The sequence below is a fragment of the Saccostrea echinata genome, unplaced genomic scaffold (genome assembly GCF_033153115.1).
Source record: "Saccostrea echinata isolate AGI-Se365-2 ecotype Australia unplaced genomic scaffold, CSIRO_AGI_Sech_v1 ptg000007l, whole genome shotgun sequence".
Classification (NCBI taxonomy): Eukaryota; Metazoa; Mollusca; class Bivalvia; order Ostreida; family Ostreidae; genus Saccostrea; species Saccostrea echinata.
In genome coordinates this window covers 3,016,067-3,154,565 of record NW_026889756.1, presented here as the reverse complement: position 1 = coordinate 3,154,565, position 138,499 = coordinate 3,016,067, and the positions used below count along the sequence as shown (strand labels likewise).

At 33.4% G+C, this 138,499-nt stretch overlaps 5 protein-coding genes across 6 annotated transcripts; all 5 read right to left on the bottom strand.

Annotated features, from left to right (window-relative positions):
• Positions 1-44,000: 44,000 nt before the first annotated feature.
• Positions 44,001-45,453, bottom strand: LOC133180847 (putative ankyrin repeat protein RF_0381). Its single transcript, XM_061315299.1, has one exon. It carries the CDS (start codon positions 45,418-45,420, stop codon positions 44,197-44,199), a length of 1,224 nt encoding a protein of 407 aa, XP_061171283.1. The 5' UTR covers positions 45,421-45,453; the 3' UTR covers positions 44,001-44,196.
• A 365-nt stretch (positions 45,454-45,818) lies between these two features.
• On the bottom strand, positions 45,819-48,224 carry LOC133180637 (putative ankyrin repeat protein RF_0381). The gene has a single exon (XM_061315108.1). The coding sequence runs from the start codon at positions 48,222-48,224 to the stop codon at positions 45,819-45,821; it is 2,406 nt and encodes an 801-aa protein (XP_061171092.1).
• A 7,623-nt stretch (positions 48,225-55,847) lies between these two features.
• LOC133180846 (uncharacterized) lies at positions 55,848-59,113 on the bottom strand. 2 transcript variants are annotated; one of them, XM_061315298.1, is made up of 3 exons: positions 59,010-59,113; positions 56,264-58,089; positions 55,848-56,164 (listed from the first exon to the last, which is right to left on the bottom strand). In XM_061315298.1, exons 1-2 carry the CDS (start codon positions 59,010-59,012, stop codon positions 56,278-56,280), a joined length of 1,815 nt encoding a protein of 604 aa, XP_061171282.1. In that variant the 5' UTR covers positions 59,013-59,113; the 3' UTR covers positions 55,848-56,164; positions 56,264-56,277. The 2 variants fall into 2 exon arrangements, with proteins under 2 accessions (XP_061171282.1, XP_061171281.1); XM_061315297.1 differs by having other exon boundaries at positions 55,848-58,089.
• Positions 59,114-66,852: 7,739 nt separating this feature from the next.
• Positions 66,853-68,122, bottom strand: LOC133180845 (uncharacterized). The gene is made up of 2 exons (XM_061315296.1): positions 68,045-68,122; positions 66,853-67,769 (listed from the first exon to the last, which is right to left on the bottom strand). The coding sequence occupies exons 1-2, from the start codon at positions 68,045-68,047 to the stop codon at positions 67,200-67,202; spliced, it is 573 nt and encodes a 190-aa protein (XP_061171280.1). The 5' UTR covers positions 68,048-68,122; the 3' UTR covers positions 66,853-67,199.
• An 8,356-nt stretch (positions 68,123-76,478) lies between these two features.
• Positions 76,479-85,805, bottom strand: LOC133180844 (uncharacterized). The gene is made up of 6 exons (XM_061315295.1): positions 85,752-85,805; positions 83,998-84,140; positions 82,874-83,162; positions 82,192-82,377; positions 79,453-79,804; positions 76,479-78,143 (listed from the first exon to the last, which is right to left on the bottom strand). The coding sequence occupies exons 1-6, from the start codon at positions 85,759-85,761 to the stop codon at positions 78,062-78,064; spliced, it is 1,062 nt and encodes a 353-aa protein (XP_061171279.1). The 5' UTR covers positions 85,762-85,805; the 3' UTR covers positions 76,479-78,061.
• Between the last annotated feature and the right edge of the window lie 52,694 nt (positions 85,806-138,499).

Genomic DNA, 138,499 nt, shown 5'->3' with positions numbered 1-138,499 from the left:
AAAAAGTGAAATAAAATATGACGAATTTTTAATGCACAGCAAAATGATCCATTTAGTTTTTATATTACAGAAAAATTAATAGGTCGTCTTGTGTAAATCTTTGTATTTTTAGTACTATCTACACGTAACAATGACCTAGTAAAATGTACTAAATGTACATGTTTAAAAATAATTCTTTGTTAATTGTAAAAATTCTTTGTTAATTGTATTCATTGTTGAGCTAAATGGTCCTCAAGGTTTAACAATAATAATACAGTAATGTATGTATAAATGTGTGTGGCAGATAGTTTAATTAATGAATGTACAATTTAGTTACCCTTGAATTTTGAGAATTTAAGACAGACAAAAAAAAAACCCGTCAACGTCGTAGAGAACTTTATTTCAACCTAGATTTATTTGCTTACTCCTCCTAGCCACCTGATCTCACCTCTGGAATTTCCGGGGATCTAAGTTTAATGCTGCACTTCACCTTTTGCATAATGGTAAGCTATCAATTGTTTTGTTAATATGCATTTAAGATAGTAAGGAATAATGAAATATGAAGATTTTCGAACATTTATGAATCTCAAAATCTGATGAAACAATTTACATCAGGTTCCGGGGCTATAAAACTTAGACGAGCTCACTTTTGATCTCAGTCTCACTTTTCCACAATATATTCCTTTTGTAGAAGTGAGACTGAGATCAAAAGTGAGCTCGTCTAAGTTTTATAGCCCCGGGGCCAGAAGCAGAGCAAATACGGAGCTCTGAAACCAACAGACGTGGGATCAGAGGCTATGAAGTAATAAACATCTCCTGTCCACAATTCACACCCGACGTGCGCCATGTTACAACGTGAAATGTAAAAACATTAACGCAAAATGTAATAAACCGGGATTATTGCATTTTGTGTTGTTATATTTTGCATCCAGATCAACGCAGAATGTAATAAAGCAAAATAAAACATTAGATTTTATAGGATTATTACAATTTGCGTTTTTACATTTTGCGCTGAGACCAACGCCAAATGTAATGAGGCAAAATTTAAAAACACAATTTTTGATTATTATACTTTGCGTTGTTACATTTTGCGTCGAAATTAAGAGAAAGGCAAGAACGCAAAATGCAAATCACACTTTTTGGTCAGAATGGTTGAGAATAATTTATTTATTAACTTTATTAACGTATATTTGACGTAGAAAAGAAACAGAAAGAAAAACTAGAGCGAGCTCGTTGCAAAGCAACGAATAGGTCTTCCGTTGGAGCTGCGGAAGGAAGAAGTGACCTTGAGTCAAGGTCATGCCACATTCTAAAGTTATACATGTAAGCAATCTTGTAAGGGGAAGCAACTTACAATATTTCGCTAGGAAAAACTGTAAAGGAATGTACGTGACCTTAAACATTCCAAATGACCTTGCGTCAAGCCATGACACACTCGTCATAAAATCCAATCTGTGAGTTACCGACTTAAAAAGTTCACAGTGACACATGTTCTTTTAGTCCATACATACAGTCAAAACATCTTATCCTTAGTGCCCTTGAACTTAAGTCAAGGCCATGTCACACTCCGCATGATACCAGCAATGTTTCACCAGTAGAAATACGGTAGCGAAATTACAGTTTCTCTGTCAGTGACCTTGACTCGACCAAATGACCTTGCATCAAGGCCATAACACACACTGGTTAAGAGCAATCCCAGTCTGTGGGTTTCTGAATGGATAAGTTCAGCCATGTTTTTCAGACCACACAACAAGTCGGAATAATTTGTTAGGTTTAACACAGTGATTTAAAAATTCATTGAGAATGTTTTATGTGCAGTTCGGATAAGTAGTAAAACGTGGAGATCGGTCCTTTGGATGGGACCATATAAGGTCTCGTGTCGGGGTAAGTGCTAGCATAAAAGGTATCTGTCATGCTGTAAATTTTGAATTTACCGGGTGGCAGTAAATACAAAATTTACAACATGACATGTAAATTTTGTATTTACTGCCAACAGGTAATTAAGTTCAAAATCTACAGGACAGATCCATGGCACTTGATTCTACCTCTATTTTAAAAGGTTCGTGTTTGCACTGCTCCTGATTTGTATTGTTTGAATGGTCTTTTAAGCTTGAATGCTGCACAGGTGCTTATGGACAGAACCCCCCCCCCCCCAATATACACCCTGGATCCAAGAATATTTTTATTCGTCTTTTCCCATAAATTAATCTTCTAGTACACATTTACAAAGTATTCCATATGAAAAATCCAAAAATAATGTAGAATTAACGTTTTATCAAAAAATCATACCCACGGTATTATGAAATAGAGAAGGTAAGTCACTTCCATAGATTTGTTAACACTGGACCCCTCTTGGATATCGGACCTAAAATATCATATACCTACTACATGTCACCAAAATATGTTATTATATCTTGTTTCGGTAGATATTTTTTGTCTTTAATCGTGCTATTTAATTGCCTAGGCATTCCACAATAATCCGAGTATTCATCGTCAAACGTAAAAAAATATAAGATTTGGAAATATCAAAGTAGAATTATACGGAAGTGATGCAGAAACGTCACCTAGCGGGTACCTCTCAAGTTCCGAGTTTTACAGAATTAAGGGAAAAACCAGAGGTCTACTAAAAAGTTCGGGAAAATTTTGATAAAGAAGTCAAAATCGATCCATTAGAATTTAAATTTTGCTGCAGATTTTCCAGATGAGTAAGGGAAGTCATCAATATTCTTTTTAAAGAATTTTATCACTCGTAACAAATAGCGTTTTAAAAACGCTTTCTACATGTAACTGCACTTAACCAGTTTGTACAATTTTCCTGTTGTTCTTCATACTAACATAACAATTGTTTATAACATGTCTGCAGAATGCAATTATTTGTATTGAGCAAATTACACCGATATTTTAGAATTCGAAGTTTTCTTTGAACATACATTGGGCATCTACCAAATTCGAAATAAACCATTAAAGCGACAGTACGGCTGCAAATTGTGTGCTTTTTTATTCAAATTTACCCAATATGTCATTTAGAAATAAGGTATAAAGTTGATATAAGCAATTTGAGAAACAGAAATATGCTCTACTCAAACAAAATTACGTAATTAGAATCTACCGGAAAATCAAGGGTCGTACGAACTGGAGCAATCTTAGATCTGATTATTTGTACCACGTGAATTCTAAAACGGCACGTGCCTACACTGTAGAGCTTACAATTATAATGAATATTAGATAAAAGCAATTTTCAAAAACAAATTATCATAACTTTCTGATAAAATAATCTAAAATGATAATCGTAAAGATTTTAGTCTGCATTCAGGCGAATTTAACAGAGTTAAAAGTTCAAATGTTGACATTTTTTGTATTGGGGTTCTAGAAAGGAAAAATCAACTAATCATACGTTATCGCGGCAATTGTCACACAAAATATTTTTCTGCACATTAAAAAAATAAGCATTTCAAATGATAACAATGTTTATAAGTCAAAGGTGTATTTTTATGTTAAGTTTACACCATTTTTTTTTCTTTGAAAGCGATGGAAAAATGAGAAATGATAACAAGTATCAACAAACCTGTGGAATAGAACCTTCGAGAGCCCTGCGTGAGTGTCGCCGAGTTCCAATTTCTTCCTTATCCAACGATTATATTAATCCCCAAACTAAATTTTAGTCAGGAAAGTTGCTTTATCAAGTTCTATTTTCAGTTTCTTTTTATTTTTGGTCGACTTCGTCGATGTAGCAGGCCTACCGGGCTTTCTCTCTAACCATGCTGTTTTGTTTATGAAAACTACGTTTGCGTGCATAGCATGGAATGAGGAACCCCGAGCACGTTGCGATGTATATATTAACGTCCCATAAATAACTATTTATTTTAATGAAATAATCCAAATTATTTAATTGTAAAAGTTGTAATTTTCTGAAAGTTTATACATTTATGAGTAGTAAAAAAATTCCAAATCTTGTCGGAAAATTTTATCTAGTCAGTTTTTTGATGAGATGCGCCGTACTGTCACTTTAACTTATTTGCAGATTTCGAAGCAACATAATTTTCTTCAAAAAGTTACTATGTACTTGCTCAACATGTGGGGCTTTATGAAATCCCCACGTCTCACATCCATAATGAAGATCAGAACCTACATATGTATCAAATAAAGAGAGTGTAGTCTGTACATTTAGATTATTCTTTTTCACTCTTTTCCATAAAAAAGTACATTTTTCCTTTACATTTCACCTGTGGAATGCTGATCATTTTCTCCGTATTCCATCCCTTATTACTTAAAGGCCGTAAGTACCATGTACATTATAAAATGTATAATTTTTCAGCCATTCATCATTTATGTCCTTTTAAAATTTTAATTCCATCTATTTTGTTAACATTAAATTGCTGGAAATAAAGTCAAAAAATCCGGAATGAAAATAATAAATGTTAAAAGTGAAATTTATTAATTGTCGGAAGTGCAATGCAAAATTCCGGAAATCAAATGCACCGAAAATGGTACCTCCCACCACCCAAATAAACTCACTTTGACGCTCAATTGACCACTCCAATGAACACATTAAATCGTTATACTTTTTAAGTTTTAGAAATAAAATAAAAGACCTTAAAAAGTTTATAAAATAGGAAAGCGTAGTCACGGATATTAATCGTTGCAGACCTTGTTTTTCATTCATTTGACGATTCGCGAAGAACAAATTCATTTTTTAAGTAATACAGTAATATTATACGCTTTTAGGACAATGTAAGTATCGGTAGGCAAGTGTACCTTTCAATGGAAGAGATCGGCAAACATAAAATGCAAGTTTATATTTACTTTCGCAGGAATTCGCTTTCCCCCGAAACACGTAACTAGACGAAAGTCGGGTAGGTTCACGCGTATGTGTTATAGTTAGTTTTAAATTCTATGAATTCTAAAACTTTAATGTAACAGGTTATATTATATGAATTTTAATTCATTACAATTTGACATTTTAAATTTGCTTCAATTTTTATGAAAATAATTCCTTTTTTTTCCCTTAATTTCAATTTTGTTTAATTTCATTATGTTTCTTAAAATAATCTCAATTTTTATTTTTCTGTTTCACAAAAAAATATACGCTTTCTTGAATCCATTAAATGCGGAATTTGAGCAATCTGTCACCTTTCGGAAATCAATTTACCTATGACAGATTGTGAAACAATTATTTTATCTACTAAATAAACTGTAAAATTCTTTTTTATTTCGGCCTTTTTGTTGGCAAATTCTTTGCGAGATTGGCTTGACACATTGCTATGTCACAGGTATCAAATTATTTGTACGATTTAGAGTCTTGTTTATTTTGTTTCGGCTTCACCTAATCTTCCTATTGTTAAAAACTCAAAACGGAAATTTAGCTTATTGACTTCATCACCTTTCGGCTCTTTGATAGTGTAAGTAATCAGTGTCAAGCCTATCAAAAGAAATCGCCGACTTACCTGTTATAATTTTTGTAACAAGCTTCCTGATTGGTCAAGAGTACAATTCCGAAGTAGAGTCCGGATAGATTGTGAATTTAGCAAATTCACTTTCTATCTGCTGACTCTACAATAAACATCGTTCAACTTGAATTGGAATTGTTTCTCTTTGCCAATTTAGGTAAGCTTGAGTTAATATTTTTTTTTATTTGAAAGTTAAAGGTTAAAATTTAATTTAATTTTTCATTATAGTTATTTTTAATTTATATTTTAATGATTTCCTATAAAGAATTTTTGATACGGAATTAGGATAAATTACTTTGTTCATTTGACTTACACTTCATTTTTAAATATCTGAAATGTTTTATTTATTTCAAATTGCTTGTTTCATCTAATGTTCAAGTAATGCTTAAAATTATATAATTACATTATTAGCAATCATTTCTTTGTTGAATTCTTCACGAAATAGCGTTTTTGGAATTTTTCTATTTTTATAAATTTTTGGCAATTTAATTTTACCGCTTATGAATTATGTTCCCTGTTCGGAACTCTCTAGTCAGAGAAGGTAACTAAATTTTCCCGAAGTTTTGTAAACATTGTCTTTGGAGTTAAATGTTTGTAAGTTTTCTGATTTTATTGTCTACTTTTGATTTTTAACTTTTGTAACTGTAAAAACTTTGATAAGAGCTATGCATGACTGATTTCACGTAACCGATCGATCTTTATTTGTTGTTTTAGTAATCATACCTTCTCTTAGCGGGTTTCGCTACAGGTTGTTTCAAAAGTTATTTACTTATCTGACATTGTTTATTCGATAATTACTTGTACCTGTTTATTATAACTTTTTTTGTGTAACAACTTTTATAAAATACACCTTCTATCTGTTGACTCTACAATAAACATCGTTCAACTTTAATTGGAATTGTTTCTCTTTGCCAATTTAGCATAACAGTAGAAAAAGCGAGTAGCGAGTACCAGGCTAATTTCCCCAAACTTCACAGACGAAAAGGTCACTGTGAAAAGTGGTGGAGAATCCGGTTATATTTATCCGGGGGTATTGCATTTCCTGTGCAATACCTAGATCTCGGTACCAATTAAGACTCTTACCCGTGCAGTTAATTTCCTCAAATTCAATGTGCTATCGCTGTGGAGAATTATTCTACAAAGGACATCTTACAAAATGCAAGGCAATGAATCGACAGTGCTTTAAATGTCAACAATTTGGCCATTTTTCTAAGCAATGCAGGGACACAAAGCAATTGACCATACTTGTTCTGAGAAAGAAGTCGGTCCACAAGAAAGAACGCGACCGAAAACGCTGGAATGAGTTTCAGTCTAGACGCGTGTCTGCCATGGAATTACCATTTTACAGCATTGAATCTCAGACTGAGTTTGTATTCTCAATAAATTCCCTGTCTACAAAGCCTTTAGGTGACCAACAACGCAAGAGCACAACATTAACGGATAAAGTGCGGAATTTCAAGAAAACAATTGAGAGCCAGCAAGAACAACTTACATCCTTAGAGAGTAAACTCTCAGCTGCGTGGAAGAAAAACAAGGATGAAAAAGAAAGAAAGAAAATATTTGTTGATGACCTGGAAGACAAACTGAACGACGCGCGAACAAAGAACAAAGCTCTGGAAAAGAAGATTGGAAGAATGGACACAGAAATTTTTGAACTGAGAGAAGCCCTTCGGTCCGTGTCAGATCGGCTGGTAGCAAAGGAGCGCCAGCTAAGTTTTATGAGATTAGTGCCACCGGTACCCTGTGTTCCAGTTCCCATACAGAAGAAAAACGTCGGAACCAACACGGATACTTGTAGCCCCAAACAAGTCAGCGACGCATCCACACAAATGCCAGCTATGGAAGCGTACAGAGCAGGAAAAATTTGGTATCCCCCAGGCCATCCCAACCATATAGAAGCTAAACACTCCTCGTGGAAAAAGAAACCGAAACGTAATAGAGAACACCAGAATGCTGCGTCCCCTAACTACTCCGTATCACCATATCCTCATGTAGTGCGGACGTATCAACCTTCACAACAACAGCGCTTTTCATCCTGTCCTCGACAGCCTTCCGTACCGACAGCAAATTGTGTTCCCTTTTATGGATTTTGACTTTGAGCTCCGGACTATCAGTGACTTTTTACAAATCGTTTCAAAATTCAACAACATTTAAATTCCTGTCGTATTTTTTTTTATTATTCAATTATTTCATAATATGTAGACTCTGGGTCAGAGTCTCACTCGGAGAGGGGGAGGATTGTCACATAGTAAATTTTACAAAATTAATTTACAATGTTACACAATTTGATTTTATAAAAAGAATCATTTTAATAACTTACTTTTTGACATATGCTTAAATTATTATTTATGTAACAATTAATGTTTAGACAGTAAAAAGGAAATTGTCACTCAATATTTATTTAAGGAATTAGTGTCAATCCTTTGCCTCAAAGGGTGTCCGACTCGTATGTGTGATAATTGCGCAAATATGTTTAATTGAAGTTTGAGTGAATGCCGAATGTTGTGTGAGAAAGCCAGTTTTAGAACCGCCGTGGACAATCCCGGACGTGAATATTAGATGTACTGGACATTCCGTCATCAAGAAAATACAATTTTACTCTGGACTATTCCGAGTTACCAAAACGTTTGTGTGTGTGTCCGTGTGTGAGCACTTCAAATCGTCTTTGTTTTATGTAACTTTACTCGATTTATTTTCGGATATACAAACTTCTACATTTCTATTTCGTAAATTATCTTTTAATAAATTTCATCACAAGTTCACTTGTGTTAATTGGTGGAGAAGATTGTTATAGTTAGTTTTAAATTCTATGAATTCTAAAACTTTAATGTAACATATGATTATTGGTTTACATTAAAATAGGTTGTGGATTTCTCTCGGAATTGAACACCAGCCCTCGCCTATATGTATACGTACCTGAACAAACCAACCGATTGACATTTTCGGTTCTAAAGAAAAAACGTTGTATTCTTTAAAGGGGGGGGGGGGAATAAACGTATCGTGATGAGAGGAAATTTGATCACCTGTCAGTCCATTAAACATTAAAGATTATTTTGGAATATTTGTATACTACTGCTTGGCTTTCTTAGAACCAAATTAGTATTTGTTAGAAAAATTGAATAATTATTTAGCTGTTGAAGATTTATTACATATTTGTAAGAACCTCTTTATTTACAAAACAAAGTTTCATCCTTTTTTGGACGCCATGATATATTCGATAGGCTTTTTAATTACTATTCGGATATATTGCCATTCAAAGGACTAACACATTTTTTTTAATATTACCAAAGGTCCTGGTCTAAAACAAATTGACAAACCCCGATGACCACGCGGTTTTATTCAGAACACAAGTCTGAAAACGTTCATTCATTGAAGTTAATTTGGATAAAAAGTCCGACAATTTTCAACCTCGTTTGCTATAATTTACCGAATCAGATCTTTTTTCCGTATATTCGAAATGCATGGACGAAGGATAAAAAACCGTATGCTGATCAATCAAAACACACCTTTGCGATTGTGTATTTAATTTATGTAGACATGTTTTCTGTTTTTCCTTATCTGTGAATTACCCGTTTGCTTCGTATACAAGCTTGTGTATTCTGAAAGCTCAGGATATTTTTAGTTTGGGCGCTCTTCCATGTAAAACTGCATGTACTTACAAGCAGGTATACGTAAAATCGTGTATTGGGATATTCTGTTTATTCGACGAAATAAAAGAAATGCATAAGAATATCCTTCTGTACAATACAATTATAAGTTTGGTAGCAAATAATGCTAACTCAGAAGTGATTAAATTAATTTCGATTTTCCCGAGAATTGAAAATGTCACCTCCTCTTACAATTATTATGCATGTGTGCATGCAGTTTAAAAGATGAGATAGAAAAATAAATTGTTGCAAACCTAGTGGTAAAGTCGGCAATTAAAATGCACAAAACTTGAAATGAATAAATGCACAGGCGGATAAGATAATGATAAAAATAAGCGTGAGATAGAGTGAAATAAAATAATATGTAAGATTTGAAATGATCTCAAAGCCAGTTTTCCATTAATCGCTATGAGTACACATTGCATTTTAATTTACACCGATATGACCGCGACTCGCTGTTCTCTGCGTCCACGTGTGAACGAGAAGCGACAGAGCGGAATTTAAACTGTGTGCTGTAAGGTGTGAATTATTGTATTTTTAAAAGTATTTTATGTATATTGTTTATTTAATATTAAAAGAAAAATTAAATGAAGGAACATGAGACTGATAGTAAAAATTGTACTTTACACAAGTATCAATAGTTAATACTTACATCACTAATTGCAATTATTTGCCGTAGCACCTTTTCAATTACAATTGAAATAGAATAAAATATTTTCAAGATTATAAAAGTATATTTTGAATAAGCTTTATTAACAGCAGAATTGTCAGAAAACTATTTCAACAAAAATATCAGACTATCTGACATCAATGATGGAAAATTCACCATTAATTCTTGACGATCATTATAATTTTTTTTAAAAAAAATTGCATTACCGTGTAATTAAAAAATTCTGAAGAAATGTTATTTTCAGGGTGATGGTTAAAATCCTCAGCTGTGATAAGTTTGTCTGCAAAAAATTTAGTCTGATAAAATAGGGTTTATGGTTTGAATTTAGTATGGGGTTCTGGCCTAAGTGTATTGATTTGAGCTGAAGAATGGCCTACTTCCTCAGCTCTTGACAGTTTAAATTTGATTGAGGGGATGATCTATTTTGAAAAGGTGATTTTGATCTAGAGTATGTTTGATGTAAGCAGTCTCTTGCATAGTGACCTATTTCACCACACTTGAAACATTCATCCTGCCCTCTCTCAGGACTATATGATCTTGATTGATTATCTCTTGTAGGGGATTGTGATGGTGATCTGTATCTTGGTCTCGGTTCCCTCTCCGCCTCAGTCACTTTCAATCTACTTAAAATTTCCCTCAGCAATTTCTTGGACTCCTTGTTGTCATTTTCTAGAGCTGTCATTCTTGTCTCCAATGAAGGTCCAGTTTTAGGTGTTGTTCTACTGATAACCTCTATGCTGGCATCCTCTATTATAGGTGAAATTTCTTCTGACTTCTCTTCAAAGGTAACTCTTCTAACTTCTTTTTTAGGTCCATTTATTAACTTCTGGTTAGTAATGGCACTTTTCATATGTTGGATTGCCTCATATAATGTTTTCGGATCCCAGTGCCGCTCTTTTCTCGATACAGATCCTTAGGAATGCAACGATAGTAATGGAGCTCCTAAAGTACTCAGGGGTGTCCGGGTAGCCTTCAGTTGTAAGCTCTTCAATTCTCTCTGCAAACTCTTTTACTGTTTCATCTATGTTCTGTTTGTTTTCTTGTAGTTGCCGCCTGATGATGTGGGGTTGATCTTTCTTGTCGAACCTCTCCTTCATTTTCTGGCATAAGATATTATAATCTTTTTTGCACATTCTCTTGTCTAGAACTGAAGAATTTTAAAGTTTTCTCTCTTAAACATTCTATTAATTTGTTTAATTTTTCTTTTTCATTCCACATGCATTTCTTTGCAATATGATTAAACTGTACGAAATAGGGTTTCCACTCTGATTTCCCATCATATGTTGACAATTTGAGAGTGGCTGGACTCCAAGGTATTTTTGCACTACTTTTCTTATCTTCTGTTTTTTTCACTGTGATGGTAAACATTTTGGGGAGCCAACCTATTTATGTGTGAAATGTATTCTTCCTGTTCTCTCTCTCTGCTTTAATTTGTCTTAAATCTTTCTCTCTTTTCAATTTCTTTTTCTCTAAGATCTGTTCTCTCATTCTTATCCTGAATAGTTCATCTTTCTCTGTTCTTTCTTTTTCATCTAATCTTTGTACCCTTTCTTTCTGATGTAGAAATCTTTGCATTTGCTCAACTAACTCTCTTTTTCTCTTATAGAAAATACTCTTGTTTCTCCTTAATTACATTCTCTATCTCTAATCAGAATCTCTCTTTCTCTGATCTTTCCATCCTTTACCCATTACTCTCTCTCTCTAACTCTTGGGATTTTTTCTAAAAAATTATTTTGGTGATTTTCTGAGGCTTTTGTTGTTTGAATGTCAGATGTATTTGTTTGATCTGAAATTTGTTCTGTATTATCATAGTGTCTAAGAATGGATGGTACAATAATTAATCCTTCTTCTACCAGGGGATCCCAGATTGTACTCGGGATATTGGGAATTAATTTTAGATCTTCTAAGGTTACCTCTCCCTTTTTATCACTGATCACTAATATTGCTTTAGCCCTTTTGTATCCAATATTTCTGATGGTTTTTAAAATTTCGAGTGAAGCCTCATTGATATTAATAGGAGTGGTCATGATGTAGATGTTATTGCTCCTTAATTCCTAAATACATCTGGCCCTATTATCATCAAACAGACTTAGACTTAACTCAAATTTTCAATCGCATGTAAAATGGTTATTAATTATTGAATTAATCTTTAAATTTGCGGATAACAACACTTTTGTGAAGCAATATTGAAAAATATTTTAATTTTGGTCTGCTTGATTTCTACAACATTTTTGTACAATGTAAAGATTTTGACTTAAGCTTAAAGTAGCTAAGGACACCTGACCCCCCAAAAACCTCCCAATAGATTTTGCTGAAATTTTCACACGGTGCAAAGTAATGTGTAATGAACATTTAGTGGAAATATGAACATGGCATTGAGGGTTAATTACGGAAAAAGGGGGGGTAATGAGTTACCTCCCCTCTCCAGTCACTCCAAAAATCATAACACAATATATATATTACCCATAAAAAAATTATTATACAATATGCATTCGATATTAAAAATTATTTTTAAACAATTTTATACTATAAACTTATTTTAACAATGGATTGTCTGAACAGAGATAAATAAAAAGAATAGTGCTTATAAAACGCTTTAAATTCAACAAATTTGACTATTTTCATGCACACAAATTTGACACTTTTTAAATTCTAAAAAAAAAACTGTCCAATAGAATTTTTATTTTTTATCATTATATGAAAGATTTATCTAATACCATTCTTCACTCAAAAAATCTTGGTCACATTGAGGGCTAATAAAGGTACCAAATGGTCCACAACTACCCCCCCCCCTTTGTTTTCCCATCATGAAAATAAGAATAATGATTGAAGTGCTATTCAAAAAAACTGCAAAGTAAATTAGAAAAAAAAAATGAAAGAAATAAATCAGAACAACAAAACAATTACTAATAAATGATTAATGAAAATGATATATGAAAATATGATCAGCAATCTTTCAAATTGAATAAAAGTAATTTCATTCAATCAAACATATACAAGCAGGTAGAATAATAACATTAGTCTAAGGAAAATATATTGTAACAGGGACCTTGACCTGAGACATACATAAATTATATATAAAAATTAAAAACAAAATGACAACATGAGAACAGCCCATTAGTGCACTTGACTTAAAACTTCATACAGGACATTTTATATGTTAAATGAAAATGAAGAGTCTACATGAATATGTGGAGCAGCTGATTAACAAACATGACACACACTCACATAGATTATGCATAATAAAGAATAGTCTATATGTTGAGCGGCCTATTACCGAACTCAACATAACACTCGCACAGTAGATAATGCATAAATATTTTGAAAAAGAATAGTCTGCAGCAGCCTATTACCACACCTGACATACATGTAACACTCACATAGTACATCATACATGAAAATTTTTAAAAAGTCTACATGTGAAGCGGTCTATTACCAAACCAGACATAACACCCACAGAGTAGATTATACATGAAAAATGACTAAAAGTCTATATTTTGATTGGTCTGTTACCACTTCAGATGTAACACTCAAACAAGAGATAATATGAAATTGACAAGAAAAGTAGTCTATGTTAGTTCAGTTTCATCAGGTGATTCTTGTCCTGCTTTTTTGAAAGTCATTCTTTAGTCGAGCTGCAGTAGTTAAATCATTATCAGCATGAATGGTCTTTACCTCATATATCGTATACACCTTACTTGATGAAATTATCTGAAATATAAAATTTAACATTATTATCTGGAATATTCCCTAAAATGTCTATATCCTATATATAGAATTTCAGTGAACTTGTATAACTTGCAGAAGTTTACACCCCATAAATTGCCAATTTTCTATGCTTATTAATTTTGGCATAACAAAATTAAAATAATAATTTTACCAGTATCACTATTATACTAACAGCAAGACCCCAGGTCTGCTATTCAGCATCAAATCTGCATTCCAACTGGTCCGATTTTAGCATTCTTCGTCTCTAGCAATCCAACAAGATTCCTTGGCCTGGTTGCACAATAGAGGCCGACATCTCTTTTTCTTCAATGTGGTGACACCATAGGTGGAGTGTTAAAGGTACTGAGAAAATTTAATACATGGGTTGGTCCCATACCAGAATGTACCATCAAGTTGGCTAAAAAAATAGATAAAATAAATATATACCGGCATAAATAAAATTTAATTATGGTTGATTGGAAAATCAATTTTTAACCAGAAAATCTTACACAGAAACTGGATTTATCAAGAGAAATGTCCACGCTGCCTGACCAATATTCTATGCAGCAGTAATAAAATAAAGGATTGAATTTCTTAAGACCAGCAAACAACATGCAAACAGTTTCAATATGTACCACCTTATCAAACTTTTTTCCAGTGAAAAAAAACAATGTCCCCAATCATCTTGGAAATAACAATAAATAATCTGTCCTTCACTGGCATGTTAATAAATAATCTGACACGGATAAAATTTGCCCCCCCCCCCCCCCAATCAAATGGCAGTTCCTTACATGCATTTACTAAGGAGAAGTTTTATATTCATGCTGAATTACAATTATGACAGAAGTTTGAAATGGAATATACATCATGTTAATCATGTTAATATTTATTTGACTTACCAAGAGGTACTTTTGAGTTGATATCAAAGGCCTCACTATCGTATTCCTTTCCCGTGGAAAAGGTGTTGGTAAATCCACAAACAGTACAGTACTATCGGTCACATTTAGGCCCAATGTATCGATATAATAAAGTCCACAACGTTTTTAAGGTTGGAAAAAATGCAAACGATTGCCTTTTTCTTGTGGCTTTAAGCATATAAACTGGTCTGCCAAGTTCGTCAGCTCAACAACTCTTCGTCCTTCGTTCCATTTAATGTCATTATATGATCTACATCAGCCGTGTCGTCTGCCTAGGAATAGGGGGTGTTAGTCGTTTGCGACATGTGTACATACGAATATTCCATTTCATGAAAAAAGATTTATAATTGTTCTCCTTTTTGTTGACATGTTATATCTCTCATTCTCTCTAAAATACCTGATCTACCTTTACTGCTGAGCTTTCCTGTAACTATACCTGTAGTAACTATTCCTGTAGTAACTATTCCTGTAGTAACTATTCCTGTAGTAACTATACCTGTAGTAACTATTCCTGTAGTAACTATTCCTGTAGTAACTATTCCTGTAGTAACTATACCTGTAGTAACTATACCTGTAGTAACTATTCCTGTAGTAACTATACCTGTAGTAACTATTCCTGTAGTAACTATTCCTGTAGTAACTATACCTGTAGTAACTATTCCTGTAGTAACTATACCTGTAGTAACTATTCCTGTAGTAACTATACCTGTAGTAACTATTCCTGTAGTAACTATTCCTGTAGTAACTATTCCTGTAGTAACTATACCTGTAGTAACTATACCTGTAGTAACTATTCCTGTAGTAACTATACCTGTAGTAACTATTGCTGTAGTAACTATTGCTGTAGTAACTATTCCTGTAGTAACTATACCTGTAGTAACTATTCCTGTAGTAACTATACCTGTAGTAACTATTCCTGTAGTAACTATTCCTGTAGTAACTATTCCTGTAGTAACTATACCTGTAGTAACTATACCTGTAGTAACTATTCCTGTAGTAACTATACCTGTAGTAACTATTCCTGTAGTAACTATTCCTGTAGTAACTATTCCTGTAGTAACTATTCCTGTAGTAACTATTGCTGTAGTAACTATTGCTGTAGTAACTATTCCTGTAGTAACTATTCCTGTAGTAACTATACCTGTAGTAACTATTCCTGTAGTAACTATACCTGTAGTAACTACTCCTGTAGTAACTATACCTGTAGTAACTATACCTGTAGTAACTATTCCTGTAGTAACTATACCTGTAGTAACTATTCCTGTAGTAACTATACCTGTAGTAACTATTCCTGTAGTAACTATACCTGTAGTAACTATACCTGTAGTAACTATTCCTGTAGTAACTATTCCTGTAGTAACTATACCTGTAGTAACTATACCTGTAGTAACTATTCCTGTAGTAACTATACCTGTAGTAACTATTCCTGTAGTAACTATACCTGTAGTAACTATTCCTGTAGTAACTATACCTGTAGTAACTATTCCTGTAGTAACTATTCCTGTAGTAACTATTCCTGTAGTAACTATTCCTGTAGTAACTATACCTGTAGTAACTATTCCTGTAGTAACTATTCCTGTAGTAACTATACCTGTAGTAACTATACCTGTAGTAACTATTCCTGTAGTAACTATTCCTGTAGTAACTATTCCTGTAGTAACTATTCCTGTAGTAACTATACCTGTAGTAACTATTCCTGTAGTAACTATTCCTGTAGTAACTATACCTGTAGTAACTATACCTGTAGTAACTATTCCTGTAGTAACTATTCCTGTAGTAACTATTCCTGTAGTAACTATTCCTGTAGTAACTATACCTGTAGTAACTATTCCTGTAGTAACTATACCTGTAGTAACTATTCCTGTAGTAACTATTCCTGTAGTAACTATACCTGTAGTAACTATACCTGTAGTAACTATTCCTGTAGTAACTATACCTGTAGTAACTATTCCTGTAGTAACTATTCCTGTAGTAACTATACCTGTAGTAACTATTCCTGTAGTAACTATTCCTGTAGTAACTATACCTGTAGTAACTATACCTGTAGTAACTATTCCTGTAGTAACTATTCCTGTAGTAACTATTCCTGTAGTAACTATTCCTGTAGTAACTATACCTGTAGTAACTATTCCTGTAGTAACTATTGCTGTAGTAACTATTGCTGTAGTAACTATTCCTGTAGTAACTATTCCTGTAGTAACTATTCCTGTAGTAACTATTCCTGTAGTAACTATTCCCGTGAACTTTTCTCGGAGCATGAAATGTTTACAACTGCAGTCCGCCATATTGAAATAGGCGCATTTCCGGAATAAGCGGACCGAAAAATTCTTAATTTAGAATTCACATGTAATGTCACGTGATCGCTATCCGTAGCTACGTTAAGATCTTTCATGATCCCGGTGCCTGTTTTGTGTCTCCAAATTTAGAAGACAAAGAGAAATAAGTAGTTTTCCCACCAAAAAATATATAGAAAAAAAAAAATAAACAAAAAGCTTTTCTCAAAAAAAAAAAAAAAAAAAAAAAAATGTCTAGAAGGGACAAAGAGAAATTTCAAACAGAATAGTACAAAATAAATAAAATATAAGAGATGAAGAGAAACTCAAAAAGGTATCTTATGAAATAAACAAATGGGGTTTCTCAAAAAAAAAAAAATATTGTCATTAAGACACAAAGATAAAAAAAATACTATAAAATAAACAAACACTGTTTCTCAAAATAAATATTGTCTTTAAGAGACAAAATGAAAGTTAAAAAAAATCTATAAAAGAAACAAAAAGGGATTCTCAAAATAAATATTGTGTTTATGAGACGAACAGAAATATTTTCAAAAACGACGCCAAAATGCACGATCTTCTATGCGGGGTAATTTAATCGACAAACTACCACTTCTGAGACCAATGTAGTTTTGGCATATCAAATACAATATAAAACCAATAGCTCATCAAGGCAGCTGAATCTCTAAGCTGCACAAATCTCCCAGGATAAGATCAGGTCTATACACTGTCAGGTCTAAGTAGCAACTAAGTATAATTGTTTACAGTCGAGAAAAGCACATGTAGGAATTTTGGGATCTCGAGCCCGATCAATATTTACTACAAGTCCATTAAAAAAGGACTTCAATACGTGGACCATATGCATGTGTTTCTCAACGGAATTCAAAGAAAATCTCTAGATTTAGTGATTTATAAAGGTGTGATTATATTTATACCCGCACTTTCTAAAGAAAGTTCGGGTATATTGTTGTTACTCATGTCTGTCCGTCCGTCCGTCCGTCCGTCCGTCTGTCACACTCTTCTTTCTCAAACTCCTCTTACATTTTACACAGTAGCCTAATCATCTTTTGGGAGATGTTTGTTGGTGTCATGTAGATGTGCAGTAAAGTTTCGGAATTTTCATTTTCACCCTGGGGGTCAAATGGGGGTCGAAAAATGACGTTTTTTATGAAAAAAGCCCCTGGTTCCCTGAACTCCTCTTACATTTTACACAGTAGCCTAATCATCTTTTGGGAGATGGTTGGTGGTGTCCTGTAGATGTGCAGTAAGGTTTCCGAATTTTCATTTTCACCCTGGGGGTCAAATGGGGGTCGAAAAATGACGTTTTTTTATGAAAAAAGCCCCTGGTTCCCTGAACTCCTCTTACATTTTACACAGTAGCCTAATCATCTTTTGGGAGATGGTTGGTGGTGTCCTGTAGATGTGCAGTAAGGTTTCGCAATTTTCATTTTCACCCTGGGGGTCAAATGGAGGTCAAAAATTGACGTTTTTTATGCAAAAAGCCCCTGGTTCCCTGAACTCCTCTTACATTTTACACAGTAGCCTAATTGTCTTTTGGGAGATGGTTGGTGGTGTCATGTAGATGTGCAGTAAGGTTTCGGAATTTTCATTTTCACCCTGGGGGTCAAATGGGGGTCGAAAAATGACGTTTTTTAATGCAAAAAGCCCCTGGTTCCCAGAACTCCTCTTACACGCAGCACAGTTAAGGCGTACTTCGAAAAAATCAAAAGAATATAAACGTGCATAAATACATACCTTTTGTAAAATGAATTTTAATTTTGTAAAGGTACTATATTACCTTATGACTTTAACACTCTTTGAAATAACATTGTATACCCCGCTCTCTACTGAATTTGGTTTGGTCACGTTACTTGATAGTCACGTGATAAATGCATGTAATGTGTACTGTATGTAGGTCACAAACAAATTTCAATATCGCAAGGGCATACCCTAGTTAAACTTAAAAATTAAAGTAATGGATTGTTTTTACATAACTTGTAGTTTATGGAAAGTGCTGCTGCTTTAAATAGAATTCGCATTTTATTAGTTTAAATTTCAAGTTATCTTGCTAATGTCGAAATATGTGTGACCTCTACCAAATATTTTATGTATTTATTAAGTTATGCTATCGATTTCAGGAAAGCAGCAGCACTTTTCAAGTTAAGGAATATGTCCATTATTTGTATTAAAATTTGATTAAGATCTATTAAGTGTATGCCCTTGCGAAAAGGCGATTTAATGAGGCACCTCGGCGTGAAAAATGTACACCCTGTAGACAAAAACACATTAGAATTAATGCAATACATTATCTCGATATTTTTTATACAATGGCACTAAACAAACGTTTCAGATTTGTATTAATGGTCTACTTAAGATTTTCAAATAATATTCTGTTTAATAATAAAATGCATTTTTCACTGTGAAAAAATTACTTGATCCGCCTCTCACTGCACATAAAATGCGTCAAACTTTACCAGGATGACGTCATGTCGACAAGTGCATTGCGATAAGTGACTTGTTTATATCTTGCTGTGTGGGATTTAACTAGCGACAAAAATGAATGCAGTGGTAAGTTTTGATGTAGTTCATTACTCTTATGCAGTTTAGATTCGCAAATTATTTCATTTTCTGCTATTGTGAGGAATTGCTATATTTGTGTGATGTCACAGTAAACTTTTCCCGTATAAATTAGGCCCCGCCCCCTTTATGCAGCCTTAACAGAGCTGCGCATTTTACACAGTCGCCTAATCATCTTTTGGGAGATAGTTGGTGGTATCCTGTAGATGTGCAGTAAGGTTTCGGAATTTTTATTTTCACCCTGGGGGTCAAATGGGGGTCAAAAAATGACATTTTTTTTATGAAAAAAGCCCCTGGTTCCCAGAACTCCTCTTACATTTTACACAGTAGCCTAATCATCTTTTGGGAGATGGTTGGTGGTGTCATGTAGATGTGCAGTAAGGTTTCGCAATTTTCATTTTCACCCTGGGGGTCAAATGGGGGTCAAAAAATGACATTTTTTTATGAAAAAAGCCCCTGGTTCCCAGAACTCCTCTTACATTTTACACAGTAGCCTAATCATCTTTTGGCAGATGGTTGGTGGTGTCATGTAGATGTGCAGTAAGGTTTCGCAATTTTCATTTTCATGATGGGGTCAAATAGGGGTCGAAAAATAACGTTATTTATGAAAAAAGCCCCTGGTTCCCTGAACTCCTCTTACATTTTACACAGTAGCCTAATCATCTTTTGGGAGATGGTTGGTGGTGTCCTATAGATGTGCAGTAAGGTTTCGGAATTCTTATTTACCCCCTGGGGGTCAAATGGGGGTCAAATTTAAAAAAAAAAATTTAACATGTTTAAACATTCTGATTCCCAGAACTTCCCTTATATTTTATGCACTAGCCTTAAATCATGATCATTTGGAAGATGATTGATTTTGTCCTGTGGATGTGTAAAATGGTTTTAAAATTTGCATTTCCATCTGGATAGCAAATAGGGGCAGGAAAAAAATGGCCCCTCCCTAACCCATGGGGTCATGATTTGTACAAACTTGAATCTACACTTCTTGGGAATGTTTCCATATTAATCATGCTTTTATTCCTCTATAAAACTTTGATCCCTTATTGTGGCCTGACCCTATTCTCGGAGGTCATGATTTGAAAACTAGAAATATGTCCATAGGACATAAATGCCCCACCGAATGTATATTACTAATGCAACATGAAAATTTGTATGAGTGTATGAAGTTTAATGAGAATATCTTGAACAGTTTCTTTAAAATTGAAACTAAAATCTTAAAAATGGATATAGATGAGAAATTCTCACAAAATTATGCATAAGTGCATGCTTACATAAAAATATCTTAGATTGTTTCTTTAAAACTAAGCAAAATACAAATTAAAGAGAAGGGAGGTCAAGGTCACAGGAAAGTGCAAGGTGAAAAGTTTTGATGCAGTTGAATAGCTCTCACTAATACATATCAGCATATTAGGTTTGATAAAAATATCTTGAATGATTTATTTAAAACTGAGCTTAACACTTATTTGAGAAAAGAGAGGTCAAGGTCAAAGGAAAAGTTGAGATCAACATACTGATGCAGTTGAAAAGCTTATATCAGTATGTATTTACTTTTAGCATATGAAGTTTGATAAAAATATCATAAATGGTTTATTTAAAACATAGATAAACACTAATTTAAAAAAGTGAGGTCAAGGTCAAAGGAAAAGTCAAGGTCAAAAAAGTTGATGCAATTGATAGCTCTCAGCAGTATATATCAGCATATGAAGTTTGATAAATATATCTTGAATTGTTTATTCAAAACTGATCTAGACACTAATTTAAGAAAAGTAAGGTCAAGGTCAAAGGAAAAGTCAAGGTCAAAAAGGTTGATGCAGTTGAAAAGTTTACATCAGTATGTATCAGCATATGACGTTTTATTGAAGTCGGACATGACAAACACTATATGCCTCGGCCATATTCATGGCAGGGCATAAAAAACTTGAATCTACACTGTATGAGGATGTTTCCATATCAAAATGACTAACAAGCAAATTCAAAGAATTGTGGTCCCCTGCTTTCCATGTCCTAGTGTCCAGTGATTTTTCTACACTCAATTTAGGTCCGAATATCGGCCCTTTCCCCTCTTAAAAATTACCGATTTTTTTCCCAATTTTCAACTGCTTTTTTCCCAAAATCAAAACGTATTGTTTTGGTTTAATTGAATTTTTTATGTACGACTTATCTAAAATGGAACGCTATTGTTTTTGGTCATTCGGACGCTTAAAATAACGGCGAAAAACAACAGTTTAATTGTGTGTTTGCAAGACTTGGAAAATCGATCATGTGGAAGTCAAACTTTTGTGTCAATACATCGTAAGAAATTTAAATATGCATGTGAATCTGTTAAGCATAGCTTTATTTGTAATTTGCAAGTACTAGTAGTTCTACAACAAGTGTCCTTGATTTCACGAAAATTAAACTGTTTCTTCATCCTGCAGAGACTGGCATTGCAGAGAAATATGCAATACAGCAATACTTGTAAATAGTGTCAAGATTATTCCATCTCCAATGCGAGCAATAACGAGAAATCGGGAATGATTTTTTTTTCTCAATTTATAATTCTACCATAATGGTAAAAAAAAAAAAGAATATCTATAGGACAATCAAAATACAAAAATGAAAGAAAATTAAAATGTAGAACTGTCCATTTTGTTGAACTTGAAAAATTTTGTAGCAAATAAATTCAATAAATGATATTACATTTACTTATTATTTTATTTTACTTGTCAATATGAAGGTTAATTACAATCTTATAGTTTTCTCCTAAATTGACACAAATGTCGACAATTTTTCCCAATTGAAAAGGCACAGGCCCCTTTTAAAAATTGTAGAAAAATCACTGAGTGGATGGGATGCCATTATTTATGACATATTGTTTCAAATATGCACTCCGTATCATATGTCATTCAAAGTTAAAATTTTTGAAAATTAGGTAAAACATCAAGGTCAAGGGGTAAAAAATCATAGCATGCTTGGAAACATCTTGTTACAGGTAATGTACATGTCAAATATAAAAGTCCTATCTCTTCTCAATCAAAAGTTATAAGAAAATATAACATTTTTGAAAAGTAGGTTAAACTTCAAGTTCAAAGTCACAGAGTCAAAAGTCATGATATATTTAGAAAGGTCTTGTCACAGGTAATATACATGTATAACATGAATTCAATGCCCTATCTTTTCTCTTTCAAAATGATCAATTTAAAATAATGTTAAATTTTTTGAAAAGTAGGTCAAACTTCAAGGTCAAGGTCATGGGTTCAAAAATCATGGTGTGTTTAGAACGTTCTTGTAGGTAATGTACATGTGAAATATGAAAGCCCTATCTCTTATTATTCAGAAGTTATGACCAAGGTTAAATTTATTGTGACAGACGGACAGACTGACAAATGGACAGACTGACTGACAAATGAGATTTAATGTCCCCTAGGTCCCTTTTGCGAAAATGGATGACAAGAATGCCCTTGCTGTTCATGAGAAAAAGATTTATGATGGAAAAAATCCCCTGCATTTTTCTATGTCATTCATTGGATCCCCATATATGGCCCCACCCTACCCCAGTGGGTCATAATTTGAACAAATTTGAAGCTACACTTAGTCTATGTAAAGAAAGTTTCAACTTTTTGGGCCCAGTCAGTGGTTCTTGATAAGACTTTTTTAAAATGATACCACCAAATTTTCACTAATTCTTGATTATCCCCCTTGAAAGAGGGTGTGACCCTTCACTTGAACAAACTTGAATCCCCTTTACCCGAAGATGCTTTGTGGCAGGGTTGGTTGAAATTGGCCCAGCGGTTCTAGTGAAGAAGACAAAAATGTGAAAAGTTTACAGGCGGAGAGATGGATGACAAACAAAATGTGATCAGAAAACCAGAAAAACTCAAGTGAGCTAAAAACTGATGATCACAAGTACTTGGAAAGAGTTACAGTATTTGAAAAGCAGTTTTTTTCATGCACTGTTTTCAGAAGCTGAAAAGGTATGACTTGTATCCATGTTGAAAAAACTCTACATTTCAGAAAACAGTATGATTAAAAATAGTTAATCAAGGTGCTTTGAGTAGCAAAATAAGCTACACTGGTATAGCTAATTCAACCACAGAGCTTAGTGAATTTTAAAATGCAGGGATCGACATTAACGGTTGTCCGATTGCCCGGGACAAGTAAATTCTCAGTTCGGGCAAGTGAATATTGCGACGTACTTGTCCGATCGGGCAAGTGATTTTTTTCTCATACAAATGTACATATTTATTTAGTTTACATTAATTTATATAAAATAAAAACAATAAATTGAAGACTTGATTCCCGCCAGGTACCTGACTGACATTGTTTTTGCATTCGGAGTTCCTTGTCAGCATTTCTGGATTATACCTTTCATTTTAAAATCGGGTTCGTTATTCCGTTTTTTCCCCTGGCAACCATATGCTGTTCCACTCTCTACCATAGGTTCATACATTCACCTCTGTCGTTGGCTAGCGTATATCACAGTGTTAAGCACAAGAAATAGTGCGTTTGTTTTAATTCATTATAATTAAATTCCTTTACTAATTTTTGTCTTTTAAGGTATATATTTGCTAAGTAGATCTAGAACTATGTGTTTAATGTGATATAATCATTGGAATGTTTTATACCTTATGTCAAAAATCTCGACGCGAGCCCATTGCAGAGGTGTCTGAGAGAGGAACGAACGACAACTCTGCATAGGAGATTGATGCTGTTCGTCTAACATCTTTGCATCTTCGCTAGCCAAGGGTTTCCGATACGCTACTCTCCTCATAAGCCCTTGGTTTGTGAGGAGAGTAGCGTATAAGAAACCCTTGGCTAGCGAAGATGACATCTTTGTTAATTTCTTTTTTGGAAATTAGATTATCTATTAACTTACAGAATATAAGTACAGTGTTACACGATGTATCCTGATCAAGGTAAAGATCGATGTGTGTTACGTAGCAACTATCTTCCTTCAGCGTTGTTTCACAGTTATCTCAGAAAATTACGATTCACAAAACAATCATACCGAAAATAATTTTTAAAAATATGAATTTTAGTTAAACGGAGGGTTATTGCTATATGGCAGTGTGTGTTAACAGGTTGAATTTACAAGGACAGTGGTATATATTTACAAACGCAGCATCGAAATGTTTTTAGGTACCTCACCTTGCCAAATTGACGGTAGTGTATTTGGTCACATTTTTTCTTGTCATAACATTTACAGTAATAAAAAAAATTCTTCTTAAGTTCTTTCCTTATTTTGGGCAACCAAGTTTTGCGTTCGGACAAGTCAAAGTTTGAGATCACTTGCCCGAAGGGCAAGTAAATCTGAAAGTTAATGTCTATCCCTGAAATGCACAACCTTTTCAACTCTTAATCATTCTTAAAGTATTTATATCATCATTTCTGATTCAAGGGAGAACTAGAGATATGATCAGAAGTATATCCATTGACTAATAAACATGTACATGTACATTATGTTTTTTAGCCATTAATGTTTGTTTGTTGTTAAATGTCCCTCTTGGGAATTTTTCACTCATACAGAGACACCACCACTTAAAATACAAGTCGGATTTGAGGTTAACATTCATTTTAGGAGTTTTCAACAATTAAGACGTAAAGAGATAACTCTTTCCCCTTGCCCCTTTCCAGACCCCTGTTTGTTCAGGTATGCAAACTAGTCTAATACTTTGGTTTGACATAAAAAAAATGTGAATATATACAAATAGTTTAATGGTCCATCTCTTTGAATGATTTTCATTCCTAATTCTAGGAGGGTACATGGGTTGACCCAAATTCATGAATGAAATGTCAAGTAATCTTATCATTGATGCACTTTTATTTAATTTGATATAGTCATATGATGAACACATTTCCAGTTCATTAAGAGAGTGGGGATGACCTCCAGGGGTTCATAACCTTAAACCATTAGATGTACATAACATAATAACACAAGAAACAAAATTATGTATAGTCAAATGAAAAAGTTTTCTACTATTTAGGAATCACATGATCATTTGTCATTTCAGGGACAGGGAGCAGCTAGGGAGATTGGACCCCCCCCCCCCTGGAATTTGCAGAGTTATTTAAATAGGACCATATACTGATTTACAGAAGCAAATAAAAAATGACTTTGGATGCCCTCCCCCTTTAAAAACATGGACCCCACCATCATTGTTTTTATTTTGTTTGTTTGTTTTTTTGCTCCTCGGGAAATTCTGGGCTGAAATTTTTTTGACTGAGGTGTGGACCCCCTCCCCCCCCCCCGGAAAAAAATTCCTGGATCGGGTCTGAGAGAGAAACGAACGACAACTCTGCATAGGAGACTGCCGATGATCTTTGATCCTTTTTAAACTTTAACCTAACCATTTACATTTCGGTTTATTTTACCCCAATCTATACTTAAACTTGTACTTACCGACTGTCATAGGTCCTGTCAACTTCATGAAATATAATCCAATTAAAACACAAAATGAATTAATTTCCACTGATGTACATGTAACACTGCACCATGTGCAATCTAAATGATAATGGTAAAACTAGTACTAGTACAGGTAGGGTGACGCAAGCCCAATGTAATGTAGAAATTTTCAAAAAGGTGTTCACATACATGTACAGTACAAGAACAAATTTTAAATTATCATAACAAACGATGTTTTAACATAACTTTGCCATCTAGGCCTATTTCCAAAAACAGGCAAATTGTGTGTATGTGTTGGGGGGGGGGGGACAAAATTGATTGGGTATGGCTTTTCAAGGAGGTTTTTGCCTAATCAAATCTAAAAAAAAGTTTGCACATTTGATAAATTCATCAAAAACGCTTTGTACTACGGTAAAATAATATTATTTGTTGTTGAGAAAATAAATTTAAAAAGTTCAAATTATGGGCCAAAAATACTAGTATATATCCCCCCCCCCCCCTTGTATCAAAACCTAATTTACATCATTAATTAAATTCTGTTATTTCAGACTGGTAATGAATTAAGTATATGAAATGCGTATAAGAGGTTCATGGGTCACATGGTCACCTGAGCATTTTATGCTTGATTTGACGAATACATGTACTGTGTAAATTATAGAAGTATTTGGGCTTTTTCCTTGGTAAACCCAATATGAAGGAGTGTGCATTTAGAGGCAAACACCTTAGTGCGGGTATTACTGTCTCATGACAGCATCTAGTTATTTATTTGTTTTTACATGTATCTTGTAATTTGCATCGTTATTTAAGTCTGCTTAATTAGGCTGTAATCATAAAAAAATCATGATCTTCAAATGATATGAATATGAAATGTTGATCACAATTTAAGCCTTTAAAATTAACAACAGAATTAAAAGAGGCTTAAGCGTGCAGGTATCGTAATAGTTGAATTTTAACTCCATTGGCGGATCCAGGGAGGGAGGAAGGTTCTGGTGTTGGAACCCACTTTATTTTTGCAGAAAGAGGAAGAGAGAGAGAATGTTTTTTCTGTAATATAGATATTTTTACGTCTAGTATTTTCAATAAAATAAGTACTTCAATCTCTGCCCTTTCTGCTCTTTAGATAGAGTTTTGCTTATTGCTTTCTTCCGTGTACCTTCAAAACCCCGGCCCCGGGCCTCGACCACCCACACGTAACATGAAAGATTTCACTTTGATATCATCGGAAGATTCCGGCGAACGTACGGCTTTGCCATTTTTTGGACCATCTTCTAAAGTAAATAACTTTAAGAAGTATCCATAAAAAGTCATGAAAGGGGGTTTGCATAAGAGAATATTTATCTCCTTATATTATGGGGATATTTTAATCAATGACGAGAAAGGTTTAAAATGACCCCGTAGTATGTGGGGGAGGGGGGCTCACTAATGCTTTGTTATAATTTTAATATATAAGTTTTGATTTGCATTGGAAGCTCCCCCGCACTTTTTGTTGCGGGAAGGTTCAAAATACCCCCCCCCCCTTCCCTCCGAAATAGAATTTTACAGTGTTGTGTACAGGCTGTTATTTTATTTTTTTATTTATTTACTTTTTTTGCTTGTCAACTCTTTTTGGAGGTTTCCCCCTTTGAAAACCGTTGCTACGGGCTAGAATTTAAGTGAAATCTGAGTATAGTTTACGGACATCATCTTGTTTCTATGTATTCATAAAGGAGTTAGTAAGAACTCTGGTGCACCCGTTTCGGAGTTTATTTGCAAAATGTATTAATTTATAAGTATAGATGCCAGGTTATCGATCAACTCGATCAATCTATAAACACAAAAAAGATTAATTTTGTGTGTAATTACCTGCAATCGTATCTTCTCCGCAAAACAACGTGTTTTCCGAGCTCGCCAGAAAGGTCTGAGAAGATGCAATTGAAAATATCTCATCGCACATGTGTACACCTAGGCTATTTAGTTTTGCAAGCACAGGTGTGTGCAAGTTGTTTGTTAGTGACGCTTAGACTGGTGACAGTATTTGCTAAGGACATGAAGAACTATTCACAAGTTTGATAACATGTGCAGTTTTTGTTCTAGTGAAAATTGGAGTAAATTAAAAGTCGAATATCCTGGATATGGGGTAACCCATATCTATTCTTGTTACAACAACCGTCAATGCATCCATGGACGAGTTCACTGGTTACTCTGAAAAGTGGCACAGATTAACCTTTCGTTAACATTTTCTACATTGATCTGCCTATTTTGAGTGATTGTACTTTCATAGCAAAATTGTTAATTTTATCCCCGACTGTATAGCCTATAGTTTGTCATTTAAAAAATCGGGCTATTTTGATACATGTAACCCATAACGACTGGGACTTGACATCTGTACTAGATTTATATGGAAGATATTCTATCATAAGAAAGTTTGTACTCGAAAGTAGTACGAAGAATTTTTTTTATGTTTCTCCCTCTCCGCCACATGGAAAAACGTTGCTACAGGCCTTTATCAAGCTATATTTGGATTAAATACGACGTATAGATTTTAGAGCGAGATTTGCCAATGATTGGCATATTCTAATTCGAAAAGGGCGAAATGTTCTAAGGGCAAGTTGTCTTAGAGGCGAACTCTCTACCCTAGCATTCTAGGGTAAGCCCATGGCATCCGGTTTGACTCTGCTTATATATTTTTTGCGTAGACCTCAGGGTCCACGCAATTAATCCAGCGTTATCATTGACATTCTGAGTTGATCTCGACGCAAAATGTAACAGCGCAAAAATGAAATAATCCCAGTTTATTACATTTTGCGTTTATATTACATTTAACATTGTAACAGCGCCCATTGTCATGATTAGGTAAAATATGTTCTCAATGAAATATTAGGAGATAACGAACAGTATTCAAGCCCAAAAGTCCATCATACAATACAAATTAGGAGCAGAGCAAACACAGACCTCTAAAATATCAGAAGTGGGATAAGGTACCATGGAGGAGTGATCATCCTCTGCCGACTTTGTGCTCCTTGTCATGATCGGTAAATAACGGGAAAATACGTTGACAATTCAGTGTGTAAATAATGGCCTTACAATTAATATGAAAAATGTCAGTCAGCATTTCACTTAATGATAGATTGTATTTGCTGTCATTGTATCGACCTTAAACTTACAAAATGATGACTTTAACGAGACTTCCTATATTCTTGCTTGTTTCATCAATTTGTTTGTCAACAACTTACCTCGTTTTAGAAATTGTTCATACGTAGAGCATGCTTTCGAATCAACTGAGAGATATAAACCTGTATGCTGGTGAAAAGGATATATATTTGTATAATTTGATATGAAAATAAAGGTAAATAATTTTCATGAAATACATCAGTCAATCTTCGATCTAACAGCATACCGAATTTGGAAACAGGGTAACAGGGTAATTATGAACTGTTGATATTAAAAATCCTTGTATCATTCAATTTATTTTTAGTTTTTTGACTCATTGTAGTAATTGATCGTATGAAGAATGTACGAAGAACATGTTCTAATGCATAGAATCAACTGGGAGACATAAATTACACATTCAGATGATAATGACATATTGCTATTCAAAAGGTCAACTGCCTGGCTCAGTGGTTAAAAACCTTCCATCTAGTGTCTAGAGTAAGTTTAGAAGTTTCTCTAGAAAATACAATCATTAAAAAGTTGTGTCAGACATCGTGTCAGTTATGTGTCAGTTGTGCCTTTTTTTCTAGTTCAATATAATATATCGATACAATATTGTGTGAATAAAAATGATGTTGTTTGACAAAACCTGAGCATCAAATTGAAGGCCACTGCAAACCCCTATCAGAAATATTGCCTTCTTGCAAACATTTGCTGCAAGTCTGCAGCAAATATTGAAACAAACTTACTGCAGACATTGCTGCAAGCTTGTTGCAATGAAGCTTACAAAACCATTACAGTCTATACAAAGCTTTAAAGTTTGTATTTGCATCAAGTTTGCGGCAAGTATAGACAAGCTTACACCAAACATTTTACCATGCAAAAGAGGTTTGCTGCAAGTCTGCAGTAAACATGCGATTTTCCAAATATAGAAACCTTGCTGCTTACTTCCGGCAAACATTGCTGAACTATTCCGTAAAACATTGCTGCAAACTTGCGGCAACTAGTTCCTAGAAAACATTTGTTCTGACCTCAATTACAATGAAAATCCACGACATGCACTTGAAATGATGCAAGTTTCTTAAGTATTGAATATCAATCTTTACATTATCAGATAATATTCCCATATTCATATTCATTATTAAAATGTTACATAAAATGTTTATTTTTGATTTATAGAGAAAATTAAGGACCCTTAAAAAGACTTTTAGAATTCAAATTAAAAAAAAATAGTACAGTTACCTATTTATGTGAAAACTTGGAGACATTTATTATAAATAAAATGAAACATTTAATGAATTAATGGAACAAACATACGTGATATTAAAATAAAGATTGAAATTCATATTAAAATTTAACCTACATCAGTTACTTGAACATGTTTTAAAGAGATAGCTGTTTTATATAAAAATAAAACAAAATCAAATCTTAGCAATTAGATGTTGCTTATGTCACAGTTTACCTTCATCCAGAATTATGCTTTTGTTATCATTCAAATGGTACGTAAATTCTTAACAAAATGCTGATGCTTCTTCAACTTCACTTCAAACATTTTAAAATGGCGAAATTTGTGTTGATCTCAGTACAACGTGCGTTGTCTGATTTGGCTTATTTACTGCTTTTGCGAATTTCCTGCAACTATTTAATTTGTTAATTATTATTTCTTGCGAGCTTGCTGCAAACAACTCATTGTAGTGTATGTTTCTTTCAATGTTCATGCAAAAATGTTGAGTTCCTGTAAATTTGCTGCAAGCTTGAAGCAATTGCTTCCATGTTTGCCCTAAGATCGCAGATTGCAGCAATCATCGGCAAACAAAACATTTTTCTTCCTGCAGCTTACATATCAGTTTTGTAAGTGAGGGACTTTTCAAGTGGAATTTCTTTTAACTAAATGAAATATATGGAGATAATGAACAGTATTTAAGCTCAAAAAAACCATTAAACAATACAATATACGAGCAGAGCAAACACGGGCCTCCAAAACATTAGAGGTGGGATCGAGTGCCATGGAGGAGTGAGCATCCCCTGCCGACCGGTCACACCCGCCGTGTGCTCCTTGTCATGATCGGGAAATAACGGGAAAATCCGTCGACAATTCAGTGTGTAACTAATGGCCTAACAAATTAGTATGAAAAACGTCAGTCAGCATTTGACTCAATGATAAATTGTATTTGCTGACAAGGTCACTGTATCGACCATAGAACTTACAAAATGGTGACTTTAAACGAGACTGCTGATATTCTTGTTTCATCAACTTGTTTGTCAATAATTAACCTCGTTTTAGAAATTGTACATACGTAGAGCATGCTCTTGCGTATCGAATTAACTGAAAGGTATAAAACCTGTATGCTGGTGATGAAGGTATATTGCTGCATAAGTAAGGAAAGTTGACGATCGAAAAGTTAAAGTCATCACGTTTGTCATAAATCTTGGTTGTTATATTACCATTAACGTCTTTTTCAAGTAAAATATCTAAATATGAAACAGATAAATAATAACAAATTATAAATCCTGCTTCATATATACCACAAAACAACAGTAGCATTTTATGTAATCTCTCTCTCTCTCTCTCAATCTTCAATTAAACACCGGCTTTCTTATAAAAAAATAAATAAATTTCGACCCACTGATGCAATTATTAGGTGCACTTGAATATTTAACTTATTATCAAGAGAGATCCCTTAATATTCTGATATCAACAAAGTCTATATCTTTGTATATTTACATATTTTTTCCACAAAATTACATCATTGGTATGTACGTTAAGAAATAATAAGGTTCGAAATCTTCAAAAAAGTTATAGAGCAAAGTTTCATAGTAAATCAAAGTATTTACGATAGTAAACTATAGTTAACTAAAGTAAATTTTTTTAGGAAAAGAGAGAGAGAGAGATTCCTAGTTTTTTTTATCAATTTGTTTTTTGATTATTCTCTTCTTCAGTGTTTCTTGTACACAAGTATGATTTAAATAATATAGCGAGAACTGCAGCTGCTTCACTGGAAATGAGAATTGACAACTTAGCGAAATCATGAAAATTGAACGTCTTATTGTATTATTTTCGACTTCCTCACATCGTTATCATTATCAACATTTATTGTTTATCAACAACGTCATCATCATCCAAATAACTGTACCTCTAACAATGGAGCGAATAGAGGTATGCACATATTGTTGCCAGCGACTATATATGTACATGTATAATTTTGTAGTCTGTGACAAAATGTGACAATATGTACCTTCACAATAGCTCTGCATTAAATAGCATAGTGTCTTTTATTAATTTTCAATCTAAAGTTGCAAATGATTACATAGAATTTATAAAAGACACTAGTAATTATGTCTGTGTGCTTTAGACACCAATTGAATTTATAAAAATACAAAATAAATAAATAAATAAAGCATGACTGTGGGGAGACAATATGTGCAGTGGGGATTGGTACTTAATGTCAATAGCAACAATTTGTACATGTATAATTTTCCATCTAGCGACAATTTGTATCAATGCACGATCATATGTGCAGTGGAGATATGTACATATTGTTGGGACAATATGCATACCGTTACAAGGTATCTAGGACTTAACAATTGACCGCATAAAGGAACAAAGTTTACAAGACCCCCAACAGACGTGGCTACACCTGGTCACTATGCTTTCTGTACACATAACACAGAGTAATACAGTAAAACTTGAATAAGGGGCTGGATAAGGGCATCTTCAAAACTATTTTTGCTTGCCCTCTTACGACTAAGGATAAAAAAAAATGGGTAGGTAGATAAAGGCAAATCTGAGGTTAAAATAGTTACTAATTAATAAAAAAAAAAAAAGTAATTGTATCCTAGAGGTTATAGAAAGTTTTGAGTCGGGCTGTTTTTAATCAGTCGGTCGAGATAGGGCAAGCAAGCAATTTTTTAAAGACGGCCTAATATTTACAATTCTATAATTTGATTTTATCAATAAACGTGGAAGGAATCTGAGAAGGACAACATGACAATCAAAAGGAATAAGGTTGACAAGATCCTCAATTCGTACAGATATCCTCAACATTTATTCTAGAAATAATACTGAATTCAGTGAAAAGCTAAAAAAAATAAAAACACAAAAAGTAAAGCGAACATGAGGGGTCAGTTTTACAAAAGAACTTACGATTAAGACTGAAACTTAAATTGATTGTAAAATTGTGCAGAATAAATTATTTTGTTTAAAATTGCTAGCGTAAAAATATCTTACTACATTCCTTTCAAAATGGTTAAAACCATTTTTAATATAATGTAAGTTAAAAAGTTACAAACAGAATTAAATTTTGGTCTTAGTCTTAAGTTCTTTTGTAAAACGGGCCCAAGATTTATGCACGAAATAGAAGTGTTATTTTGTAAATATTTTTTATTGAAAAAAAACAATAAATTTTAAAAACAAAGTAATAAACTTTATATACATTTTATGATTCTCCTCGGGTACGAACACATTTAACAAACAGCGATACGAATACCTTTGTTATCAATTTTATTACCCACATAACATATTGCTCTTTCCATTTAAAACAACATGAAAACGTATTCAAACAACCATATTTTCTCACACATTGTATGAGGGAGTCAATGTCTATGATTGGCGTTGCCTAAGAGACCTTTGTTTTCTTTACTAGGGTATCATAGGAGACCTTTGTTTTGTTTACTGTGGTATCCTAGGAGCGCGTAATTTTTTAATCTGCTCTATTCTTTCTCTTCTGATTTCAGTTTTACATAACTTCTTATAATGATATAGTCTCACTCTACATTTCTTTCCACATTCTAAATAATTATCTTTATACAAGATAAAAGTAGTGTTTGTTCTGCAACTGCGCATGCACCGTTTAGAGTCTACTAAACAAGATCTCTGACATCGATAAAACGTAAATCTCTGGCGATGGAAGTTTATTATTCTGTTCACTTTTTGGTGATTCTGGACACAGTTTTGGCAGCTTCAGACCTGACTTCTTTCTGTGCATTTGCAGACGTTATCTTTGAAGGAGGTACGTTTAGGGTCGTAGGATTTGCGAAGTAACCTTTGGAGGCTCTTGAGTAACGGGAGTGGGCGTGGTCTTTGGAGCTTGTTACGGAGGCAACTGAATTTGAAACTACAGATGAAGCTTGTGAGCCTGAACTAAATACAGCCCCCGCATTAAATGAAAGACCTCCACTGGTAGATTCGGGAATCACTGAATTGGACCCAGCAGAAGATGAAAATGATGTTTTTGGATTTAACAGTGTAAGCAGACGACCTAGAGGAACGTGTGTTATATGACGCATGAAGTGAGAAAACGTTAACAGAAGATTCAGCGTTATAACTACATGTAACGGGAGAGTCACCATAAGATGTGATCTCGGAAGCAGAAAACGAGACAGATGGTTTTTCAGCCACTGGACTTACATGAGTTCCACTGGAATAAACTTCTGATGCAGGTAGAATTCCTGGTCCAAAAATTTCTGGTTCTGATTTCAGGACATGTGATGAGGAAAAGGATTCTGTATTCTGAGATGATTGAGATAAACTCTTGAATGCACCGGCTGAACCTTAAGAAAAGGCGCCATTCGATTCTACCATGGATCCAGGCAAGGCACCAGACGATTCCGGTATGGGTCCATAACCTGTGGAAGAGGCACCTGTCAGCAAGGCACCGGATGATCCTGTCATGGATTCCTGATTAGACAAAGCAGCACCGGATGTCTCGAACATTGATCCGTAACCAGAGGAAGCGGCGCCAGATGTTACGACTATTTGTTCAGGAGTAGGCGAAGCGGTATTGGGTGTGTCAACCACTGATCAAGAACTAGACAAAAGATCACCGGATGTCTCAACCATTGATCTATAGCCAGAGGACGAGACTCCGGAAGTCTCAGCCATTGATCCAGAAGCAGAGGAAAAGGCTCCGGATGATTCCAACAAAAATCCTGATGAATCGATCCTAAATCCAGAAGTGACAAGCGGTGAATTTGAGGTTCTGCCATTTATTCGGATACAGAAGATTTGATCTCAGATCTGGAAGACTGGAATTCTGTGGATTTCACTAGGGGTCCAGGCAAGATGCCAGAGTCCATCATGGATCCTGATTTTGTAGAAGTACCGGACGGATCGACGACAGATTCCCTCTGTGATATGTTGATGTCAGAATCTGTTTCCTTTGGAGAAGGAGTAGAGGAGGGAGACACAGACTCGGGGTTATCAGGCTGGGGTGTCGCTAGCTCCGTCTCTTGTGTGACAATCGACTCAGGGTTCTCGGGTTGTGGTATCGTCTGCACCGTCTGTTGGATTACCCCTGGCTCTGTTTCCTCGCTGCTGTCCTCAGCTGGTGCAGGTAGGGTGTATGGGAGAAACAAAATAGTGCAGACAACACAAAGCTTCATTGTCTGATAAAACATAAAGCTTGAATTATCTACTCAATAAAAAAAAATATACAGCTTAAATTAACTACTAGAGATAAAAGTATACAGTTTAAATTATTTACTTAACTACTAAATATAAAATTATACAGCTTGAATTATCTGCTAGATATTAGTAAAAGGATTTATTTTTTAAACGGAAACTCCGCTTAGAATTAATAAAATTCTTCTGACATGTATTCAAAGTTATACTTTCATGTTAAATAGCCAAACTTGATTGGTTTTTAAAAAAAATGTTGAATTGTACAAATTAAAAAGTTTACCGCGTAACATTACTCCGGTCAACATTACATAGCAACGGTTGAAAATACATGACGACATTTTGGGTAACAGTTTGAAGATAACCTACGCAGAGTGTCTTTGCGCGTACGGTTCACAGTGACGTTTTTCCTTTTGAGTGCATTTGAAATACATTCAGCATAACAACAAATATTTACATGTTTATTGAGGGTAACATGTGAAATTGTTTTCCCTCAAAAACCTTTGCTGAAGGAGGTGAAGATTTTCGGGGGATAACGATTCCGAGAAAATAAATGATTTTGTAGATTAGAAATAAGGCGATACCTTTTAAATAAGGGTTTAAACCTTTTCTGTATATATTTTAAATGAAAACTATAATTTCCTCAATGATTTTTTAAATATTTTTTTTTTCAAAATGGCTTATTCTTCTTTGAATTTATGACCTAGAATTTGTACTCATTGTTTTCTATAAAAACTTATTATAACCCCAATGTATTTTTTAGATAGATTTTAAAAACATATTTACATAATTTACGTTTATGTTATTAATTGGCGGCTGCAGCGGTGGACTTACCATTTTATATGGTGATTTAAAGACCTATCCACTTCGTCTTAGCAGCTCAGATATTTGTTTATACGATTAAAGGTTCAACTGTTTTAATACTGTCATCAAATTTCTCTCGTCCACATTCTCCTTTCTTTCTCTAAGAGGACCTGAAGCATTTCCATGTTTCCACCCCAGACAGCAGAATATAAGGCGTTATAACCTTCATTGTCAGTGACATCTAATAGCTGAGGATACGTACTTACTAAGTACTTACAGAGTTTTAATTTACTGTTTTTCTGTTTTGGATCAATATTATCCCCTTTGTTTGAATTCATCTTGTGTTGAAATACTATAAATAAAACACACAACAAAATCCCGATCAAGATGATTGGTACCACAACAGCAAGCAAATCTGGTATAAAGTATGGTGAAGTCGCTGATATTCAAGATGAAACATTTGTGTAACTGTAAAGAAATATAAATAGAACTGAGAACACGAGAGAGAGAGAGAGAGAGAGAGAGAGAGAGAGAGAGAGAGAGAGAGAGAGGATTACTTTGTTCTTTTCCAGCATGATGCAGCTGCTTGGTAACATTGATTTCGCTTGTCAATAGCCAAACACTCTTGCATAATCTAGCACGTAAACAACAGATAAATAATGTAAATAATTTTAAAATTTTAATTAGTGTTAAATGAAAACATTATATATTGTTAGGCACTATTTTTCTAAATAAATAAAATATCCCGATAAATTATAGTTTTATAATATTCATTCTGAATTTTTAAAAACTCTATTGTCCATTTTGATAACTTAAAATAATTAAAAGATAACTTATACATGCTTCAAGTTTATGTTTGGAATATTTCAATTTCCAACTCATTTTGCAACCATGGAATTTCTAATTTTATCATAATTCAAAAAAGAATTTGAGTTCACCTTTATATACTAGTACCTTCACACGGGTATGTTAAGGCTACACCCAGATATTCTACTTGCCTATATAAAATGAGGTCATAGTAAGCCCTATGAGGTGAACTTTAGAGTTAACTCTTTCTTAAAATTTATATTTAAAGATTTCTTTCCGGTTCTAGAAATGAATAGAAACATTCGAAAATGTTATAAAAGCTAAATCCTGGCGCTTTGGGGTGGCATAAATTGCTCTGTATTTATTAATGGGGTAAAATACTAGACCTATGGCGTCATAACTGTTCATAAAATATTTGCCGACTGAAAATTAAACGTAACGAGAATTTATGTAAACAAATAAATAAAATGGGAATTTAAAAGCATATACTGTGAATGTCATGGGTGATTCATAAGGAAATTAAAATTATGAATAAGGTATGCTGATTTTTTATATTGTTTTCTTATAATGAAGACAGTGTTTTGAAATCCCGATCAGCCTTTCCTCTGTCAGTCTTAACAAAAGAGGTGCAAAAGTTCAACACTACGTGGCATGATTTGAAACATAAGTTCTGTTTCTATCGAAAGCTTGTATTCAACAGACATTGGACAGTGCTGCTAAAATCGTGTTATTATGAAAATTCTTCGATCTTTTGTACAAAATGTAAAAATGTAAAAAGTTTGTTAAGGTTTCAAAAATATGGAATAGTTGATTCTAAGATAATAGTGTAGCCGCAATTTTCTTGAGCCAGATATATTTTTACATGATTACATTTACAAACAGAAATTAATTATCTCCGGGATAGTGCTCTTCAATTTTTTATTAAGAACTTTTTTGTTTATATTCGTCACATGATGACGTCGTAGTGTACGTAGCCCACTGTAAGGCAATGTTTCCCCTATAAAGTCTTCCTCTCCCTCCTCATTAATGTAAATTCTAAATATGTGAACTTATTGAAAAGGAAAAAGATAGTTTGTTTAAGTAACGGGGGTTATCCGGCTCTGGAGTCAAAATTCCTCACGGGGAAGTCTTACTCTCTAGCTAGATCTCCGGGGGAAGTCTGACTATGAGGGAGGTCTCACTCTACAACACCGGAACTACTTTTCTCTGGAATGCAACCTTTCACCTTTCTATTTTAGCTCTATTTAAAGAACGAAAATATTCAAATAAATTCGTACACATTGTTTTCTTCGTGTTTTTTTTTTTAAATTTATTGCATATTGCTAAAATAAAAATTCAACAAAACACATATTGTCTTTCATGAGTTCAATGAAAAACATGCGTCAGAAAGCGGCGACTTTTAATGATGACGATAACAATGACTTGTTTTATTTGAGGCCTATTGGGTGTGACATAGATGATGAAGTTTTCGATTTTCCTCTTAATACTGACATGGTACTCCCAGCTGAATACATACCTCATGAAGTTATTGTTTCTCAAAAAAAAAAAAAAAAAAAAAAAAAAAAAAAAAAAAAGCCATGACTTAATTGTAAATAACATAAAAAAATTACAAATACTAAATCCCATTAAGAAACAAAGGCAAAGATTTTAATCCTTAACAGATAGATAGAATTGAATCTAAAATGCATCGTTCAGCAACTAACTCCAGAACAAAATGGTGTGTAAGAAGTTTGAAAGGTAAGCCGACATTTAAAACATATAGGATGAACAAAGAAAATGAACATGGTTATTAAAATTAATAAGTAACATTCAAAATACTTAAACAGAGAAATATATAAATTCTAGGCTTTTTATCAAACGATTTTGTATTTAATTTTTTGTAAAAATTGAAATGAACAGCAGTAAAAATTAAATAAAGTAAATATGAAATAAAAATGAAAAAAGAGGTACTCGAAAAATAATTCATCCTCTTTGACCTGATTATAATTATTTAACAGAAAAAAATTAACAAAACACCAGCAAAAATCTAAACTTCCCTTTAAAAAGGAATAATTAAATTGCAGATTGGAGCTTAAAGGAAGTTGGTCATCCTCTATGTCTTTAATCAATGACATGCGAGGAACTTAATATTTACCTAAGATGGTTTTACACTGAGGTCCAACTAAAACTGGATTCAGTAAGGAAAATAAAGCATCAATGACCCTGACGTTTCACAAAAAAACACAATAAAAAGCATACGGTCAGCTTTCTACGCACATCTTTAAAAATGGAAAAGATCTTGTCATAGTTCAAGAAAAAGCTTTTAAACAAGCAAACGAGCCCTAACAGGAAATTTGAAGAAAAAAAAAACCAAACAAACAAACAAACAAAAAAAAAAAAAAAACCATGGTACGCAGGTTGTCTATAAACGTAGTCAATACCAGGCTGTGGTGTCACCGAATGGTTTTTTCTAAATTTTCTACCTACTTATTCATTAAGTCTTTTCCTAGACTCCTAGGCTCGACCATTCTTCTAAGCAAATTTTTCTTTGATACTTCAATCAAAGAAAAAATAATATTACATTCATTTCTTAAATAATCAAATAGGATCTAATATGTATGTGACAAAGACATTTTTCAAGACCTACACAGATTAACAACTCAGTAAATATTAAGATGTACTGTATTCACTTGAAAATAATACTGTCTGCTTTTAAAAAAAACAACTCACTTTTCCACTTAATATATGTATTTCTACTACATAATACATGAAAACATTAAATTTAATAAATCTTATTATGAAAAATATTTTTGTGTTACAGATTTATTTCCTTTGCAAGTGCCTGTCAACACTGGTTTTATCTCAGTTTCTAGCTTCCGGGTTTAAAAAAAAAAGTCTGGATTTTAAATCTGTGATTTAAAAAACAAAAGCATTTCGTGTTTCATGTATGTGATATTGGTGTATGAATACATGAAACAAGAAAGAATGAAAAATTTTAAATTCAGAATCATTTGAACAACTTGGCGTATTTAACTAAGATAAGAATTAAAGGTATTCCTAAACAACCTTCAAGTAGCAATGACCATTGTTTAACGTAATAATCGTTGATAAACTTTTGCATTTTCTTCGTTATGTTTAAAGGTACATGTGCATGTTTAGCTCATATTTTAATCTACGATCTAGGTCAGTAACTTAAAGTAAGTAACATCTAGGTGTGCGCTTCAGACATAAAATACTTTTTATACTTAATCTGACTACGGAATATTCCGTCTACTTTATCAACACTGTATAATTTCGGAAAAGGATGTGATAGGAAATTTTAGACGGACGACAATGTAAACAAATACTGTGGTATCATCATTGTACGTGGGGGACCAATTTCGCGGATTTCGTGGGTCACACCTATCCAGGAATTCACATCCCCACAAACGTTTATTTTGATTCCTTGAATCTACCGTATAATTAAGTAGCCCACGAAATAACCTCCCCACGGAAAAGATAATTTTGGGTACCCATGCCAGGAACATTAATCCCCATTAATTAAGATGTGTATATCTGAAGCGCACACCTTATTTATTATCGCTCCACTGAGCTTTACCCCTATCCATGAGAATGTCAGTCTCAAACTGCATGGATGCAAGAACAAACCGATACATCTAAAATGTCTAATCTATGAAAAGTAGAATAAATGTCAGATGTTTATTTGTTAATTTCAATGGATGACTACTAAGATGCTAGACCTGAGCACATGGCTGGTGTTTCAGTTTCAACCCAAAGTAACCTGGACATGAGGGTGATGTCTGACATAAAGATAACAGCTTACAGAGTAAGGGTTCACACAGAGAAGACTACTGACAGATAACATACTCAAAAACCACAGCTCCTGTAAATATTAGAAAGGCCTATGAACATCTTCCATAGAAGACTTTTAACTGTAATCTACGTATTGAAGTGTAAAATATTCCACAAATATCTTGACACAGATTTGTGGATCTGGTGTTCATTTGAACGGATAACGTATAGTACAATATTGTGCTCATGTGCTCCCAGTATGCTTTATAGATACAGTTACGCTTAGTCTTTACAGCAATATTATTGGCTCTGTTTGCAACCATCTTCAATGTGTTGAAGTTAAAGGCATCCTAAATGGTGTACTGGAATAGAACTTAGACAAGCACTAGCGTTCCAAGCTAATAAACTAAATGTAAGCCATGTCTGCTTATTTGTGATGTAGATTAAATTTAAAAAAAAAACGCCTTTAATTCAAAAAAAAAAAAAAAAGAAAGAAACTGTCCTTAAGAATTATTTCAAATTCTTATTCAGTGGTATGTACACGTACATCTGTAATTCTAGTGGCTATCTAATTATAAGAATTTTCATACTTAAAGACTATGCTAGATGAGGACTTAGACGCTTTGTGTTACTAAAGAAAAAACTTTATTGGATTCTCTTTTACGATAATATAAAAAGATGATACCAAATCTCTTAGTGATACATCTGTTATTTTTAAAAGTTCCATGTGTTTAATATATACTATCAGGCTGTGTCTGATGAACATTGACATACGCATTTCAAATTAAATGGCTTTCCAGAGAGCAAGTCATGCAGAACTTATCTAAAGGCTTTCAACATTTAAGAAGGCAAAACGTTAAAAAAATTACAAAGAATTTTTTAACAAAAACATTTTCATCATCTACACAAAAACTACATACTCAAATTACAAACATCCTAATACCTTTAAATATATTGTAACTTTAACTCCAGAGATCTCCTGTTTCGTTTTTGATTTATTTACAGATAGTATATCTGACATGGAAAATGTTCTAGATTATGCCTTTTTAATTTAACTTTTATATTGAGTTTGGCGATGATATGACTGACCGTGCACGTGTCGTTCTCATTCAAAGCGAAAATACATCGAAAGATAACACATTAAACTTTTAAAATTCTTTCAAAAAGCAGTTGGTCGCCTATGCAACCACTAAAATTATGAGATTTTCTCGATCTAGAATAGATATAGAGCGCGCAATTGGACTGTTAACCTATAGGGTTTAGAATAGACATTTTATCTGAACATTTTAAACTTGGACTATATTCGTATCCTAATCATTTTAGTTATTAATAGTGAACTTAGTGGTGACAGTAAAATAAAATAAAGGTTTATTAAACAAGGATGTACAATATTAGTGTACCACATACGGTGACTTTATAATTGGAAAAGGGGCTTTATGTTCATGAACTATAATTATCTTGTTAGAACAAATTGGATTTTGTTGTTGGTATAATGAACTATAATTTTGTAAATTATTTTGTAATGGAATTGATCAGAATAGACCAATCAAGTCCATCGATACTAAGTAATAAAATTTGAACGGAAATGCAAAGTAACTATTAAGATCCTTGACAAAGAGTAATAAAATTGGAAACTTTGAGGTAGATAAATAAAAGAGCTTAGGGCTAGAACTCCTGTGGTGCAGAGATGGGAACGGAGTCCATAAATATTATTAAAGTAGGTATACCTGGATTGGGGGGTGGTGCCATGTTGGGGTTCATAGGTCAACGGACAGACCTACGGACAAAGCGTAGGTGGCATGGCAATGGTAAGACAGCCAATGTAAAGTATTTTTAGATCCGGGACCATGAATACGCTCTGAGCACAATATACCCTATTTTGCCGAAAAAAAGTTTCTCTTTTCTTTTACTTTTTTGAATACTTTTTGGACTCTAATTTTTTGGATCTCACCTTAATTATTACTTTTGGAGTTTTAGTTCTACGCTCTTCTTAAATATTTGGGAAGGATCTTTAAAACTTTTTTTACAACCAGCGTATTGGTCTATTCTGGTGACATTTCAGAAAAAAGCATTGAAAAATCTATACGATCACGGTAGTTTAATAAACTTTTCAAAAAACTTACAAACTTTGTCATTGGCTTACAGGACACTTAAACGCTATATAATTTTGCAGGGTAGTTATGCACTCATGTTGGAGCCATTTTAAAATCAAATTGTAAGAATATGCACGATCGATGCAATGCAACCTTGGCAGTCAGTTTGTAAGGTAAAAATTGTACATGTTAATCAGTAGCCTTTTCGAACTAATAGTAAGATTTTGTGTAAGATTTTAACTTACTAATTTCCTTTGAGAAAAATCATGTGCTTTTCTGACTGATTGGACTTAAGGGGATGAAGGACACATGGTCACATGGCTCTGTTTAACTACGTCATAGTCTCCCTTTATATAAGTGCAAAACGGGTAAACCATCAGTTCTTGTATAAATTTTTAACAATTTGTTTTACTTTAATTACCATCTTATATACAAAAAAATAAAGAGTTTTAACATTTTTGTAAACATTAACAAAATACAGAATATGTTGTTCCGCTCCTCTGTTTCCCTACACTGCCTGTCCAACAAGTCTGAAACATATTGTCGCTATACATTATATTTCCTGTGCATGTACTATTTGTACTTATAGAAGGTCTGCTGCAGCATTGGTGTTCATTAAGTGACCGTGGACATGCATGTAATTGATTTTAAAAGCAGTTCTGCGAGAACAAAAATTCATTGTTGTTAAACAAATAGCCTTTTTTCTTGATGTACTAATAAAATTATATCGCAAAATTTTCCCCCAAATTGATAAAAAGATCAAAACTTTGGTACAAATTTAGTTCATGCAAGAAAACATACACAATGATAATACAGTATAATAAATTAAACCAAAGATTTTCTTATATTATTGTCATTGTGCTGTAGTATAGATAAATTTAACCCCCACGAAAATTAGTGATTTCACAGTATTATATTTAGTTAAAGGAAAAAGTAAGTTACATATATTTACTTATATACATACACGTATAAAGCACTTGTCTAAAAAGATAACAATATACGTCCTAAAGTAACAAGTTCGAGACCGTTCTTCTTAAATCAAAATTTTCGACAGTTTTAAAAAATGCGTACATCAACAATAAAAATATATATTCTAATGAATGACCGCACAATTTCTTTATATGGAAACATATATATTACAGAAATTTTACAATTCCTTATTCTGTAGCCATCTAAGAACTCACTTCAATCTTAAATATATTAAATAACATAGCATTTTAAAGCAACAGAATGCGAAACACTTTCGCCGTAATTATTCCTGACCTACAAATTATTTACATAAAGCACATCATAACATTTACAATTATTTAACTTACAAGTATTATTTAATCAATAAATATTCTATAACGACGTTTTAATATATACTATATTCCCATGCCAATGAAGTGTACGTCTCTAACATTAATTGATGATGTCGTTGTGATCTCTAAACGTTGCATCAAGAAATACTTTCTAGCCACCATTGTCTTCTATTCCTACTAAGATGGGATACGTGTTGACCAAGTACTTGCACAACTCTATCTTACTGTTAATATAAGACAGTTGTAACACATTTTTCCCGTCATTTCTTGTGCTATTGATATCTAAGCCTTTCTCTAACAGGAAGTTAAAAACAGATCAATGTTACCAAACCAGGCCGCAGCATGCAAGGCATTGTTTCCACTATCATCAGTGATATCGAGTAAATTAGGATAAGCATCGACCAGGTACTTACACATATCTATCTTACCGTTCAGACAACATTGATGTAACACAATTTTCCCGTCATTTCTTGTACTATTGATATCTAAACCTTTTCCTAAGAGAAACTTAAGTATATCAATGTCACCACCCCAGGCTGCATCATGTAAGACATTCTCACCGTCATTGTCAGAGACGTCAAGTAACAGAGGATACATTTTAACCAAGTACTTACACATATCTGTCATACTGTTCATACAGCACAGATGCAGAACAGTTTTCCCGTCATTTCTTGTGCTATTGATATCTAATCCTCTCTCTAACAGGAACCTAATCAGATCAACGTTACCACCCAAGGCTGCATCATGTAAGGCACTGTGACCATTATTGTCTTTAGCATAAGGTAACTGAGAGTATGTCTTGACCAAACATTCGCAAAGGTCTATTTTACCTTTCCTACAACACAGATGTAGCACAGTTTTCCCGTCATATATTGTTCTTGTGATATCTAACCCTTTCTTTAACAGGAATTTAAGAAGATCAATGTTACCACCAAAGGCCGCATCATGTAAAGCAGTTTGGCCAGGCTTGTCAGTGACATCAAGTAATTGAGGATATGTATTGATCAAGTACTTGCACATGTCTATCTTATTATTCCGGCAACTGAGATGAAGCACAGTTTTCCCGTCATTTCTTGCACTATTGATATCTAGTTTATCTAAGAGGAATTTAAGCAGATCAATGTTACCACTCCAGGCTACATCATGTAAGACATTGTGACCATCTTTGTCTTTGACAACAAGTAAATGGGGATAAGTATTGACCAAGTACTTACACATGTCTATCATACCATTCATGCAACATATATGTAGCACATTTTTCCCGTCATTTCTGGTGCTATCAATATCTAAGCCTTTCTCTGATAAAAACACAAACAAATCAATATCACCACGACATGCTGCAGAATGCAAGGCATTGTTACCATTATTATCAACGACATTCAGTAAGTAAGGATAAGTTCTGACCAAGTACTTGCACGTATATAAATTGCCTTTCACACAACATTGATGTAATACAGTCTTTCCGTTCTTATTTGTGCTATTGATATCTAAGCCTTTTTCTATGAGGAACTCTAGCATATTAATGTTACCACCCCAGGCTGCATCATGTAATACATTTTTACTATCATTGTCAGTGATATGTATTAAGTGAGGATAAATGGTATACAGGTACTCAAACATGTTTACTTTACCATTCAAACAACATTTATGAAGCACAGTTTTTCCATCATTACTTATGCTGATGATATCTAGTCCTTTATCTAAAAGGAAACTTAGCAATTCAATGTTTCCACTCCACGCTGCCGCATGTATTACATTGTTTCCATCATTATCCGTGTTACACAGTAAGTGGGGATATGTGTCGGCCAAAAACTTGATCATTTCTATCTTTCCATTCATACAGCACAAATGTAGCACCGTTTTCCCGTCATTTCTCGTGCTATTGACATTTAAACCTTTCTGTAAGAGGAACTTAACTATATTAATGTCACCACCCCAGGATGCATCATGTAAGACATTCTCACCGTCATTGTCAGTGACATCAAGTAACTGAGGATACGTGTTGACCAAATACACATATCTGTCATACTGTTCATACAGCACAGATGTAGCACAGCTTTCCCGTCATTTCTTGTGCTATTGATATCTAAGCCTTTCTCTAACAGGAACTTAAGCAGATCAATGTTGCCACTGCCGGCTGTAGCATGCAAGGTATTATGACCATCTTTGTCTTTGACAGCAAGTAAATAGGGATATGTGTTGACCAAGTACTTACACGTGTCTATCATACCATTCATGCAACACATATGTAGAACATTTTTACCGTCATTTCTTATGCTATTGATATTTAAGCCTTCTTCCAATAGAAACATAATTAAATCAATATCACCACGGCATGCTGCAGAATGCAAAGCAGTGTTACCATTATTATCAACGAAGTTTAGTAAGTATGGATAAGTTTTTACCAAGTACTTGCACATATATAATTTACCAGTCACACAACATAGATGTAATACAGTCTTTCCTTTATTGTTTGTACTATTGATATCTAAGCCTTTTTCTATGAGGAATTTAAGCACATCAATGTTACCACCGCTGGCTGCATCATGTAAGACATTGTGACCATCATTGTCAATGACCTCTAGTAATTGAGGATTAGTGTTGACCAAATACTTACAGATATCTATCTTTCCATTCCAACAGCACTGATGTAGCACAGTTTTCCCGTCATTTCTTGTTTTTGTATTATCTAGGCCTTTCCCTAAGAGGAACTTAAGCAAATCAATGTTACTATTGCCTACTGCAGCTTCTAAGGCATTCTCACCATTTGTATCAACTACCTCAAGTAAATAAGGATATGTGTAGACCAAGTACTTGCACATTTCCATTTTACCGTTCAAACAACTCAGATGTAGCACATTTTTCCCGTCATTTCTAGTTCTATTGATATCAAAGTCTTTGTCCGCAAGGAACTTAAACAAATCAATGTTACCACCTAAAGCTGCATCATGTAAGGCATTGTGACCATAACTGTTAGTGACTTCTAGTAAATTAGGATATTTGTTGACCAGATACTTACACATTTCCATTCTACCATTCCTGCAACACAAATGTAGCACAGTTTTCCCGTCATTTCTTGTTCTATTGATATCTAGGTCTTTCTCTGACAGGAACATAAGCAGATCAATATTACCTCTCCAGGCTGCAGTATGTAATGCATTCTCACCATCATTATCAATAATATCTATTAATTGAGGATAAGTGTTGCACAAGTACTTACACATGTCTACTTTACCATTCAAACAACATTTATGTAGCACAGTTTTCCCGTCATTTCTTGTTCTATTGATATCTAAACCTTTTCCTAAGAAAAACTTAAACAGATTAATGTTACCACCCCAGGCCGCATCATGTAGGACATTCCCGCCAGTTTTATTTATGACATCTACTAAGTAAGGATATGTGTTGACTAAGAACTTACACATGTTTATTTTACCATTCATACAACACAGCTGTAGCACAGTTTTCCCGTCATTTCTTGTTTTATTGATATCTAATCCCTTGTCTAAAAATAAATTAAACAAATCGATGTTACCTCCCCAGGCTACAACATGTAAGGCGGAGTGACCTTCATTGTCAGTGGTATCTATTAAGTTAGGGTAAGTGTTGACCAAGTACTCACACATATCCTTTTTACCATTTACACAACATTTATGTAGCGCAGTTTTCCCATCATTTGTTCTGCTACTTATATCTAGGCCTTTATCTAATAGAATCTTCAGCAATTCGATGTTACCTCCCCAAGCTGCATAATGTAAAGCACTTAAGTTTTTGTTATGCTCTGCACATAATAGATCCGGAAATTGACTAATTATATACTTTGCAGTTTGAAGTTTCCCGTTCTGACATGAACAATGTAGAATTGATGTCTCTCTATCGGTTTTAAGGTATGGGTCGCATTTATGTTCGGTTATGAGTGCTTTCAGTGCATCTGTTGCTCCTGCATAAGCAACAAAATGAATTGTATGATGTCCACTTTCATTTTTCACATTGCAAAGGCCAGGAGAAATTTTAAGTAATAAAGAGATTAATTCCAGTCTCTCCCATAAGCAGGATTCAGCTAATATAGAAACAGAACGTTTGTAATAAAATGGGTGACGAGACTCAGAAAACTCAAATAAATCAAGGTCTGCATTGATAAATTGCATGACGATATCCTTATTTCCATTCTGTATAGCACAGAAACAGCTTTTAGCATCGGGAGTGACTCCTTCATCTAAAAGAATCCTGACAATTTTTTCATGATTCATTAAAGTTGCTTGATTCAGAGCTTCATACCTTTGCTTGTTATAGATTATAATTGTCAGAAGAAATTTAACCATATTTTGCTCCCCTGCGCCTGCAAAATGAACGAGCAACGATAAGTTTTTTTCATCTAGTTGCTTTTATACGCTTTGATCTTTGTCAACAAAGTTCTGGAACCCAGTGCAAAATGCTTTATCCTTCCAAAAAAGTAAACAGGATATGATTTTGAATAGCTTTTTACATCTACTGCATTTAGGAATTTCAACAATTCTTTCATATATCAGTGCAAAGAGGCCTTGATCTATTGTTTGTAAGTTTGGAGCTTTCTCTTTGCTCCCTTCTACCTGGAGATTCATTAACAATGACATGTGGCAATATTTGATTACAAAAGGTAGATCAAATTTCATGAGGGCATTCTTAACAACATTCTGAATGCTACTATGTGAAAACGTACAAAATCCATTTTCCTCGACTAAAAAAGATCCAAGTAATCCATCGATGCATTTTGTGAAGTTCATAAGTATTGGAGGATCCTTTTTGTCAGGACGGACATTCATTGCTTTTATTTTTGTCTCGGTATCGAAGTTAACATTATTTAAAGAAGACATTGAAACTCTGTCCTTTTTCATTTCAATATATACAAGAATGGAGAACTGGGGATTCAAGTGCCAATACATATTTTCAACATACTGGCTTAAACACTCAAAGGGTTTTTTAAAGAATTTTAATCCTCTAGCTTGTAAAGTTTTTGTGTTACCAAACAACTTACAAGATTGTGGAAACCCTAAGGGGGTGCACAACTAAAAGCTTCGATTAATTCATCTGTTTGAAATGGAATTCCGACGTAATGATCATAAAACTGTTTCATTTCTTCTTTTGTCAATTTGTTTGCCGAATCCGAGATATCAACTAAAGCATTTTCAACAAATTCCATTTTGAACTGCAGCTGACTTTGAATTTCTGAATACATATCATTGCGAATCGTTACAATCAAAAAGTTTCCCTTCTTGTCGATTTCATCAGACAAGAGATTTTCCAAAACAATTGAGGTAGTTTCCCACTGTTCTATCTCCCATTTTCTGAAAATATATTCTCCAAACAGATTGTCTACAAAAATAGCAGTATTTTTTATTTGTTCCCGTTTCTCACACAGTTCTCTTAGTCCCATGACAATCGCCACACGTTTATTGTGAAAGGTTCTTAACTCTTTCAAGAGATGTTTTCCTATTGTCGTTTTGCCATCTCCAGGGTTTCCTTTTATGAAAACATATTTCTTTTCGAACAAAACTTCTCTTGCTTTCTGATAAGCCCGAGTTTTTATAAATGCATCCTTCGATTTGTTGCTCTCTAAATATTGAGATAAACTCTAATGAGAATTAATAGAATTGTTTTTCAAATCCTCCCTCGATTAGATTAAAATGACATCTTTCAATATCAAAATACATACAATATTTCTTTAGTAGTTTCTTGTAAAAATAATTTTTAGTTTGCCAAAAACGTTTCTTGAACACTGTAAAACTTCTTTCGTTTTAAAAATTAATTTACTTGTATTTTGTCATACACTCTTTTTTTTCAAGAAAATAAATATACATGTACAATTACCCACTGAAATTAAACAGCATGAATCTGCTTGTACTTAAAAGAGTCTTTTTCTCTCTTTTCATGATTCTTTTTACACTTTTATATTTGTACTCTCTCACGGTGATCAGAATTGCAAAGTAAGTAATATGTATAAGTTTTTTTATTAAAGTTTCATGAAGATATATTTAAGTACAATTCCTTTTCGTGCATATACCTCTACAGCTTATTTTTAACAGAATAAAGCGTACTTACGAAGAAGATTTTGTAGTTCTAGATCAACGTTATCTCCCTTCTTTGAGGTATTCTTGTGTCGAATTATCATAAATAAGGCAGAGAAAATTACCATCAAAATGACTGGTAGCATAACGCCCAGCAAAACTGGTATATAATCTGATGAAGTCGTTGACATTGGGGTAGACAAAGTTGTGGCACTGTAAAGAAACACTCCATACAAATAAAAAGAGGTACACAGGAGAGAGAGAGAGAGAGAGAGAGAGAGAGAGAGGCAGATTGAGAGCTTTACTTTGTTGTCCTATTCCGGCATGACCCTGCTGCTTCGTAACAATGATTTTGCTTGTTAATAGCCAAACACTCTTGATCTAAAATCAAAAACATAAAAATAAAAAAAAAGTTTTTTATAAGGAAATCTTTTACATTTTTCTTCTATAAGTCTTTCACATTTTTTCTACTATAAGATGAATCTATTAGATATACATGTATTTATAAATCTTTGCAGTTTCCCAAATACATGTTTATATAATTCATTTATAAAATAATTTGTTTATTTATAACTTCATTCATAATGAATTGGTAGCATCTTATGTCCATTGTGTAACTTCCGATAACATTCAAGTAGCTGAGATTTTTAGTTAACTGAAATTTATGTTTGAAAAGTCTTATTTATCGTTTTCATCATTCAAAGAGAAAGAGTTGAAACTTAATTTGAATACACGCTCTACATTCGGAGGAAAGTAAAGATCTCAATGTAACATTACACTGATTAAAATCTTACATCATCAGAAAAAAAATATCAGAAATAAAAGACTGACTTTACAATTGCACATATTATACATACATTTATATATTTCGTTGCTAAGATACGGCTTTTGTGGGCATCCATTGGTGAAGTCTGTGCACTTTACTTGGTTAAGATAGCCAGAATTTGTGAGGTATAGACAGGTTCCTTTAAGAGAGAATAAGATGTATGGAAAGGAATGCTTTAATAGGAAGTAAATTAGCTGGAATATTCTTTTTCATGAGCTCGTAGCAAGGTTTGCAATAGACTCTGATTATTGTAACATATAATATAAATATTAAACATTGGTAAAGGAGATCGTTTTGCTAAAATAGTGACAGTTATGGTTTGTAGGGAAGTTCACCATTTTGATAACGTCCTATCTGTCTGATGTAGCAGAACTCTAATAACGCTGTCGTCTGCTGGTTAGGGACGCAGTGGTATGTGCTCCTGCCGTTGACGTCAACAGGACAGCGTCGTGAATTTGATGACGCGTCCCATGATGTCCTGTTTCTTGGACATTGCTCCACAGTGGAGGCCGGGAATGGATATTGTACACGTGACATAGTGTGAGGATTCTGGGAAAACAAGACTCAATTTTAACAGGAAAAATGTAAAGATGGACTCAAAAAAATCTACTATAAAAACAATAAATAAACAATACAAATCGTGGCTAGGATAAGGCTGCCCGTAAAATATCAAACTGTTCCAAGTGAAGTAACTTCTCTGAACTACCTAGATATGACGTCATAATAGCAAATGACGTCAAGTCACCGCATACTTGAGCTGACATGACGGGGAAAGTGTCATAACTTTTACATTCCTTTCACATGATATGTAAAGATTTTTAGCGTTGTTGTTTGATTCAAGTTTCTGGATTGTTCTTTAAGCTTAAGTATGATGTTATAATGTTGAACATTTGCAATATAATATAGTTATTAGTTTAACTTGTCCGAAATACATATATTACAACAATAACAAAAAATTGACAATGAAATGCCCCCCCCCCCCTTACACGTCCGTGGACAGAGTTAGAATTTATAACTCGTGTATACATATATTAGACTGGCACAAGTGATTAATAAGGATAAATTGAAAATATTCTGTGTGAATCTACTAGAGAAGTATGTCCTCTGACTGAATTTTGCTGGGGGATTGTATGTAATTTATTTTGTATAAACTGTGATAAAGAGTAGAAAATGCCCACTTGTATGTGGGTAAGTTGAATTTCTCGTGTAATATTTTCTACAGAAGTAAAATTCAGACTTGCCTCCAGCACTTTATATGTACATATGTACCAAATATCACGATGAATTGACTTATGTGACAATATTTTTCAATAATGTTGTTTTGCACTTGTGCCGATGCGATTTTTGTGCAACATAAAAGGAATTTATAAGTGTCCGCCACGTGATCAACAAAGTCATGTGACATCACAAAAATGCATTATTGTAATTATACCTGATTACACTCTCATCACAAGTCGAATGCATATTCATACATAGATTACAAATTGAAATTAAAATCTAGCTCAAAATAAAATGTATATTTTAATGTAAGCCTTCGGACAGCCTTAACATAGCTGCGATCTGTGAAGAGGGCATAAAACACGGACATTTGGAAATTTCAGAGGTGAGATCAGGTGCTTAGGAGGAGTAAGCATCATCTCATGTAATCTAAATAACTATTTTACAATCATAAAACTATAATCATAAACATTTATATACAGTAACAGTTTACATAATGCATGCTTTATTTTTCATTAAAACTACATCTGTTGATATTTATGACTTTATTTTTGAAATGTCCTTGTCTAGTCTTTAAAAATCTTTTTTTACAAAAGATAATTTTTGGTTTGCGAGCAATAGGTCTGATGTTTCATCAACTTCCCCGATCATATCTGAGATCATATAGAATGAAAAGATTCTAACAATATCTTGTTGGTACGAAGGTTGGGGCGAGCGCAGTTGTGTAATCTTTTATCTTAGATCCGCTTCTCCAAACCGCACGAGACATTTGTAACGTCTACACTGTGACGTCACAAGACGTCGTATGTTCCATAATGAAGTGTGAAAAGTGCGAATTTTTAACAAAGATCTCTTCTCTTTGCAATGTCTTTTAAATCAAGATTAGATTATTCTTAGGTGAACTTTCAATTGTTGTTCCTGCGAGAACGAAGTTAGCAGCGAGATGCATTTGCAATGCAGTGTGGGTCACGAGGTCACTGCAGAAAAAAATTATTTGGATCAATGTGTCCAAATTTTCTCTTCGCCCAGTCGTTGTCGTGAGATTCGCAGTGCTCGTTATTACTAATAGTACTACATTGACTGGAAGACAAGATTTAAGCGTCGCGGAAGCCAAGTCACAAATAAAAGATTGATAGCGAACGCAGCGAGCGGCGCAAAGCGCCGCTTGCAACGCGAGCTCATTAGACTAACGTTTAAGAACAGAAGAAATTCGGAATGAAATCTATATATTCGTCAGGAAAATTTTCCAGTGCAACCTACCCAGAATTCCTTCAGAACCAGGATTCCATGCGATAATGGCGAATAAACAGTCACGCAGTTATCATGTATTAAGAATTAGTTCTTGAAGATAGCTTAAACAAAACAAAAAATAATTGCATCTACTCTACAATGCATTTCGTTGCAAAATTTCAAAAGGCTTATATAGACTCAGTTTGCACGTCATGTGACGTCACAGTTTAGACTGTCTCGTGCGGTTTGAAGTTTGAAGAGGCGGATAATAGTTCAAATTGTATGCTAGTTTTTATAGTAGAATGAGTTCACTATGCATCTGTCACCCTTACACCCTAAATAGGGACGAGCAACTATGGCACCGTAAAACATATTACTTACAAATTGTATATATGGTCTAGAATTTGTTCGAATTTATATATGCAACTTTTATATTCACATCAATTTTACATGAATTTGTATTTTTTCTTATTTTTTGTCTTTAGTAAAAGAGCAAAATATTGCATTCATAGTTTTATACAACATTGAAATCAGCTGATATCATAGCTACATTAAATAACAAATCGTCACCTGGATTCAAGTTTAATGTGATACTTGTCAGACCACATGTTATTTTATACTGAGTTATCTAGCAAGCTTTCGGAAACACTACTGTTCGAAATTATGTTATGCAAAAGAAAGGTAACGCTTTATTTTATTCCCCCTTAGACATGTGTTCTCAGTGTATTTGTAAACTCAGACAATTTCTTTGTTAATGTAGGTAGTTTTGCTGTATAATTGTATATACCGGTATTTACCTTTGCAGTGTTTTTTGTTTACCAAGCCATCTATGAAATTGAATTGAATGCCTTTTTTTCACGTATAGCCATGCGTAAAAATAAACACGGGGAAAATTGTGTTATAACCTGGTTCCCTGTCCCTGTTATGCTTCGTACACTCCGCGACACTTGGGCAGGATGAGCCAGGGGACCAGGCTAATTGTGTTATTGTGAAGTCGCAATGACGCGACGGAAGTGAAAAAACATAACGACATGGGGCAGCAAAAATTCAGATATTGAGTGTATTTTTGTTTTTAAAGAATTAAAAGGTAAATTAAAAAAAAAAGAATAGCGCTCTTCATGAAATATGCCTACGTGACAGAAATGTTTGTTATCTTTAATTTAAAAAAAATACGTTCTTGTCTGTATTTTTTTTTTACAGTCCTTAATGAAACAGCAATAACAATCAGTATTTTAGTAAACACCTTGTTCTTATTTTTTTTTTTCTGAAAAATATCAATGCCTTTATTTCTTTTACGGATACAATACTTTTTAAAAACATACAAAAGTATTCAATTGTCAATCATTACACCATGGTTATTAATTTTAAAAGTTGTTTAAAAATATAAATAATCCATACATACCCACAGATCTCAGATGTGATAGAATGGTTTACCACGAATAGAGGAACGAAAACCTCGGCAGTACTTCATCGTTTTAGTGGGTACAATACACACTAAAAGATCATTTATGTCAGTTTAAAAAAAAAAGCTCTTCAGGGACCCCTTTGAATTAATATAAAAGATCTTTAAACTTGTTTTGCAAGCTTACTGCCTCTTTGTAGATGTTTTGTAGATGTTTAAATGTGACGTGGCGTTATATTTTGTGCTTGAATAAAACAACCTATGAATAAACCAAATGAAACTAAAGAAAGAAAATCATTTACTACTCATCTTTTGAATAGCAAACCGTAATCTGTAGACGGTTCTCTATTCAAACTACCATGAAAGTCCTAATAAATATTTTTTTTTTTTTCCGGAAAACAAATTAATCAAAGAAGTGCAAAAGAAGCGAGAGATTAATTTTGCAGCCAACGACAAAATGTACCGAAGGGCGACAGTATGCGCAGTGGGGTTAGGGACTCACTGTTACTGGCGACAATATGTACTGGATGATAATATGTTCCGACACAATAGCGCTGCATGAAATTACGTACGAGATACATCTGTGTGCTTTACACACTAATTACAGTCATAAAACTCAAAAAAAAAAAAAAACAAACAAACAAAAAAAAAAAAAAAACAAAAAACAAAAAAAAACGTCAAGTAACCCTAAATGTGGGACAACAATATGTGCAATGAGAGGCATATAATTTCGCCAGCAACAATATGTGCATGTATTACTTTCCAACCGGCGACAATATTAGTCGAAGAACTACAATAAGTGCAGTGGAGATAATTATGTGCATATTGTCGCCGACGACAATGTGCAGAAAACGACAATAAGTACCGTCACAAGGTGACTGGGACTTACCAGTTGAACATTAAAAGGAATAAAGTTTACAAGACTCTCAAACGATATATATGTAGCTAGTCCTGGTCATATTGCTTGCATTGCATATAATATAGGTAGAAGGGTAACACAGTATGATGGGCTGGATAACATCAACACTTCTATAATTTGACCTTCATCTTCAAACATGGAAGAAATCCCGGGGGGAGGGGGGCTTACCATCAAATAAGACTTTCAATTCCTATAGATAGCCTCAATATATACATGTTTTTTTTAGAAATAATCCTCATCTCTGAAAAATGCTATTAGCATTTATAGTAAATCTAAAAAAATAAAACTTAAAACACACACACAAAATAAAGCGAATTTCAAATTTATGTAAGGAATACTTTTTATTGAAAAAAGAAGCAAACAATAAACTTTATAAACATAGCAATAAATTTTATATACATTTTGAATGTCTTCGGGTACGAACGCACTAAATAAATAGCAACACTAATACATGTACCTTTGTTATCAAGTTTGAGCAACTGCTTTAAATATTATTATATCATTGCTCACATATAATATTGCTCTTTCTATTTAAAACAACATGAAAATGTATTCAAACAACCATATTTTCTCACACATTGTATGAGGGAGCCAATGTCTATGATTGGCAATGCCTAGGAGACCTTTGTTTTGTTTACTTGGGTATCCTAGGAGACCTTTGTTTTGTTTACTTGGGTATCCTAGGAGACCTTTGTTTTGTTTACTGGGGTATCCTAGGAGACCTTTGTTTTGTTTACTAGGGTATCCTAGGAGAGCGTAATTTTTGAATCTGCTCTATTCTTTCTCTTCTGAGTTCAGTTTTACATAACTTTTTACAATGATACTGTCTCACTCTACACTTCTTCCCACATTCTAAATAATTATCTTTATACAAGATAAAAGTAGTGTTGGTTCTGCAACTGCGCATACACCGTATAGAGTCTACTAAACAAGATGTCTGACATCGATAAAACGTAAATCTCTGGCGATGGAAGTTTATTATTCTGTTCACTTTTTTGGTGATTCTGGACACAGTTTTGGCAGCTTGAGACCTGGCCTGTTTCTGTGCTTTGTTAAGAGATGTTGCCTTTGCAGAAGTAACCTTTGTAGAAGGTACGTTTGGGGTCGTAGGGTTTGGCGAAGTAATCTTTGGAGGTTCTTGAGTAATGGGAATGGGCGTGGTCTTTGGAGCTTGTGTTACGGAGGCAACTGAATTTGAAACTACAGATGAAGCTTGTGAGCCTGGACTAAATACAGCACCCGCATTAAATGAAAGACCTCCACTGGTAGATTCGGGAATCACTGAATTGGACCCAGCAGAAGATGATGATGATGTTTTTGGCGAAGATTCAACTGTGTAAGCAGACGACGCAGAGGAACCTGTGTTAGATGACGCATGAAGTGAGAAAACGTTAACAGAAGATTTAGCGTTATAACTAACGGGAGAGCCACCATAAGATGTGATCTCGGAAGCAGAAAACGAGGCAGATGGTTTTTCAGCCACTGGACTCACATGCGTTCCACTGGAATATACTTCCGATGCAGGTAGAATTCCTGGTCCCAACATCTCTGGTTCTGCTTTCAGAACATGTGATGAGGAAAAAGATTCTGTATTCTGAGATGATTGAGATGAACTCTTGAATGCACCGGCTGAACCTAAAGAAAAGGCGCCATTCGATTCTACCATTGATCCAGACAAGGCACCAGACGATTCTGGCAAAGATCCATAACCTGTGGACGAGACACCTGTCAACGAGGCACCGGATGATCCTGTCATGGATTCCTGATTAGACAAAGCAGCACCGGATGTCTCCAATATTGATCCGTGACCAGAGGGAGCGGCGCCGGATGTTACGACTATTTGTTCAGGAGCAGGCGAAGCGGTAATGGGTGTGTCAACCACAGATCCAGAACTAGAAGAAAGATCACCGGATGTCTCAGCCATTAATCCATGAACAGATGATGAGGCTCCAGAGGTCTCAGCCATTGATCCAGAGCCAGAGGATGAGGCTCCGGAAGTCCAAACCATTGATCCAGAGCCAGAGGATGAGGCTCCGGAAGTCCCAACCATTGATCCAGAACCAGAGGATGAGGCTCCGGATGATTCCAACAGAGATCCTGATGAATCGATCATAAATCCAGAAGTGGCGAACCGTGAATTGGAGGATTCTGCCATTGATTCGGATCCCGAAGATTTGATCTCAGATTTGGAAGACTGGAATTCTGTGGATTCCACCAGGGGTCCAGGCACGGTACCAGAGTCTGTCATGGATCCTGAATTTGTAGAGGTATTGGACGGATAGACGACAGATTCCTTCTGTGATATGTTGATGTCAGAATCTGTTTCCTTTGGAGAAGGAGTAGACACAGACGCGGGGTTATCAGGCTGGGGTGTTGCTGGCTCTGTCTGTTGTGTGACTACTGACTCAGGATTCTCGGGTGGTATTGTCGTCTGCACCGTCTGTTGGGTTACCTCTGGCTCTGTTTCTTCGCTGCTGTCGTCAGCTGATGCAGGTAAGATGTATGGGAGAAACAAAATGGCGCAGACGACTAGAAGCTTCATTGTCTCCTAAAAATATAAAAATATACAGCTTAAATTATCAACTAGATATAAAATATTAAGCTTTAATTATCTATTTTATTTTAGTAAGAAGGGTCAAAGATTCATTTTTAAACGGAAACTCTCCTTAGAATGAAAATCTTTTGACTTATATCTAAATTTGTAATACTTTCATGTTGATAATAAATAATCCAATATGTTTGGTTTAAAAACATTTGTTAAAATGTACTATCTCACTACCGCGTGATAAACCACGCCTTCGGGTAACATTACATATAGCAACGATTGAAAATGCATTACAACGGGTAACAGTTTAAAAGTGAACTGCGCTGAGTGTTTGCGCGTACGGTCCAAAGTGAAAATTTATTTTAAATACATTCAGTATAACAACAACAAAAATTTTATGTTTTTTAGGGTAACGTGAAATTGTTATCCCGCGAAAACTATTGCTGAGCGAGGCGAAGCCTAGGTCGGTAATGGTTTTCGCGGGAAAACAACTCAAGGAAAATAACGAAGCTGATTCTGTTATAAGGAGGGTTTTTACCTTTTCTGTATTTACTCTATTCTATAATATTGATATTTTATTTCAAAATATACTTTTTTGAAGTCCTTCCGTGTGTAATTGCAACCTGGGAAGTGGGTTAAACAAAGTAACTGTATGACACACAGAATTATCTCCTCGAATAAATACTTACTTTGCAACATTTTAATATACAAACACTATATTATTTTGTATCATTTTTTAAAACGAAAAATAATTTCCTCATTATTTAAAAAAACATTACATGGCTTATTCTTTGAATTTATGACCCTGAATTTCTATAAAAACCTATTCTAACCCTAAGGATTTTTAATCAGAAAGTTTTTAAAAAAACATAGATATAATTTACGTTGATATTATTAATAAGCAGCTGAAGCTGGCGACTTACCATTTTATATGGTGAGTTAAAGATCTATCCACTTCGTCCTGGCAGCTCTAATATTTGTCTATACGATTAAAAGTTCAACTGTTTTAATACCGTCATCAAATTTCTCTTGTTCACCTTCTAATTTCTTTCATCACGAGCTGTCTTCTGTCATTATAAGTATTAATTACTTATAATGGGACCGCGAGGTGCACTTGGCCAGGAATTTAATGATCTAATATTAATATTAACGAGATTAATAATTTATTTCGATTTTTGAATATCAGGAAATTTGCCCCGCATTTTTTGTTCGTGCACTTTGAATTATTTGGGAAATGATGACCGATTGCATTTATGCATATATCTCCATTTGTGATAGGTATTTGAAATGTCATTATTTGATCTGTGTCCCAGGCGGTGCCGAAAGAAATAAACGTAATCTGAAAATAAAAACTCGTTCTTGTAGATAATAAAATGCCGACTTAAATACCTACATGTACAAATTGATTTTTGGTATTTAGAATTTATTGCTACTAATTGATTGTTTATGAGTTTTTGGTATTTTATTGGTTATTCTCTATAAATAAGACTTTACCTACAAGTTTGGTCGGTCTATGTATATTTTATGGTAAGCATGCTCAAATCACAGTTGGAGGAATTATTTATTCTAAGGACAAAAAAAGATAAAATTAATTTAGCCCAAGTTTCAAAACACAAATTGTGTCGAGTTTTCCAGGATATACTTTTTGCCAATTTTATGCAAAAATCAACACGCTAGAAATGCGCACATCACAGTACAATTTTAACTTTTAAAATCTCACTGGAAATGTAATCCAAAAAATATTTGTAGGGTAATTTTATTTTAATGTTTTCTTAATCAGATTTAAATTAATTGAACAGTTTGACATTTAAAACTGAATTCTGCTAAGGTACTAATTTTTTATGCTGATATCTAAGATTACATATGTTATTTGTTGCACAAAGTAATGTATTTTCCTAAAGTACATCAGCATTTACAAAAAGGATTTAACAAGATAAAAATTCTACATTTTTGTATGTTTACAGACATACATTGTATCGAATAATCTGAATATTCATGACAATCACAAATCGACTGTACTTCCTTTTCATTGTCAAACACACGTTATGTGTTAATTTATGTCTACTACTGTCAATTTGTACAAGCTACAAGATGGTTCAGTTATTATGAGGATTAATTAATTTTTAACCCCTGTTCTTATTAATTAGAAACTTGTTAACGGAGGTTAATGGCAGTTTTCTCCAAGTTTATTTGCTCAAACCATACATAGTACTACATGAGGAACATAAAGCATTTAAGCAATTCTTTCTAATTGTCAAATATACACATTATACGTATAATAAGTAATATAACCATCAACATAAGAATGTAAATTTACTTTTTTATGAAAAGAAATAAAGCTAGTCAGGTTTAAATGTTAGAGTACACGTAAACTCGGTGTAGATAATAGCTCCAAGGAGAAACACTTTACATTGTAGAGAAGATGGGTGAAGAAGACGTGTAGAATGCCTATAGCTTCAGATATTAATAAAATCATATTCAATTTGTAAATTAAGTATTTAAAGTAAAGTTCTCATTATTGAAATTCATGAAATTATGATCAACAAAACTTTTCTGAGAAAAAAGATCTCGGAAAAAATTATTCTTTTATTAAAAAAATAAAATGGTATTCGTGGGATTCGAACCCCTATCAATAAAAATCCGGAGTATCATATTGTTTTGAGACTAACACGCTAACCACTACGCCACGCAGCTCCTGACGAATAGTGGCATTTAAATCATGTTTGTGATATGACCCTTGACTTAATGGACTTCAAGTATTTCTCGGAAAGATGCGAATGCTTTGTCATAAAAGTGTACTTTTAAGGTATAGTGGGTCTTTGCTCCATGTTTTTGTAAACCAAAAAATGTATATTTTTATGCAAACTTTTAGGATCAACTTTCAAAAAAATGGAGCGAAGACCCACTCATATCGAAAAATTTTGTTAAAGTATGAGAAAATGATCCTTTTTGTCCTCTTTAGTGTGTGTATGCTATTTCGTAGGCAAATAATTTCAGTCTTTGTGAGATTTTTGTAAATTGTAGAGATTTAGCATAAAATATACTTTAATGTTAGATGAAATATCAAAGAAAATTTTTAAATAATTGAGATTTTATTTTTCACTTCATGTTTGTCGCACTATAGGCACTTCGCCCGCCTTGTTCACCCATCTTCTTTATTTTACCGTTAAGGTTTTTCCTTCTCTATGATAAATATTTTTTATTTTATTTATTTGTTTATTTTTGAGGAAAGAAAAACCATTCCGTAAATTAACTGATAATAGAAAAGATTCTAACACCTATGACCTTGAATCCTTATTAAGATGTACTTGTGTATTTCATATCGCAAATTATTAAGCAGGAGTATAAAAAAGGTTTAACAAACATATTAAGTTCATTACTTTTCTTTTTTACTGCTGAAAAATGTTGAAGAAAATTTGCATATAGGGTACATTCACAAATAAAATATGAGAGAGAGAGAGAGAGAGAGAGAGAGAGAGAGAGAGAGAGAGAGGAGAATTTTATATATTTTCCTGTAAAATTAATTTTTTAATTAATTTCTGAAATTCCACTCAATGCTAATCATTTTTTCCTAACAGAATCCATGACTGCGAGTGCATTTTTCTGTCACGTGGTTAAATGTTCATGCTTTTGTACGTCTGTATTAATTACTCACATAGATCGTGTTACTTTTAATATAAAGGTTAAGAACGTATGCTGCACATCAACTCTGCAAGGACTACAATTAATTCTATGGAGTTATGGTGGATATGTATACATAAAGGTAAATGCTAAAATGCAATCCGCAGTGTGCACTTCCCGTGTTCCAACCTGGTTTTAATTATGAGCATCTCAAAATTATAAGATATTGATAGGGGCATACAGACTATTGTTTTTTGTTTTTTTTTTTTATTACTACATGTACTTAAAAACTGTTATAAAAACAATGACGTATCAATCATATCAACTCTTGCGTCGCTCCACCCTTTAATACTGTCATTCTTTTTTCTGAGTTCGTGGAGACAGTACGAGACACTGATAGTAGTTTGTATCATGGTTTGAGATTCAGTCTCTATGGTTCACTCAGTTGTGTTTCTCCGATGTTTAAACGCTGAATGAAATGATGCTTCTTCCTTCTGCCCGTAAAGGTTATATTCTGTTTTAGTGTGACGTTATAAGAAAGGAGTGAATTAAAGTTTCATTTATTGCACTTTCAACGGATTATTTTTGTTCTACATATGATGTTTATTTATTAAGCTGATTTGGGTCGATGTTCTTCTTGATAAAATACATGTAGTGCTCAAAATGTTAATTTCATTCTTTTTTGTCTTTTTTAACAGCATACTGCATGCTTTGGTCTTTTTGTCAGCATACTGCATGGTTTTGTCATTTTGTCAGCATACTGCGTGCTTATTCTTTTTTCAGCATACTGCATGGTTTTGTCAATTTGTCAGCATACTGCATGCTTTGGTTTTTTTGTCAGCATACTGCATGAATTTGGAAATTTGAAATATTTGACAGATGACCATTTTACACATCCTCGAGAAGTGCAGGGATTTTTTCCGGAAGTACAAAAAAATATTCTTGAAGAAAACGAAAATGTATTCATACATGTATTACCTCTGTAACATTGTTTTTCAAAAACAATTGCAGAGTATTGGGTGATACCTCCATAGCGCTTCATCCACCATGAACAAGATATGAAACACAGCTCAGATAGTGAAGTCACTCTCTACCATCGGCTCATACATTCAGCTCTGTCGGTGGCTCGTGTATATCACAGTGATAAGCAAGAAAAAAGCTTAAGTGCCTTTGTTTTGATTCATAATAATTAAATAACTTAACTAACGTTCGGCCTTAAATTTAAATATTTACTAAGTAGATCTAGAAATATTAGTTTAATTTGAAATAATCCTTGCGATATCAAAATTTTGATATCTTTTACTTTATGCTAAAATCTTGACGCGAGCCCATTGCAGAGGTGTCTGAAAGAAGAACGAACGGCAATTCCCCAGGGGAGAGTGATTGATAATATGTTGTTTACGTCCCATTTAAGAATTTTTCACTCATATAGAGATGTCACCATATACCGGTGAAGGGCTTCAAACTTAGACCTTTTCTCGGCACTCTGGGCCATTGAGCAGTGAGGGTTCTTTATTGTGCCAACGCCTACCGTGACACGAACCTCGGATTTTTAAGGTCTCATCCGAATAACCCGTGCATGACTTTCCCTTCTAGTGTCGGGCGCTTGGCGAAGGAACAGTCACTACCCATGTTCACGTTTTAGGTTTGACGCGGCGCGGTGAACGAGAATGGAACCCGATCATCCCGATCATGAAGTGAACACCCTACCACTTGGCTACCGTGACCCCTGAGATTGATCGAATGTAACAACTGATAACAATTAACATTGAGAAGCGCTAAATAAATATCACCAAATGTATCAGGTCCGTAGTTCAAGGGATGGGGTCGGTATTAGGTTCTTTCTGCTTGTCTCAGCCCCCCTTTTTTGCTTGTCAGTAATCCCCCCACACTTTAATAAAAACATTACTGCAGGCTTTTGCAATCCTTAAAGCTTATATGTATATACAAAACACACAGATATTTACAATAAATTATCTTAAAGATCTGCATGCTTTATCAGATTTAGGGTCCTTTGCTATAAAATTTTATCTTGCTTTTTCACTGCTGAGTCGTGTCTGCGCAACTATTTTAGGTACAAAGGAAAAGGACAGAAGAAGTTGCAGTTAAAGGGAACTTTTAGTTAACATTTAAGTGTTAGATGCATAGTCAAAAAAAATATTTTATATCAAAAATCAAAAAGCACCAAAACATGATAAGCATCTGTTTAAACACAGGTTATCACAGTAGAAATTTTCCTTTTCATTTTTTATTAAACGAAGCTAACCATGTTTAAATGTTTTGCGGACACGGCTCAGCAGTAAAGAAGAAAAAAAGCAATTTTTGCGCGGACCCTGAGGTCCACGGAGAAAATACATAAACAAGGTAAAACCGGATGCTATGGAAAAAGTCATTTTGCGTATGCACCAGGATGTTAGATAGTTCGTTCGTAGGAAAACTTGCTCTTAGGACTATTCGCCCTCTTTGAATACTAGTGAGAACTCGTCCATCACTGGCAAAACTTGGCTAAAATCTGTACATTGCATTTATTAATTAATTAGTATATCTAAATCTAATTCTAGCATTATATACATATATCCTTTTTTGTGAATAAAACATATTCTACTAAAGTTAATACGTATATAGATGAATAAGTATTTACAGCATAGGCGTCGGAACCGGGGGGGGGGGGGGGGGGGGCTTAGCAAGCTTTCGCAAAGATAGACATAATAAAGGCATTGAACATTGGGGCGTAGATTTAGCCCCCCCCCCCCCCACTTTCAACAGGCACAATGCAGTGTAATCAAAGAAGGGTAAGTGGTAGCGTTTGAAAAAATAAATTGGTACTGAAAGAAGTTCGATCCTATCACCCCCCCCCCCCCCCGACGAAATAGGATTTTCGGATTTGGACAATTTTTAATTTTCCTTTTTTTCGCTTGTCAATTTTTTTTTCAGGTTTGAAATTTTTTTCTCTTTCAATAAGCCCCCCCCTTTCAATTTGCTTCCGACGCCTATGTACAATTAAGATCGGGGCTTCTATGTACAAGCATTTTAAAAGGAGGAAGAATTCAGAGGGTTTTACTGCTTGAAGTTAATTCAACGGTTAGGCTTTAAAAGATGGGACAGACTTCCGGTATCAGTTTTGTGCATCCAAGCTCGTATGAAGGAATTTCAGATGGGTAGGAGGGAGGCACAATATATATATATTATATGTTAGTGTTTAAATTTCACGTGATTTATCAAAAATTCACAAAGGAAAAGGGGTCATCTGATTTCCTGAAGGGGTATACGAATGCAAATTAGGTTGGATTTTTCATGTATACTGGCAAAAATAATTATTGAGGGTCACAACTGTAAATATAAGCTTTCTTTTCTAAAGTAAAGTATATACTGGCAAAACTATTGGGACTCCCCCCCCCCCCCCCCGGGTCCTACAGGCCTGGCATCATATGCAATCGATATCCTCAACAGAGATGCAGAGATGTCTGTACTGTCAAGGAGAACAACACTGCTTAAAATTGGACAGTATTTCAAAATTTTAACATCTCACATATGGGGTAATTGGAGGACATGGATGTCCCCATTTAAAGGCCAAGGCTAAAGGCTATACAATGAACAATAGATGCCTTGATCAAGTATTGATATCCAGACCGTGCTCCTAACAATTATTAATATTTTAGGAATTAGAAAATTACATTAAATTATTATGAAAAATTTACGTTTCAAGATGAAAGAAATCTTTTTTATAACACATATTTTCATTACAACCCAGATTTTTTTTCTGTTAGAAACACATTATAATGGTCCACGTATTGCAGTCCTTTTAAAAGACAAAATTAATTAATTAATATATTAAAAATGTTAAAAGGAAAAGTAATGTAAAAACAATCGCCGGACAGTTGAAATTTCCAATACAGGATGGAAAATATATTGCTCTGTAATAAACAAGAAATTTTTCCATTCAAGATGATTTTAAGAATGGTTTTATACAAGTGAAAAAGAAATCTATAGTTAGCATAATTACATTAAAAAAAAACAATTTTTGGGAATGCACATTTTTTTCAATCTCAAGTTGTCCATACTCAAAAGCAATAACTCCACTAACATACCATGAGATCCTCCAAAGAAAGTGCTGAGATTGGTAGCTACGTTTGGAAATTAATGTTTCCTGCAGTTACTAACAAAATGTTAAGTTTCGTGTTCCAAAAATCATAAGAAATGGAGTAAGAAACTGGTTTCCGCTAATTGATTCTAAAGTTCTGAAATATGTTTTTAGAAACTGTGCCTAATCCCTTTGAAAATATAATGTACAATAAAATATGGTCAAACAGTCTGAAATCTGACGGACCTTTTGATTCCAATTTGTTCAAGGTTACCATGATAGCAATCCAGCTTGTTCTGAAATAGAAAAGATGTTTCTCTTTTTTTTCCAAGTCTAAATCCAAAAATTAGATAGAATACACACTAACATATCTTTGTAGCAGTGTTTATTCAGAACTAATGATACCCAAACTTTAGGCCATTTTACTCTTACATTCCATCATAGACAAAATTCACAGTTACATGTATATTAGCCTTATATCGTAGTCATTAATTACGTACATGTACATTTAAATCAATAAAATCATGCAGGTTCTTTTTGATGACTTATCTAAACATTAACATAAATTTTAATTTTTCATGCAATCATGCCTTTAATTGAATAGATTATCTGTCATTAATGAATGTCACCTGATTAACCTTTACTGTTCGTGACTTCTCTACCATTGTCTGCATTGTAATGTCAGAACTCTACCATACACCGTGATCAAGCACCTGTCACTACCCCCTGACAGTAGGCTGACCCTACATCGATCTCTGAACCCCAAAACAAATTCTTCTTTTGTGATCTGTACAGATTGTTAAAAGGTCTCCAGGTACCTTTTTTGGTTTTTAATGTCAATATCCTTTATCAAGTAGACATAAAATGAAAGCCGAATAAAAGGTTAATCGTGGTGCCTATAAGCTTACTTTAGTTTCCACGATAACCTGCACTGGTTTGTTAGATCTTCAAACTCCAACCAAAATTTTACAATAATACATGTATTTCATTTTCCCTTAAATCCTTCAATTAATTGAGAAAGTTCATTCCAAGCTTTTCTTTTTTAGAAAACATAAAAAATCAAATTCAAGTAAGATAAGAACCGGTTTAATAATATAATAAATTAAATGAATACAACGGGAAACACAAAGAAAAACAATGAACAACATGGATTTCACACAAAAGACGCTAGCATCATTTACAAATGATTTCATCATGTTTTATCTTCAAATCCCTGAAACAGGTTAACTCGACAACTTGAACAAAAAATGCTTTACCGAGAAATATAGGACGATGTAAATTGTCAATTTTGTTCAAGACCCTCTCTCTGGAATTGATTTTGGAGGCCTGAGGCCACGTTCATACGAGCAAAGATCACTTGCTTTGATTGTGGTAGCTGGAGTTATATAGTTACGTAAATGGATAATTAGGTCTACGCTCGAAGGGATCGCATCTGCTCGGTCCTTATTTGTCTGAGTTCATTCTTGCAGCCCACTTTACAATGGTATTGGCTGAACCGACATTTCCTTCCGCACAACATATACTGATCTCTGTAAAATGTGTAGGCTCCTTCGTTGCGGCATGAATTCAAGCAGGAAATGGCGCCAACAAGACAGGATGTCTGACATTTGTAAAAGGTGGCTCTTTGACGGTGGAACGCAACGATCCGGTTAACTTTCTTGGTGACTTTAGAAATAGTGGCCTTTGCTTTGGTGGCAGATTTAGACTCTGTGTTTATCTTTGGTACGGCTCCATATGTGGTAACCACTACATTAGATCTGCCAGTCTGCACAACTGTTGAGCCGACATTTGATCCGCCACTCTGTATAACTGTTGAGCTGGCGGATGGAGTTTCCTCGATGATAGTAGTGGCTTCCTCCTCCTCAGCCTCGTTCTCAGCGCCGTCATTGTCCTCGTCAACATCCTCACTACTATCATCTGCCATGGTAACCATGGAAACGGACAATAATGCGAATAGCAGAGCAAGATACTTTACACAATCCTGCAAAAGTTTGAAAAAGGTGTAAAAGAGTATTTTAAGAAATCATACGTAAACAATTGTTGTTTTGCAAAAAGTAGCATATTGATATGCATGTATTGATCATGAAGAAGATGCTTATACTTCATCGCCGTTTTTAATAGAGTTGCAAGTAGACTTTTTTCAGAAAAAAAGGCAGAGGACTATGAAATATTGGCATGTATATAAAATTAGGTTGAGAACGTCTCATATTGGAAAGAAAACAAAACAACTGTAATAAAACTAACAAATTTTCTTACCATTTCTTTAGCAGTAGTGGACCTATGTCAGTCAATCTTAAGCTCTGAGAAACTGGTTCTATGTCGACACTGGTGCCCTCCTCGCTTTATATATCAGATAGATTGGTGATGAAATATTCATAAGATTGGAAGGGGGCATTCCACGGTTGTCAGATCATGATCATATGATTAAATTAATTAAGTTATTCAATTTCAGAATGCATATTTACATGTTAATATCGGCAATAAACAACATACACATCAATAAAGCAAGAAAAACTATTTTGAATTAATTAAGGTCAGATAAGTGTTACGGGAAATAAGAAACTTCAGGAATGTGTCAGTGAAGTAAACTAACGGAACACTTATGTAATTGACTTGATTGTTAAAGAATGTATGGAAAAGATTTGATTGTTATATTGTTATGTAGATAGATTTTAGGTATACATCAAATCGGTGTTTCTTTTCAGTTTCATTTCATATTAAAGATATTAGCATGATGTTTTTGGAGGTCCGTGTTTGCTCTGTTCCCGATTTGTGTTGTTTGAATGGACTTTGAGCTTGAATACTGTTCGTTATCTCCGTATTTTATTTCATCTATCAATTGCATTATATACAATGATTTAATGTCAAAGGTGAATAGTAAAAGGGAAAAAATTCTCTCAGAAAAGTACAAATTCCCCTACAATATCAGTAGAGCCTTCCCAGCACTAGAATACTTGAACCAGTGGTCCAAAATTTCCCATATTTAATAAAAACATCTTCGCTCATTACACTTTTGTACTCCCTGCTCTAGCATCGGATCCCCTGATTTAGAAGAGGCAACCTTGCTCATCATAACCATGCACTTAGTTTGTTTAATACCCAGGAGCAAATAAGATTTTCATAGAATTATCCATTTTCACTACATACTGAGCATGCACCGCCCTAAAACTCGAATCCCTGACCCTTGGGTCACGAAACTCACATTTTTGAAAGAGCTTTCCTTGTCCATCACAACGAGGCACTTATTTTGTCTGCTTAATATACAGGGGAAGAGATGATTTTTTGAAGAAATAATGCATTTTCTATATATGATAGATGGAACCCCGCCCTAGCACTAGAACCCCTGACATGAATTTCATAATTTTGGTAGAGGGCTCAATGCTTATTACATGTACAATCATGCCAACAGTTGGACTGCCTGATGTCTAGGAGTAAAAAAGATTTTTAAAGATGCATTAATTTTGACAGTTTTGGTCACAACCCTCGGGTGGGAGGGGGGTTTACGAAATTCACATTTTTTTCCTTATACTCATAGATGCTATATGCCAAAACTGGTTGAAATCGTTTAGGCTGTTCCAGAGAAGGAGCGGAGAATGTTCAAATGTTAACACAAGACGCACGATGACGGACAAAAACAAATATCAGCAACAGGTCACCTGAGTGACTCAAGTGACCTAAAAAGTTATTCACAGTACACATACAATACATCCTTAAACTAAGGTTTGTATAGTATTAGAACATGGTCTCCGTACTCGGAAACACTTAGCCAAAGAAGTATATTTTGTAACATAAGAAAACGTTTATAAACATGCTAAAATATTAAATAAAATATTTTGTACACTTTAAATCTTGTTTAATAAATTTGTAAATTAAATTTAACATATAACATATATTTTTCTTGAGAACTGTTGAGAAATTCTAATACTGTATGCAGGGAAATATTCGCCCCCGTTTTATTTTTGCCCCTTTCGCCTTAGACATAAGTGGGTGAATTTAAGACGGGGCGAATTCAAAGAAAAAAAAAAGAATAATTTCTTAAACAAATCTGTGACTGGGCGAAATTAAAACGGGGCAAAATTGTTTGCAAGTGTGAAAGGGCGAAAATAACCCTGTATACAGTAGTGTTTATTATTTAAGCAGAAACTTTTGAGCACTCAAAAATTAGAAAGTGTTTAGCTATGAAACAGAACAAGTTTTATGCTTGTTTAAAAATAAATTCAAACTTTAAAGTATTCGCATTTCAACAGGTTTAATATTTCACATCGAGTATTAGAAATTATTTTGAACCTGAACATGTTCAAATGATTATTATATATGTTAATTAACATTTATTTGATCAGTGTACCTATATACGAACATATGGGCCTGTACAAAATAAGTGGGATTTTTTAAATTAATTACTGGCAGGCAGATACAGTGGTTATAGTTGAAAATTATATGCCCATTTACGTTTTCTTTTTTCTTGCGCATTTTCTTTTTTCTAGTATAAATTTGAAATATCAATGAAACATTCAAAATAACCTGCTTCATAATGGTCAAAATGTTGACATGGCTACCAGAACAGATTTATGCATGTTCGTCAATCTGTTATATCAGATGTTTGAAGGATTTTCTTATTTAAAACAGTAAAATGTCAAGTAATGTTTAAATAGCATGGGCGTGTGATTATTCCAGTTGTTTATGCAAAGGAATAGATCAAGGAATCGACAAAATTTTGCATCTATAAGATTATTACATATGGCACCTACATATCTGAAATTTTTGACAACGGGGTCAGAGTGCCATAATGTTATCTATACATGACAAACAAATAAAGAAAACAAAAGTAAGGGAAAAATAATAAAACAAGAAAACAATCATAACGAATCAAAAACAAAAGTTCAAAAATAAACCCTCTCATTCGACAGTCCTATTTCGTGTGGGGTGGGGAGTGGAGTTGGAGAGCTAAAATTCATATTTCGGCACGTGACAGTAAGTGGAAAATTAAATTGGGGTGCCCCCTCCCCCGCTCCACGTGTGTCGTGGCCATGTAACGTACGCATATTGTAGGACAGACATTGTTCGTCGGATATATTATTTCATCTGTCTTGAAAACAACGGAAATTCATGTTTAACACGGTGTTGTCAAGGTTTAATTAATTAAGGTCTTGTCGAGTTCAAGTGGAAATCTGACAATTCTTCTAATTAATAGGTTCATAGATGGAATTTTTAATTAATTATAGTTATGAGATTTCAGCGAACGATGAGACTTGTACTTCTGACATTCGATAGACATTATACCGATATATTTTTTATTAATTAACACGTACCTGTCGAACTTTAGAATTATATCCATCAAAACTTGCATCAATTTCTGGTGTTTACATTCAATTCAGGATTGTTTTTCTCTCTTTCTTTTAAAAAAACTATATATTTATTTTTTCTAAATGTTTAGAATGACTGACAATTATTTAGTGTATATTTCTGAAATCTTTAATCATATAAACTATACGTATTCATGCAAGTATATTAAAGTTAGATTTAAAAGCTAATTTTCAAATGTACTGAGATTTTCGATAGCATCATGTACGAACTGACTTAGGGACATAAAACTGCATTACTTACCATTTATATTATATCATTGAATATTTTAGCATTCCTTCGTCACTGACCTCTATGGGTCAAAGGTCACGGATTGTAACGACTATCGATCTCATTCAATTGAATTGTTTTGTTTATCAAATGAATAAGTAGAGTGACGATTAACCAGCAGATTTTTTTTCTATCAATTACGTGAATGACGACTACGATTGAAAGTATATTATGCTCAGACTACATATTTTTTTAGTGTCAGGTCTTAGCCAAATTACAAAGTTATATCAGGGACAGTACGTAGGTCTGGCAATATTGCATTTTTTCCTTGGTATGTTTACATGTACAGGTATTCAGGTATTTCCAAGATTGGATACAGATGCAGGTGACCGTATCGGGAACAATATCTTCGTCATTTTTTTTTTATTTCTATGTATAATAAGCGATATTTAATGGAAAAATGCTCTTTGCAATATAAAAAAGGGTCCCAATGTTGGGGTAAGTGTTCATTCTTTCTTTCTCATATAAATTACTTTTTTAAACTACAGTAGAAGTCAGACAGCAAACATTTTCCCTGGGTGTTAAACAATATTAATGCTACCGCGATTTTGTTTTTAAAGGAAAGAAAGTTCTCTACTTGTAATCTTTTTAATTACTAGTATTTTTTATTTAGCTCATTTCTATATTTTCCTTGAGAAATTTTGGATTTAACGTTATATTTAAAGAAATAAAAGAAATCAATGTATAATTTACAAGTGCAGAGAGGATTATATAATATTATTGGTTAAAAAATGTACTCAAATGAAGAAAAAAAGATAAGAATCATTTTCCAGTAATTACTTTCATGTCACATAGTGCAATATCACATAGTGCATTATGAGTGTTCATTATCATTGAAGGTAATTAAAAACCGCGACAATCGACAGGAATGTAGGCCTTCAACCGATTTTTGTGTGAAAAAGTGGCACGATTTGTGACATGGTTTTTGACATGTGTGATACGTCTTAACTGAATCATGTGATCAAATAGGGATTTTTTCCCTTTTTTTATTAAATACAATCAATTTATTAATTTCCTCCTTTCATAAGCATTTTACAGAATCTGGGTAGTGTAATTTAGAAAAAAGACGAATTAATAAAATGAAAAAAAGAAAATCTACATTTATGTCTATCTGTTAAGGTCGACATGAATGTAGATTTTCTTTTTCAGTTTATTAATTTGTCTTGTCTATCTTTTAATATCCCGCCGAAATATGGCTGAAATATTGCCGACTCGGCGTAAAACAACAATGATCAATCAATCGTCTTGTAAGATCAAAATCAACATCAAAACGTATTTTGTTTATTTATTTTGTACAATGTATACCCATTTTGTATATTTGTACACCGGATCAATTTTTTTTTTAATTTTCAATAGCACGCAAGTTCTTATAGACTCATTTTAAACACTTTTTAAAAGGTATTATGATCATAAAATAATTGCAAATGAAATTTTCCATTGACATCTCATTCACATTATATTATATTTGATTTTCATTTTGTTCCCTTAATTTATGTTTTAAACATATTTTTACTGACAATATGTCAAAAGAATTGGACACAAGTTCTAAAAACTTAGGTATAGTCCTCTTTTTTGTACAGTTATAGCTTTATTGTTAAATTTTACAAAATCACCGACAATATTTTATTTCTTAACTATCGTTCTATAATTTCTTACCAAATAAGAAAAATGTAGTAGTAGTATTTTATATTTAGAGAGAACTTATATCCACTTGCAAATGAAAAAATAAATTAATTCGCATGCGTATATATACATACAAAAGGTGAATTCCAAACGAAATATATACCTGTCAGCTGTAAATAATGTAAATATCACCACTGTACAACGTTTCAAGTTAAAGCTTCCAAAATTCCGAATTCATTAACTAATTAACTATGACCTGATTAAAACTAATTAATACTCTTTTTTTTTTTTAAACTTAAGATTGGGTAGCGAAATATCCAATAGTCCTTCGATTCTGTCAAAACCTTTCAATATTCAAATGTATTAATAATGCATTCGCATGCATTAAATTTTAGCCAAAGAGTCACGCATGCATTATAAGTTTGATCTTTATTTCATTTTATTTAATCAATTTGTATCTAATTACAAAGGGCGAGATTATTATCCTATTAAAATTGTTATTTCTTTGTGTCAAACGACACATCAGAATACATGGTACTGTAATATACACTGAAGTATAGAGTAACTAAATACATGTTATATTACAAAAGGTAAGCACTGTGAGAGAGAGAGAGAGAGAGAGAGAGAGAGAGAGAGAGAGAGAGAGAGAGAGCAAAATGGAAAAAAAATTAGTAAGTACATGTACATTGCACATACATGTATATAGAACGTGCTAAACGTGTATCAGTAATTATAATTAAGAAACTCTTAATTATTACAAATATATTTCTATGGGGGGCTTTACAAAATTATTTTTCCGATATTACGAAGTTCCTTTACATTATATGAATTAATTTCCATACACTCTATTTCTTATAGAATTAAATAATTTTTCAAATAATAATTCATTGTGAGGGTATGATGAAATTGTAGAATAAAATGAAATTCGTCTTTAAACTCACATTCAATGAACAAATTTTACAAAAATCTATTTTTTCTAAGCTCATTTTCACATAGTTACCAGTTTCCACACTCCGCTTTATTATAAATGTCGAATTTTGAATAACTAAAGAAATGTTTCCACTGCACACTTTCAAATATGAATTTAAAAATCACTTTAATTTTAATTTTTTGATTTAAGATTTCATGATCGTATTCCTAAACCCTGGGTCGATGAGCTTCTGATTTTGAGAAATCGAAGCCATTTTTTCCTACGGGAATGATATAAAATACCAAATGAACGGTGATTTCATTCAATTAGCTGTAGAACTCCGCTTCATCGCCTTTGTTTTCATACATATATACAAATTTAACGGATCGACACCTTGAGCATGGATTGGGCGAGAGAAATCTTGTCGCCGCGGGTTAATTTCGCGCCGTGCAATATCGGTGCGAGAGAAGCGCACTGTGCCGAGATTTGTTATAACGATTAGCGATTAAGCGCTGACATGTAGAGAATGGTTAAAGATTCGCAGGAATTGGTCCGTTCTACAATTATCTCTCCAAGACACCAACTCTGCATTTTGTAAAATACTTAGAGAATCAACGATGACACTAATAAAATTCTCAAGAAAAAGTACAAATATCTCGTTCTACCTAAGTAATCAGCATTTCCTATATTCCTCGATTTTGTTTAGATCTACACGGTTAGTTGTTATAATGTACTGCAATACTATAACGGCAAATATGTGCATATCACAAAATAAGGAAAATCAAAGTGTTACCCGAAAATCTAAAAGAAAACGCAAGCACATACCGCACGCTCAGAGACCTTCCGAATTTGTAGAAAAACGAAACAGAAGAGAACGAAATAGGATACGGGCGGTGAACGAAGGTTTCGAGAGACTCCGAAAAAAAGTCCCGTCCTGTGGACAGGATCCTGAAGTAAGAATTTCTAAGATGGAGATTCTGACTAATGCTATCGGGTATATAGAATATCTGTGTCGAAGTCTGGGATACAGAGACTTTGTGGAATATTGCCAGTCCGCAAAGATGACAGAAAACTCCATGGTTAAAGTGCAGCAGGTAAAATGTTTCGGATTGTTTTTCTTTCTTTCCTTAAGAAACACTCTAATCAAAAATAGATAAATAAATAAATAAATAGATAAATAAATAAAAATAAATAAATAAATAAACACAACAGAAACACTATAGAATTAAGCAGAGCTTTGCTCAGTTTTCTTTTTTTTCGCAATTTATAATTGACTGTGTAATAATTAATATATTGATATCAAAGTACAAAAGTGAATTCATTGTAGACATGCACTAATTAAGACGGGGGGGGGGGGGGGGTGTCAAGACCCCTGGGATATTCAGAGTTGAATTTTTAATTTACTTAGAAGAAATGAGAAAATGACCCATTCACCCCTCCAGAAACACATACTCCTCTTAAAATGGTAAGGAATGTCGTGATTCCGAAAAAATGGGAAAATGTCTTCTTTAAGGAAGTTGATTAGTTCTGAATTGATATTTAACCCCCCCCCCCCCCCCGTTTTTCTTTCGAAAGAATTTCTGGATCCGCACCTGCTAAATCTATTTTTTAATAATTTATTGGCCCCCTAATAAGAGCGATAACTCTCACTTGGGTTAATGAATATTATTCTCAAGTCATTTTGCAGAATTGCTGAAAAAAGGGCATGTTAATTAAATTGCTTTTCTTTTAGAAAATCATTTGCGTAAAAATATGTAAATGATTGAAGACAGGACTAATGAACTTTTATGGTGTTGTTCTATGTTTTCAGGTCAACTGGAATGCTCTAAATAATGGACCTAATCTACCGCCCCGCCCTGGTGGTCTGAGGGAAAGACCCACAAACACAGGACCCCAATGTTCTCACGTCCCCTGGCGATTGGACAAGCCTTTCTCATTATCCAGTCCTCCACAGACGATATCACGTGATCAGTCCCTCCCTAGCGAAACCTACATCTGTGATACAGCTACAAGTATTCATCACACAACAGATTTCAGTGATTCATTCAATATTCAGGAATTTCAGACTTCTTACGTGTGTGAGGATATCTGCTGTGAGCAGAGTTATTCCCCTTGGAATACTGAACTGTCTTGTAACACTACACGTGCTTTTCAGCACCTGACAAACTTAAACCAATCAGACTTTCCCCACAGTTCTGTTAATTAATTTGATGTCTTTGTATAGACTGTATCTAATATTTATAAAAAAAAGTATCTAAAATCTCTCAGATGTTGTCATTAAATTTTCTACATTCGTTATCCCAAAGGTTTTATATTCAGAGTTGATAAGAATTGTTTTTAAAATGTGCGCAGAGTCCATGTAGAGATATCTGAAGGATTCACAGGAATAACTTATACGAGTACATGCACAAGGTGTGACTATCACATTTTATTACAAAGCTTATAAAAAATCTATCTACGTCTGGAAGGTCATAGGGTACCAGTTTTTATTGAGTTTGTCTGAAGGGAAAAAAAGAAAATAAGTGATTGCAAAAGAAATATATAGTTTAATCAGATAAAATATAAACTGGACGGAGACATAGATTTTTAATTTGCACATAAAGAACAATAACTCTTTCTGTCTTACATTACTTCACTTTTTCACAGAAACCTAATTTTATTCAACAAATTTTAAAGTCTGATAAAATGAAAAAAAAAAATATATAAAAATCAAATGAGAAAATTACTGAATATAACCATTATTTGTTGAATGAAAAAAAAGTAGCTATTTAAAATATATTACTAGGCTGTATATGAAAACTTTCGAAAAAAAAGAAAATTAGTTGAAAATTAAAAAAAAATCATATACTACTATGTAAATTTAAACTTTAGGTAAATTCATATACTGTACTTAATTTATAATCCAAAAACAGAAACAGCACTTGCTTTCAAATAATACATATACATTCCAGAGCATTCAAATTCATTTAACAATACAGTAATCAACTAATCATAGAAGATGAGACATTTTTTTCTTCAAATCTAGTCAACCACTCTGATCTTCATTGTAAATAAATATAAATTTAAAATTAACATTATGCATCAAAAATTAGTACAAATTTTGAGGAGTCATTTCAATTCAGTAGCATTATATTATGTGATGTACAATAATATCAATATTATAACATTCTCTCCAATCTGATCAAAATCAGATCCTCTGATCTACTCAGGTGTGTAGCAAGCTACGTGGAGCAGAGGATCTGACTTTAATTAGATTGAATTCTTTTTCTCTCTCTCTCTCTCTCCCTCATTTGGCACAATTGTTTCATTAATTAAATCAAGCCGGTCGATACATCCAGAAGTGGGTAGTTAACTTGTTTCAAATACAGCTTAACTTCGGTATCTTGAACACTGATACCTCGAATACCACGGCTATGTCAAAGTGAGTTGGAAGTCCCAACCATGCACTTATTCTTTAAGTATTTTACCTTCAATATCTTGAATTATTGGATATCTCGAAGTTTTTTGTTGGTCCCATCGGGTTTGAGATAACGAGGTTTGACTGTATTTGATTGATCAGAATTAAAGTAACCCAGATTACCAAAAAAATTTAGAGCGGAAAATAATATTGTGGGAAACAAAGGTCAAAGTTTCTATTTTTGCTCATGATATATCCATTTTTTATCATGTTTATAATTTGAAATAGTTTTATTTTAAGTAAACATGCAGTAGTGATGTAATAGGTAACTATTATTTCATTTATGTTTTTTATTTGCACAATCAAAACTGCTTTTTTGTGTGGAAATTACAGCTCAGTCTGTCGCTGAGATGAGACCATAATGTGTTCTAAATTTACAGTTTGTACACTGAATTGATCAGCAGATAGGAAAATGCAAGTATGTCCTGTAAATAGTTCTCCTTGTCACGAGAGAAAAATATTCAGTGGAGCATCAGCACCCATAACATATAGTTTAATTTTCATTAGTTTCATTGAGACTAACCAGGCCAATATATCATGTGATAAAAGTTAGTCCTTGCCCAGATGACAGAAACAAGTGTGTACCCTCTCCCTCTCTCTCTTCTTCATCTCTCTCTCTCTCTTCTCTCTCCATTTTCTCCCTCCCTCTTCTCTACCCCTGGAACTGCAGTAATCCACACTGTACTAACTTGTTGATTTTCTGTCTCAGTTCAAGGTCCGAGTTCTGTAGTATCCTGCAAGTACACATTTAGAAATTATCTTAAAAATTCAAACAAAAGTAAAAATATACATGTACGTATTACAATTTTTTGGTCATAATTTAGCATGAGTTACTAACACGTACATCAGTTATAATTAAGTTAAGATTAAATCTTCATACAATATTTCTGGATTTCAAGTAATGCACATTATATTATTTTTCATAATCAATCAAGCACTTGCCAGCTCATAATTTCCAATTTTTTTTTTTTGAGATTAAACAAAAATTTTTAGCACAGGGTACATATATATATATATATATATATATATATATATATATATATATATATATATATATATATATATATATATATATATGTATGTATTTTGCTTTTGAAAACAACATTTATAAATGGAGTCATGGATGAAGACAGTATAAAGATTATTAAATGTCTTAACTATAAGATGTACTTACATAAGGAGGAAAACATGAAAAAAAAAATCATAACAAAACAAATATGGAACAAACAAACTAGAGGTACCATGAGCACTGAACTCACAAAATGATACCCCTGCTCCCATATGAATATAATGGTAAGGTGGACTTCATGCCAGTATGTAAATGAGATTTTGTGAAAGTTCCTCAGAATTTCATTTTGGGCTTATAGGAATAGTTGTGTCATCAAAATTGGTACCCTCATTGAGTATAATGGCAAAGTCCATGGATTGCTACGGCAATTAAACCCAAAATATTTGTCTGATCAAATCATAAAACAGGAGATTTACAATGGCACTATGTAGTAAAGATTCTGTGGAAGTTTTACTATATTTTATTCAGTGGTATAGGAGTGGTTGCTGATAAGAAATGGCCGGTCTAAATATTATAGAAAGGGTTGCAGTGTATACTATGAGAATACATGGAAACCCCAAATACAAATGATTGTATGTGTCCAATCAAAATGTAAAATAAGAGATGCATGATTCCACTACGTAATAAAGATTTTGTGATAGTTTTGATAAATTGCATGCTGTAAAAGGAGTTGCGAATGGCTACACCAAAATAAAACAGACAAACACCCCCATCACTATATACAATGTACCCCTACAATATATTCAAGCATGAGGTAAATGACAAGAAATAAAGTTGAATTTCAGTATCTCGAACACGGATATCTTGAATACCATGGATATGTTGAAGTCATCAGGAAGTCCTAACCATGTATTTCTTAAGTATTTTACCCTCAATATCTGGAACCCTCAGATATCTCAAAGTTTTTTCTCAGTCCCATCAAGTTCAAGATAATGAAGTTTGATTGTATAAACAAACAAAAAACGGTTTCCTACCTGGCTCCTTCATCAGGATTAAACTTCAGAGTTTCAATCAGATTCATTATTTTTGGATCCATAAGAATGTTACGGATCTCTGGATTGGCTAGAATCTCCTGCATTCTCCTTTCATCCTCTGAAGTAGGCTGATTTGGATTGGTGGAGCTCCTGACTGACAGATCAGCGCCCTCTGATGGTGACCTTGTGTACAAAGTTTCTGACCTGTTTGGGTTGATGGTGTGAGAGGGTGTGGATTTTGCCCTGCTGACTTCAGAGTCTGAGTTGAGTTCCACAATTTTACTCGGTGGAGCTGGTTTACTGGGTTTTGCTGCTTTGTCCTGTTTATCAGCAAGGCCAGTGAAATGTTCACCTTCAGAGAAATATATTTGAGAGTTATCTCCCTTGTATCACATTCAAACGGTTGATCAAATTGCTGTTTTTTTTTTAATGTATGTAGCTTCTCTCTTTCCATATTTCTAAGTAATACGCATTAAATGGACATAATTATATAAATGATTTCTTTATATAACTGTCTTTTTAGACAGTCATTTACAGATTCAGAGACACTGTGTGTAAGCTAGAGATATGGTTTACAGATGGGTATCACCAAAAACTTTGTATCTCGATATATGGCAATTCCCACCCCCCCCCCCCTCTCAAAATATCATGTTATTTTTGGATTTGACGGTGATTTTAAATTAAAGTCCATAATTTTGCTTACAAATATGGTGTAAAAACAAAATTTTTCTTTTCATTTTTATTCATATACATGTAATTAATTAATAAAACAAGTTTGAGTGCTAGGATGTCATTATTTTACAGCTTTACAACATTTTTTTAATCCAGTAATTACAATTCAAAGTTTGGACAATAAATTTGATAATTACTGGTACTTATTTTTATGTACTAAATACCAGTATTTAAGTCTTTGTATCATGATATGTAAAGCGCAATAAAAAATCACGATCTACTGGTATATTTATAAAATCACCAGTCCCTAATATTGTTACAATTATATATTAGTACCAAGCCAACAAGGAGAAACTTGCTTTTAGGGTGCAAATCACAGTTTTTTGTATGATGTTACCATGACGTTACTAAATGAGGTACATGCTAAAGTGACCCCCATAAAGAAATAATATGAAGACTTGTTACATAGACATCTATATATCAATAGAAAGATAAAATGGTGAATTTTATAAATATATAAATATATTGCATTTATTACTTACTAATAAGGTGTATTTGACACATGAAACATGGGGGGAATAGGGAAGTTTATGCGTCTAATTGTAGTACACCTATGCATTTTTACCTCCCTTGATCACAAACAGCACAGAAACCAGAAAATATAAGTGCTGTGCATTTCATAGAACAAGTCCTTAGGTTTCTTTTTGTTGTACTTTTAGGGTACATTTTCCAGCTTTTTAAAGACCTACTTTACCTGCTACTCAAATCATGCAATTCTGCACATGTGAAAAATGGGTGTTTTTAGAGTTATCTCCCACTATTAAAAAGTCACACAAAAATTAATTTTAAAAAAATATTTTTATAACATTTTTTCATTTAATCTTAAGATAAGACTCTACTTTATACAAATAAAAATAAAAAAAAGCTGCAATTTTCATGTACACTGCATAAAAATAGCAGGGAAATCCCTACCCATCATGCTTTTCTATGAGGAAAACCCGTGGATTTTATACGAAACTGTGTTTAGCTACCTTAATTAAATAAATATAAAGAGCCTGGTTATGCTTTTACCCCCATTTCAAGATCAATCACTTTTAAATTGCTCCCTGTGAAAACAATTACCCATGATTCCCTGTGGTAAGAATTTACCCATGACTCTTTGTGATAATAATTTACCCATGACTCCCTGTGATGATAATTTACCCATGACTCCCTGTAATAATAATTTACCCATGACTCTTTGTGATAATAATTTACCCATGACTCCCTGTGGTAATAATTTACCCATGACTCTTTGTGATAATAATTTACCCATGACTCCCTGTGGTAATAATTTACCCATGACTCTTTGTGATAATAATTTACCCATGACTCCCTGTGATAAAAATTTACCCATGACTCCCTGTGGTAATAATTTACCCATGACTCTTTGTGATAATAATTTACCCATGACTCTCTGTGATAATAATTTACCCATGACTCTCTGTGATAATAATTCACCCATGACTCCCTGTGATGATAATTTACCCATGAGTCCCTGTAATAATAATTTACCCATGACTCCCTGTGGTAATAATTTACCCATGACTCTTTGTGATAATAATTTACCCATGACTCTTTGTGATTATAATTTACCCATGACTCCCTGTGGTAATAATTTACCCATGACTCTTTGTGATAATAATTTACCCATGACTCCCTGTGATAATAATTTACCCATGACTCTTTATGATAATAATTTACCCATGACTCTTTGTGATGATAATTTACCCATGAGTCCCTGTAATAATAATTTACCCATGACTCCCTGTGGTAATAATTTACCCATGACTCTTTGTGATAATAATTTACCCATGACTCCCTGTGGTAATAATTTACCCATGACTCTTTGTGATAATAATTAACCCATGACTCCCTGTGGTAATAATTTACCCATGACTCTTTGTGATAATAATTTACCCATGACTCCCTGAGATAATAACTTACCCATGACTCTTTGTGATAATAATTTACCCATGACTCCCTGTGGTAATAATTTACCCATGACTCCCTGTGGTAATAATTTACCCATGACTTTGCAGAATGAGGTGAGGAAGTCCTGGATTTCCTTGTTGTCTTTGTACTGCTCCATGGCTCTGACTGGATCTGTCTGGAACTGGTTAACTGCCTCTACATACTTAGGATCTCCCAGTTTCTTAAACAGCGCATCGTTAGCCTCGATCTTCTTCATGAGATCAGCAGTCAACCACTCGTCTGTTTGATAACAAATAAGATCATACATTCATTAGATTCCTTCTTATCTGGAAGAATTTGAATTTGATCTAACAGGGTGTACCTGCCCAACTCCCCAAGGGCAATCATTAGTTAATCAACTGACACTGAGAAGGCTTGTACGAAATCTATGGCTTGTGACTGTGTTTACCTCAACACAACAAATCATTATAAAACTTATGAACTATGTAATGTAATGCATGCTGAATTTTTACTATTCAAGGTATACAGAATTGTTCTGCATGCTGATTAATGTACACAGTCTTACATTTGTTTTGTGCTAATATTCTAAGTGATTTTGCTGTCAATCTTACTTTTTTTTTCTGCTACATGTATATTCTGTGCTTCTACCATTCATTTAGTGCTTTTTTGTGCTATAATTTGTGCTTTGCTGTCAATCTAACTTTTGTTTTGTGCTATTTTTCACAATAATCTTAATTTCTTTATTTGCTATTCTTATTCTTTGAACTGGTCTTACCTTTGTTTTGTGCTATTTTCTGAGCCTCTTCTGTCAATGTTTTTTGAACCTCTGGTAGTTCACGGCTATCACTCGTAGACTTCTTGGTTATAAAAGGAAGGTCAGATGAACTCTTGGCACTTGATCCTGAAGAAGATGAACTTGTTGCCTTTGAAGAACTGTTTCCTCCAAATAAAAATCCTTTTTTGAACCCTCCAAAACTGGCTGAAGAAGATTTGGAGGGTGCATTTTTCACACTTTTCTCAGTTGTTTTCCCCTTTTGATTATCTGATGATTTTTCCAATGGTTTCTAGAAAAAATAAAAGTCCACATTTTTCTTAAATTTGGTGTTTCCTAATTTTTAATATTCAGCTTAATAGCAAGTGCAGTGAGCAACCTGAAGCACTGCTCATCACTGTGAGCTCTTAAAACAAAGCCTGGGCGAAGAGAAATTTTGGACTTTGCACATTGATCCAATCAATTTTATTTCCGCAGTTACTTGTGGTCCCATAGTCTTTAGCAAAATGCATCTCGCTGCAAACTATGTTCTCGGTGTAACAAGACGTTTCAAGAAAAAATAAACTAATCTTGATTTTAACATGTTTAATGGACATAAAGCAGATAAATAGTAAATTAAACGTTTTTGATTAAATTCGCACTGTCCAGACTTCGATTTGGTAATGCAACATACATACGATGTCATGTGAAGTGAGTTTATAGATAGCAAATGGCACGTGCAGTTTGACTAGCCCAATCTAAATTAAAACTGATTAAGTATCTGCGCTCACCCTAAAGGTCGCATCATCAACATATTATTTTATACCAGTAAGAATCTCAATCAATAATGACATCGACACTTATGGACAAATGAGCTGAAAATAAGCTTAGAACAAATTGCCACAAAATTTTGAAGGGAAATTTCACTCCTACAATTTTCATTTTTTTTTATCTCATCATACAAGCTTTTGACTCCCCTATAACTCCTCTACTTAGCCTAGCCACAGTGGCTGTAAATAAATCCAAATAATCGATCTTTCATCAAATTTTACAGCATTGATTAAACATGATTCAGGTACATCATTTCTGGATTTAGATTGTACAATGGATGTGTGAGTGAAATGTCCATTATATGTACCACCCCTTACCTTGTTATCCTGGTCCTTCTGTGGAACTGCCCCCCTAGGGCTGGGGTCAACAGACTGCTTACCCTGTGAACTATTAACCTTTGACCTGATAACCTCTGCTTGTTGTAAGATTTCTGACATGTCCTCCAATGGAGGAACATCATCTGTTAAGAAATAAAATGCCAGGGTTAGATATGCTAAATGTAATTATCTTTTTAAGGAAAATCATAAATTTATATAATAGAGAGAGGACAATATCATGACCAGTTGTATAAGGCCTGAAATGGCTGAAAGTTTGGGAATCTGTACCACACAAGTAAATGCAATCATGAATTGTTAATGCTAAACAGCATTGATAACTTGTATTATCAAGAAAGGGACACATTTTAAATACTCCATAATTGTCTGAAAAGTAGCTTGCCCAATCAGATGCATGTGTCTGGAGATTTTCTTGTTTGATCACAAATGAACTGGCCCTTACTGGGCACCGACAATCTGACAAATATCAAACGTTAATGTCCACCTCTGTGTAAGATTATTTTCTCACGAACAGACTGATCAGTCTATTAGTGTACAGTCACTATATCAATTAAAAAATCTTTTAATTAACATGATTAAGAATGTGCTCAGAAGCAGAAATGCTTTAACTGTATTTGGATTGCTTTTTCAAGTCTAATTTTAAAAAAAAATGAATATGACAATAGGGACATAATTTCTACATTTTGTATATTATAAAAAAAGATGTATTTTAATCACATGCACTTGTTTCGTTTACGGGATAACCTACATGGGAAATAAGTGCCTGTGTCTCTGAAATAAAATCAAGCTACACAGTTACAGTGTAATTAGTCCGAAATATCTGACGTTATTCAAGCTTTTTTTATGATTTTAATATTTTATGTGCCAGGAAAACGTCAGAACCAGCGTCATTACGAAAACTGAAAATTCGCAACCTCTAGCTCATGTAGCTGGAGGTGGCATTCTCTTGTTTAAATTTTGATACTTGCAAACCAAAGTAAATGCTGAAATCACAACTTATCAATAGTACAATACTTCCAGTACTCATCAATATTGTTTTTATGGAATATTTATAAAATATAAAGTCTGTAGAAAACATTTTTTCAGACTATCGAGGTTTGTTTTCATTTTATGCATCTTGAAGAGTTGTATTTAAATGTGGATTGATATTTTCTTTTCATCAATATTGGTGAGTACTAAATGCATTTTGCAATTGATAAGTTGTGACTTTAACATTTAATTTAGTTCGCAAGTATCGAAAATCAGCTCCAGTTGAAGTCGGCGAAATTCACAGTTTTCATAATGGCGCCGGTTCTGGGGCCTGTTTTAAAAAAGAACTTAGGACTAAGACCAAAATTTAATTATGCATATAACTTTTTATTTTACATTGATTTGAAAATGGTCTGAATCTTTTTAAGAGAAATTAAGAAGATATTTTATGCTAGCAGTTTTAAACAGAATCTTTAATTTTGCAAAATTTTACTACCAACTAAGTTTTTAGTCTTAATTGTAAGTTCTTTTGTAAAACGGGCTCCTGAGTTTTCCCATCAAAATCTTGAAAATAGCCTGGAAAGCGTCAGATATTTCGGACTACAGTGTAATGCAAGAGATTGTTTACTGCTGAACCTGATATCTTATAAGATGGAACCTTAACTTAAACATTTTATTTACCAGTAACATTTTATAATAGTATATATCTCGATGGCACTAATGGCAAGAAAACCTAGCCCTATCATGAGCTTAGTATATAACCTTACCATCGTCCATGACTTGAACCCAGGAATGCGATAGAGAAAATTCGAATGTTTTGATGTGGGCTACAGAAATCTCGATCCCGATATTATTTGCACAATCTAAAATCGATAAATAAATGAATAAATAAATAAATAAACAAACAAATAAAAATAAATTGATTAATTAATATAAATAAATAAATAAATAGTTTGGCACAGTCTTACGCAATCCTGAAATTTACGATGATAATAAAATCACAGGCACTTTGGGTATGGACCCCCCCCCCCTCCCCCCTTGCATTTTTTTTTCTTTTAAAATCTGGGTTCGAGTCACCTTTTCCCTATTTTGGTATTCTAATATGCACTTTATGTTATCGATAATGTCAACTGATCAACTGTTTAATACAAAAAATACAGTTAAATAGATAAAATTGTGTATAAAAATTATCTTTGATAGAATTGGCTTTCCTGGTTAGGTCATTAATTGTTAGTTTTTGACTTGGTGTTTTTTTTCCCCTTTATTTAACTATAGTTGTGTCTCTACACTGTACTTAATGTCAGTTTATGAGAATAAATTCATTGCCACTGCATACAGGCCTTATCAGAACTAAAGAGATACATGTTTTAATTTTGAATATTGCATTAACTTTTTATTTATAAAATGCTCCGTTTTGCCTTTAGATGATTTAGATACCAAATTCCTGAAATAACCGAAAATGTGCAAACAGTTGCTGGCAGAAATGGAATAGGCCACCCTAGTCAGTGGCTTCGATGATTTAAAGAAAAGCCTTAAACTTAAATAATCAACAATTATATACTTCTCAGTATGTGGAAACTGGAGATATGTATATGATTGTGTATACACGCGTCCCCCACCCCACCCCCAACAAATAATGTTTGTTTGTTTGTTTCTTGTTTAACGTCCCTCTCGAGAATTTTTCACTCATATGGAGACGTCACCACTTGCCGGTGGAGAGCTACAAATTTTGACCTATACTCGGCACTTAGGGCCATTGAGCAGTGAGGGATCTTTTTCGTGCCAGCACCTACTGCGACACGGGACCTCGGTTGATACGGTCTCATCCGAAGGACCGGTCTCCACGTCCCACAGTGGGATTCGAACCCGCGACGTAAGGATCAACTCCTTACTCCGCGCAGACGCGTAGCCAGAATAGATATGAAGTGTACGCAGAGAACGGCAGGGGGGAGGGGTTCTTGAGCCCCCCCCCCCAACCCCAGTGTTTAAGGCCAGGCACGTAATATAGCTTTTGCCAGGCAGGAAAAATTGCAACTTAAAAAATTTTGTTAAGCAAGGATGAAAAAGGAAGATTATCAAAATTCGAAGTCCTATTTCTAGTGTGTGTGTGTGTTTGTTGAAGGGGGGGGGGTGTCCATTTTTCACAAACCAACTATTTATTAATACATTACCAAATTACCATGATTTAACAATGGTGCAACAAACAGTGGGGGTCCACCCTTTCAATTTACATTTTTTCAATAGTAAAAGGTTAGGTTTTGGGAATAAATAGTGGGGAGGCTCCCCTGATACTACGTGCCTGATGGTGAGGACCCAGAAGCTCCGGAGTTTTATCAAATATTTCATTCATTTTCTTGAAATATAAAAATTATGCCATTTAGTTTTTGTTCAGAAAATAAAAGACATAGTAATATTTATTGTTTTAACGAAAATTGATATTCCATGGAAACTTATTGTACATATAATTGAGGCTAAAATTTAACCGATATATTAACTGGTATCATATAATCATTCTTAACGTTTAAAAACACTTAATTATGAACAAAAAAAATCGTATTGTAAATCATACTAGTAGATAATAGCATATAACGATGTGGCTGAAATTTATTTTTTCAAAGATCTTTACAATGACAACATAATGATTGATTTATTTGGATTTGACAGTTATTAAATAAAAGATGTCAAATTTTATCATACAGTCATGACAATTTAAAATTTAAATCGACACAGTATGACACAGAATAATTTGATACACGAATATTTGTTGGATGTACTGAAATTTTTTTCTCCGAATAATTCTCTCTTTTTTCTGATCTTTTTTTCTGAAAATGATGTGTACGCACTTGCGTATTTGCGTATAGGCAGCTTCGCGCCTGCCGCGACTCTAGAGCGAACGCTCTAACCACTGCGCCACGCAGGCGACCAACAAATAATGAGACAAGATACTAGTATACTATACAGATGTGGTAGTGTAAGATAATTGGCTTCCTACTAGCTTGGGCTAGTGGGTTAACCCTTTAGCTCAATCGGTAGAGCACTATAGACTGGCTAGCCAGAGGCCCCGGGTTCAATCCCCAGCACAGGCACATAAATGTCTCTGTTACACAGACATGGTTGTGTCCCCCGCAATATTAACATCCGAATATTATATTTTTTGCCCTGTCAAGGAATTTCTTCTCGGTTGCTCTCCCCTTACTGCTTTTCTCTCTCAAAATTCATTTAAGATAAACTCTTGCAGGTCAGTGTTTGTGCAAAAACAGCCGAAGCAATATTTTTAAAATCCAATGATGGTAAGATAAGAAGATTTAGATTTGAACAAATATAACATGTATAAAATGTATAGCCAGAATGAATGATATATATACATGTACAAGCATGCTCTACCAATAACATTTGAAACGAGGCAATTAAGCTACTGACAAATAAATCGATGAAACAAGAATGTATTGTAAACAGATTTGTTTAAAGTCAACATTTTGCAAATATATGGGTGATGCAATGACCTTGTCAAAGAATACAATCTACAAATACGTATTTTTTAATCGAATGTTGACTGACGTCGTTCATACAAACTGTTAGGCCATTATTATTACTGAATTGTCTACGGATTTAATCCGTTTGCTCGATCATGACAGGACACACACGGACCGGTCGTCAGGGGATGCTTACCCCTCTGATGTCTCAGAGAGAGAGAGAGAGAGATCTATTGGATCTAGCACGACTTTCATTTTTTCATTAAACATTCTCCTAAGAAGTGCATAAAATAAAGTATTTTTATGTGCATAAATTAACCTACATGTAGGAAGAACCTGAGGTTCCTAATAAGTTAAGGATTCCATAGCAATACTGACCTACCTCCACCCCGGCCCTCCCTTTCATTCAATGTTCTTATTCTTCAATCTTTAAATCATTTAAAAACCTGGCTTAAAACGATGTTAAAATGCATGTTAATGCATCTTAATTTTTTTCTCAAAAGAATTGCTACAACAACACTCATTTACAAATTAACAGTAAATAAGAAAACAATTACTAGTAACTCATACAGAATCTCACTGTATCATTTGGTGAGTTTATTGTTAAAAAAAGGGGGAAACAAAACAATGCAAATGAAAAAAAAGCTTTTAATTCACTAAATGCTCTGCTTTGTGATTAAAGATCTACTTAAATGTCAAACTCTCTCTGAAATCCATTGGTTTCACACTCATCAAACGTTAAGATCATTTAAGAAAAAATAATATTAGCATTTTTAGGAAACTTAAGCTTCTGAGTGAAAAAGACAATGTCTGGATGAGCTGGGAGTTTGACACAATTGATATTTTTCTTTCCAGCCTCTTGCAGGAAGCTGTATTGATCTGTGAGTTGAGAATCAAGGATGTTGATTCAACGGAAAAGAGGACTTATATTGATATGAGATTCTAAGATAAGGAAGCAGAATATGGTTTATACATAGTGATACAAGTTTCCCCTTCTCTGTTTTATTATTCTCTATATTTATTTTTCAACTACATCGTGTCTGTCAGTAGCTGATTCTGATGATATTTTAGAATAACATGAATAAGGAAACAGAATATGCCCCCCCCCCCCCCCCCCAGTATTAAATGTATGAAATTCTCTATATTTACTTTTTCAACTATATCGTGTCTGTCAGTAGCTTGTTCAGATTAATCTGTACAAAGCCGTGCGGTCAGAATTTTCCTTTAATTAATTATTTCCTTGTGTCAAGAATTTTTTATTTGAAAGTTTATTTCATACGAATGTGACGGACAATCAGGTTCCAGGATATCAGTTAGTACCTGAACTAATTATTTAGGGGAAAAAACTGGGATCATGATCAGGTGCCAAGGAGAAGTAAGCACCCTCTACAGGTGTATGCAAGAGCATTATGTTATTCTTCCTTCCTTTTATATTTATGACCACACCCTGCTATTAGTGCAAAGAAGGAGTAAGAATCCCCGCCGACCGGTCCATTACCATATCTATCAGACTTAATTGTTACATTATGTGCCATATTGACCAGTCCATTTCATTATTCGTCAATGTACTGTTACATGCATTATATGCCATAGTGACCAGTCCGTTACATTAATCATCCGTTCTGTTACATTTCGTGCCACATTGACCAGTTCGTTACGTTATTGTCTGTCCTATTACATGTTGTGCCATATTCAATATTGATTAGTTCGTTAAGTTATTTGTCTGTCCTATTACATTTTGTGCCATATTGACCATTCCCAAGAAGTTAGTTATATGTATGTGACAGCGGAAGATCGGGGGATAATGTTAGGTTGATGTCTTCGATGGGGAAAACATTTAGAGTAGGAGAAGTGTGGCAGTCGGACAGGTTTGTTTAGAGGTCAAGGGGTTAGGATAGGAATTCTGGATAGGTCTGTTTCACCTTTACTCCTCCTGTTACATAATATGATGCATGAATATTTCACCAATGTTCAGTTATACCAGCCCAATTAACAACGTAGAAAAAAACGTGAGTTTTAAAGATTATAAGTCTAAGAAAAATGTTGAGTATTTGTAGAACAATTTTAAAATAATTAGTGCAAACAGTGGAGCACATCGCACACAGTCATAGGTGTTAGGTCAGTAACCCATAAGTTGCTGATTCAAGCCCTGTCGAGGGCTTTTGATGCTGTAATTTAGATCATTGGAAAGGGCACTATCTGCAATGTTTCAGTCCATCTAGCTGTAATTTAATGGGTACAAGCCTATGCTTGGGGGGGGGGGGTAACCTGCAATGAACGGGAAGTCAATGTCTCTCATCTGCCTAGCACCACCAGAAATCGGGTATAGGCATTAGCATGGTTTGGCATAGAATTTAAACATTAACAGCTGATAAGATTTTATTTGATTTGAAGCTACGTATACTATTCTGTACAATTATGAATAAATAAATTAACCTGCGATCAAAAGTAAATTTTTACGTTTTTATTTATTAATAATTTTAATTCTGATTGTACGCTTAATTGGAATGGACTCTATGTCATATATACTGTGTTGTCTACATGACTTGCGTCAAAAACGTATCGATCTATCTGACATTGCATTTTTTTTGTACAATTTAAAGTCATTTTATAAGAAGAAACGTCTTATTTCTTAGTTAAATGAATGGAAATTATATAAGGAATGAACTTAATAGCTACCTACATGTAATAAGATGGTATAAACTGGGTTGGAACAGTTTATGCTTTGAGATTTATTAAAGCGTAAACTGCCCCAATCCAATTTATGTTGTGCAGCTCCGCGAACATTTTAAGCTCACATGGTTTTTCGCACAAATTAACGTCACATTGTTACAATGCAAAAATTGTGTAACGAGGCAACAAAATATATATTTAAAAAGTGATTCTTTAACTCAGTTTTAATTTTTTTTTTACTTACTATAAACATAACTAACAGATAATAATTGGTAGAACTTTGATATGCTCTTAGCTGTTAGGTTATAAAAGTTCCCAATGTTTTTTTTTTCTCGTCAAATGCCGCTTTCTTTGTATCCATTCTTTTAAAAGCAGTCCTTTGCCTTGCCTAGACACAGAAACAGTGCAACTCATGTGACTTCTGTACTTTCTGTACATAAACATGACTCTAGAGCGTAAGATGATAACAGTATTTCTCATCTGTTCGACTGCTTAAAATGCTGGCTTTTTTTCAGAGTTACTTTCTGAAATCTAGCATCATGAAAGATACCTCCAACTACAAAATTTTAAAGTTTCAAGCCAAAAATGAAAAAGATTTTTTCTTTCAATAATAACAATTTACTATTTAAAAGGATAAACAAGATGTGTTTGTGAAACACTGATGCCCCCGTATGGCAGCTTATGGTGAAGGTTAAAGTAAAGTTTCTCAAAATCCAGGCCAAAAGATGAAAAATGTTGGTACCCAAAGAAAGGTCTTGTCTCGAGGAATATACCTGTGAAATTTGAAAGCCGTAGCTGCAACTGTTCAAAAGTTATGGCGAAGGTAAAAGTTTTTTTAAAACAAAGTAAAACGTTAAGGACAAAGTTGTTGGTATCCAAAGGAAGGTCTTGTCACAAGGATTACATATGTGAAGTATGAAAGCCCTAGCTCCAACCGTTCAAAAGTTATGGCCAAGGTTAAAGTTTTTCATAAGTAGGTCAAACTCCTAAGTCAAGGTCAAAAGGTCAAAGTGGTTGGTATCCAAAGGAAGGTCTTGTCACAAGGATTACATATGTGAAGTATGAAAGCCCTAGCTCCAACCGTTCAAAAGTTATGACCAAGGTAAAAGTTTTTCAAAAGTAGGTCAAACTCTAGGTCAAGGTCAAAGGGTCAAAGAGGATCATATCCAGAGGAAGCTCTTGTCATAAGAAATACACATGTGAAGTTTGAAACCCCAAGCACCAACTGCTCAAAAGTTATGGCCAAGGTTATAGTTTTTCAAAAGTAGGTCAAACTCCAAGGTCAAAAGGTCAAAGTTGTTGGTATCCAAAGAAAGGTTTTGCCACTAAAAATACACATGTGAAGTTTGAAACACCAAGCACCAACTGTTCAGAAGTTATGGCCAAGGTTAAAGTCTCATAAAATTTTGTTAAAGTGGGTCAAACTCCAAGGTCAAGGTAAAAAGGTCAAATATGATGGTACCCAAAGAAAGGTCTTGTCGCAAGAAATACACATGTGAAATATGAAAGTCATAGCTTCAACCAATCAAAAGTTATGGGCAAGGTTAAAGTTGACAACAGATAGACAGACAAACAGACAGACAGGATAAAAACAGGATACCCCCGGGATCTTCGATCCGGGGGCATATAAAAATACTTCATTGTTCTATTTTTTCGCTTGATTTCTTTATGCAGCATAGTCCTTTTTTGCTACATTTCGATAAAACCAAGACGAGTATGACAAATCAGCAAAGTAGTTTAAAAAAATACTCATCTTTAAGAAGTCAATTTGAAAATTCAACCAAATAGTATCAAAGAAAGCTCGATTAATTCAATTTCTAAATACCGATGGTTAAATCATATAGATGTAATATCATACCATTTATTGATAAATTCCCCTTTTAAACATCGACTTTGAAAACTTGAGATAATGATTCTAAAGGACATGTACACTTGACATGAGAAATTTAATACATCTCAGGGTTATGTCGTCGTATTGAAGTTCAATAATGTTAAGTTTCATAACAAGAAAAATATGACCTTAATTTGTGCGAAAAACCATTTGAGCTTAAAAAGTGCGAGGAGCTGTATAAATTGGGTAGCTATGAAATTCATTTTTTTAATTAATACTTCCCCTGATACGTCTATTTATTTAAGTTAGAATTAAAAAAAGTTTTACGTTAACCTTTGCTGTACTTTTCAAAATCCGACGTGTTTCAATTTCCAGGTGGAATTTGTATCTCTGAGGTAAAAATCCTCTGTAATATGGCCATACATAAATAGAAAATTGATAATAATTGTGATGTTCTAAAATGTTCATAAGGATTAATTAATACTGGGAGTCACTTTCGAGTTTCTTGCATAATACTACTATTTACATTTGTAGGCGACAGATAAATGTATCAGTTGCAAAACAAAATAAGATGTGTTTGTGAAACAATGATGCCCCCGTATGGCAACTTTCTCAAATGCAAATCAAACATGTTGGTACTTAAGGTAAGGTCTTCTCACAAGATATACACATGTGAAATATACATGTATATGGAAGCCCTAGTACCACCTGTTCAAAAGTAATGGGCAAGGTTTTTTAAAAGTAGGTCAAACTTTATGGTCAAGGTCAAAGGGTAAAGTTGTTGGTATGAAATATATGGAGATAACGAACGCAGTACAGTTAAGGTGCGCAATGGAAATATCGGCAATTTTTGTGATTAAAAATATATTCTTAATCAAGATGGCGATTCTTTTCAGTACTTTCTTGATATCCGACAAATGTAATTATGGTTAATAACTACATATTGAGGACGATAAGATTTTATATTTAGACTTGTCACGTGATGCAGCAGTCACGTGATATAGCACATATACTGGCAATATTGAGGTCACCTATAAATTTCACTAGTGCAAGGGCATAATCAAGTTAAAATTCTAAATTTAGAGTATAAATATTTTCAACACGTATCGAAGTTTCTGAAAACTGCTGTGATCCTCTATAGATTCTGCTATTTCATTGTTAAAATCATTTTTATATGACCGCATTCTGTATTTTTTGCTGGTCAACGGCATTAAATATAGATATAATTAATTCTTTTTCAAGATTTCATCAGGATCGCAGCACTTTTCAGATACCTTAATACTTCTAGAGTTTATATGTAAAACCTTACTGTGATCCATTGAGTGTATGCCCTTGCACTAGATCGATTTATTAAGACCCTCACATTACCCTCCGATGCACTTGCATACAAACATACGGCAGTATCAATTAAATAGGAAATATACGGAATATATATGAATAAAATCATAAAGAAGACATTGCATCCAAGTTAATGGCCTCTTAAATATCTTTAAATAATATTTTATTTAATTATAGAGTACATTTTTCGTTGTGAAAATATCTCTTGATCCGCCTCTCACTGCATACAAACAGCGTCAGGTTTTACGAAATGACGTCACATCGACAAGTGCATCGCGATCAGTGACTTGTTTATACCTTGCTATGTGGAATTTAACTAAAGACAAAACAGCATGTTATAGTAAGTTTAGATGTAGTTTGATGGTTTACTGTAGTTTAAAATAGCAATTAATTTCATTTTGTAGTATTTTTAAGAATTGTTGGTTTGTATGATGTCATAGTTAACATTTCCCGTACAAATTAGGCCCCGCCCCCTTTTTGTAGCCTTAACTGTGCTGCGAACAGTATTCAAGCTCAAAAGTCCATTAAACAATACAAAATAGGAGCAGAGCAAACACGGACCTCTTAACATCAGAGGTGGGATCAGGTGCCATGGAGGAGTGAGCATCCCCTGCCGACCGGTCACACCCGCCGTGTGCTCCTTGTCATGATCGGGAAATAACGGAAAAATCCGCTGACAATTCAGTGTGTAAATAATGGCCTAACAATTAGTATGAAAAACGTCAGTCAGCATTTGACTCAATGATAAATTGTATTTGCTGACAAGGTCATTGTATCGACCATAGAACTTACGAAATGATGACTTTAAACGAGACAGCTGATATTCTTGTTTCATCAACTTATTTGTCACGTAGAGCATGCTCTTGCGTATCGAATCAACTGAGAGATATATACCCCGTATGCAGGTGATGAAGGTATATTGCTGCATAAGTAAGGGAAGTTGACGATTGAAAAGTTAAAGTCATCACGTTTATCATAAAGCTTGGTTGTTAGATTACCATTAACGTCTTTTTCAAGTAAAATATCCAAATATGAAACAGATGTGTCAGACTCTGTGGTATCTTTTATCTCAAGTTCACCAGGATATATCGTATCGACATAAGAATGAAAATAGCCATTGTTAATTGACAATACGTCGTCGATATATCTAAATGTCGAGTTGAACGCCACAGCAAGTGTTTTCTTCTTTTCACGTACAAGATTTTGGACAAATTCTGCTTCATATGAATACAAAAAAAGGTCTGCTAATAACGGGGCGCAATTGGTACCCATAGAAATTCCAATAGATTGTTGGAAGACCTGGTCTCCAAAAACCACATAGATATTGTCAATCAGAAACTCAAGCATCTTTTTAATGTCAACTTCAGAGTACTTGTGTGTACAATCAGAATGTTTTTTAACAAAATAATTTTGCAAATGACCAATGACAAGGTAAGTATATTTACGAGTTCCATTTTTATTGAAAAAGCAGCTGTCAATGATATCAAAAAGCCTGGACTTTAATTTATCGTGGGGAATGGTTGTGTATAAAGTTGAAAAGTCGTAAGTTTTTAAGCTGTTGATTTTGGTAAAATCTTGTGATTTCAAATTTTCCAAAAGTTCCTTGGAATTTTCAAGTATCCACATCTGATTTACACCACTTCTCGAATATATTGTTGCACAGTACTCTTGAAGTTTCTCCTTCACCACTGTTAATATCTTAGTGAGGAGTAAAGATAGAGGCTTGGTTGAACATTTACTGGAACCCGCTATGTATCTTTGTTTATAAGGATTTTTATGAAGTTTCGGAATCCAATATAAATATGGTAATTCGAATTCATTTTGGTTGTTTGGAATATTAAAAATATTCAAAACTGACATATGATTTTGAAGAATTTCTTCCTGAGAAAGGGAACTATGAGTTTAAGTTGGATTACCACTTGTAGAATTAAATCCAAGTTCCTCTAAAATACATTTAATATAATGAGCCTTACAGACAAAGACAATGTTGTTACCTGCTTTGTCAGCAGGGACCAGTACGTACTGATCATGTAATCTATCTAATTCTTTTTTCACTTCTGGATTATTGAATACAGAAGGATAGATGGTTTTCATATTGCCTCTCAATCTTTTAATGCGCGATTTTAACATACATCTGATACATTGAATCCATTCTGACAAAGTGTCAAGGTCTTCTTTTTCATGTCTGGCCCATCGCCTGGGGTAGTCCTCTACAGAATCCATAATATTTATGAAATTCTTAAGCCAGTTGAAGGATCTGGGTTTCCTAAATTAGGACCTTTTAAAATTAGTGATCTAAGGTCCTCATTATTAACTATATTTACGTCACCAGTAATAACGTGTCCAGCGGGACTATAGTTATAGGGCGAAGAAGAACATGAACACGATGGAGGATTATATTTCAGATATTCGATATCCAGGCCCTGTAAAATTTTCTTGTAATTAAAAAGTTTGGAAGCAATAGTCGATGTATATTTGTAGGAAATACAAGGTGTAGTCTTAAACTTGAAATGTGGTGGAATACAAGACTGGACCCTTTTGTGATTAAGAATATTACTTATATTAACTGCGTCAATTCCTTTGTTGGCATATTCAAGTTTAAGGAAAAAACGGATTGTTTTAGCTGCATTTTCTTCAGTAAAACGCGAGGGTATAAAAAGCCTATGATTTGCAATATCCATAATCACAGATCCGAGCCTATATTCAAAAAATGGACTTTCCTTGACCTTTTCAAGAAGACTATTTAAAAGTTTCAAAGGGACAGAGTAAAGTTTGGTGCGAATATGATGTAGACCTAACTGCTGATTTACGTAAGGTAGTAATGAATCAAAAGAGACATTGTGTATTAAAGGTTTATTGTAAGACCGATGCCCATGACTACGCTTACGTCTCTGTGTATGGTTAAAAAGTCCCATCACATTTACATTGCTACACCACAGAAAAGTCACAAGGACTACATGTGTGAATTAGGAAAGCCCTAGCCTTAACTGTTCAAAAGGAATGGGAGAGATTAAAGTTTTTTTTAAAAGTAGACCAAACTCCAAAAGTAAAGTTCAATGGGTCAAAGTTGTTTGTATCTAAGGGAAGGTCTTGTCACAAGGATAACATATATGAAGAATGAAAGCCTTAACCCTAATCGTTCAAAAGTTGTGGCAAAGGTTAATTTTTTTTTAAAAGTAAGCTTAACTCCACGGTCAAAGGGTCAGAGTTGTTGGTAGGTAAAGGAAGGACTTGTTTCGAGGATTACATATGTGAAGTATGGAAGCCCTAGCCCTAACCAATTAAAAGTTATAGCCAAGGTTGATGTTTTAAAAGTAGATGAAATTCCTAGGTCAAGGTCAAAGGGTCAAAGTTGGTATCCGAAGAAAAGTCTTGACACAAAAATAACATTTGTGAAGTATGAAAGTCCTAGCTTCAACTGTTTAAAAGTTATGGTTAAGGTTAAAGTTGTGTAAAATTTTGCAAAACTGGGTCAGACTCCAAGGTCAAGGACAAAATGTCAAATTTGATGGACCCAAGGAAAGTTCTTGTCACAAGGAATACACAATTGAAATATGAAAGCCATATTCTCAATCAATGAAAAATTATGGGAAAGGTTAATATTTTTTCGGACAAATAGACAAACAGACAGACAGACGGACGGACAGGGCAAAACTATATACCCCCGAATCCTCGATTACGAGGCATAAAAATGCCTTGGATAAAACTAGATTTTCTTTTTGTACTTTTATTAATTTTTTTTAAAATTATTTATTCATTTTTTTGTCAGATGAATACTTTTCTGCAGTACCTTAGCATGCTGAGTGGAACTTCTTCTCTAACTTTAGTGTAAGAAAAATAATTATATCTACCTTACGTTTATTTATTGTTCGGTTTATGCTCTTTATCATAATTACTGATTACTTGACTTAACTGCTCTCTCTCTCTCTCTATATATATAGATATCCAAAACGATCACGAAATATTTACTGCTGGCACTTTCGCCATGTTAGCCTCTTCAGGCAGTTATAACTATCTTCCTTAAATAAGGTAGATAATTATAACTGCTTGAAGAGCCTAAAATGGCGAAAGCGCTAGTAGTAAATATTTCGTGATCTTTTTGGATTTTTATTTTTAAATACATCCAACAAAACTATACCGGTTCTTCATTTTGTTTTTGAAATTAACAAAATTTCAATTACGGTTTCTTATTTTCAATAATAATTTCGTAATATGTTTTACGGTGTGACCGTTGGGGCAAGCGCAGTTGTACCATCAAAAACCTATACACAACTTACACTTCTAACGTTGATTGATCCGCCTGTTTAAACGTCAAACCGCACGAGACACAGTCAAGACTGTGTCGTCACATGACGTCCACTGCTTCAAAAAACACCTTTACAAAACTTTGCTTGCAAAGTAAATCTCTTTAGAGGTGCTCAAAAAAGCAAGGTCATCTTTGTATTAACTTTACAAAAAGGTGAAAAGGTAACCTTTACTTAAACGAAAAGGTAATTAAATTTAACCTTTCACCTTTACTCCTGCATTAAAGTTGATATATATATATATATATATATATATATATATATATATATATATATATATATATATATACATATATATATATATATATATATATATATATATATATATATATATATATATATATATGAAACTTTTTTACATTCTTATTTAAATACTGGCCTTTGTTTAATACACTCTACTTAAGATTTCAACAAATGGTTTAAATAGGTATCTGATGTGTCTATTGTGATACCCCCAGGCCATTTTTGTTAAACTCGATCTTATTAAAAATACACAAATTTTCAAGCGTTATATCAATTTCCAGTTGTATTTAGTATTAGAGATTGTCATCTACAAAATATAAAAATTTATACTATTTTTGTATACTGTAGACGGACAATCAAAATTGTAAAAAATGGTATCAGATATCAGAATATAGATATAATAAACTTTAAAATTCCCTATGACTTAACCTTTAACTTATCTGACTTGCTGATATCTGATAGATGGAGAACTCTTTTTTATTTGCTTTTAGTGTAGATATATTGAAACCTTTTCTGTTATAATTTCTGCTTCATAAATATCTACCAAAAACAGTTACAAACATTACAAGATTACATCTTTTACTTGAACAGGCAATAAAATGACAAAGAATAAAATTAAAAAGGTTAAAATACAATGCAATATTATTTATCCTTTATGGTGGATGTACATGTGTTAAAACTTTGCAGTTTAAATGGAACTAAAAATGCCAAACTCAGCTATTACTCAAGATCACTGACAAGAAACTACACAACATAAATCAGGCAAAGTACTAGTATTTCCAACTTAAACTATTAAAGGCTATCTAATGAGTATTTATGTACAGGTTAATAATGTTGACATCTTGTAAGCATAATGGTGCAATTTACATATTCACAAAATTGCTTAAACACCTATTAGAATATAGGTTCAGATGTAGTTTTGCAAGATGAATAAGTATATGCATGTGTCCAGCTTCACGCAGTGAGCCTGTTTGAGCTTGACTTTATACTTGGACTAAATGTTGCATGTATTGTGTCTGTCGTAGGAGATTATGTTTGCATACATGTTCATCTTCACACGCCTTGGAAAATATGTAACTGGTTGTGGTAGATGCTTGAGTGTTTGCATATGTGTCCAGCTTCACACATTTTCATGCATGTGCTCGACTTCACACGCCTTGGAAAATATGTAACTGGTTGTGATAGATGCTTGTGCGTTTGCATATGTGTCCAGCTTCACACATTTTCATGTATGTGCTCGACTTCACACGCCCTGGAAAATATGTAATTTGTTGTGATAGATGCTTGTGTGTTTGCATATGTGTCCAGCTTCACACATTTTCATGTATGTGCTCGACTTCACACGCCTTGGAAAATATGTAAGTGGATGTGATATATGCTTGTGTGTTTGCATATGTGTCCAGCTTCACACATTTTCATGTATGTGCTCGACTTCACACGCCCTGGAAAATATGTAATTGGTTGTGATAGATGCTTGTGTGTTTGCATATGTGTCCAGCTTCACACATTTTCATGCATGTGCTCAACTTCACACGCCTTGGAAAATATGTAATTGGTTGTGATAGATGCTTGTGTGTTTGCATATGTGTCCAGCTTCACACATTCTCATGTATGTGCCCGACTTCACACGCCCTGGAAAATATGTAATTGGTTGTGATAGATGCTTGTGTGTTTGCATATGTGTCCAGCTTCACACATTTTCATGTATGTGCTCGACTTCACACGCCCTGGAAAATATGTAATTGGTTGTGATAGATGCTTGTGTGTTTGCATATGTGTCCAGCTTCACACATTTTCATGCATGTGCTCGACTTCACACGCCTTGGAAAATATGTAATTGGTTGTGATAGATGCTTGTGTGTTTGCATATGTGTCCAGCTTCACACATTTTCATGTATGTGCTTGACTTCACACGCCCTGGAAAATATGTAACTGTGCTTGTGGTAAATGCTTGAGTGTATGCATACGTGTCCAGCTTCACACATTTTCATGTATGTGCTCGACTTCACACGCCCTGGAAAATATGTAACTGTGGTTGTGGTAAATGCTGGAGTGTATGCATACGTGTCATGCTTCGCACAGAGAGAAAAGTTTTATGTGGTCTTTTCTAGAAGATAATGATTATTTAAGTATACTCCAAATAAATCCTCTAAAGAAATGGATAATCATAATGAGTTACATACTAAGTTCCTCAGTGCACAATATACACAATTTTACTGAAAATTAAACTTGTGCAAAAACTCTCTTGCGGAATAACTTTCATTATTATAAATGCTTGAATGTTCATCTATATATTTTCAGATATTTTCTAGTCAGTGTATATATTCTTGATCAAGATGGCATACACATTTGATTCCCCTCTCTGTCATCTTTTCTTGGTCACCAATTAATTCAACAGTAGGCTGGGTACTCAGATCTCTCAGGTGTTGGACAAAAGGAGTGCTAATAATAAACATAATCTCCGAAATTATTGAGAATAACATCCATTTTTTTTTCCAGGTTTGCATTAATTAGTTATCTTTTGAAATTAAAGCACTTCTGCAATAACCTTGAAAACTTGCCAAGATACTTTAAATGTTTGTAGCATGCTTTAACTACCTTAATTTTATTTTTGGAAGTTTAGAATAATAGAAAAACAAGTTCAAATATAAAAATAAAATGTAAAAGATCTCGATAATGAAGATTCATTTACACACTGTGATAACACATTGAAGTCAATTCCTCACCTGACTTGCTCATAATTTATCTTCATAATGGAGTTGATTCTATGATGATCACTTTCAATCATTTAAAAGAACTTCTTCATCTCAAACTATCTGAAGGTCATCCATCTTCCCAACTGCCACTCACCCAAAGTGTAGCGAGACTTCTGACCTGTATAATATCCAAATTTAAGATTAAAATTTTAAAAAATCTCTTCACCATACTGGTCTCTTTAAGGAGGAGAAGGACCTTGAGCTGAAAAAATACTTGTCATTCAATTTTTTTCATATTTTGTATATTTCTAATTAAGTATGTCCCACATATTTTAAAGCAGTTATATCATTAGGTTTCTTGCCTTATTTTGGAGATATTCATTGACAAATACTATGCCCTACAGTATCTAAGTGGAGTTTTAGTTCTCCATGTTTCAGGGTTCATAAATCTGTCCATAATGGGATTTTTTAAGCATATATAAAAAATATCAAAGTGGACATGTATGTTTTAAAATATTTCAGAGTATAACTAGGATTTAAAATTCGAAAAAGCAAGTTTTGTCAATCACACTGCATCAGGATAGGGAAAATTACGCACTTTTTAAGACAACTTAAACAGTAAAAAACGTAATTTACAAAAAATCCTATCATTCAATATTTTTCAATTTGCGTTGAAATGCAAATCCTTCAAATTATTGATTAACTGTAAAAATTTCGAATGATGAAGCTGACCTCATTATTTCACAGGACATCGTTAAAGAGGACATAAGCATGACAAAAACGTGTCATGTTACATTTCTCGAGTACGGGAAAAACCAACTATGACGTCACACGTAAGGCAAATAAGCGAAATAAGATATACCTACACAAGATTTCCGTCATCAGCCATGCAAAAATAATTTTTGTGTTCCCCGTTTCTCAAAATATTTCATCATATACTGATTATGACCTGTTTTTACATAATAATACTGCCCCTGTGTTCACCGAGTATGATCTTGCTGTACTAACAGATCGTGTATGACGTCACCGACTTGTTGGACGCGCAGTTTAGGGAAACTGAGGAGTGGATCAATCTTTTTCATAATTTGTTAATGTTTACAAGAATGTTAAAACTTTTTTATTTTTTTTATATAAGATGGTAATTAAAATTAAAAAATTGTCAAAAGATTATACAAGAACTGATGCTTTACACGTTTTGCACTTATATAAACGGAGACTATGACGTAGTTAAACAGAGTCATGTGACCATGTGTCCTTCATCCCCTTAAAAAATGTGAGAAAATAATTTAAATACTTTTCTGAAGATGGAATAATGTAGTGAGTATCTAACAATGTTTAAAAATATTTTTATCTCTGTACAGTGATAATGTATGAAAAAGTCATGTCCCTTGTATTTGAAAAAAATTCCATTCTTAAGGACATTACCCAACATGGAAATAATGTACATTTGTCTCTGGCACAACCAAACCACAAGAGACTTTTCCATACTTAGCACCATGCATTAGCTCTCCACTCTTTGTTTCTACAAAAGATAAATTATGAAAAGGTAATTTTTTTTAAGTCAGATTAATTATTTTCCAGTCAGTGATGAACAGAATATTTAATTTCCTTAATAATCAGGGACAGATTATTCATGTTTATCTTAAATGAACAAAGTTTGACTACCTCCCCCCCCCCCCCATCGCCACTACAAAAGGAGAAAATAAACTGACTCAGAAACTCTTATTTCAGCGAGGTAAAGGGAATAATGGCATCAGACAAGGAAAGATTATTAATCATTTTTTCAGTTGAGATGAGATTATATCTTTTAACAGTTTAAACATTTTTGAGGTTAATATATTTTTAACCCCCCCCCCCCCCGCATCAAACATAAAATAGTCGCCCCTTTATTTAGCTGTCCTAAATCTATAACAAAATTTTCCATTTTAATTTATTATATCCTGACACTGATACCACCACTATATAGTAGATGCAACAAATTAAGAGGTGACCCCTCTTCTTCCCTCCCTCCCCTAGATGTTTCGTCTAAATGTTAAACGACTGCTGTTAAATATCTTGAAAGACAGAAACAGTTATGCACAACAAATAAGCACATTTTCATTACCTTGCAGTCAGTGTCGAGTGACACACGTAAACATCCCGCAATCTCTTTGTTTATTCTTGGCGGAATTTTGTTGCCTTGTAGACTGGTTCCCATACATTGCAAATGCCCTGAATAAGTCATACGCTTACTGGTTTTGTTTAGAAGAGGTAATATCAGTAATATGTCCCGTTCATTTGACAACCTTTACTTTAAAATACTGAAATATATTTTATCATATATACAGATGTTTTCCACCTCAGTATTGTATAATCCTCTTCATCCAAGTCTTCTCGAATTCAAAACGAACGATCTACTTTTAACAGTAACCCAAATATGGCACTGTGTATATTCGAATGAATAGCCAATCATTTCAAATCTAGTTGAGCGGGTCTCATCGGTATTTTCTGGTATTTTTGACGAAAATATGCAACCAGTGATCAGTTGAATTGATACTTTTTCATCTACCAGAAGATTTAAGGAGGTTATTGCTTGGAAAACTGCTCGAGCTCCCGGGCTGGCATGCACTGCAGGTTTGTTTATGTTTTCAATCTGTTTTCAGCATACATTGTGAAACATTGAAACTGATGAAAGTAAGGAAAAACTACTCTGAATATGTGTTTTAGATAAGTAACTTGATAAATTGGGGATAATGTTCCATTTTTTTTCTGTAAATGATCATGGATTAAACAAGACCAAGAAAAACAATTCTAGGTCACAGTTTCAGAATGTTTAGCTGTTTAGCTGTTTACATTAGTGCTAGAAAAAAATTTAGAAGCCAGGGAAGGGGCAATGTTCTTAATAGAGGACAAGTTAGGTTATATTTTATAGATATTATTGTGTATTCTAAACCATGTCCATTTTTCAAAAACAGGTAAAGTGAAATCAATTATGCAGGTTCTTGAAGAAAGCCATGGATGACAACAATGTATGAATTAACAGACCAAGGGATCCCAATGTTTTTTTGATCATAAAAATGTTACTTAAACAATTATTTACATTATCAATTGCTTGACTTGTTCGGGAGTCAGTATAATTATACATTTCTGTTTTCAAAATGTGTTATTACTTTTTCCAGGCTCCAGCTACTCAGCTTACTGTGAGAGAGTTAACAGCTTATTGACATATCTTTCATGCAGAAGAAACACTTGAGAAGAGTTCAAGAGTTAAATTTTATAGATTGTAAGTGTTGCTTAGACCTAAAGTATTCTTTAATTGTGAAGAAAACAAACATAAGGGTGTTTGGCAATTCATAACTATTAACTGCGATTGCATTGTGTATTTTTAAAATCATTCTTTGTTATGCTTCAAACTCAAAAGTATTTATGAAAACATTGACTATATTTATCCAGATGTATGAAATGTTTATCAAAGTATAAATTCCATTTTAGCATGTTATCTTCAAAATGAGGGACGTGTCAACTCTTACAATTCCAAGATCAGGAAATAATTCATGAGCAGCAACATGCTACTGGGAGAAAGGTACATATATCCTAAACCATAACTTGAATATCATACTATAGCTCTATAAGCAGCAACTATTGGTCTTTTTGTTACCTTATGACTAAGAAGGAAATGGAGTTAATTATATGTGTTCAGTAATTATCCATAGATACTGATGCCAGTACTTTTTCACAAATTATCTTGCAAGTAAGACAAACATTTTCCAATTCTGCAAAAGAATCTTAGCTACAGAAGGTCACGAGAAATCTTATATTACTCCTACATTAGTATATTTTGTAAATAATCCTTTCAAAAGAAAAATTAGGTAATGATAAACAAAGAAATTACAGAGTTATTAAATTTTAATCTTAGGGGTAAGATAAGGGCTAGTGGCCCAGTCCATTTATATCATAAAATAAGTTGATAGCAACATGTTCATCTGTTTGTATCTGTCTTCTTTAATAAGATTAACATTGTCTTTTTGGTAAAAATAAAGGCTGACATTAATGGTTCAAAATATTTTCTTTTTGAGGTTAAATGTCATGTACATGTATGAAATTTTTATCTACATGTATTAATATGGTTGCATCTTGTTTCAATTTTCATTAGTCATGATACTGTGAATACTGATATCACAGTTTATTTGAATTTATAACACAGATGCCTATGAAAATATTCATATTCATGTCACTGAAAATATATATTTTTTTCTTTTTTTTAAGGAAAACAATAGAAGACTGCCTGCATGAGAATAAAAGTTTTGGACTCTGAAAAGGAATATATATGTGACAAAATATATATTTGGACAGTTGTTGATTTCTACAGAAACGCCTGTCGAGTTACAAGAAAGTGGAGCACAGTTTCATGTCAATTCAAATCTTTAAATTCAAGGATGAACAATTGGTTCTTTATAAAACAAAATGACATGTTTGAAAAGGATTTTGGTGAAATGTACTCTGTCCTGGATACTTATTTAGGCCATTCCAAGTTTTTTCTATGTTTAGCGTCCGCGTGCGCCTTGGTTTTTGACACCCCATATCAGAAAAAAACAAACAGAATCAGGAGTCCTGAAATCGGTTATTCTGGTCAAAATTTTTGAATTCTGTCAATTTCTATCAATATTTGTCTACAATATGTCATATTAGGAGTATTTTAAGCATTTAATACCTCGATTTTGATGAAGAATAGATCTTTCAACGAGGAAACTAGAATTATCAAATGAAATCTTTTGAATGACGTCATTTTTACGACTATAAAGTCTTTGTTTCATTTTTTGGTTTGTGTGTTTTTATTGCGAATAGGTAGGTAGGTTTTTGAAAGATGGGTGGACGCTAAACAGAAAAAAAAACTTGGAATGGCCTTATGTGTATGGGATTATATTTGCAGGATAGACTATGAACAACAGATGCTGTCAAGAAATTTGATGTTTTTGATTATATGTTTGCATAAAAATGTTTGGTATAGTAATAAACAAAGTTAAAGTCAATCTGTTGTTACTTTGTATATTAAGTATGATGTCCAGACTTCTTTTGCAGTTTCAATTTGGAAGGAAAAGCTTATTTATCATATGCACAAGATTTATTCGAAAGAATGGAAAACAGTAATTAACTTTTGTGGCTATTAAAGATGTTATTTAATTAAATTTAATATTTGTAATTATCAGATTTAATGTACCCCAAATACTGTGTTTAATGTTTGTAAATATTAACTTTACTTTTTTGTAAAGTCAAGACAATGTGGGACATTACATCATATTTAAGTGCATGTAAAGTTAATGTAAAGGTTACCTTTTCCAACTTTGACTTTTTTCAGAAAAGCCCATTAAAGGCATTGTAAATAATAAATTTACATTATCTTTACTTGTTTTGTAAAGCCAAATTTTCATGCAGTGGTCGGAATTTACGGAGACAGTCGAGCGTCTGGTTGAACGAGACTTAAGATCTTGTGCAATAATAAATGAAATACGTTGTAGAGTGGATGTAATTATTTTTTCTTTCTTTTAAGCCCTCTGCAAAGAGAGAAAAGTAAACGTATCTCTCGGTAATGAATAATTATCCTTGGTCTTTTGAATGTTTTGTAAGAATTTCGCATGGAACCCTGGTAGCGAAGAAATTCTGGGAATGTTGCACCAGAAAATTTGCCTGACGTATGTACAGATTTCATTCCGAATTTTCTCTGTTCTTACACGTTCGTCTATTGAGCTCGCTTCGCGCCGCTCGCTGCGCTCGCTATTATATCTCTCAATTTGAAATCCAGAATTACATAAACGCAATTTTACACACTGGCTGCAGCAAACATCTCGACAAGAAATGGAAACATTATAGCGTTATGAAAAACATCTGTTTCTTGAATTGGTTCGATCGTTGCAGTCATAGTGAATATTGTTATCAAAGTTGGGAAAAAACTACCAAGATATTGATACGCGGTATGGGTTTGGAATCTATCTAGTATTGTATGATGCTTTAAAGCCATTTTACACCCATAATCAGATAGATTTGAAGTTATAATAAATAAAACACATGGAGATAACGAACAGTATTCAAGCTCAAAGTCCTTGAAACAATACAAACTTGGAACAGAGCAAGCACGGACCTCCAAAACATCAGAGGTGGGATCAGGTGCCATGGAAGAAGGAGCATTCCCTGACGACCGGTCACACCTGCAATGTGCTCCTACATCTTCGGGGGTATATGGTTTTTGCCCTGTCCTCCCGTCTGTCTGTTTGTCCACAAAACTTTAATCTTGTCCATAACTTTTGATTGGTTAAGGCTATGGCTTTCATATTTCATATGGGTATTCCATGTGACAAGACCTTTCTTTGGGTACCAACAACTTTTACCCTTTGACCTTGACCTTGGAGTTTGACCTAATTATAAAAAACATTAACTTTGGCCATACCTTTTAAACATTTGAACAGTGTGCAAGTGTATTTCTTGTGAGAAGACCTTACTTTGGGTACCAACATATTTGCTTTGCATTTGAGAAAGTTTAACCTTCGCAATAAGCTGCCATACGGGGGCATCAGTGTTTCACAAGCACATGTTTTTATTTACTTTTGGTCAATTTAAAACAAAGTCATATCTATCGAGTTGAATTAAAAATTGAGGCTCAATTATGAAATCGAAATTGTTTAGATAAAAAACAATCCTTTACATATATATATATATATATATATATATATATATATATATATATATATATATATATATATATATATATATATATATATATATATATATATATATATAAAATTTCCTTTGCAGAATCCTTCCTGTGCTCTTCTCCCTATGTTTTCACCAAGCAGAAGGAGTATTAAACTTGGCAGAAGTGAGAGAATATGTCGATGAATTCTTTGTCAACTTGGGGAAAGAATTTGAAAATGAAGACATTGATAATGCTGAAATTGTTGTTCTTAATGTATTGAAAAGTGTTCCGCTATTTGGAAGTGCCGTGAAACTGTTTGCTAATGACGAAAATTTAATATCTGAAATACAAGTAATTTAGAAATTAGATCAAATATCAGAAGATGCATCTCAAATTAAGGACATACGCAACATACCTTACCTACAGATAATTTTTCAAGATATTCTTAATTTAAGATTATAGAGCCATTATATGTTCGTAGACAAAAAATGAGCATGCATTACCAGGGGTTTTGAAAAGATATCAATTGATGAAAATTCATGTATAATTCAAAGAAAAATATACAAAAAATACTAAACATATATTCTAGATGTTTTATTTATCCAAACTTGTTTTAGAAGAAGTGTACACCAGCAAATGTAGCACACAGTTCCTTAAAGTATTGGAACTCTTCAACTCCAGGGAAAAAGACAATAAAGTTCAAACTACGTTGCGTATGTCCTTAAGGCAGTAGTACAAACAATACCATCCATAATACAAATATCTGTCATTCAAAAGCAAGTTGCTTAAGACGAACAAGAAATTAACAGTTGTTATTTGGACTCCTTAAGTTACATTAGAAATCCAACGGGGTCTCCAGAAATTGATAGAATGATAACTTGCTACAACAAATTCCAGTATGTTAGAGATGTTAGTCGGATTCTTCGGGGAGAGTCTTTCAATCAGCACTCTTTATTTCAGGAGGTAAAATTGAAGAGTGGTTTTTGCAATGAAACTGAGATAATAAACATTTTCAAATATCTCTATGGCCTTTTTACAAAAGGATGGATAGCCGTTGGACTTGCAGAACAAGTAAAATTCGAAAATAGCACCAGAATAAATGACGAATGCCAGTCATTTGTTCCACGCATTTTTACTTTTATCCGTGAATTTTACTCTACTTGTCAGACTTCAGATTTATGTAAGGTGGAAAAAGAACACAAATTCATGCTTCAGACAATATCAACAAACGTGGAGAACAGTATTAAATTCTTCAAAATATTTTTTCCGTGGTACAAAGCGACATTAATAAAAACATCCTCTCCTTTAGATTACGAAATACTGGATTCTGTGAAAAAACGCCATCAGTCATGACGATTCAGAGGGGGTCTGCTTATATATCAGTTCTTTGGTTTCCCGCGAAGACTATGTTTTTGCACACAAACGTTAAATTTGAGTGAGCGTATGAAATTCAAAATGATTTGAATTTAACAATCGTTCGTCATAACAAAGATATTGTACTTTGAGGATCAGTGAAAGTATCAGCGTCAAACATACAACAGTTTAATTCATGTAAATACAAAATAAAAGCTCCTCAACCAGTTAATAACGAAACAGGTCTAGAGGACTGGGAAATGGCTTTAATAGTAACGGGATCTTTAGTTCCAGTTGCAATACTAGTCTGTTTCATATTAAGGTGCTACTGTGAATGTTGTGATTGTTGTTTCGGCATACTATGTTGCTGCTTTGATTGTACGTGAAGCTGCATGTGAATCGTATATTTTTCATGATAATCAAGGTGGCTTTACTGTTAGGGCAAAATATTATCCTCACAAAACTTCAAAATTTTATAACTATATCTTTGCAGTAAAGTCGAATAGTTACGTGATATTTAAAAAAAGGAACAGCATCAATATCAATACATGTATCCACAAAAAAATTTACTATATTTACATCCACTGAATATTATTTCCTTTATTTCTTACGAAGATCATTGCCGTTAATTAGTCCATAAACGACACTAAGCAAGCCACCTGCATAGATTTCTTAAACAATTGCTGTTCTATAAGTTATGCATACAATGACATATGCGTCTATAATACAATATTTAACATATTAAATTTTACTTTGAATGTTTTTTTTTCATACAGATGTAAATATAAACAATAAAATATCTTTCTTTGGTTGTTAGTACGAAAATTAACGTCGCAGCTATTGCAGAAAAAAATTACATAACCCGCTTACGCGGGTTATGTATTTTTTCTGCAAAAACTGCGACAATAATTCCCATACTTACAACCAAAAAAGTATTTTATTGTTTAAATAATCACAGTTTGTTAAGCTGTTGATGATAAACTTTCTCATATTAACCTACAGCAGTTCCTGTCTGCACCTTGTGTATAGGTTAAAGAGACTTTAATCAACAAAGAATGGACCTTTTTAGTATAGTAGTACATGTATATTTATAATTTTCTTTTTAATGTAAATACATACATTTACGCAACTGAAAGGAAGAAGTCAAATAGCATACAGATCTGAATCTTTAACGGTGTGAATCAAATATTTGTGTTATTAATTATTTTAATATGGTCGATACAATGACCTTGTCAGCAAAAACAATTTATCATTAAGTCATATGCTGACTGACGTTTTTCATACTAATTGTTAGGTCATTATATACACACTTAATTGTCGACGGATTTTTCCGTTATCTCCCGATCATGACAAGGAGCACATTGTACATTTATACACTTCATTTACAAGAATAAGATGGTGTTACTGTTATAGATACATTCAGCTTATCATTCGGTTTCATAAGAAAAAGGTACAAAATAGCAGACATATTTTGTGAAATTGCTTAAAAAAGGAGTTTACATATTTATTGTGTAGTCGGAAAATTTCATTCCTGGAAAAGCTATACCCTAGGATATAGTTCACATCCTATCCACCCCTCGGAAAATGTTCTTTCAATTTTTGTCGCCAATTTTGATTTCTGCTATCAATTTATAGAGTGATGATGTCATCCTGACTTCAGTAGCATTGTGATGTCATCAGGATTTCAGCTCATTCTTGCAGTTTTACCTTATACCAAATACTTCTTCAAGACTTTTAGAATTATTCTTTCCATGTTTTGCTTATGAAACTGTTGTATCATGTATTCCAACCCTAAGAAAATATTATATACATCAGTTTAATAAACGTTTATCAACTGAGTTTGAGTGGGATATCTCTTTCATAAAACTCTTGACAGGAACTATTCCCCTCAGGCAAACCCTCGGGGAATAGTCCCCAGTCACAGGTTTGATAAAAGGGCTATCCCAATCACAGTCAGTGGTTAAGGGTATTATATTTCATTTTTATGACCAATAATTTGTCACATATACTTTTGAATTTGAAATGCAATATCCAATCATGTTTGACTTTAATTTTATTATCAATTATTTCAGATTAATTGTGAAATTAAACATGTTTCATCAGATATTCTCCTCAAAATGTACATTATTTGTGTTCTCTTAACATATAAAATTAAATTACGTTTCTGCTTTTTATTTATCCAGAAGAGGAAAATGGATTACCTTTAACATGTTTTTGAAATAAAATTCCGTTAGACTTTTATTTTTATTAGTTTGGAATTTTAAAAAAAATACAGCAATTCAAAACGGGATGCTTTATAGCAAAATGACAGTAAAGATTATTTTTAAAAAAGATTTGTGGATGAATTAAAAATGAGTTCAGAAAATGACGTCATAATAACATAACCTCTTGTCTTGTGTCGATAACGAAATTTATCTTTGTGTTTATCTTAATTTTTTACAAATGAAATATATGGAGATAACGAACAGTATTCAAGCTCAAAAGTCCATTAAACAATACAAAATAGGAGCAGAGCAAATACGGACCTCCAAACATCAGAGGTGGGAACAGTGCCATGGAGGAGTGAGCTCCTTGTCATGATCGATAAATAACGGAAAATTCCGTCGACAATTCAGTGTGTAAATAATGGCCTAACAATTGGTATGAAAAACGTCAGTCAGCATTTGATTCAATAATAAATTGTATTGGCTGACAAGGTCATTGTATCGACCATAGAACTTACGAAATGATGACTTTAAACGAGACAGCTGATGTTCTTGTTTCATCAACTTACTTGTCAATAATTTAACTCGTTTTAGAAATTGTACATACGTAGAGCAAAGTATTTTCTATATCTGAATGAACTTTTAGAGCAAAAATCAGAGATAAAAATATTAGTTCGGAAAATCCGTTGATAACTAACAATTATGAAAGATTTGCATTAAAAATTTAAGACAAAAGATCTCATTTGGGTCAAATTTATTAATCAATATTTTTAAATTTACGATTGAACTTTATTTCGATGATTAACTGTAGCAATATCGAGGGAGTAAAGCTTTCCTTAATATTACACAGGGCATCCTCGAACAAGACGTAAGCGTAATAAAAACGCTTCATGTTTACATTTTCCAACCATGGGAAAATCAATTGTGACGTCAGACTCAAAATTTACAACCGAATTTGTTTGAAAAGTTTGCGAATTTCTGTCGTTTTTGTCTAATTTAAAGTCGTATTATATTTTAATTTTGTAGACATGCTTCGACAATGTTATAAATTAGAATGGCTTAAATTCAAATTTTTATCATATATTTCAAATTCATTCAAAATTTTAAAAAATGCGAAAATTGGGTCATAGATCAAGTCAAAAGTAAGTAACTTATAAACAAAAAAAATGATAGTGTTTGTTGTTACATCTCCGTAAAATGGCAGAAAAACAAAAAAATCTAGACGGCTTTTAAGTTGTAGAGGTTCTATATCAGAAAATGTATGCTCTGTTAGGAAATGGATCATCAGAAAAATAAAAAACCTTTATCAAAAGAGTCAATACGTTATAACTGTTTATAAAATTGTGTAAAAGCAGTGGTGGAAAAATCAAAACATTGACAAACATTCTACTGAATCTACAGATAGCAAATTAATACCAAGTGATATAAAAAGCGTTTATTAAGTTGATATGGCGCCATAAAAAATGGATTGGGAAGATATTTCTGAGAATATAATGATGTTATGATTGCGAGGATACAAATCAATGCTGTTAAACTTGGTCCGTGGTAGCAAAACATGTTGATTTTTGAATTGAATACAAAAGTTCTATTTGCTCATATGAAATGAATCTTCACACATCGACAAATCTACAAAATAAATATTCGACATATGAAAATTAGTTTTCTCATCTTGAATTTTTTCAGCACAATATAACAAATGTCAACTCTGTCTGTTAACTTTTCGAAACCGTTTTAAATAATTAGAATTTCTGCTTCCAATCAATTAGAAATTATAACTGAGTTTCGTCTAACAAAATCCCTTACAATCCACTGGTTGTAATCTGTTTATTATGTAATAGAGCTCGAGTTCAATATATGACGTCACTGAATTATGACACATGTAGCATAAAGAAATATTGGGGCGGATAAAGCTATTTTACAATGTGTAAATATAGATCTGATCATTAAAAACGTTTAAGCATTCATAGATAAAGTGCTTAAGCTTAACAAGTTGGATAGAAAATACTTATACCAATTGTTAGGTCTTTGATTTGGCTACGGAATATTCCGTCTATTTGTTCAATACATAGGGCTCATGGCGGGCGTGAACGATCAACAGGGTATGCTTACTCCTCCTTCATACCATGCACCCCGGGAATTTTCAGGGTTTCCCTGATTATTCCCCCCACTGCTTGAAAAAACACCTTTACAAAACTTTACTTGCAAAGTAAATCTCATTAAAGGTGCTCCAAAAAGCAAGGTCATCTTTGTATTAACTTTACAAAAAGTAAAGGTGAAAAGGTAACCTTTACTTACACCAAAAGGTAATTAAATTTAACCTTTCACCTTTAATGCTGCATTAAAGTTGATATATATATATATATATATATATATATATATATATATATATATATATATATATATATATATATATATATGTGAAACTTTTTTAAAACCTTATTTAAATACTGGCTTTTTTGTTTAATACACTTGTACTTAAGATTTCAACAAATGATTTCTGACATTTAATAAATAGGTATCTGTTGTGTCTATTGTGTTACCCCCACCCCATTTCTGTTAAACTCGATCTTACTAAAAATACACAAATTTTGAAGTGTTATATCAATTTCCAGTTGTATTTAGTATTAGACATTGTCATCTACAAACTATAAAAAATTATACTATTTTGTATATTGTAGACGGACGATCAAAAATGTAAAAATGGTATCAGATATCAGAATATAGATATAATAAACTTTCAAATTCCCTATGACTTAACCTTTAATTTATCTGATTTGCTGATAGATGGAGAGTTCTTTTTTATTTGCTTTTAGTGTAGATATATTGAAACCTTTTCTATTATAATTTCTGCTTCATAAATATCTACCTAAAAATGTTACAAACATTACAAGATTACATCTTTTACTAGAACAGGCAATAAAATGACAAAGAATCAAAAGCCTGAAAGGCTTCAATGGCGTCAAACAAGAAAAAACAATTTCAAAAGATCTGAAGATAGCAATAGGTCAAGTAAGTGACTCAGGTGACATAATAATAATAATAATAATAATAATAATAATAAAAATAAAAAAAAGTTTTAAACAAAATGTCACAATTACCGGTAGTGTGGGGCCTTTATGTCATGGTCCGAATGGAGCAGGGTTCGAATTGACCAGACACCGTCGAACATGTTCATGCTAAATATCAAACTAATTTCTTTTCAGTCAATTGAAGAACTATGAAGGATTTCATGAATTTATATATTATTCTTTCTAATTGCCAACCTCAAAGCGTTGTTTTAGTCATTGCATCTTAACTACAACCATGACTCTGCTCTGTTACAAGTACGATCGAGTTACGATAGTGCGTGGTATATTGGAGGAAATGGAGAAATACTGCAATACTGATTAACATCATCGGCTTTTTAGGATAAAATTGGTTAGAAGATTGTAAAAGTAAAGCTAAGATTTAGAAATTCAATCTTTTCAAGCTTGTAGTATTCGTGTTTATGTAATTTTGTAATTATTTTACCGCCTGTTGGTTGTTTGTGTTACACGGTTATCATTCCAAAATGTTATTCATGTCATTCGATGCACCCTTTCTGTAGAAATTCATCCGCAACAACCATCATGTTTTTCTTGTGTGAAAATAAAACATATTATCGTTGTTTTGTAAAAGAATTAATTGTAGATACAATTAATGCAATTTTATTTTCAAGCTATTATTCATTGTGAGCGTTTTCAAAGAAATTGGTTTATAGCTATTGCTATTTTCTATTGCGGTTGCATCCACTGACACATTGGGTCGCGTACATCCGGTGGCGATTTCACCTGGCCGATCGCTAGATGACGTTCAAGCTCCAAGAGCTTGACGCCATAATAAAAATAAAGAGGTTAAAGTACAATACAATATATTATTTATCCTTTATGGTGCATGTACATGTGTGAAAACTTTGCAGTTTAAATGGAACTAAAAATGCCATACTCAGTTATTACTTAAGACCACTGATGAGAAACTACACAACATAAATCAGGCAAAGTACCAGTATTTCCAATTCAAACTATTAAAGGCTATCTAATGAGTATTTATGTACAAGTTAATAATGTTGACATCTTGTAAGCATAATGGTGCAATTTACATATTCACAAAATAAAGAAAAAAAATTGCTGAAACACCTATTAGAATATAGGTTCAGATGTACTTTTGCAAGATGCATAAGTAAATGCATGTGTCCAGCTTCACGCAGTGAACCTGTTTGAGCTTGACTTTATACTTTGGATTAAATGTTACATGTGTATTGTGTCTGTGGTAGGAGAATATGTTTGCATTGTATCCATCTTCACATGCCTTGGAAAATATGTAATTGCTTGTCGTAGATGCTTGTGTGTTTGCATATGTGTCCAGCTTCACACATTTTCATGTATGTGCTCGACTTCACACGCCTTGGAAAATATGTAATTGGTTGTGGTAGATGCTTGTGTGTTTGCATATGTGTCCAGCTTCACACATTTTCATGTATGTGCTCGACTTCACACGCCTTGGAAAATATGTAATTGGTTGTGGTAGATGCTTGTGTGTTTGCATATGTGTCCAGCTTCACACATTTTCATGTATGTGCTCGACTTCACACGCCTTGGAAAATATGTAATTGGTTGTGGTAGATGCTTGTGTGTTTGCATATGTGTCCAGCTTCACACATTTTCATGTATGTGCTCGACTTCACACGCCTTGGAAAATATGTAATTGGTTGTGGTAGATGCTTGTGTGTTTGCATATGTGTCCAGCTTCACACATTTTCATGTATGTGCTCGACTTCACACGCCTTGGAAAATATGTAATTGGTTGTGGTGTTGTGGTATATGCTTGTGTGTTTGCATATGTGTCCAGCTTCACACATTTTTATGTAAGTGCTCGACTTCACACGCCTTGGAAAATATGTAATTGGTTGTGGTAGATGCTTGTGTGTTTGCATATGTGTCCAGCTTCACACATTTTCATTTATGTGCTTGACTTCACACGCCCTGGAAAATATGTAACTGAGGTTGTGGTAAATGCTTGAGTGTATGCATGTGTCATGCTTCAGAGAGAGAAGTTTTGTGTGCTCTTTTCTACAAGATAATGATTATTTAAATATACTCCAAATACATCCTCTAAAGAAATGGATAATCATAATGAATTACATACTAAGTTCCTCACTGCATAATATACACAATTTTACTGAAATTAAACTTGTGCAAAAACTCTCTTGCTGAATTACTTTCATTATTATAAATGCTTGAATGTTCATCTATAAATTCTCAGACATTTTCTAGTCAGTGTATATATTCTTGATCACGATGGCATCCATATTTGATTCCCCTCTCTGTCATCTTTTCCTGGTCACCAATTAATTCAGCAGTAGGATGGGTACTCAGATCTCTCTGGTGTTGGACAAAAGGAGGTGCTAATAATAAACATAATCTTTGAAATTATAGTTAATAACATCCATTTCTTTTCTAGGTTTGCATTAATTAAGTTATCATCTTTTGAAATTAAAGGACATCTGCAATATCCTTGAAAACTTGCCAAGATACATAAAATGTTTGTAGCATGCTTTAACTACTTTAATTTTATTTTTGGAAGTTTAGAATAATAGAAAAGCAAGTTCAAATATAAAAATAAAATGTAAAAAATCTTAATAATGAAAATTCATTTACACAATGTGATAAACGTTGAAGTCAATTCCTCACCTGACTTGCTCGTATTTATCTTCATTATGAAGTTGATTCTGTGATGATCACTTTCAATCATTTTAAAAAACTTCTTCATCTCAAACTATCTGAAGGTCATCCATCTTCCCACTTGCCACTCACCCAAAGTATACAGAGACTTCTAACCTGTATAATATTCAAATTCAAGATTAAAATATAAAAAAATCTCTTCACCATATTGGTCTCTTTAAAAAATGTGAGAAAATAATTTTAAATACTTTTCTAAAGATGGAATAATGTAGTGAGTATCTAACAATGTTTAAAAATATATTGATTTCTGTACAGTGATAACTTATGAAAAAGTCATGTCCCTTATATTTGAAAAAAACTTCCATTCTTAAGGACATTACCCAACATGGAAATAATGTATATTTGTCTCTGGCACAACCAATCCACAAGACACCTTTCCATACTTAGCACCATGCATTAGCTCTCCACTCTTTGTTTCTACAAAAGATAAATTATGAAAAGGTAATTTTTTGACAGCTAAGTCAGGTTAATTATTTTCCAATCAATGATGAACAGAATATTTGATTTCCTTAATAACAGGGGACAGATCATTCATGTTTATCTATAATGAACAAAGTTTGACCCCCCCCCCCTCCATCCACTACAAAAGGAAAAAAATAAACTGACTCAGAAACTCTTATATCAATGAGAAAAAGGCAATAATGGCATCAGACAAGGAAAGATTATTGATCATTTTTTTCAGTTGAGATGAGATTATATCTTTTAAACATTTTTACATTTCTGAGGTTAATATATTTTTAACCCCCCCCCCCCCCGCATCAAACAAAAAACTATTCGCCCCTTTATTTAGCTGTCCTAAATCTAGAACAAAATTTTTATTATGATGATATTTTTTCATTTTAATTTATTATATCCTGACACTGATACACAGTGGTACATGTAGTAGATGCAACAAATTAAGAGGTGACCCCTCTTCTTCCCTCCCTCCCCTAGATGGTTCGTCTGAAATGTTAAACGACTGTTGTTCAATATCTTGAAAGACAGATAACAGTTATACACAACAAATAATCACATTTTCATTACCTTGCAGTCAGTGTCGAGTGCCACATGTAAACAACATCCCGCAATCTCTTTGTTTATTCTTGGCGGAATTTTGTGGCCTTGTAGACTGGTTCCCATACATTGCAAGTGTCCTGAATAAGTCATACGCTTATTAGTTTTGTTTATAAGAGGTAATATCAGTAATATGTCCCGTTCATTTGACAACCTTTACTTTAAAATACTGAAATATGTATTATCATATTATGCAGATGTTTTCCACCTCAGTATTGTGTAATCCTCTTCATCCAAGTCTTCTCGAATACAAAACGAACGATCTACTTTTAATAGTAACCCAAATATGGCACTGTGTATTAGGTTAAATAGCCAATCATTTCAAATCAAGTTGAGCGGGTCTCATCGGATTTTCTGGTATTTTTGACGAAAATATGCAACCAATGATCAGTTGATTTGATACCTTTTCATCTACCGGTAGATTTAAGGAGGTTATTGCTTGGAAAACTGCTCGAGCTCCCGGGCTGGCATGCACTGCAGGTTTGTTTACGTTTTCCATCTGTTTTCAGCATACATTGTGGAACATTGAAACTGATGAAAGTCAGGAAAAACTAAGCTAAATGTGTATTTTAGATAAGTAACTTGATAAATTGGGGATAATGTTCCATTTTTTTCTGTAAAGGATCATGGATTAAACAAGACCAAGAAAAACAATTCTAGGTCACAGTTTTAGAATGTTTAGCTGTTTACATTAGTGCTAGACAAAAAATAGAAGCCAGGGTAGGGGCAATGTTCTTAATAGAGGGTAAGTTAGTTTATATTTTATAGATATTATTTTGTATTCTAAATCATGTCTGTTTTTCAAAAACAGGTACGGTGAAATTCTTGAAGGAAAAAAGTCATGGATGACAACAATGTATGATTTACCAGGCCAAGGGATACCAATGTTTTTTGATGGTACTTGTACGTATTAGTTTTAAAAAAATCAATAAATAGTATCATAAAAATGTTACTTAAACAATTATTCACATTATCAATTACTTGACTTGTTCGGGAGTCAGTATAATTATACATTTCTGTTTTCAAAAAATGTGTTATTACTTTTTCCAGGCTCCAGCTACTCAGCTTACTTTGAGAGAGTTAACGCCTTACTGACAGATCTTTCATGAAGAAGAAACACTTGAGAAGGGTTCAATAGTTTAATTTTATAAATGGCAAGTATTGCTTAGACCTAAAGTATTCTTTAATTGTGAAGGAAACAAACATAAGGGTGTTCGGCAATTCATAACTATTGACTGTGATTGCATTGTGTATTTTTAAAATCATTCTTTGGTATGCTTCAAACTCAAAAGTATTCATGAAAACATTGTCTATATTTATCCAGATGTATGAAATGTTTATCAAAGTATGAATTCCATTTTAGCATGTTATCTTCAAAATGAGGGACCTCAACTTTAACAATTCCAAGATCAGGAAATAATTCATGAGCAGCAACATGCTACTGGGAGAAAGGTACATATATCCTAAACCATAACTTGAGTATCATACTATAGCTCGATAAGCAGCAACTATTGGTCCTTTTGTTACCTGATTACTAAGAAGGAAAATGGAGTTAATTATATGTGTTCAGTAATTATCCATAGATACTGATGCCAGTACTTTTTCACAAATTATCTTGCAAGTAAGACAAACATTTTCCAATTCTGCAAAAGTATCTTAGCTACAGAAGGTCACAAAAAATCTTATATTACTCCTACATTAGTATATTTTGTAAATAATCCTTTCAAAAGAAAAATTAGGTAATGATAAACAAAGAAATTACAGTTATTAAAATTTAATCTTAGGGGTAAGATAAGGGCTAGTGGCCCAGTCCATTTATATCATAAAATAAGTTAATAACAACATGTTCATCTGTTTGTATCTGTCTTATTTAATAAGATTAACATCGTCTTTTTGGTAAAAATAAAGGCTGACATTAATGGTTCAAAATATTTTCTTTTTGAGGTTAAAGGTCATGTATGAAATTTTTATCTATTAATATGGTTGCATCTTGTTTCAATTTTAATTAGTCATGATACTGTGAATACTGATATCACAGTTTATTTGAATTTATAACACAGATGCCTATGAAAATATTCATATTCATGTCACTGAAAATATATATATATTTTTTCTTTTAAGGAAAATAATAGAAGACTGCCTGCATGAGAATAAAAGTTTTGGACTCTGAAAAGGAAGATGTGACAGAATATATATTTGGACAGTTGTTGAGTTCCACAGAAACGCATGTCCAGTAACCAGAAAGCGGAGCACAGTTTCATGTCAATTCAAATCTTTAAATTCAAGGATGAACAACTGGTTCTTTATAAAACAAAATGACATGTTTGAAAAGGATTTTGGTGAAATGTACTCTGTCCTGGATACTTATTTATGTGTATGGGATTTGCAGGACAGACTATGAACAACAGATACTGTCAAGAAATTTGATGTTTTTGATTATATGTTTGTATAAAAATGTTTGGTATAGTAATAAACAAAGTTTAATTCAATCTGTTGTTACTTAGTATATTAAGGAAGGAAAAGCTTATAAATATGCACAAGCTTTATTCAGAAGAATGGAAAAAATTATTAACTTTTGTTGCTATTAAAGATGGTATTTAATTAAATTTAATATTCGTAATTATCAGATTTAATGTATCCCAAATACTGTGTTTAATGTTTGTAAATATTAACTTTACTTTTTTGTAAAGTCAAGATAAAGTGGGACATTACATCATATTTAAGTGCATGTAAAGTTAATGTAAAGGTTACCTTTTCCAACTTTGACTTTTTTCAGAAAAGCCAATTAAAGGCATTGAAAATATTAGATTTACATTATCTTTACTTGTTTTGTAAAGCCAAATTTTCATGCAGTGCCCGTCACTGATTTGTATTTGTGGTTGTTTTTAATTATTAGATCGATCACTGTTGGTTATATCTTCAGCCTTTCTCCTAATAAAAAAGTAAAGTGAACACTTACAGTGTAAGGTTTTGACTGATGCAAACTGAATATTACTGGCTGATAAAATAATTTGTTTGAACATAGAAAATGTTTGTTTAGACAACCAAGACATTCTATCTACAGCATTATGAAAAGAGTAGATTGGGTTAACGGCAAACCGCCCTAAGGCCAAGATCTAGTAAACAGAGGGTGTCTACAGACTTTTCAAATTTGAGAAATGAATTCAATAAATGATGCTTTACAGCTAAAGCTTGATAAAGTATGGTGTATCTGGATTTGTTCTGTGTTCTGTCAGAAAATCAGGTTGTATCTAACTTAAATTTTGCGTACTGTCCCAAAAATTTTGATTTTGTGCAAGCAATTTCTAACGGCTTATGTGGTAGTATGCGTGACACTCACTCAATAATGAAATCTACAATAACGTCTTGCCAAAAGACTATGCATGCTTTGATCACGTATTTTAAAATCTTCCTAGGGACTTATATGTGCAAAAACTTCCTGAGATCACATCGAACAGCTTATTATAGAATACAGATATACACTGCTTGTGAAAGCAAAACATATTCAGGGGTTTATGGAACTGCGATTGCTTAATCAATCGTTAATATAGTGAGTGACCGATCTTGAGAAAGTACAGTCCAGTTATATTAAGACCATAGAGTCTCTCAACAAACTTACAAGTCAGTAAGTTGAAATCACAGAATGAAATGCTTGCAAACACAGCGTTACCAACAAAATACATTCAGATTTTGTTTCACACGCAACAGAATGCGAGACTTCTCGCAATAATACCAAAGCACACTTGAAAAACGTAATAGTCTTGACTTCACTGAATATCAAGCTGTGAGTAAGAAAATGAATGAAAAACTATCAAGAGTATCCGAAGTATGTAATTTAGAAAAATATATCTCTAACACAAAAACTCCTAAATCGTATGACTTCAACTATTTTCCCGCCCACATATATCAATAGCAAACCTAGCCTATCTGCAACAATCAGACCGAATTCACCCGATCGCTCAGACAAAGAAGACCATGTCGTAAGCAAAAATAGTAGTGGTAGCAAAACTGCATATGCCACAAATCAGCACACGCCTGTGGACAATTAAGCAACGCACGACAACTTTCGCCAAGACTAGTGTAACCTCATACCAGACTCATGTTCTTTGTTGTCCAAGAGTGTTCGATTATCTGGCGATGCTCACTCCTCCATGGCACCTGATCCCACCTCTGATGTCTTAGAGGTCCGTATTTGCTCTGCACCTATTTTGTAATGCTTAATGGACTTGACAGCTCGAATACTGTACTTTATCTCCACATATTTCATGATAACCTTTTCACATCACGAATACTGCAAACAAACAGTATAGTTATACAGTGGGTGCGAGCACTTCGGTATCGGGTGCTACAGCGCCTAACAAAACCTATCTTGAAATGTCACCACTCAACGATGACGATAATGACATCTTTGCAGGCGTTACCTACAGGTACTATATATATCAGGAGTCGGCCAGAGATCAACGCACCCAGGCATGCTAAACTTCCTTAAACGTAAAGGAATATCTGTTTCTCACTGTGTGTTTTTTAAACCGAAGCATCCTGGGTCCCGACGAATTGCAAAAATAAATGTGGCTCCGTCCGACGCCCAAACAGTGGAAGCCCCTGGATTTTGGCCGCCCGTAATCTCCTGTCGTTTGTGGCTGAGTGAAAAGGACTGGGAATGAAATATTGCACAAAGTAGACCTGCTGAAAATGATACTTCAGAGGAAGAAGACTTGGAAACCAAACAGTCATGATTCTCTCGCTCTACAATAAACAAATATTTTGTACTCTCATGCATGAAAATGTCTAATTCCATAAATATTTTGACTTTGAATTTCCGTCGTATCATAGTATAGACAAGAGACAAGACAAGAAGACATTGTTGTTGAAATTGTAAGACGGAAGTGGAGATGGGTCGGCCATGTGCTCAGAAAAGACCAGCACAACATCTCCAGAGAAAATATTTTCTGGACTGCCGATGGCAAGAGAAAAAGGGACAGGCCAAAAACAACATGGCAAAGAACATCAGAGAATGAGCTGAAAGAGATAGGGTTGACATGGAAGGCAATAGAAACAAAAGCAAAGGATAGGACTGGGTGGAGGGACTGTGTGGCTGCCTTTTGTGCCACCTGGCATGAAGAGGCCTAAGTATATCGTCGTCACTTTGTTAGCTGAACTCTTAGCGAAAGAATGTGATGTTGCAATAATGACAGAACATAAATTAAAACCAAGCAGTGTAAATAACCTGGGTTCCATTTGTTCAGATTATTGTAGTATCACACGTTTAGAAAAATCTACTAATGATACTGTAACTGACATTTGTCGCTTTTTGTGCAAAGGTGGAGTAAGTATAATGTAGAAGAAAAACATCCAGTTCTCAGTTTTCGAAATTATTAACATTAGCTCTACTCTCATTATTGGCGTAAAACGCAATCGGAAGTCGTTGTTTATTTTTGGTGTATATCTAGCAATATTCAATCTTAAAAAGACGAAATAAACTTCCTTGAAACCTTTTTACCACAGAGTCTGACACATCTGTTTCATATTTGGATATTTTACTTGAAAAAGACGTTAATAGTAATCTAACAACCAAGCTTTATGATAAACGTGATGACTTTAACTTTTCAATCGTCAACTTCCCTTACTTATGCAGCAATATACCTTCATCACCTGCACACGTGGTATATATCTCTCAGTTGATTCGATACGCAAGAGCATGCTCTACGTATGTACAATTTCTAGAACGATGTAAATTATTGACAAACAAGTTGATAAATCAAGAATATCAGCTGTCTCGTTTAAAGTCATCATTTCGTAAGTTCTATGATCGATACAATGACCTTGTCAGCAAATACAATTTATCATTGAGTCAAATGCTGACTGACGTTTTTCAAACAAATTGTTAAGCCATTATTTACACACTGAATTGTCGACGGATTTTCCCGTTATTTCCCGATCATGACAAGGAGCACACGGCGGGTGTGACCGGTCGGCAGGGGATGCTCACTCCTCCATGGCACCTGATCCCACCTCTGATGTTTGGAGGTCCGTATTTGCTCTGCTCCTATTTTGTATTGCTTGATGGATTTTTGAGCCTGAATACTGTTCGTTATCTTCATATATTTCTTTTTAACTTCTACTGTGCATATGGGGATATGCTTATTGGGATGACTTCATGCCAGTCTTCATACCAAAGACCAACCGCGCTGTAATTTGCATAATTTAAAAGTCTTTAAAGACTTCGAGGAATGATACTCAAAGCGATCTGGCATACCCAGACATAGACTTCAAAACAACTGGCACGAACTACACTTTTTATACGACACGCACTACATTAGACTACATCATCTGCAGCAAGAAGGTTTTTTCATTTCTATTTCTGCTATACCAATTTGTATGGAACTGCAAACTGACATTAAAACACATGCTCTATGTAAACCATCCATCTTGCTTCAAGCGCTAGCCTGGCCGGCATAAAGCAAAACCAGATCATATAAGGGAATACAACAAATATTCATAATCATGCAGACTTTATAGAAAGGAGTCTGAAACCTATAGAAGAACTTGATATGTTCTGCATAGAAATAAACACTGTGCTACTTTCTGCATCATCGCTGTTTGTCCCCGTGGCAAAGTACAAACTCTTTTTAGGCCAGGATGGACCTCCAAAGTAAAATCGCTACACGGCACGAAGCGTCAAATGCGAAGGGTGTGGATAAATGAAGGTCGCCCTCGAGGAATGATACATAACTCCTACTAAAATTACAAACGAGCGAACCGAAACTTCAAGAAGAACTCAACGACGAACATGATCGATACATGTCTGGTGTCTCTAAGGATATAGACAAATCATCAGAGTGTGATGTTTGAAGTTAATTCAAACGATTTTTACGATTAAAACCACGTTCCTCTCGCACTTATCCTTTTATTAAGTACAATAAAGATCAGTTCGATGGCCCCACTGGCGTCTCTTTCGCATTTACAAAGTATTTCTCAGATAATGTAAAAGAATGTAAAAGAATATGCAAATTATCATTCAGACTTCCTCACGTCAATTGAAAACCGCCAGTTCATCAAATGATAGTTTCCCAGGAGGTCTTGCGACTCTCAACGAAATACGATGCATCATTCGTAATCTCAAATGCAGTAAAACGCCTGGTCTCGATCTCATTCAAAACGCACATTTTATTCATGGTAGTATACTACTAGCTAGATGCATTACTTACCTTTCCAACGCAATTCTGGAAGTCGGGTATGTCCCATCCTGTTGCAAAAAAGACTTGCATTTTATTATGCCCACCAATAAAGGCAACAAAAAACCTTGGAAATCTCTCGACAGTTACAGACCAGTTGCTCTACCCCACCCCCACCCTGTGCGTTTAAAGTGTTTGAAAAGTTTATTCTTATCAGGATACACTCAAACTTACTGTCCTCAATCTTATTTCCTTGTTCTCAATAACAAGGTTTCCAGCAAAATCTTGGGTGTCTAACGGCTTCTCCCTGCACGAGACCGTTTTAAACAACATTGAACACAATAGTTCTGCTTTTGTTACTTTCGTAGACACACAGATAGCCTTTGACACAGTGTGGCACGGCCTCATGTGCAAACTTCACAAACTCAGAATATCGGGCATAATGTTGTGTCTGATAAATGACTGCCACTCCAACACACACTTCTCCGTTGTAGTTAACCAGGCTAGCTCCCAGTGGTTTCGAGTATCACAAGGCGTCCGACAGGGAGGGGTACTTTCGACATTCCAGTATCTCGTATTCATTGTTGATTTAATTCAGAATCTAAGTTCAAACATCGGAGTCTTCAACATTCAAAACTCAAACCCGACCTTAACAGATGATATCTGTGTCATTGCTCTTACTGCACGTGAGCTCCAAAAAGTTCTGGACAAGATATTTCAATACTCAATATGCTGGCGGTTTACTTTTAATGCTGCAAAATCCAATCTTCTTTACTTCCATCAAAAAGGCCCTAATTCTGAGGACACTTTAAGCTGAAGTCTAGGTAAGGAACGTATTGAATTTTCCAAATCACGCAATCATCTTGAAATTCTCTTAAGCTCCAATTTTGACCCTGGCGAAAGAACGTCTAATGCTTGCAGGAAAGGACGATAATCATATTTCGCTCTTAAAATGTCCGAAAAGCTCAACCCCGTTGGGCTCTATTGGTAATATAGGGAAAAAGTATAAATTCTTTAAAGTGAATATTCTCTTCCCCTGTGTATTTTGCAGAGAAACTAAGTAAATGAATATAATGAGAAAGGGTGCTTTTTAGAGACCTGTGAAATCCATTGCCCCTAGGCGAAGGTTTCTTGTTTTAGGGCTGGGCTCTATACTGTTTAGTGAAATTTCATTACATTTTTGAAAAAAAATCTCTTTTTCAAGGTAGTGGGCAGATAACTTAGTGCATTTTTATGAAAAGCAGGAGTGCCTCTTTCAAAATTGCGGGATTCTTGGCCCGTAGCTTAGGGGTTCTTTTGCCAAAGTGGAGCTCTATTGATTTTATCGAGAAAATGTGTAAGTTCCTTGAAAATGCTCTTCTCTCCTTCTAGGTGTTTTACAGATGAACGAAATGCATGGCAAAAATAGCTAAAATACTTCTTGCATAATTGTGAAATCAATGTCCCCTCACTGCTGGCCTAAGAATTACTGATAGTGCCACATTTTACTGATTAATTTGTTTTATTTAATCCACTCTCTTTTTACATCTCATGAACTTAGAAAATAATCTCAGTTATTATCAGCAAGTCTCAGTACCAACAGTAACTCTCAGCAAATATCAGTAATTATCAGAACCCACAGTAAAAACGACAGTAAATATCAGTAATTATCAGAACCAACAGCAATTATCAGTAACAACAGTAAAAATATCAGCAAATATCAGAAATTCTCAGTACCACCAGTATAACATCAGTAAATAAAAGAAATTATCAGTAAAAAGTGGCACTATCAGTGATGTTTTAGGCCAGTAGTGCCTGAATCAGGGGTCTATCCGACAGGCAAATGAAATATATGGAGATAACGAACAGTATTCAAGCTCAAAAGTCCCTTAAAAATTACAAAATAGGAGCAGAGAAAACACGGACCTCCAAAACATCAGAGGTGAGATCAGGTGCCATGGAGGAGTGAGCATCCCCAGCCGACCGGTCACACCCGCCGTGTGCTCCTTGTCATGATCGGGAATTAACGGGAAAATCCGTCGACAATTCAGTGTGTAAATAGTGGCCTAACAATTACATGTAGTATGAAAAACGTCAGTCAGCATTTGACTCAATGATAAATTGTATTTGCTGACAAGGTCATTGTGTCGACCATAGAACTTACGAAATGATTTCTTTAATCGAGACTGCTGATATTCCTCTTTCATCAACTTTTTTGTCAATAAATTACCTGGTTTTAGAAATTGTACATACGTAGAGCATGCTCTTGCGTATCGAATCTACTGAGAGATATAAAACCTGTATGCAGGTGATGAAGGTATATTGCTGCATAAGTATGGGAAGTTAACGATTGAAAAGTTAAAGTCGTTTCAACAAGCAAGGTTCTTTTGATTATACAGTGTAAATGCATTGATTCTTTAAATTCTTCTTGCTCCTGCACGGGTATGTTAAAGCTATATCCCGGTATTCTAAAATGCCTATGTAATATGACGTCTTAATATTCTATAGGACGTGTATTATAGAGACATATAGAATATCACACTGCTGTTTTGATCACGGCCTGGTATCAGCCAGAACGGTTGGTAACGACAAAAGCCCGGAGGGCGCTGGCAGAGGCCATCCAAAGGCTGATATCAGGGACGAGATCAAAACAGCAGTGTGATGTTGAGGGGCTCTGACGTCAAGGCAGCGCTTTTTAATCATATAGAGCAAATGCATTTATTCTTTGAAAATATTTTTCTCTGCTCCCTCTAGGTGTTTAGGGGAGTATTTAGCAAGTGTGATTTTACTAGTTTTGTGATTTCTTGAACTCCGAATTCTAGTGCTGGTCTGCTGGACATGTGTCTATCAATCATCTAGAGAAATTTGGATGCAATTTTTCAAAGAATTTATTTCCCTTGTTTACTCAAAAATGATATTCAATCGCTGTTAATAATGTTGAAGATTTGTCAATTGAATAAAAGAATCATACAAAAATATTAAATGTAAATCTTATGCGGTACCAATTTCGATGCACTAGATGTGCATTACGACAAATTATGTCTCTTTAGTGATGCACATGCCGAAACATTTAATTAAAAGATTTGGAAGAGCTGACTAACAGTCTACCTTCAACCCAGTGGTCATTATGAAAATGTTATACGGTACCAATTTAGATCACCAAATGAGCATTTTGACAAATTCATAATTCGATAAATGTATAATATTCACATTTGCAAATGATTCCCCTTATATAAAATTATTTAAGGACAGACGATACGTTCCTCAATAATATATAATTTTATCTAAGAAATTGTCATTGAAGTATTGCTACTTTAACATGTTTACTCGTAAAATGTTGAGGTACCTTATCAGGCATTTGTGCAAGATACCAGAGGATGTTGTTTCCTATAAAATCCTCTTGGAAAGAACTTAATTTGCCAATATCACATTTTTTAGTGTTTCAGTTTTTTAAAGACAATTTGAAACAAGTTTAGAAATCAGAAGGTAATTAAAATTTGGAATATTTTTCATACAATACAAAGATATACAAAACAGATATTTGAGGAACGTATCGTCTGACCTTAAGCAAGGCGTATTTAAGGGGATGAAGGACACATGGTCACATGACTCTGTTTAACTCTGCATAGTCTCCGTTTATATAAGTGCAAAACGTGTAAAGCATCAGTTCTTGTATAATTTTTTGACAATTTTTTTTCTTTAATTACCATCTAATATTAAAAAAAAGAGAAAAGTTTAACATTCTTGCAAACATTAACAAATTATGAAAAAGATTGATCCACTCCTCTGTTTCCCTAAGCTGCGTGTCCAATTCGTCGGTGACGTCATACACGATCTGTTAGTACAGCAAGATCATACTCGGTGAATACAGGGGCGGTATTATTTTGTAAAAGCAGGTCATAATCAGTATATGATGAAATATTTTGAGAAACGGGGAACACAAAAATTATTTTTGCATGGCTGATGACGGAAATCTTATGTAGGTATATCTTATTTCGCTTATTTAGCCTACGTGTGACGTCATAGATGGTTTTTCCCGTACTCGAGAAATGTAAACATGACACGTTTTTGTTCTGTTTATGTCCTCTTTAACGATGCCCTGTGCAATATTGAGGTCAGCTTGACCATTCGAAATTTTTACAGGTAATCAATGATTAGAAGGACGTGCATTTCAACGTAAATTTTAAGGAGGAATGCCACACCAAAATTTTATTTCATAGATCTTTAAGTCATCCCTTTTAAACAATGATTTCAGCATAGAAAGACCATCATTAGCTCTTTATTATTTTATATGAATTTTTTTGTATTTTTTCAGAGAAAATGAAAAAAATGTTTTATTTGCAAATAAGGTGCTTTACTGTTAAAAATTTGCTGTAAATAAATACATAATATGAATGTCTAACAAAATATTTAAAGGAAGTCTGGGTAGACTTTTTAACTTTTTTTACTAAAAAATTATTTATGAAAATAAAACACATTATCTGTGAATATTTTTTTAAACCTATGGTTAAAAACTCCACAAAACTAGTCACAAGTAGAGAGAACATGTTTGTTAATTATATTTTAAAAAGAAATTGAAATGAAATTGCGAAATTTGAGGAAAAATAATTTTTTAAGTATTTGGACCAACCCCGATCAAAATTTAACTGATCCCGATCAAAATTAACACAAAATGAATAAAATAATAAATTGTTGCCTCCTTGTTGTATTTACAATTAAAAGTCTATTTGATTGTCAAGTTCAAACATTTTTAAACCCCTATTACACCTTATCAAACTAGTATTCTTGGGAAATGTTATCTATTTCCAATTATTATACAATTCTGGTTGGGATCAGTTTAATTTCGATCGGGATTGGCCAAAATTTAAAAAAATTAATTTCTCTTAAATTTGGCAATTTCATTTCAATTTCATTTTAAAATATGATTAAGTAACATTTTCTCCCTATTTGTGACTGGTTTTTATGAAGATTTTAACCACAGGTTTAAAAAATACTCACAAATAATGTGTTTTATTTTCATAAATAATTTTTTAGTAAAAAAATTTAAATGTCTATATAGCTTTTCTTTACATATTTTATTAGATATTCATATGATGCAATAATTTACAGCAAACTTTTAACTCTAAAACATCTTATTTGGAAATAAATCTTTTTTTTTTTCATTTTCTTTGAAAAAATACAAAAAAATCATATAAAATGTTTCAGAGCTAATTTCGGTCTTTCAAAGCTGAAATCATAATTTAAAAGGGATGTCTTAAAGATCTATGAAATAAAATTTTGGTGTGGCATTCCTCCCTAAAATATTGAATGATAGAATTTTTTGTAAATTACGTTTTTTGTTGTTGAAGTTGTCTTAAAAAGTTCGTAATTTTCCCTATCCAGATGCAGTGTGATAGAAGAAACTTACTTTTTCGAATTTTTAACTCTTTTCAAACTCTAAAATATTTTACAAGATACATGTTCACTTACATATTTTTTAAATATGCTTTAAAAATCCCATTATGGACAGAGTAAAGAGCCCGAAAACGTGGAGAATTAAAACTCCACTTTGATACTGTAGGGCATAGTATTTGTCAATCAATATCTCTAAAATAAGGTAAGAAACCTAATTATATGACTGCTTTAAAATATGTGGGACATACTTAATTAGAAATATACAAAATATAAAAAAAATTGAATGACAAGTATTTTTTCAGCTAAAGGTCCTTCTTCCCCTTAAATCTGTGTATAAACATGTTCTTCACCTGACCATAATTTGATTCTTTACTCATACAGAGACGTCACCATATACCGGTGAAGGGATTTAAACATAGAATTTTACTAGGAATTCAGGGCCATTGAGCCAACATACAGGACCTCGGTTTTTAAGGTCTCATCAGAAGGACCTGCAATTTTCTCTTCAAATTGCCGATTGATTGGAGAAAGAACAGTTGCCACGTATTTTTTTTTGACTTAGGTCAGTCGCGGCTGGGGTTCAAACGAACGATCTTCCGATCACGGAGGGATATCAAATAGTAATTGGATTCACAATATACATCTTGTAAAAGTGGAAAAGACTTACCAGATTTTCAAGTCTATACATATATGCATAATGACAATGCTTCAATTTTTAGTTTAACAGTAATTGTTTTATTCTGTCTCATTTATATTTTTCTCGGTTTTTATGTCATTCTAATGATATTATTTATCATTAGTTATCAAGCAATGTCTAATTTGGTAATGTCGTGCTTTGAAAAATATCATTAAAGCATGATAACATGAAAAAAAAATGACATGAAAATCTGCAATTAATGACATAAGATCAGTTGCTACTTCTTCCTTACTTGAAGCATTTTCTTATGATATATCTAACTATTTACCTGTGTTTAAACGTCAATTGATTAATCTAGTTAACTGTATTTGTTTGAAGGGTTCCTTTGCATAACAAATACTATTTGCTCTGGGTTTTTTTCTTTTGTTAAAATTCACCATGATACGTATGTGCGTAATAAAGGCAGATTTATTTGTGTGTGTGTGTGTGTTTTAAATGTACACTACGAGGTATCTCATGAAAATCATCTTGATTTATCTAAACGATTGAGAATATTAAACTTTGACAGCAAAGAGCAGTTATTTGATGTGTAATTTGAGTTTCAGAGCATCTGTCCTTCTGTTGGTCCTATATACGTCATTTAAAGTCATATCTTGATCTTACAGAACAAAGGATAACCAAAAACTCTACGTTTGCATGAAAAATATCAACCAACATAAATTTTGGTGATTCAAAAATCAATACACACTATCAGACGGTGATTTTGGCGTGAATACTTGAAAAGAAGCCAATTAAAACATAATGTACAAGCATTCCTCATTTATTTTAATTCTTCAATACAATTTTTGTATTTTGGTTTTAAATATATAAAGGAATTGCTAAACAGCTAGAGAAGAACATATAAAAGAGAGCTGAGACGAATATTACTTTGAAATACTGGTAAATAATCATATTCAACAAATAAAAATGTATAATGCTTTTTACGAAAAGATGTAACGACTAAGATTAAAATTTGTTAAGGCTCTAATTTCCTTGCATAATACATATATTATTTTCTTAAAGATTTTTCACAATGTATTCCAATGTAATAGAAATGTAAGGTTTTTTGTGATCTTTTAATTGCTTGGGTACTTTATTGAAAATTAAAAAAAAATGTCGTTGTTATATATTTTGAGATAGATATTTTGTGAAAAAGTTCACTGTTTTACAGAACATTCACGTGCTTTTTGTGAAACATGTGCCCTTTTATTTACATCAACGCGAAGTGTGCCCAATTTTTTAATATTTATTACGATACTTTGGGCGAGATAACATGAAACATTTTTTGGTCCAAAATCATCATTATTGTTTAATCTATTGTTAACTTCATCATAGCATTTAAGATGAAAAGAAGGAATATCCAAAACAAATGTGGCATATTCTAGAACTGTGGTCTTTTATTTCGAGTTTACAGGGATATATCAAGTCAAGAAGGAATTGTTAATTGACAAAACGTCGTTGATATATTAGAATATCTAGTTGAAGAACAGATCATTGCTTGAAATTAATACTTTAAAACAAACCAATGTTTCGTATTAAACAAAATTAAATTTCATAGACTTTGTTATTAGTTCTTCATTGCGCGAATGGCATCAACCTTTCTTCTCTTCTAATAGGATGTTTAAGAGCCATTCTTTGTAAGCGGTTATGCTTTTAAGCTTGCCTCATATTTTTTTCAACGCTCAACTTTAAAAATTGTTGCTATCAAAATGCAACTGAATAAAATAAATAATCAAAATGTATATAATATATTTCCTTAATAAGAACTTGACTACACTTTTGATGAATTTGACAATGTCAGCAGATGTTCAGAGTTGGAAAGTGAAACTAATGTAATGATATAGTATATTTTTTAAATTCAATAAACAACAATTAATTGTTCTTTATTGAACATTGCATTATTTTGTGAGCTAAAAATATAAACCAGATGCAATTTTAGCTAAAGAAATTTGGATTTCAAGGAACAGTAACTCTTAGTTATTTTGCGTTTTCCGCTGATTTATCGATTTCAATAATTTGAAAAAAGAGATTGATTTTTTTTTTTAAATAAATGAATGTGACATTTAATGTTTTCAATGAATTCAGTTTGCGACTCACGTGCTTTATCTTGAATGTGCATCGTTGGATCCATTCCGTTTTGCATGAAAAAAATTTAATTCATAAACGAAATGCACGGAAATTAGCTGAAATGCTCTATAAGCTACTTTGTGATGATAAGAAAAGTAGAACCTATTTAGATCAAACACAAGGACATAATATAAACTTGATTTCAACGAATAATGTCCAGGTTTTTAATTGTGTAATTACTGTTAGCATATTTCCTAATTAGGAATCAGGATTTTTCTTCAGGTGTATTTTGTACTTAGGTAAAACATATCATTGTCATATCTTGTGTTGATAAATATTTGTTTTGACTCAAGCACATATCTCACATCATCTTTTCAGAATAAAGAACAAAGAAGCTTTCAAGAGGCATGCAAACCAATTACATCGATCTATTGAAAGCAATCCTGCTAAAATTTAAATTTTATAAAAAAGACATTTAAAGTATTTTGAATGATTATTTGAATAATAGATTTCTGTACAAACACTGATCAGCCAAAGACATTGACTAGGATCAACAATTCAGTCTCAAAATGAAACCTGTGAGTAAGATTTTTTTTTAAATAGATATAAGCAACTGTTTAAAGAAATACTGTGTAATGTTCGACAAAGAGGAGAACGTAATTTAACTAGAAATTAACTAGAACGTATTTTCTTTTTCAAAACTTTATATCTAATCGAGACAATGAATTGTATGTTTACAAATTATCTAGATTCTTCTCTTTTTTCATATATGGAACCTCAGAAAGGAATTATAATATTACAGGTCTTTGAAATAGCGATATAATCAAATAATTCTTTATCATGATCTTACGAACGCCACCTTTAAAATTCTTTTTTTCAAGAACAAGAATCCAAAAGTCAACATATTTATATGGGCGCATCCTCAGGTAGTGTAGATTCAAGTTTGTTCAAATCTTGGCTCCTTGGGGTAGGGATGAGCTACAAAATATAGGAGATCAAAGTTTGATATAGAAATATATAGGAAAAAATCTTTAAAAGTCTTCCTCTAATAAACAGCAAAGCCATTATTAGTCATATTGATAAGATAGAATTCTCAGGTAAGACTAAAGTTTGTTCAGATCCGGGCCTCCAGGAATAGGTTGAAGCTACGATTAAGGATTAGATATATAGAAAAACATCCCTTTGCAATAATTGTAAAACCATGCTCATTCATATTAATGAACAACCAATTCCCAAGTTGTGTTGAATCTCTTTTTGTTTGTATTATGAGCCCTAGGGTTAGATCGAGTTCGGTAGAACAAAAAAAAATCTTCTTCAGGACAGCTGGGTCATGTTCATCATATTGATATTAAGACATCCCAATGTTGTGTAGATTCAACTTTGATTAAACCATAGCTCCCTTGGGGATAGATTTGAGTCTGCAATATGGAGTAAAATTCCCATGAAACTAAGGAGGCCCATTACACGACTTTTTGATGACGTATTACACAAAAAATAAACCTCCATTGTTTCGTCCGTATTCCTCTGGTGACGAATGGTACAGGTTCCCTTGTTTTATGATCTAAATCTTTAAAACGCCTTAAAAGTATACCAAACAGCGGTATTGTTGACAATGAAAACAAAGTAACGGATTCTTTATGAATCATAACTGAAGAAGGATTGTTTTCAAGTAGAGACCAAAGAGAACAACAGTGAAATCTTTTCTAAACAAGTTATGTTCTATGTCATAGCGAAAGCGGCGAGCTCTACCAATGACAACATGTATGTATGGAGAAAATTCGAGTTGTAATCTACAAAATTGTTATAATTAATAATAATTGACTTTCACTATTTACAGTACTCTTGTTAATTTATATACTTGTCTTTATATTTTAAAAAAATAATAAACTCTACAAATTTTAGCTTTATTCTGAATTTTTGATGTTTAAACGTTCCTTAGTGTTTTAGTGTGGGGGAATTAGGAGAGATGACTCTTGCAAGTGGATTTTTTAAACCAAATTTTTTAAATCGGAAATTTCATTTCGTTAAAACAGTCTTCATTCAATCCGTCACATGTTATTCATTGAAACATACTCACTGTCTATTTATAAATGATTTTCCAAATTATTCATGCACAGATTAAAAGAAAATGACATTATCATTTTTCCTTTTTTTTTTTTTTTTTTTTTTCTTTTTTTTTTTTTTTTTTTTTTTTTTTTTTTTTTTTGAGAAAACTATTTTTTCTAAAAAAAAAATGATAATGAATATTGTGAGGTATTGTCATTTTGTGTACATGTCTGAAGAAGATGTCCATCACCTGCCACAGAAAATGCTGCAATTCAATTAATAATTAACTGGAAATTAAACATTTTACTAAAAGAAAAAAGTTTTAAAAATCAGTAAAAAAATATTTATGGCATCATAACCTCCATTTGGATATTTGAAATCTGCATAATATGTGTTGCTGTTATGAAATCTAAAATAAACTCTTGGTGAAATGTGCCTCCTTAAGTTCTTATATTACATCTCACAATTTTTTTTAGGTTTAAAGTAGGCAAAGTGCATTTATTTTCACTAAATAAAGTTTTAAATTAATTAATAATCCTAAATAACGTATAGGTCGTCATATTTTATAAGATGTCAGACACAAATAAATAAAATTACTTTTTTTTAAAAATGGTTCAAATACATTATTCTGACACTGAAAGTTCCAAAATAATTGTTACTTTATAAATATATTTGAATTGTGAATATGAGGGAAATCATTTAACATTAGAAACGCCATAAATAAAATGCCTAACTGAAGATACATGAGAAGGAGTTATTGCCCTTAGTAGCACTTCATAAATAGTTGAATAAATAAAGAAAATATTTAAATTTTGAATTCTTTTTCCGAACAATACTTTTCATGACATCATTGGAAAGAATTCTTCCAAAAGATAAATTTCTGTTGGGTTTGAATTTAAATTAATATAAGATTTTGAAAAAAAAAAAAAAAAAAAAAAAAAAAAAACCTACGACATCACAGGAATTAAATTTTTCAGAAGGAATTTTTAAAAATAATCTACTGAAGAAAGTGAGCAATGAGTCCCATGGGCCTCTTGTATTCATTGTGAATCTATCATTGGAAATTAGAATCTTAAAAATAATTTAGCCATGACTGAAATATCCGCTTATGCAAACAGTAAAAAGTTATTTTTCATCTATGTGATTTTTCTATAGCATGTTGCATTTGTACATAATTTATTTAATTTCATTTTCATTTATAGGCATTAATGGCACAAATCATTAACATTTCAACATTTTTATATGAACAGTGCCTCAAATATATACATGTACATGTTACACCAAATCAAATCAAACAGTACCCTTCAGTGATGTATGTAATTGTGTGTAATTGAGAACAAAGTAATTTTACTTTCAAATAACAATTTTAGTCAAATTTACTCTTGCTCCTTTTCTTTGACTATAATACTTTTTTGGTAAAACTTTTAAATAATCATAATTTTTCTAGGAATATCCTTACCATTTTTACTATCATTTTACAAGTTCACTATACCATATTCTTCTTCAATATTTTTTCAATGGAAAACGAATTAGGATTTTTTTTAGTGTAAAATGTAAAAAAAAAAAATATATCTTGAAAATATTTCCAGTAATATATTTACAGTAACAAAACATCATAATATTTCTAAAAACTTTATATATTATAACGAACTGTAGAGTTATCATTTCCCATTTTCACAACATTATATGGCTAAGCCATATATAAAAGTGTTTAACTAAACAGACATGAGTTAATTGTACCCTGTGCAGGTTATGGAAGTTTGATGTAAGCATTCAGTTAAGTTTCCTTCTCCAAAAATATTTCAAAATCCAGAATTGTACCTATATTTATAAAAAAGAATTTCACCTGATTTGATAAGTCGCACAATGAAATAAGGACAAATAGAATGTCTAAGAAAAAAGTGTTCAACAACTGAATCCTTCTAGACACTAAACAAGAATGTTTATTTTTTATATTTAGGGAATAGTATAATTTTTTTTGATTTATGTGCAATTAAAAAATCTAATAAAATTAATAAATAACAGAAAATAGTACATGTAAGTACTGACGAGGCCACAATAACTTAAAAACAAGGGTCCATCTTTATATTTCAGAGGAAAATAGCGGGGACAATAAATCAATTGATAAAAAGTTATCTTCTTAAACACCAAATTTTACGTTAACGCCCCCAAAATCCACCTAATTTAAGATTAATAATTTACCCCTGTCAATCACTAAACAAAAAAACAATATCTGATTTGATTTACAGACCTGTGTTAACTGATAATCTGAGCTTGCATGTTTTGAAAACGACCACCAGGGGTTCGTAACATAAAGACTTCTTAAGTCACGCGGTGTCAAACGCTTTTATGTACCGCGTGAATAGTCGCTTTGTATACAAGCTTGTAAACAAAATAAAATCGCTACAATATTGGTTGGTTATTTCCAAAGTAATTGAAAGTAGACAATTCAACCTTGACCCTATGATTTTTTCTCAAACTCCACTGCTGTTTGGTGTTTGAAAGCGATATAACATCCAAGGAAATTGTGTTGCTGGAAACAAATGAACCTCCTCTCCCACTACTTTCATTTATTATCAATAGC

Coding starts and splice junctions, on each gene's coding strand:
- LOC133180847 (XM_061315299.1), bottom strand. CDS start 45,420: ATGCTAGAGTTCCTCATAGAAAAAGGCTTAGATATCAATAGCACAAAT.
- LOC133180637 (XM_061315108.1), bottom strand. CDS start 48,224: ATGGTTAAATTTCTTCTGACAATTATAATCTATAACAAGCAAAGGTAT.
- LOC133180844 (XM_061315295.1), bottom strand. Junction 83,163..83,997: donor AGAAGGACCAGGATAACAAG/GTAAGGGGTGGT, acceptor TATTTTTTCTAG/AAACCATTGGAAAAATCATC. Junction 82,378..82,873: donor GAAAATAGCACAAAACAAAG/GTAAGACCAGTT, acceptor GTTATCAAACAG/ACGAGTGGTTGACTGCTGAT.